General features: G+C 43.2%; 3 protein-coding genes, 2 non-coding genes and 1 pseudogene across 9 annotated transcripts; 4 read left to right on the top strand and 2 right to left on the bottom strand.

The window, feature by feature from the left end:
- Positions 1–6,422: 6,422 nt before the first annotated feature.
- On the top strand, positions 6,423–37,967 carry LOC122754823 (annotated as a pseudogene).
- Positions 15,020–91,709, top strand: GNGT2 (G protein subunit gamma transducin 2). 4 transcript variants are annotated; one of them, XM_044001410.1, is made up of 5 exons: positions 63,150–63,169; positions 66,821–66,930; positions 89,294–89,420; positions 90,242–90,348; positions 91,303–91,709. In XM_044001410.1, the coding sequence occupies exons 4-5, from the start codon at positions 90,265–90,267 to the stop codon at positions 91,426–91,428; spliced, it is 210 nt and encodes a 69-aa protein (XP_043857345.1). In that variant the 5' UTR covers positions 63,150–63,169; positions 66,821–66,930; positions 89,294–89,420; positions 90,242–90,264; the 3' UTR covers positions 91,429–91,709. The 4 variants fall into 4 exon arrangements, with proteins under 4 accessions (XP_043857349.1, XP_043857346.1, XP_043857345.1 ...); XM_044001414.1 differs by lacking the exons at positions 63,150–63,169; positions 66,821–66,930 and adding an exon at positions 15,020–15,038; XM_044001411.1 differs by lacking the exon at positions 66,821–66,930 and having other exon boundaries at positions 63,050–63,169.
- On the top strand, positions 66,821–70,573 carry PHOSPHO1 (phosphoethanolamine/phosphocholine phosphatase 1). Of its 2 annotated transcripts, XM_044001409.1 has the most exons (3): positions 66,821–66,930; positions 67,957–68,072; positions 69,236–70,573. In XM_044001409.1, the coding sequence occupies exons 1-3, from the start codon at positions 66,886–66,888 to the stop codon at positions 70,080–70,082; spliced, it is 1,008 nt and encodes a 335-aa protein (XP_043857344.1). In that variant the 5' UTR covers positions 66,821–66,885; the 3' UTR covers positions 70,083–70,573. The 2 variants fall into 2 exon arrangements, with proteins under 2 accessions (XP_043857344.1, XP_043857343.1); XM_044001408.1 differs by lacking the exon at positions 67,957–68,072 and having other exon boundaries at positions 69,336–70,573.
- On the bottom strand, positions 70,972–85,326 carry ABI3 (ABI family member 3). Its single transcript, XM_044001407.1, has 8 exons — positions 84,814–85,326; positions 80,137–80,304; positions 78,485–78,661; positions 76,378–76,463; positions 75,898–75,984; positions 75,540–75,679; positions 75,039–75,188; positions 70,972–72,032 (listed from the first exon to the last, which is right to left on the bottom strand). The coding sequence occupies exons 1-8, from the start codon at positions 84,928–84,930 to the stop codon at positions 71,869–71,871; spliced, it is 1,089 nt and encodes a 362-aa protein (XP_043857342.1). The 5' UTR covers positions 84,931–85,326; the 3' UTR covers positions 70,972–71,868.
- Positions 91,710–103,917: 12,208 nt separating the features above from the next.
- Positions 103,918–103,989, bottom strand: TRNAQ-UUG. The gene has a single exon. It is a non-coding gene; the product is annotated as a tRNA-Gln (tRNA).
- A 13,366-nt stretch (positions 103,990–117,355) lies between these two features.
- Positions 117,356–117,462, top strand: LOC122726949. The gene has a single exon (XR_006352940.1). It is a non-coding gene; the product is annotated as a U6 spliceosomal RNA (small nuclear RNA).
- The last annotated feature ends 8,053 nt before the right edge of the window (positions 117,463–125,515 follow it).

Below are 125,515 nucleotides of genomic sequence, written 5' to 3'. Positions count from 1 at the left end.
TGGCTACTTTCCTCCCTTTTTTTTATATAATCCAGTTTTGGGGAAAGAGTGTTAATTCAGGGAGAGGCCCCAGGAATCTGGTTCAAGAGACTCACTCTGGAAACTACTCAACATCTTTAAGGCTCCTGAGCTCCTGGCGGATGTCAAGGACTTCACTTTTTGTACCCTGAGAGATGCCTGCTGAATTGAATTACACCAGGGGCAGCTAGGTGGCACAGTGGATAAAGCCTTGGCCTTGGATTCAGGAAGACCTGAGTTCAAACTCAGCCTCAGACACTCAACACTTACTAGCTGTGTGACCCTGGGCAAGTCACTTAACCCCCGTTGCCCTGCCCCCCCCCCAAAAAAAAAGAAGGGAAAAAAGATGAATTGAATTACACCAGCCTGCAGGAGTTAGGAAGTAGGGTTCATTTCAACAAGTAACGAATGACACTACGCTTTCAAAGGAATTGGGGATGATGCTCCTAATTTCAGTAAAATGTATTGGCCCTGATTTCACATTGTCAGAACTATGTAAGGCATTTATACTGTTGTTATCCTGTCCTTTGTACCCATACGCTCACCTTTAATACTGCTTAGCACAGTACCACCTCTTTACCCTTGTTGAAGATTAGTAATCCACCAGGGCAATTTCTAGTCAATCTTCTGCTGTTTGTATTGTAGACAGAGAATAAAGGTGGCCCTTTGGGCCCAAAGTCATAACATCACACTGATCTGAAGCTGGAGACAAGGCCTGAAGAGGTCATCTGCTATAGCTCCCTCATTTTACAGATGAGGATACTTAGACGCAGGGGCAGCTAGGTGGCGCAGTGGATAAAGCACCGGCCCTGGAGTCAGGAGTACCTGAGTTCAAATCTGGCCTCAGACACTTAACACTAGCTGTGTGACCCTGGGCAAGTCACTTAACCCCAATTGCCTCACTAAAAAAAAAAAAAAAAGTCTAAAATTAATGGCAATGAATTTGAGGATACTTAGACGCTTAAGTAATGTGCCCAAGGTACATAGCTAGTAAGTGTCGGAGCTGGCATTTGAACTGAAGTCCTCTACCAGTGTTCAGGAATCAGGTAGGACCTCCCTATTCTTCCTCTCTCGTCATTGTATGTCATGCTGGCCCCACTCCCTTTTCTCCAATCCCTCCACATCATTGGTTTAGAACAATTTGAAAACCTAATGTCATTCTTTCTTATCATAGGATTTTATTTCAGCCTTGCTGAGGAATATAAACAATTAAGTTGGCCAGGCTAAATGGAAGGGGAGCAGTGAAAATCCAGAGGAGCCAATAACTAAAGAGCAGGTAATCCAAAGTATATTTTTTCTTTGAAGTAATTTTTATACAAATGCATCTTTGCAAACTTGCCTTCTTAATTAGATTTGCCTCATATTAAAATGTTTGCATTCCCCCAGCACATAGTGACAGATGGCAGCAGGAAGGATGATGTCTCCAAATCATCCTGAGAGGAAGAGTCCACCCATAGACATTAGAGAGTTAATTGCACAGATTCACTACTCAGCCCTTCTGCACACATTGTGGTGTTTTCTGGTTGTGAGAGACTTTTTATCTTTTGAACAGTAATTTTTCTCTTGTTTTCCCTTCCTGAGGCAAGGGTCCTTAGCATTTGGAGTTTCTAAGTCTTCGTTATCCTGTTATGCTTCAAAATTGAGCTTCTCTAAATAGTTTACTGAACAGCTGCAAAGTGGCAAAACTGGTATAGAATTTCCTCTGTAGTGACTGTACTCCATGGATAGCTGGATATTCAAGGCTTTGGCTCCTGAGCCCTGTGATAGTAGGACGGTAGCATCTCCTATACACTTGGGCATCTGGGAAAGGAATTATAATTGTTATAGGTTCCTAATGTCTTCAAGACTAGAGAAATCCTTTTCACATAGTAGGTGTTCAGTAAACTACTTAGAGAATGAGGGGGAGCTAGGTGGCACAGTGGCACCGGCCCTGGATTCAGGAGGACCTGAGTTCAAATCTGACCTCAGACACTTGACTCTTACTAGCTGTGTGCCCTTGGGCAAGTCACTTAACCCTCATTGCCCCACCAAAAAAAAAAAAGAGAGAATGAATGGATGGATGCAACTGTATCTCTGGGATGCAAGCAGAATATAAGTGTGTATTTTGCTTACCTTGTATAAGTGACTGGATTCCAAAGTTAGGTAATAGAGATTTTACAATTATATACTATTTTAAATAAAAATATTAATAATTAAAAAAAAAACTGCACACGGTTTCAATTTTTTTGGAGAGAACACCAGACTTGGCATCAGAAAATCTAGATTTGAGTCCTAGCTCTGCCATTTACTGGTTGTATGGCCTTTGGCAAGTCATTTGACTTGTCTGATCTGATTCAGTTACTTCATCTGGAAAATGGGGAGAATAATATTTGTACCACCCACCTTGTAGGATTATGATGATGGAAGTGAGGCAATATAGTGTAGCGGATAGAGAACTAGCCTGCATTCAAGTTCCACCACTAACACACATTGGTTGTGTGCTGCTAGGCTTAACATCTCAGTGCTCTAGGAAGTTCTTAAGAGCAAAAGTTACATAGAACATAGTGGTTTGTATTGGTTGAAGAACTTTCCCAGTAGGTGCTCCCTTTACCAGTGATATCACAGGTCTAATCTCTGTCCTACTCCTTGTAGTCCTTATGATGAAAATGCTTCCTAAATCCTGCTCTGCTCTATAAATACCAGATATTGTTATATGATTACCATTTCAAAATTTTAGTGATCCATAGTTTCATTAGTAGGAGCACTCTCTTCACTAACACAGATTTTTACCCTTCCAGAAATGGATTACTGTGGCCCCAAAATATTGTCTACCTGATGATCGAGCTTCTGATGCTGAATTTCTCAACTCAACTTAGTCTTCAGACAGTAGACATACAATCCCATCATTGGACCCACACTTGAAGCTTTTCCAGTTTAGTAGGATGTGCCAGAACTTGAATTCCACTGGTAACACCTTCATGAGCCCAGGCTCTGCCCAGTTTTCACATCAAGACAAAGCATTAGGGTACAAGCTAGGTGGCACAGTGGCTAGAGCACTGGCTCTGGAACAGGAGTACCTGAGTTCAAATCCAGTCTCAGACCCTTGACACTAGCTGAGTTCAAATCCAGTCTCAGACCCTGATTGCCTCCCCCCCCAAAAAAAAACCACACAACACTTTAAAAATAAATAAATAAACAAACAAATAAGAAAGTATTAGAGGAAGATTTTAGCAAAGGACATTATAACTGTTACAAATAAGTAAAGGTTGACTACAATGCTGTAGACTTTTCCATGCTTTGATACTCCAGTGGAATCATGATTATCAATGTGAGTCTCCCTCTACTAATTCTGATTTCAAACTATCCAAACCTTCTTATCCTCTATGATGATACATGTTCTTGTCCTTCCATGAATCCTTTTTTAAAAGCTTGATAACCTTAATAGTTATCTTGCCCAGTTCATACTCTAAAGGAATCCCTAGCTAATACACCAGACAAGTGGCCATCCGGCTTCTGCCTGAAGGCCTTCAAGATGATGGGAACCCAACGCCTCTTGAGTCAGCCTGCGCCACTTTTGGATATAGATAGGGGTTCACTGGCATCTTTTCTGCAATTTATGGTTTTATCAATGTGTAGGGCGTTGACAGGTTAAATAAATTGCCCAGTGTCCCACAGCCAACGTGTGTTAGAGGTGGGATTGAAATCCAGTTGTTTCCAAGGTTGGCACCCAGAACTGAACACAGTACTCCAGAAGAAATCTGACAAGGGCAGAGGATGGCAAGACTTATCACCTTTTTTCTGGAAGCTGTCCCTTTCTTAATTCAGGCTGCTACAACACCTAGACATTTTTCAGACCACTTGCTGTCTGACCACACCACCATCAACTTGAATTTATTTATTTATTTATTTGTTTGTTTATTTATTTTTTTAGTGAGGCAATTGGGGTTAAGTGACTTGCCCAGGGTCATACAGCTAATACGTGTTAGGTGTCTGAAGCCGGATTTGAACTCAGGTACTCCTGACTCCAGGGCTGGTGCTCTATCCACTGCGCCATCTAGCTGCCCCCAACTTGAATTTGTAACTGAGTTTTTGTGCACAAGTATTAATGTCCTTTTCCAAGTCTTTGATAAAAATTCCAAACAGCACAAGGCTAAACATAGATCCTTCAGTGCAGTCCAATGAAGACCTGCTGCTATGGTGACATTCAACCCAGGTTATCTACTTTTTGAGTTTAGCCATCCAACCAGTTCTGAATCTGTTTTATTATCATCCTGTCTACTTCTCTCCATCTTCCCAATGATGTAATTTATCAGAATCTTTACTAAAAATCTAAGTAAACTGGGGCAGCTAGGTGGTGCAGTGGATAGAGCACCGGCCCTGGATTCAGGAGTACCTGAGTTCAAATCCAGCCTCAGACACTTAACACTTACTAGCTGTGTGACCCTGGGCAAGTCACTTAACCCCAATTGCCTCCCTAAAAAAAAAAAAAAAACCCAAAACCAAAACCAAAAAAAAAGAAGAAAAAAAAAATCTAAGTAAACGGGGGCAGCTAGGTGGCACAGTGGATAGAGCACTGGCCCTGGATTCAGGAGTACCTGAGTTCAAATTTGGCCTCAGACACTTAACACTTACTAGCTGTGTGACCCTGGGCAAGTCACTTAAACCCAATTGCCCCGCAAAAAAAAAAAAAAAAATCTAGGTAAACTATGTCTACAGTATTTCTCTCATCCAGCCATTTGATAATGCTGTTTTTAAAAATGAAATAAGATTAGTATAATAATTTCTGTTCTTTTTGTGAAGTCTTGCTGGCTCTTCCTCATCCCCATTTCCCTTCCTAGTTGTTCAGCAACCATCTCTTTAAAATTAGCCTGTTATAAAAATGTTCTAGGGAATCAAAGCAAGCTCAACAACCTAGTGTTTTCAGACTCTGTTCTCTTCCATTTTTTTGAGAATTGGGATATTTGCCCTTACCTGGTACTTCTCCCACTTCCCACAGTCTTTCAGATAATACTCACAGTAGATCACAGTCACATCTCTTTTTCAGTACTGGAGCATGTAATTCATCTGGGCACCAGCTAACCTCAATTCATTGAATTCAGGAAGGCACTTTACCGATCTTGTGTACCTGCTCCCTGATAGCCATTTTTGTCCATTCGTTTCCTGGACAAAAGTCATTCTCCTTAGCAGGGAACAGAAGCAAAATATGATCTAAGAAGCTTTCCCTTCTCTCTGGTGTCCATTATATCATTGTTCTCTTACTCCCGAGCAAAAATCCTCCCCTTTCTTTGATCTTTCCTTTTCTCCTAATCTCTCTCTCTCTCTCTCTTTCTGTATCTCTGTCACACACACACACACACACACACCCTTACCCTTTTTGTTGTCCCTAGATTCCTTCAACAGTTCATTCTAAGCCTTTGTACTTCTGACATTCATTCTGTGTTTGTTACCTGGCCTTCTTTCCATCTTCTATACATTTGTTTGTTTGCCGGCCAATGAAGGTTAAATGACTTGCCCAGGGTCACACAGTTAGTAAGTGTCAAGTGTCTGAGGCCGGATTTGAACTCAGGTCCTCCTGAATCTAGGGCCAGTGCTTTATCCACTGCACCACCTAGCTGCCCTATACATTTCTTTGTAAAGTCAGCATTGGTTAGTGAGCTCCCTGCATATCCACATAGGTCTCTTCAGATAAATCCCATTTTTCTTCCTCGTTGTAATTTTTTCCCTTATTGTCCAGGATTTCATTCTTGAGCATTTCTTGTCCTTCCTTCACTGACTTTCTATGGTAGCATTTTAGTTGATGAGATCCTACCCATTCTTCTCTTTCCTGGAGTCTTTCTGGAATGAATGAAAAGGGGCTTAGTAAGCACTTACTGCATGCTCTCCTTATGCCTGGTGCTAGGGATATGAATAGAAAAAATAAGGCAGTCCCTGGGCTCAAGGAGGTCACACTCTAATTGAGGGAAACTACACAGAGAAGAGGGCAGCTGAGGGCACAGTAGAAAGAGCGCCAGGTCTGGAGTCTGGAAAACTCATCCTCCTGAGTTCAAATCTGGCCTCAGACACTAGCTGTGTGACGCTGGGCAAGTCACTTGATTCTGTTTGCCTCCATTTCCTCATCTATAAAATGGGCTGGAGAAGGAGATGGCAAAACCACCCCCTCAGCATCTTTGCCAAGAAAACCCCAAAGTGGGTCATGGAGAATCAGACATGATTGAAAACTAAACAACATGGATAGAGCACCGGCCCTGGAGTCAGGAGGACCTGAGTTCAAATCCGGCTTCAGATACTTAACACTTACTAGCTGTATGACCCTGGGCAAGTCACTTAAACCCAATTGCCTCACTAAAAAAAAAAATTTAAAAAAAAAGAAAAAGAAAAAGAAAACTAAACAACAATAACAACACACACATAGGAGAGTTCAGCCGATGGTGAAGCCCAGGGGTGCTTCGGATGCATCAGCCTGTCAGATGGAAGCGCCTGCGAGTATGGAGAGAGTAACAGCAGGTCCGATGAGAAAATCCAGAGAACCTTAGGATGCAGTGGTAGGGAAAATGGGATGATCTGATGGTGATTTCCCCAAAAGGATTGTAGTGAGGGAGTCTCATCTCATCCTTAGTGTTCTGAACTGACATGTAGTGCCTCCTGCCTCAGAGGAACTGGGTGTCTCCTGGCTTAAAGGTGGAGCAAAAGGTACCTCCCTGGCTTCAGCTTCTTCCACATGGGGCCTCTGGTATTTCCTCTATCTCAAAATCTAGGAGGGAGTGGTCATATCTTGATAAGGTTCCAATTATTTATTTCCACCCCAGCAACTAGTTCTTCTCTCTTAGTAAGAATCAGAACCAGGGGCAGCTAGGTGGCGCAGTGGATAGAGCACTGGCCCTGAAGTCAGGAGTACCTGAGTTCAAATCCGGCCTCAGAAACTTAACACTTACTAGCTGTGTGACCCTGGGCAAGTCACTTAACCCCAATTGCCTCACTAAAAAAAAAAAAAAAAAAAAAAGAATCAGAACCAGAATAGAATTTATTCTTGTTGGTTCTTCCACTGTTTAAAAGAAGAAATGATCATTAAGACAAGTGAAGGAACTATTAGCTGCTCTGATTTTGAGCTCCAGCAAATGTCTGGATAATCAAAATTTCCAACAGATACTATCTCATGCTTCTGTATCAGGCTTATGATCTTTTTTCCCAAACTTCTCATCTCATCAGTAATTAATAAGCATGTATTAAGTACCTACTATGTGTCAGGCACTGCTAAGCACTGAGGATATAAAAAAAGAAAAAGAAAGATAGTACCTGCCCCCAAGGAGCTACAATCTAATAGGGAAATATGACACACAAAAGGAAGCTAAAAGGGGGATGAGGGCTGTCAGAAGCTTCCCAGTTTGGGGGCATGATGTTAGAGGAGTTGAAACTGAGCAGACTAGCTTATAGTTAATGAAGTTAGATGGAAGTCTGAGCCTTCTATAGAGGGAAGCCTTGAGAGTTCATTTCTCTGCTTTCCATTCCTCTAGTCAGAGGGGAGAGGTACCAAGGGTGCTGAGGAAGTATGGGTTATAGTATCAAAGTGGAATGATCTCCAAGATGATGACATTTCAGGTGAAGAGCTTATCCCAGGGGAGGCATGATGTTCAGCAGAACAGCTGATGGTAAATCTATTTCCTGTATCTGTTGAGGGTCTGTGGCATATTTAATAACAAAATCACTTCTGTTTCTCTCTTGAGCTTCACCCAAAAGCCATCTACCATGTTTGCCTTCTCCTCTGCTCCTTGGATTTCCTCAGATACCTTCTTGATATACAGTGCTCCACCACTCTTCACCTTTTAACTACGTTGCCTTCTTTTGAATATGGTATTTAAAACAATAGTCCAGTCATGAGTTTCAGTCTACCAAATATCATTGATACCTGAGGTCAATTTTTCTTCCTTGCTTTATAACCTGTAGTTCCCTTTTTTTTCCCCTGAGGCAGTTGGGGTTAAGTGACTTGCCCAGGGTCACACAGCTAGTAAGTATCAAGTGTCTGAGGCCAGATTTGAACTCAGGTCCTCCTGAATCCAAGGCTGAGGCTGTGCCACCTAGCTGCCCCAGTTCCTTTTTCTTGATGCCTAAACTTTGAGTAGTTATGTATAGGCCTTTAAGGTTAGGGATTTTCCTTCTGGCTCCCTTTCTTGTGGACTTTTCCTTGTAGATACCTGGGTACCTAAACTGTTTTTCTTCCTTCTTTGTAGTGACTCTAAATGTAAGCAATCTTCTCCTTCCCCCTTCTTTTTAGGCTAAAGCCCTTTCTACTGGACTCGAAAGACTAGAAGAAAACACATTTTCTGGCCACAGACCTCTCATTCTTATATTTTAAGCCATGGTCCAAAAGTCCAAATCCCATTCTGAGCCAGTTGTTCATTTCACAAATCTATCTTTCTCTTCTGTTTACCTTGCCTCCAATATGCAGTGGCCATGCCCTTGTGGTCTTTAGTTTCTTGAGAAAGATTTCATAATCTTTGGCAATACCTACTTGAATCATCAAAAGTAGATAGTTGGAGCAGCTAGGTGGTGTGGTAGAAAGAGCACTAGCTCTGGAGTCAGGAGGACCTGAGTTCAAATGCAGCCTCAGATACTTATTAACTGTGTGACCGTAGACAAGTCACCTGGGGGGGTGGTGTGTGTGAGGCAATTGGAGTTAAGTGACTTGCCCAGGGTCACATAGCTAGTGTCAAGTAGGGGGTCAGCTAGGTGGCGAAGTGGATTAAGCCCTGGCCTTGGATTCAGGAGTACCCAAGTTCAAATCTGGCCTTAGACACTTGACACTAACTAGCTGTGTAACCCTGGGCAAGTCACTTAACCCCCATTGCCCCGCAAAAAAAAAATAAATAAATAAAAAGAAAGAAAGAAAGTGTCAAGAGTCTGAGGCCGGATATGAACTTAGGTCCTCCTGAATCCAGGACTGGTGCTTTATCCACTGCGCCACCTAGCTGCCCCCTCTGGGCAAGTCACTTAATGCCATTGCCTACCCCCCCTCCCCAAAAGTGGATATTTGTCATTCATTTTTAGCTTTAAGAGGTTCCATGTTATATCTGAGATACATTCCCCTGGAAGGCAGCAGGCTTATCTGTTGTTATCAGGTTGACAAATAGCTGCCTCAGTATCCCAGAACAGGGATACTCCTCCCTCCTCCTCCTCCTCCTCCTCCTCTTACTACTACTACTACCGCCACTATTTTCTTCTTTCTCAGACCTTTACTGGATGACCTCTCAACTGATAGCTTTTGTGGCCCTTACTATATCATACTTTGAAGGACAAACAATTTCATCATCCTTAGAGCATCTGATGAACTCTTGAGGAAGAGCTAGCTTCACACCTGTTTATAAGTTCTACAGTCCCACAGCAATAAATAACTCAAGTGAAAAATAGGTTCTGTTCTGAATTCTAGGATGGATGTCAGCTGCTATAGAAATAAAAGGCTAAGGGGCAGCTAGATGGCGCAGTGGATAGAGCACTGGCCATGGAGTCAGGAGTACCTGAGTTCAAATCTGGCCTCAGACACTTAATACTTAACTAGCTATGTGACTCTGGGCAAGTCACTTAACCCTAATTGCCTCACTTAAAAAAAAAAAAAGAAATAAAAGGCTAAATGAACTTTTTTACACTCTTCACTCATTTGGTTGCTCCTGTAGCTTTGAAAATTTTGTCTTTAAATTTTGGATTAATATAAAGTTTGAAGTGTTTTAAAAATTAGAAGAGAACTAAATAATTTTCACAGCTATGCTAGAGGAGAAATTTATCCAAAAAAGGAATACAGGGGCAGCTAGGTGGCACAGTGGATAGAGCAATGGCCCTGGATTCAGGAGGACCTGAGTTCAAATCCGGCCTCAGAGACTTTACACACTTACTAGCTGTGTGACCCTGGGCAAGTCACTTAACCCCAATTGCCTTACCAAAAAAACCCACAAAAAAACAAAAAAGGAATACAGGGAATCACAAAAAATATTTTCAATTACATGAAATTGAAAGGCCTTTGCAGTAATAAAATCATTGCAACTATGATGAGAAGGGAAGCTGTTTACTGGGGAGAATAATCGTATCAGGTATCTCTAATAAGGGTCTGATACCAAAAATATATAGATAAGTAACACAAATACTGCATAGGAGCAAGAGATTTTCCCAAGTGGCTAAGGAGTCAGAGTGTATCTGCACAATTCCTAGAGCCTTAGCCTAATAATTCTCAAAAAAAGAATTGTAAACTATTAAAAAGCATATGAAAGACTAATCCAAATAACTAATAAGAATTGCACATCAAAACTGAGTTTTCATCTCATATCTAGCAAATTGCCAAAGGCAACAAAAGATAGGTATGATTGAGGAGAATCAGACACATGAATACATTGACAGAGCTGTGAGTTGGTCTAACCATTATGGAAAGTAATTTGGAATTAGTGCTAAGAAAGTTACTAAAATGTTCCATCCCTTTAACCCAGAAAGTTCTTTCCTAATCATATGCCCCAGGAAGGTAAGAGATAGCAATAAAGGCCTCATATACACCCAAATATTCATAGCAGCACTTTTGTGGTAGTAAAGAACTAGAAACAAAGGAGATACCCATTAGATTAGGGAATGGCTAAACAAAGTGTGGCATGTAATTTAATGGAATACTACCATATCATTAGAACTTATGACTACAAAAAGTTCATGGAGAGTTTTATATATTGTCAGATCCAGTTGATGTATTGATTAATTTTGCTGAACTGTTTCTCTCTCTAATCAGGTCAGTCTGGAGTTCAGGTTTGAGACTGGAATGAAATGAGAAACTCTTAGATCATCTGAGAGTTAACAAAAGGAAGTTTATTTAGTTATAGCAGGAAGAGGGTCTTCAACAAGGACAGAGCTTTGGTTCAGGTAGATATGCCACCTTCATCTCAAAAAAAAAAAAAAAAGCTTCTGATCATCAGGATATAGTTAGCATGCTGTAATGGCTCAAATGGCAGTGAGACATCCACCAGGTCTGAGGGGCATTGGTCTCTTTTATGCTTGAACCTACATAGGTCCTAGAACCTTAGCCTGGGCATGATTGCAATAACTTTGAAGGAAAAATTAGCCTAGCAGGGGGCAACTAGAGGGCAGCTAGGTGGCACAGTGAATAAAGTACTGGCTCTGGATTCAGGAGGACCTGAGTTCAAATTCAGCCTCAGACACTTGACACTTACTAGCTGTGTGACCCTGGGCAAATCACTTAACACTCATTGCCCTGCCAAAGAAAGAAAGGAAGGAAGGAAGGAAGGAAGGAAGGAAGGAAGGAAGGAAGGAAGGAAGGAAGGAAGGAAGGAAGGAAGGAAGGAAGGAAGGAAGGAAGGAAGGAAGGAAGGAAGGAAGAAAAGTTAGCCTAGTCTTCCTGTCCAGAACCCTAAGAAGCCCACATGACAGGGCTCTGAGAACTATGGCTCCTACTGGGTAGGGGGTGGTGAGGGATATATTTGAAAATGAAGGTGACATAAAACCAAGTTATCCATTTTTTTTAAAGGGAAAAAAATTCAGGCAGAGTAAACCTTTGAAGGAAATTGAGAAAGCCCTTCTCAACCCTAGGGGGACAAATGTAAGGGTCACATTATATGCTTGCCTTGGTCTATCCCTCACTATAGTCTCAAGGGCATGAGAAACCAGTTGGGGACAGGGACAAGGAAGGTACTCAGAGCCCATATCATGCCTGTCAAAGCATCCTTATATCCATTTTATTTTGTTTTTGGAGGCAATCAGGATTAAGTGACTTGCCCAGGGTCACGCAGCTAGTGTCTATGGGCCAGATTGAACTCAGATCCTCCTGATTTCAAGCCCAGTGTGCTACCCACTGTGCCACCTAACTCAATCCTTATATTTAAGATTGCTCAGATGCTATCTACATCTACAGCTACAGCATTCTATAGATAAAAGTTGCTCCTCATCAAATTACCACATATAGAATGTTCTCTTATTTATTATTGAGTTCCCAAAGTTGCCAGGTTGCATTTTGTACTGGTACAGACTGATGATTTATTTCCTGGGGTATTGATTTAAAAAAAAAAATTTTTATTGCTGCCTTTTGTTTTTACATAATAGTTATTTTAGCATGACTACTATCCCATGGATCAAAGGAAAAAATTAACAAAAACATACAATACAGAAATTCTGGTGATATATGCAATATTCTTTCTATGCCTTTGCTTAAAGGAAGAAAGCACATTTCATTATCTCTTTGCTGGGACCTTAATTGATTTCTCTCTTACTCACATGTTTAACAATTTGTTTATTGCTCTTTTGCTTAACATTGCAGTCATCGATTATGAATATCATTCTCTTTGTTCTGATTTTTTCAATCTATGTTAGTTCATACAAATCTGTCCTCTGAATTCTTCATAGCTATTGTTTCTTATTATCTGACAATTCAGCCATGTCCCAATCCTTGGATACTCACCCTTATTTCAAGTTCTTTGATATCACAAAAATTACTGTTGTGGAGGGCAGCTAGGTGGAGCAGTGGATAAAGCACTGGCCCTAGATTCAGGAGGACCTGAGTTCAAATCCGGCCTCAGACACTTGACACTTACTAGCTGTGTGACCCTGTGTGACTTAACCCTCATTGCCCCACAAAAACAAAAACAAAAAAGTACTGTTGTGAATATTTTAACATATATTAGACTTTTGACTTCTTTGGGGTAAATGTCCCATATGGGACTTTGAAAAATAGTCACCACAGACTGTACTGTTCAAACTTCATTTTACTACTGTGATGGGTAAAACTAAATGTGTGTGGTTACCCTACCTGTCCCCTTTTGGGGAACGCTAACTAGGACAACAGTTTCACAGTTTAGGTATTAAACATTTATTAAAATGTATTAGAGGTTAACAAAGAAAGAAAAAGTGTCTCTGAAAGAATAGGAAAACATAACCTACCCTCGAGGAGAAATCAGAGCTGCCAACCCCATACGAGGTTCCAACCACCACTCCCAAAACCAACTGACCAAACTAACTGCCTTACACACTGCTTCTAGCTGATTAGTTGAGGGGGGTCACATGCTCACATAGCAGGGGGACTCTGTAATAGTAATATTCTCACACTACTTAACAATAAATGTACATCTAAAAGAGGATTAAAAATTTTTTTTTGAAATCCAGCATGGTTAGGCTACCATCAGTTCCCATTAACGCAACTGTCACCACTTTTGTTATCTTTGCCAATCAGACCTGTACTTCCCTTAGTATAATCTCCCATTAAGAAGATTCCGTCTCTCAGTATAGATCAGCAAATGTCCAACAGTCTTATTAAGAGAGTTACCTGGGGCACTGACAACTTACATGACATCTCACTGTGTTTCAGAAGTGGGACTTGGGTCCAGGTCTTGACTACCAGTGGAACTCCCACTCTCTAAGGTTAGGTAGGGAAGTAAAAGTTCACATAATATGTAAATATTCACTAATGAATTTTGCCCCTTGTGAAGTTAGCCCCTACTCGAACATCTCTCTCAGCTTAACACTAGTTAGTATCCAGGCTCATGTCCACCCTTCATAACCTATCCCTCTCCTACGTTTCCAGCCTTTATACCATATTTTTGTCTTTCCAATGACCCTGACCTACTTGCTGTTCTATGAACAAGATACTCCATCTCTCTTGGCTCCAGTTTTTTTCTTTTTTTTTTTTTCCCCCAAGCTGCCTTCCATGTCTGGAATTCTCTCTTCATCTCTACCTACTAGTATCCCTGGCTTTCTTTAAGTCTCAACTAAAATCCATCCTCTACAGGAATCCTTTCCTAACCTCTCCTAATCCTATTGCCTTCCCTCTTTTAACTATTTCCCATTTATCCTGTAATATAGCTTGTTTGTATGTTTTCTCGTGGTCTCCCCTATTAGACTGTCAGCTCCTTGAGGGCAGACTGTATTTTGCCTCTTTTTGTATTCTTGGCACTTAGCACAATTCCTGGCACATAGTAGGTGCTTAATAAATGTTTATTGACAATCAACTGACAAAATACATCCCTAAATTATTTCAGTCTTTAGCCAGTTTTCTGATTCATGTTCCATTGAACACAGGCAAACAAGAATTCCAGCCAAATCCCCTGAGGAGTGACTGGAGGGTGGTGAGGGAAGGGGAGCACTTTGGCCATAGACTTTAACCTCCCTTCTCCCTCCCCCCCTTGATTTGGCTGGTAGAGGACCCTTTAAACTTCAAAGGATCCTAGGGATTTTAGATTTCTGTCGGTAGTGTCTTCACTGGGAACCAGTCATTCACAACCTCCTGCTGGAATTTCTGCCAGATGCTCAGATAACTTGGCTTCTAAGCTGGCCTTCCTATTTATAGATGAGAAACAGGGCATGACTAACTTTCCTCAGCCAATCTGAACACTTCCAGTCAATGTCACTCCACTTCCCACTTAATCAAATGCATTGATTGATTATTTTTCAAGTATCTGGGCATTTTATCACCTGGGGGGGGGGGGACTTGCTTTTTACTCAGCCAACACTATTCAAGCTGAAATCCTCAATGGAACCATATTTTCAGCATTTACTTTGAAAGATTAGTTCCCCAGTTTTAACTGAATTCACTTTAAGTGGTCTTTTCAGGTACCAGTAGTTCCCAGATAAGAACTACTTATATTATATTTATTTGTGTATATGTTGGAATTCCTATCCTGTCCTCCAATAAAATGAAAGTTCCCTCAGGCCTGGAACTTTTTTTTGCTTTTTGTACCCCCTCCCCGCTGCACCTAGCGCAGTGTGGGTGCTTAATATTTGTTGTTTTGAATTGAAGTCCAGACTCCATCTTAGTCAATGACTTCATTTTAAAGAAGAGACAACTGAGGAAGGGGGGGGGGGTTGTAATGAATACAGTTGGGCTTTAAACCCAGGTCCTTCAGATTCGGCGCTCTTAACACCCCCCCCCCGCCCCCAATGGCTCGTTTCTTCTGGCTTCTGGGGAAAGTGGAGGCGGGGAGAAGGCCAGATGGACTGTTGTTGATGGCCGAGAAAGGAAGAGGATTTAGAGATTTAGCTCCTGGAGATCATCTAGCCCATAGGAGGAAACTAAGGTCCAGAAATTTAAAGGCCCCCCCCGGAGCGAGAGGAGGGGGTGGGGTGGGGATGGGGTTGCTGGTGCCGACCCACATCTAGGAGGGTAATGCACGCAGTTGAGCAAAATAACGACCCCTGAGAGTAGGGACCACTAGCTGGCCTCGGGGGGAGTCAAGGGGCGGGCGGTGCTCAGAGCGCGCGCGTGTGTGTGTGTGTGTGTGTGTGTGTGTGTGTGTGTGTGTGTGTGTGTGTGTGTGTGTGTGTGTGTGTGTGTGTGTGCGCGCGCGCGCGCGCGCTACACCCTTCGCTATACCCGCTCAACTCCGGGCTCCGGTTCCGCGCCTCCTGTCCACAAAACTAACCAGGAAGTTGGGTGGGGATAGCTTGGGGCGGGGTATGGACGTGGAAGCCCCCACCCCCACTTTCCTCCCGTGGGGTTAAAGGAAGCAGAGGGAGATCGTGGTGTCTCTAAAGTCTGAGCTATGCTGGTTCAACTCTGGCATCTGGGTCATGCCTCCCGGTCCACAAAACAAACTGGGAGGTTGGGCGGGGATGGCTGTGTGTGGGTAGGGGGAAGTAGGAGTGGCCATGGAAACTGTTGTTGGGCAAGGAGAACCTCTTGCGTGTGTGTGCTCGCAACTCCTTCGACACTTTCAGTTCTCTCTCCCCACTTCAGGCTAAATATTTGTCGGGGTTTGCTGCTGGGTTCCTAGGCTTTGTCGTCAAATGTGTCTCCCCGGATTACGTTTATGGCTCTCTCTTTTTTGTCTCTGTATGTGGCTAGGTTGGTGGTAGGGAGTCACCTGCAGTCAATCGTGATACTTTTGTGGAGGGGTACTTAGTCTTCCAGCGATGTTTGCAGTGTTCCCACACGACCTTCCAGGTATGGGATTAAAGGATCCCATGTTTAGAAGTGAAAAAGAGACCTCTAATCCAAGCCTCTTCATTTTTAGAGATGAGGTCCCTTGTTTTTGTTGTTTGTCCTTCTTCTCTAAGAGGACCATGACATTGGCCTGATGTCATGACTTGCACTGAATTGGATTTAAGTGAGGGCTGTTCAAGGTCACCAACCTCACCCTCCCCTCCAGAGCCATGAAAGCCAGTGGCAAGATATATATCAGGACGACTGGAAATGGCCCAGGATGTTTAAGGCAATTGGGGTTAAGTGACTTAACCAGGGTCACATAGCTAGTAAGTGTCTGAGGTGAAATTTGAACTTGGGTCTTCTTGACTCCAGGGGTCAGTGGTCTATCCACTGTGCCATCTAGCTGCTCCTGACAAAGGCCCAGGTCCTACCTACCACCCAGAGAAGTTGTGACTTTACAAGTAGTAGCAAGTCTTCTGATTGCAGAGTCAGTGAGTTTATCAACTGTTCCATGCTGCCTGGATAATTTTCTCATTTCACAGAGAATAGTCTAATGTGGATCCAGGGACCTGGGTCCAGTGCCTGGTTTGACTGCTCGCTTGACTGTGTCACTGAAGCTCACACTACTAGTGAATGAACCAGTCTATCCAAGTGTATAAAGTAATGTACATCTAATTAAGATTAATGTGAAACTTTTTCTGTTCTACCATGTATATGAAAATGCTGATTTTATTTGGTTTTTGGCCAAATTCAGTATTAAAATACCTGAAAAAATTAATGAGAAAATACTGTAAATAGCTTTTTGGCTTTCCATCTTGAGGAAGTGTGGCTGGTAGAGAGAACTTAACTCACTCCCATTTAACAAATGGGGATTGGAGTTACAGAGCAGTTTGTCACTGGCAAAGTAGACATCCATCCAAGGCTCCTGTACTCATGTTTACACAACTATCAAGTTTTGGGAGATCTTTCAAGTTCTGACCCTCTCTAAAAAAACAAATCATACCTCCCAGTATTATGTTGAGGGAGATAGATGTCTGTTATCCCTTTTAAAGGCCAAGCCTAGAATAAGATCAGTTCCCACATTGCCAAAGAATTAGTGGATTTCATAGGATCTTCATAGGATGAAGAGACTTCGGCCCCCACACCTTCATTTTACAACCAAAGAAATTGAGGCCCAGGGACATTAAATGACCTGCCCGAAGTCACTTAGACTGTAAGTTGCCTTGTCCAAGGAGTTTTACAACTTGTTCAAAAGACAGTTGATGCCCACCAACAGAGCTGGCCCCGAACACACAAGAAAGAGAGAGAGAAAAAAAAAAGACAGTTGAGGGGGGCGCAGCTAGGTGGCACAGTGGATAAAGCACCTGCCCTAGACCCTCCCCTTTTTCATCATTGGTCTAATTACTCAAGGGTTACAATCTGCAAGCAAAAGCTAGCTAATCAGAATGCAGTATTCCCATCCCTAATCAATTCTTTATATGGACACAACTCAGGAGCGGACCTCATTGAGACCAAACTCAGGGCTCCTTGAACCATGTGATTTTGTTAGCCAGAGCAAGAAGAGGGGATCTGAGCCCTTTGTCCTAAAAACAGGTCGGGAGGAGTATGATTGAGTGTTATATCCTCATTGAGAGGAGACAATTACCCATTTTCTCACACCAGCCAAACCCACCCTTCTTCTGAACTACTACTGCCAAGGGTGGCACTGCTACCATTCTCCTAGTTGCCTAGGTCGACAACCTCAGTGGCATCCTTGACTCTTCACTCCCACTCAACCTACATATACATTTAGTTGCCAGATCTTGGTCTCTGTCATTTAAAGCTTTTCATAGTCTGATACTTCCAATCCTTTCAGTCTTCCTATAAATTACTTCCCTGTAGTCATTCTAGGGGCAGCTAGATGGCATAGTGGATAACTGTAAAATAAAGAGACAACACACAATTGTACAAATATATACAAGAGACATGCAAAGTAGATAACTGCTGTAGAAGAAAAGGCATTAATAGGTGGGAAAGGCTGAGACTGAGAAAGACCTCCTAAAGGAGGTGGCATTCAAGCTGAGGCTTGAAGCAAGTCATGGATTCCAAGAGGCAAAAGTGAAGAGGGACATGGCAAACCACTCTAGTGTCTTTGCAAAGAAAACCCCAAATGGAGTCATGAAGAATCGGACATGACTCTGAAACAATTGAACACGCAAAAATCTAGTTAATTTATGTGTAGCCTCCCCAGCTAGAATGTGAGCTTCTTGAGTATAGGGACTACTTTTGCCTTTCTTTGTGTCCCTGGCACATAGCAAGTACTTAATAGATGTTGTCTTACTGACCTCACTACTGGCATTTGTGGGAACTTAAACACAATTATATTGGGGGCAAAATGGTTTAATGAGCTAAAGAGATATATTCATCTTTTGGGTAGGCTTTCAAGATCAGATTTAGTCTGTGTTAGAGGGCAGGAAATGTCTGGGTCCAAGATTACCCTTGGACTTGTATTAACTATACCAGAAGGTTGTTTGGGGAAAAGCACATATTTCTAGAATCTGTAATTTAATAGCTGTGCAGGTACTGATCATTCTATGCTTCAGTAAATGATCTTCATGAGTTTCTGTGGTTGAAAAAAATTCGTCACTGATTGACCAAGCTTCTGATGATTAGAAATCTGATCATTTTGCAGTTGAAACTGAAGCCTAGAGACATTTGTTGTGATTTGTTTAATGCCACAATTAATAAGTAGCAGAGACCCAGTGTTCTTTCCATTACACAACATGGCTCCCATAGTTGCCTAATAAATGATGTGTTGAACAGCTAGTATGGTAAATCATGGGTCAGCTGTGTGGTGGTGTAGTAGATAAAAGGCTGAACCTGAAGTCAGGAAGACTCATCTTCCTGAATTTAAATCCAGCCTCACATACCTATTAGCTGTGTGACCCTGGTGAAGTCACCAAACCCTGTTTGCCTCAGTTTCCTCTGGAACTGGAGAAGGAAATGGCAAACCATTCCAGTATTTTTGCCAAGAAAACCCCAAATGGAGTCATGAAGAGTTGGACATGACTAAAAAAATGACTGAACACACATGGTACATCTACTACTTCTTTACATCCCCTCTCCACCTGCCAATGAATTCCCAAGCCAAAAGGGAAATAACTTTAGAATTCTTTGATAATTTAATGAATCTATAAACTTGTGTATGGAAACTCCTTCAACTAGTGTAAATCACAAATCCTTCCATGCCTTCTCACCCACCATTTTTGTCCAGTCGTCCAATAAATCCTCCAAAGAAAATCTACCTGATACTCTTCTTGTCCTTTTAGTATTTTGTGGTTAGCAGTGAAGCACTTGGGTTGTCCATATGTTATCCCCAACTCTCCCTCCCACCTCTGGTTTAACATTCCTTGTTTCAAGTAACTCATTCTGCTGATGCTTTACAGCGAACTTATATCCTCCATGCAAGTCCTTTAGGTGACCTACAATTTTCATTCTTCTGAAATTACAGGATTTCTAGTGACAGTCACAAAGTGGGAGAAAACTGTTGCCTACAAGATGTTTTTTTTTTTCATGAAAAGTTTGGGTTCCTTGAAAACATCATATTACCTCCTAGATGCCTGATTCCCTCTTCTCATCTGGGCCTGACTCATTTTCCAGTTGCAGTGCTTATCCAATCTATCATAGGATCATGAGTTAGAAGAGCCCTCAAAGATCATCTAGTCTGATCCACTCCCCTCATCTTGTAGAAGATACTTAGAGGCATAGAGGTTGTAACTTAGCCAAGGTTGCACAGCTAGTGTCAGGGGCAGCATTTGAGACCACTTCCTCTGATTGCAAATCCAAGGTTTTTTCAATTTTATTGAAAAGTAACTGAATCGACCCAAGTATGCTTCCTAAGGGTCACATTAGCTTTTTAGTCATTTTGATTTTCTAATATGGAAATCCAGGCTTTTGAATGATTGTGGGTCTCGTTGAGAGAGCCCTGTGAAGTCCCAAGGCTTGATGTGATAACTCAATGATATCCTGGAACAAGAATATCTAGAAACCCATCCGTGGGGCATCCTTCTATTCAGGATACACGTAAAGCATTCTTTGTGACAGCAGTAAGCAACTTAGATGTTAGGTTTGCCTACATTATCTCTGGCTTAATATCAGTGCTCAGTAGATTATTCAACAAAGTTATGGTCTTAGGTTTCATTTAACCTTGACGTGTACCTAAGTGATACCTTAATTTAGAAAAGTCTTTAAGGCTGAGTTTTTCAGGGCCAAATGTTATTTTGTGATTAATTCTGTAGAATTTTCACATAGTAAGGTTTTCTTTTTTCAACACTTATTCATTTGTGTGACTATAAAGGTATGGTATCATGGTATAGAAAACCAACCAAATCTTGTCCATTCACTTCTTATGCTTTAATCAAGAATATCCTTAGGAAAATAATAAATGTTGGAGAAGCTGTGGAAAAATTGGAACACTAATGCATTGTTGGTGGAGCTGTGAACTGATCCAACCATTCTGGAGAGCAATTTGGAACTATGGCCAAAGGGCTATAAAGCTGTGCATACCCTTTGACCCAAAGAGATCATAAAAAAGGGAAAAGGACCCACATGTATAAAAATATTTATAGCTGCTCTTTTTGTGGTAGCAAGGAATTGGAAATTGAGGGGATGCCCATCAATTGGGGAATGGCTGAACAAGTTGTGGTATATGAATGTAATGGAATACTATTGTGCTGTAAGAAACGATGAGCAGGTGAATTTCAGAGAAACCTGAAAGGACTTACATGAACTAATGCTAAGTGAGATGAGCAGAACCAGGAGAACATTGTACATAGTATCAACAGCATTGTGTGTTGATCAACTGTGACAGACTTGACTCTTCTCAGCAATACAGTGGTCTAAGATAGTTCCAAAGGACTCATGATGGAAAATGCTCTCCAAATCCAGAAAAAAAAGAACTATGGAATCTAGATGCAGACTGAACCATACTATTTCTATTTTTTTGTTTTTCTTTTTTGAGGTTTTTCCTTTTTGCTCTGATTCTTCTTTCACAGCATGACTAATGCAGAAATATGTTTAATTTTATTGTACATCTATAACCCTTATCAGATTGTTTGCTGTCTTGGAGAGGAGGGAGGGAGAAAATTTTGAAACTAGAAATCTTATAAAAACAAATTGTAAGGGGCTAAAATTCTAGCTAGTCTGTCTAAAATATCTAATGAGTGCTCACCAATAAATTATAAGCTTTAACAAGAGTTAGACTTTTAAGCATTTATTGAGGAGAATAAGAATTTGGTGAAGAGAAAGAGAAAGGCCTAGATTCATCTATCTATTAAAGGAAGAGAGCATTCCTAGCTCCGCTCTCTGCCAGAGTCCACACGAAAGAGCGAGTCAGAGCGCCAGCCTCCCCCTTCTTCCTCCCACAAGCAAACGTCACTTCCTGACACCAAAGAAAAGATGCATGGTCTTGCCCTCAGAGACCTTCACCTCATGGCGGAGCTTTTCTACAGTAAGTCTCCAGCAGGTGGCATCATTCCAATCTTTAGAAAATGTTGAAAACTATCTCTACATGTAATTGGAAAATAATAAAATACTTTTATGAAAAAACCCCAAATGTTGAAAACTATCTCTACATGTAACTAGAAAATAATACTTTTATGACAAAAAAAAAGAATACCCATAGTGCATGCAAAGATCCTTTTCAAAAAAATGAGAAAGTAGGCATTATGGGTTAATAGTTGCTCATTTCTCTCTCTCCCTCTCTCTCTCTTCCTTTCCCTCCCTCCCTCCCTCCCTCCCTTCCTCCCTCCCCCCTTTCCTCCCTTCCTCATACCTTCTATCTATTATCTTTTATGTCTCTTAAGGAAAAATTTTAGCATAGGATTTCTTTTGGATATATTTAGCCACATCCAGTCACTCATTTTAACTTCATCTTCTTCAGTGCCTTTGGAGAGTCCAAATGTGGTCATTCTACTACCATTGCTAATGAGAATATATCACTATCAAAATAACATCAGAAGGGGGCAGTTAGGTGGTGCAGTGAATAAAGCACCGGTCCTGGATTCAGGAGGACCTGAGTTCAAATCCGGCCTCAGACACTTGACACTTACTAACTGTGTGACCCTGGGCAAGTCACTTAACCCTCATTGTCCCACAAAAAAAAAAACCCACATCAGATCTATTCCATTCTATGCCTGTTTGCTTCCTTCCTTCCATTTTTGCCTTAAACTGATTTTGGAAGATTCTGGTTTAGTTATTTTGTTTTTTGCGGGGCAATAGGGGTTAAGTGACTTGCCTAGGGTCACACAGCTAGTAAGTGTCAAGTGTCTGAGGCCAGATTTGAATTCAGGTACTCCTGAATCCAGGGCCGGTGCTTTATCCACTGTGCCACCTAGCCGCCCTTAGTTACTTTTCACAACTAAGTTCTCTGCAGGTGTGTTTTCCCTTCAACTGCTTTTTCAAGGCCATTCTATTTAAAATTTCTCATCCTGTTTTGTAAATGAGCTTTTGCTCTAAACTGAGGCTGTCCTTTGTTGCCATTTCTCTCTGCTTAACAAGGAGGTAAGGGTTTACAGGGTAGAGTGCTTCTTGAGCTCTTTGAGGCTTTCTTTTTTTCCTTTCAATTTTACTTTTTTCCCCCCATCTAAACAATAGATTTTTATTGCTATCTTTTGTTTTTTATGTCTCCCAAATTTTCCCAGGTATCTTTCTCTCTCCCTCCTATCCAGAGAGCTATCCTTTATGACAAAGAATTTTTTTTAAAGAGCAAAAGGGAGAAGAGGAAAAATACTCAGCAAGACCAGTCAATTACATTGAAAATAGTTATATGCAGTGATCTACACAATGTTCCCCACCTCTGCAGAGGAGCAGGGAGATGCGTCTTCTCATATTTCTTTTTGGGAGACAAGATTGTTTTTTATAATTTCACAACATTAATCTTTAATTGTTTTCTAGATATTTGCATTTACATTGTTGTGTTTGTGGTCTATATTGTTTTCTTGGATCTGCCTACTTCACTTTACATTAATTCATCATTTAAGTCTTCCCATGCTTCTCCATATTCATTGGAGTTGTCATTTCTTATAGCACTGTTATATTCCATTCCCTTCATTTGTCACAATTTGTTTAGTCATTCTCCAGTTGATGGGTATCTACTTTGCTTCTACAAGTGTTACTATAAATATTTTGGTATATGTAGAGTCTTTCTTTTTGTGAGTGTCCTCCTTGGGTTATGTGCCTAGCTGTTCTCTTGGTCAAAGGGTATGTACATTTTAACCACTTTATTCACATAATTACAAATTGCTGTCCAGAATGGTTATACAAATTCACAGCTCCAATGTTACACCAGTGTGTCTGTCTGTCCACACCTCTCTAAAATTGAGTATCCCTATTTTCAATCATCTTTGCCAATTTGCTGCATGTGTGAGGTGAAACTTTAGGGTTATTTCAATTTGCATTTCTCCTATTATTAGTAATTTGGAATGTTCTTTCATAAAACTTAATTGTTTGGAATTCTTTTGAGAACTGTTTGTTCACATCCTTTGACCACTTACCTATTGAGGAATGGCTTTTGGTCTTACATATTTCAGTTAGTTGTCTATATCTCTTGAATACAAAAACAAAGCATTTTCTTTCCTTTTTTGGGGGGGGGGGTCGTTTTTTTTGGTGGGGCTATGGGGGTTAAGTGACTTGCCCAGGGTTACACAGCTAGTAAGTGTCAAGTGTCTGAGGCTGGATTTGAATTCAGGTACTCCTGAATCCAGGGCCAGTGCTTTATCCACTGCGCCACCTAGCTGCCCCAAGCCTTTTCTTTTTTATACTAGATGTGCTACTTTGTGCAAAAGCTTTTTGATTTCATGTAATTCCTTGTCTAGTCTGTTCTACTGATCTACTTTTCTATTTTTTAACCAGCACCAAGTGGCTTTGATTATTGATACCCTATAATATAGCTTGAAGTCTGCTATTCCTCCTTCATTCCTTTATTTATTATTTCCCTTGATACTCTAGATCTCATGTTCCTTCAAAGGAATTTTGTTATTATTTTATGTAGCTCTAAGAAGTATCCCTTTCATAATTTAGTTGGTATAGCATTAAATCTGTAAATTATATTTAGTAGTATTGTCATTTTTATTATATTGGCATGGTCCAGCCATGAACATTGAATATTCCTGCAGCTATTTAAGTTGTTCTTTTTGTTTTTTAAGGGGTGTTTTGTAATTGAATCTGTGCAAGTATCAAGTGTGCTTTGATAGACCTACTCCTTTTAAACTCTTTTTAAGACAACTCTCTTGTATCCATTTAAATTCTTTAATAGCAATGAGCCATTTCTTCAAAATCATCACGGCATATAGAGGTTGAGTTGAATCTATGGTAATTGTATGCAGTGGTTCTCTCCCCCCACCCCCATAAACCTCCACACACACCTCTTTATCCCTTTCTTCTAATTTAGTATTGATTTAGACCTTAAACCAAATGATAATCTAACTGCACAAAGACAACTGATCCTGAGATGACTCTGGTGTCAATAACCAGAAGTTTTCATTTCTTGTCACTTTGTCCAGTACATGGTAGGTGCTTAATAATTTTTTTTGACTAATTATTGACTATTTCTGAACTATTCAGTTTAATTGTAAGAACTTGTAATGTGATATGGCCAAATACTCCATGAAATGATGTTTCTTGTTACCTTTGTTTGTCACTTTTCAAGGAGCTGATCTTCTGTTTAACTACAACTTTTTCTTCTGGTTTTATTCATAGTGAAAATGTCACATTTTAAAATTAACTATCAGTTATTCATGATAAAAAACAAAAACCAAAACCGTGATCCCCATTTCCTCTCTCCACATCAGCTTAGATAATTGTAAGTATAAGATATACAGACTTCTCCTTTCTCCTCCAACTTCACATACTTGTGGCTATGTGGGTATATAAAAATTCTGCTTTTCCCTAGACATGAAGCCTACTAAATGTTCTTTGGTGTTTTTTTTTAATTACATTCCCTTTTCCCATATTTTAGAAACTTTTGGCTCCTTAAGACTAAAGATGAGAATTTTAATATCTTACTCTCTCCACTGGGGAGATTTTACCCCAGAGCCCAGAATTGGTTGGGCATAAGCTTGGATGAAGGGGATTCTCCCTAGACCTTTGGGATTGTGGGTTGATTAGAGCCAGTCACTGCAGCTGTTTCTCTCTGATTATCTTCCAGAAAAGGTTTGATGGCCTTCCTTTCAGGTCAGCTAGTGGTTTATCAAGTGCAAATGAATTAGGTGGCAACATTTGGGTGGTTTAGGCTGGTGTTTATCTGGTTGTATTTGCTTTTAGCTCAGCAAATATTTCCCTAACAATTATTTTGCAAAGAGGGGAAGTATAAATAAGATGCAGCCTCTGCCTTCAAGGAGGTCCCAGTCTTGTAGGGTGAGATAAGAGAAAAACACAGATATTTGTAATGCAAATGGAATATAATAAGTGCCCTAAAGGTATTTAAAAAAATTACTATGAGAGCTCAGAGGAAGGAGAGAAGGCATCATGAAGTAAACTTTTGTTGGAACTAAGCCTGGAAGAATAGGTAGAATTTCAACTGACAGCTAATGGGTGGTATTCTAGGCTTAAGGAACAATAATATGAGGAAAATCAAATAAGTCACACTCTGAATAGCTCAGAACCCATTCAGAGAAGGTTCCAAAATCCCATTTGGTTAGACCATGGAGCAAAGCTGAAGGGGAAGCTGAGACTATGGGGTGAGCAGTCACAGCGAATGCACCACTCAGGAAGATGCCACAAGGGACACTTCAGAAATTTTTTTTGGAAGTGTAGGGATTCTTTAATCTAACCCCGCCCCCATTGTTTTAAAGTATGTTTTATTCTTTTTTAAATTAATTAATTACTTTTTTGGTGGGGCAATTGGGGTTAAGTGACTTGCCCAGGGTCACACAGCTAATAAGTGTCAAGTGTCTGAGGCCGGATTTGAACTCAGGTACTGCTGACTCCAGGGCTGGTGCTCTATCCACAGCACCACCTAGCTGCCCCAGCATGTTTTATTTTTAAAACACTAAAAGAAAAGCAATGAGCATTTTCATAGTAGAAGAGAACAAGATGATTGTATATGAATCTGCAAATATCTATATGTATGGTTTGCTTTTTTAAAAAATTGAATATTGCTTTTAATAAATGCTTACAGCAGCTCTTCAAAAATTTTCTTATCACTGTGGGTGCTCTCTCCACACCTTAGTAAATGGTCCTGATGAGTTGTTGTGACCAAAAAACCCCCAACAAAACCCCAAACCCAACCCATTACCTGCCAACTTTGTGTTTCAGAACTTAGTGACCATAGGCATATTATATCATGAGGACTGCCCTTTTGAAGCCTTTTGGATTTGGTAGAATCTACCAGAGCTTGTGTACCTTCAGCATATCCTTGAAGAAACCAGGGTCGCTACCATGTCATGCTGAAACATGAGAGAATGGGCTTCAGTGGAAGTTTATAAAGGCATTTTTTTTTTTGATGAGGCAATTGGGGTTAAGTGACTTGCCTAGGGTCACACAGCTAGTAATTGTTAAGTGTCTGAGGTCGGATTTGAACTCAGGTCCTCCTGAATCCAGGGCCGGTGCTCTATACACTGTGCCACCTAGCTGCCCCTAAGGCATTTTTTTTTTAATGTTGGGAAATCCAGTAATCTACAACACAAAAGTATTATTTAGTTATTTTGAAAAATCAAGCTGAAAGTTAAAACTGTAAGCCTCTCATGACTGGAATTGCATGAGGGGTGGGGAGCTTAGAATTTTGAAGCCTCGTTCCAGACTCCCAAATGACTTATTTAGCTTGTGTGTATGACAGGGAGTTTCCCTGGAATACAAGGCAGGACAGACAAGTTGGGACCAGATGTGTAGGCTATGGTTATTAAACTCAGGAGTTTCAGCTTCATTTAGTAAACAATTGGGAGCCACTGAAGATTTTTACATTGTGGGAGGAACGTAATGGGAAACTGGAACCTGGAATCCATTAGAAGACTATTGCAATAGGTTAGGTAAGAGTTGTATTAAGGTTAGAACAGGAATGATAATGGGAAGAGAAGGGAGAGGGAGGGAGAGTCATGCGTGTCCCTTCCAATTCCGAAGGCTGTGAACTCGTGATTCTGAGGTTTCCAATCCAAATAATTGGGAGAATGGTGGTATCAGCAACAGAAATAGAGAAGTTGGGAGGAGGGACTGTTGTAGATGACAAGACAATCTAGTTTGGAGCAAGTGGTGTTGTACTTAGCAGGAATACAACACAATGTGGGTGGAGTTGTTCACCAAGTCCACTTTCTTTCCATTCAACAATTAGATACCGATTTGGGAGTGATCTGCATAGCTGAAGCCTTGGAAATGATTGGGCTTGCCAGGGAAAGTATAGAGAAGAGAAGAGGGTCAAGGACAGGGCCTTGCATTTGATTAATCCTTTCTTGATTCTTTTTTTGCATGTGTGTGTGTGTGGGGGGGGGGGGTGTTGTTTTTTGGCCAGGCAATGAAGGTTAAGTGACTTGCTCAGGGTCACACAGCTATTAAGTGTCAAGGGTGTGAGGCCGGATTTGAACTCAAGTCCTCCTGAATCCAGGGCCGGTGCTTTATCCACTGTGCCACCTAGCTGCCCCCCTTGACTCTTTTTTAAATTAAGGGGAAAAAAAAGCAAAAAACTTTTCCATCTATTATCTCATAGTCAAAAATGCAAGGACAACTTTCTCCATTTTCCAGATTATAAATCTGAGGCCAGGAAGGTGAAGGGATTTTTTTTTTTAAAGATCACATTATTCCATAGCAGTGCCAGGATTTGTGTTAAGGATTTTTTATGCTTCCTAGCCCAGGGCTCTCTGGTCTTGGCTTATGTGGAGATTAGAGGGAGGGCAGATACAGCTGTTCCCTGAACCCCTTTGAAGCCCCCAGCCTAAATTACATCCATCAGCCCAGGAAATGGATATCTGCCTTAGTAGATGAGGTTATCTCTAGAGAGGGAGCTGGCTGAACAGGTGTAGGAAGGGAATGGGCGTTTATATAATGCCTAATATATTCCAGACACCCTGTTAAATAAGCACTTTACAATTTTTGGGGGGGGGATCCTCACAACAACCCTATGAGGTAAGTGCTATTATCTCTGTTTTACAATTGAGGAAAGTGAGGCAGGCAGCAGTTAAGTGACTTGCCCAGGGTCACACAGTTTAGTGAGTGTCTGAGGCTGGATTTGAACTAGTTTTTCTGACTCCAGGCTCAGCGCTCTCTCCCTAGCGCTCCTATCCACTTTGCCACCTAGCTGCCTAAGCAAATAATAAGATCAACACAGTCATCTTTCACAAATGAAAGCCTGGTGAAATTTAGAAAGAAAGCGTTTTGGGCTGGGAATCAGTAGACCTGGATTTTTGTCCCGACTCTGCCCCTAAAGTTTCTTTGACCTTATATATATAATATAAAATATAATTATATGTGATATGATATGTTTAGCACAGTGCCTGGATGGATTATTTTTATTATTAAATAATATGTATCCTATAATTGTGCTGCCAAACTACCTTTGCCTTAGTTATGGTTTTACATAAACATATTTATTTTCCCCCAATAGCTTTGGCCTTCATTGGGGGGAGGGGGGGAGGTGAGGCAATGAGGGTTAAGTGACTTGCCCAAGGTCACACAGCTAGTAAGTATCAAGTATCTGAGACTGGATTATGAACTCAGGTCCTCCTGAATCCAGGGCTGATGCTTTATCCACTGTGCCACCTGGCTGCCCCTGCCTTCATTCTTAATAAGAAGGTGTAATGACTTTTGCCAGCTTGTCGTTGGATCATGTGTCTGGAGGCTGGTTGGTTTATTGCCCTGAATGCACTCTCAGCCAAAAAACCACTGTTCTGGGTCCTAGGGAACGGAGGAGGGTGCAGAGGGGGGTTGGGCTGGACAAAGCAGTCTTTTCCCTCAAAGAAATCTGTGGGGAAAGAGCTCCTTTCGAAATGGGGTATTAGACCCTCAACTGTGAATTCACTATTTTGGATCGTAAGGAATTTAGGTTAGCGGTAAGAAAGATTTTTAATGACCAATTGGCCCTTCTTAGCTTCCTTGATGGTGCCCAAGGAAGGCCAATTTCGGAATCGAGTTTGCTAAGAGCTTTGATTTCCTTGCAAAAATGAAGTCAGCGATTTTTTTTTCTTCAAAGTGGGCCCAGGTGTATAATTTCTTCAGTCATTAACAGTCACAACAATGCTACAGTGTATCATAACAAGGCTGTGTCATCATGCCAAGTGGGTAGCAGGGCTGCAAAAGTGTGGGTGTTTACACGGCCAGATCAGTGTTAAGTGTGGCCAGGGGTAGAGGCAGATTAAAGGGAAAACCGGAAAAACCCCATCAGGGAATACCAAGGCACAGCGAGCCAAGCTGTATAATCAGCCTGGAATGAGAGGAACAGCATTGGAGGTGAAAGAGCAGTTGGCCTCCGGCCCCTGGTGTGCCTTCTGTGAGTCAGGTGCCAAAGCCTGGGTCTCATACAGCCCATCTGAAAGGGAGAGGAGGTTTGGGGCTTGCTGTCTGTCGAGAGGTGACTCAGCCTGCTGAGCCAGAATCTCCACGCCCACAATCATGTGTCCTCCACCTGTCCTTGGTTCCCCCGTGAATCAGCAAGTTTTTTCCTCTGGGCCTCATTACAGGACTTCCCTTGTGGCAGATTTGAGGATCTTGCCTACTGTTAAGTAACACAGCTGGGCGTGAGCAAGAATGTGTAGTTTCATAAGGAAAGAGGCACGATCCCAGCCCTTGAGAAGGGTTCCAGGCTCTGACGGGGAAAGATGCCACAGGGAATTTTGTTGGGTTAAACAGTCAGCTCACGCACATAACATGCTCAAAACAACTGGAGAGCAGCCCTTGTCTAAACAACCCCAGAAGTTCTCTTCAAGTCCTGCCACTATCTGTCTTTGAGATTTCCCTTCTCTGTAAAATGGAGGATTGAGGTGTAAAAAGGAAACAATGTGAAGACAGGGTGAACTACAGAATACTGTACCATTGAATGCCACACTATGTGGCTCACTACTGAAGCTCTGGACTGACACAGGCCAAATTCAATCTTGGAGGTTTCCCAGTTATTCTCAATGATCTATTTGGTTTCATGCCTTCCCTTCTTCTGTTCTTTCCTCAGGGACTATCAGAATTTGACACATTTCTAAGTCATCACAAAAAAGAAAAAGAGAAAGGGCCTACAGTTGCTATGCAAGCACTCAGGTTAGCAAGATACCAAATATTGGACAGATTTTTTTTTTCAAGCAGTCAGCAAAAACAAAAAAAATTGTGTATCTCTCAGTAGCAGGCTTCTGCCTTCCAGAGAAGACCTATACAATCTTTCCAACTTATAGGATTGCTACATTGGATATACCCTGCAAAGGAAAAGCATTTAGGATTGCTATGGAGTCATATATCTCTCCCCTCTGGGGGCCTCCACTTTCCAAAGAGGAGGTAGAAACAGTTCAGTGGAATAAATACTAGATTTGAAATCACGGGACCTGGATTAGAAAATCAACTCACTTACTGTGTAACCTTGCATTAGTGACTCCCCTTCTTGGAAGCTATGCATTCTCAAATTTAAAATAAAGGGATCACGAGCAGCTAGGTGGCGCAGTGGATAGAGCACCAGCCCTGGATTCAGGACGACCTGAGTTCAAATCCAGCCTCAGACACTTAAACATTTACTAGCTGTGTGGCCCTGGGCAAGTCACTTAACCCCAATTGCCTCACTAAAAAAACCCACACATAAAAAGACAAAAACAAATCCGGCCTCAGACACTTAACACGTACTAGCTGTGTTACCCTAGGCAAGTCACTTAACCCCAATTGCCTCACTAAAAAAAAAATTTTTTTTTTTAATTAAAAATAAAATAAAAGGATCAGAGGCAGCTAGGTGGCGCAGTGGATAAAACACCAGCCCTGGATTCAGGGGGACTTGAGTTCAAATCTGGCCTCAGACACTGGGCACTTACTAGCTGTGTGACCCTGGGCAAATCACTTAACCCTCATTGCCCTGCAAAAAAAAAAAAATTAATTAATTAATTAAGGGATCAAAGTAGGTGACTTGTAAGGTTCCTTCCAGGGCAGCTAGTTAGCACAGTGAACAGAGCATTCCTGGAGTCAGGAACACCCAAGTTCAAATCCAGCCTCAGACACTTCCTAGTTGTGTGACCATGGGCAAGTTGCTTAACCCTGTTTTGCCACAGTTTCCTCATCTGTCAAATGAGCTGGAGAAGGAAATGGCAAAACCAGTCCAGTATCTTTGCTAAGAAAACCCTAAATCAGTGTTTGGGGCAGGTAGGTGGTGCAGTGGATAAAGCACCAGCCCTGGAGTCAGGAGTACCTGAGTTCAAATCCAGCTTCAGACACTTGATACTACCTGTGTGACCCTGGGCAAGTCACTTAACCCCAATTGCCTCACCAAAAAACAAAATAAAACCAAAAAAAAAACCCACCCCAAACCCCTAAATGGGGTCAGGAAGAGACAGGGATGACTGTAAAATGACTCAACAGAAACAAGAAGGTCCCTTCTAGCTCTGTATCTATAATCCTATATAATTGCCATAGCTTGACAGTACCAACCTGCAATTGAAACCATTTTAAGCAAAGAAAAAACTGGGGGTTGGTAGTCAATTCCCTTCTGCCAGATATTTATGGTCTCCATACCAGTGAAGGGCAAGTCTAGATTTGTTCTTCTTTATCATAGTTCATTCCATGCTCTGTTGTAAAAACATCCTTTGTTGTGTTGGGGTCCATCTCCCACAACTCCTGGATTGACCCAGGTTCCCATGCTCAGACTAGGAATTCCCATCACTCCACTGCTGCTTCTCTCTCACTGCCTTCCCCGAGCTTCATGATTTCCAATGATCCATCTCTATGTGTAGCCCTCCTCTCTATCCTCTCTTCTTGTCTGTCTTTCAGGTTTCTTTGTTACATAGCTCAGGCATGTGACCTTAGCCTTGAACCAAAAGGTTCACCCAAGAGTTAATCATTTCATGCCTTGCCAAGGAATATCATCCTTTATTCAGGTGACAATAGAAAGAAGAAAGGATTTACCAAGTTCAATTACAAAACAAAGAAGTTGGACTAGATGGCCTCTTTGGTCCCTTTCACCTCTAAATTAATCAATCAATCAACACTTACTAAGGGCCTACTAAGTGCTGGGCACTATGCTAGGCACTGGGGATACAAAAAGAGGCAAAAGACAGTCCCTGCCCTCAAGGAGTTCACAATCTAATACATCTATGATCATATCCCCATGATGGGTTCAAATTACAACTCTCCTACCTACTACTTACTAGTGTCAGTCCACTAGCATTTTTAAGCACACTCAGTATGTGCCAAGGAAGTAAAGACAAAAAACCAAAATGACCCCTGCTCTCAAGGAGCTCATCATCTAATGGGGGAAATGACATGTAAACAACTATGCACAGGGGCAGCTAGGTGGTGCAGTGGATAGAGCACCAGCCCTGGAACCAGGAGGACCTGAGTTCAAATCCAGCCTCAGACACTTGACGCTTACTAGCTGTGTGACCTTGGGCAAGTCACTTAACCCCAATTGCCTCAACAAAAACAAAAACAAACCAACCAACAAAAAACCCCCAACTATGTACAAACAAGCTATCGGCAGGATAAATTGAGGGTAGTCTCAGAGGGAAGGCACTAAGGTTGGGGAAGACTAGGAGATTCATCTTGCAGAAAGTAAGGCTTTAACTGAGACCTGAGGGAAACTTGGGAAGCCAAGAGGAAGGAGAGAAGGAAGACCCTTGACCTTAGTAGGCAAGACTCTCCCCTTGTGTAAGGGACGGCCGCTTCTGCTGTAACATAAGAAGACTGAACTATATACATGATCGTGAAGATTCTTTCTAGCCCAAAATCCTATGATTCTGTGCCAGGTCAGGGGAGCAGAGTTTCCAAATCTTGAAAATCTCTCCCCTGATGGGTGGAAAGCAAAAAAAGACAGGTCTCCTCCTTATTTCTCCACAAAGATTCAGGGAGAGGAGATGCCGTCCCCTTTCAAGGCTGCCTTGGACAGGGATGAATCAGCCTTTTCTCTGTCTTTAATCCCTCAATGTGGTCACCTTGCCTCTGCCTCTTGGCAGGGCATGGGGTATTGCAGGGGCCTTCTCAGGATGGCCTCTGATGTATCTCTGTAGGCTGTCAGACTGCCTGCTCCGGGTCACTCTATTCTGGGAGTTGCCATTTGTCCAATCTAGGTTTCCTCTCCCCACCCCCCCCAGCCCCTACCCTTCTACTATTTGTGGTTATACTAAATATCCCAAACTACCCTCCCATAACATGGGGCTTTTTTTAAAATCTCCCCTTGCTCCCTTTTATCTTGAGTTATGTGGCACTCTTAAGAAAGCCCTGGAGACACCAATTAGCCCCCTTCCCAAAGAGCAGGCAGAGCTGTACTGGAACGTGGGCAGACTGTAACCCTGATCCTCAGCCCAATATAGCTCTCCTGAAAACCTCACCCTGTAATCTGTGCCTCCGGGACAGAACAGGGGATCCAGAGCCTGTCATTATCCCCTGAATGGGGTGGCACCTCCCAGAGAGTGGGTTTGGCCCGGGATTCCCTCCCTTTGGTGTTTTACCCAGGGTCTAAACCAGTGATTATCAAACTAAAGTGAGAGGAGATTTACAGGAATCCCCTCTCCCAGCCCTGTTCACCAAATTTGGGGCCAAAATCATTTGAGAATTATGCCCAGGTAAAGGAATATGGCAGCAGGCTCTGTCCGGCCACGGACAAATAAAAGTCAGATAGCAAGTGATTTGGTCCTTCCTTGAAACTGCAGCAGCAGGAAAATAACAACAGAAGGGACTCCTTGATATTGCACTTGAAGGTTTACAAAGTGTTCTCACAGGATGAGAGACCCAGAGAGAGCTTAGGTTCCATCCACCCTTCTGCTTGAAGACTTTCAGCCGGGATAGAGGGGAGCCTCCCCCTCACCCCATCTCACAAGGCAGTCCCAATCATGCCTCTAGTACTTAGGAAGTTTCTTGCTGCATCGAGTCTCATTTTGCTTCTTTACAACTTCTACCCATTTCTCTTAGCTTTGGGGGACCAAGTAGAACGACTCTGATTCTGCTTCTGTAGGACACCTCTTCAGATATTTCATAGAGTCATAGACCCAGAGCCAGAAGAAACTTCAAAGACCTTCTTGGTCAGTTACCTCATTTTACAGATGAAGACAGTAAGGCCTAAGGAGGTTAATTGATTTGCCCAAGTTCAAACAGGTAAGTAAGTATGCTGAGGGGCTGCCCCCACATGTAGTGGTTGTGTGGTTCAAAGGGAGGCAGAATAGACATCTTCAGCCTCTTCTCCATCCCCTCCTCACCCCTGACCCTTCTCCAAAGGAGATTTTAGTTCCCTCCAGGAGGGGAAGGAAAAAACTGGGGCCAGAAGTTTGTTGACTTTGCTCTCTTCTGAGAATTACATGCATCTGGTCCTTTAAATATTACTAGTCTAGGAGATGTGGTTTTCAGGTTCAGGCTAACTTCCAATCACTGTTTCATTACAGGGAAAGGAGGAAGGACCCCAAGCTTTATATCCAAGGCTTGACCCCTTTCTCATCAAATACCAGTTTCACAATGAGCACGCATAGCAATTAGCAGAGAAATTCCCATTTATCTGAATCATAGCAAAACAGAAAATAGAGGAAAGTATACACAGGAGAAAGGCAAGTAGGTGGTGTGTAGTAGACAGAGCGACAGGCTTGTGGTCAGGAAGACCTGAATTCAAATCCAACATCAGATACTAGGTGAGTGACCCTGGGCAAGCCACTTAACCCTGTTTGCATCAGTTTCCTCATCTGTCAAATGAGTTGGAAAAGGAAATGTTAAACCACCCCAGTATCTCTGCCAAGAAAACCGCAAAAGGGCTCATGAAGAGTCAGACACAACTGAAATGTCTGAACAACAACTTCAATGGATCCTTATGGGGCATGTCCTTGAGGCTCTCCACCATCTTGCCTGCCTTCTAATGAACTTTGGTTTGTAAGCACCCTCCTCAAAATGTTGTGCTCAGAACTGAAAACAAGCTTCCAAATATTATCTAAGCAATGCAGAGAAGAGCAGAGCTTTATCTCCCTAGTCATGGTTTTGGGTTTGGTTTGGTTTGGTTTGGGGATTTTTAGCTGTTATGTCATGCTATTTCTCCATAGAGTTCTACTCCAGTGTCTTGGTGCTGAGTGAAGATGATCCTGGGCTCCCAGAGGAGTCCAAGTTTTGGCAGTTTCTACCATACTGTTTGGGAGGGACTTGTGACCTAGATGGGGGGGAGGGCTAGCTCACCCAAAGAATTGGAGGATCATCATGAATCTTGTAAAATAAAAAAGAGATTTAAAATAAAAGATTTAAAAAGATTTAAATCTTGTAAAATAAAAAAAGAGAGGAATAAATGGTCAGGGGACAGATCACTATGGAGAATTGTTGCACTAGAGTAAGAGAAGACCAAGTCTTTTGTATCTTTACAAAACAAAGAAAGGGGAGGTAAGGGCAAGATAATTATGTGGGAATCTTTGAATAACGGGGTATCAGTAAGATATGTAGTACCCATCCATATCTTGCATATTGTGTAATTTAAATATCTAAATGTAGGTTCTAATCTGTCCCCCAAGTTTTGGGGGGAACTGACTAAAATCACTGATAAACGAGTTTAGGTTTTTAAGGGTTTATTGAAAGATAGTAAAAGAAAGAGAAATATTGAGAACAGAATTCCTACAACCTGGCAATCCTATCTTTCTTTCCTCAACTCCTCTGTGAAGTCCCCTCCCACTACCGAGATGCCAGGAACCAAAAGAGAGTGAGCTTCCTGCCCAAGCTCAGCTTCCTCCTTCCTGTCCCCTCCCAGAAATGGGAGGTTCTTCAAGCTGATTGGTTGACTGGGCCGAAAGGTGGTCAAAGTTCAAAATTCTTAGTTTCTGAGAACCATGCTTTCTTAAGTACCAGCCAGATGTGCTTACTCCTAGTTAACTAGGAGTCAATAATCCAGTCAGCCGCCTTATCCAATTCAATCGTTTAAATCTCCAGGTGGGTCCCTGAGTATCTGCTAAATCCATTATCTTAACACAATATCATCTTGCAGAACTTGGTATTTCTTATCAGTGTACTAGGGTCATGGTAAGCAACACCCATTCCTGAGGTGGGAGACAGTGCTGCCTTTCCCTTAGCCTTGGGGTTGGGATCTTTAGGTTTCGTGGGGTCCCACTGCATTCCCACAACAATACCATAAAGAGGAGGATCTCCAAATCCAGGAAAAAAAAAAAAAGAACTGTGGAGTATAGATGCTGAATGAACCATACTATTTCTTTTGTTTTGGGTGCTGTTGTATTTCTATTTTGAGGTTTTTCGTCATTGCTCTGATTTTTCTCTTATAACATGACTAATGCAGAAATGTGTTTAATGTTATATATATATATACCCTATATCAGATTACCTGCTGTCTGGGGGAGCGGGGAGGGAGGGAGAAAAATCTGAAATTTGAAATTGGAAAGCTTGTATTGTATAAACAAAAGTTGAGAACTACCTTTACATGTAACAGGAAAAAAAAATAAATAAAATACTTTATTAAAACAAAACAAAAGAAAAACAATACCATAGAGGCTATGAGTACAGTAGAGTACAGGGGCAGTAGTCAGAAAGACTTGAGTTTGAATCTGGCCTGAGACACTTACTATAGCTGTGTGACCTCTGGCCAAGTCATTTAACCTCTGTTTGCCTCAGTTTTCTCAGTAAATTGGGAATAATAACAGTACCTACCTCTCAGGACTTTTCAGAAGGATAAAAGGATCAAATACACATGTTTGTAAAAAGAGCTTAGCATACAATAGGTATTATATAAATGCTTTTTCAGGCTCCATTCTCTAGCCCTCCAATCAGAGGGGAAAGGCAACTGAGGATGCTGAGGAGGTGATGAATACCAAAGCTGAAGGCTCATCTCCAAGAGGACAGGGTTTCTTAGGAAACTAGTGGTTCAATGCATAGAGCACCCTACCTGGAGTCCAGAGGACCTAAGTTCAAATATGGCCTCAGACACTATCTATGTGGCCCTGGGCAAGTTACTTAACCTTAATTACCTAAAAAAAAAAAAAAAAGATGGGGTTTCAGGTCACACAACTCTAGGGGTTCTGGACAAACATGGAGGCTCATGGAAGGAAATCTCTGGCACATACCAGATTCTTGGCTCTTGGCTCTTGGCAGAGGCTGTGTTGGCCCTAAATGTGGTGCCTTTCTTTGCCTCCTGTGACCTCTACTTCCTCGTCTGGCTGCCCTGATAAAATGTTTCCCCATCCTCTGCCTAGCACTCTTTGTTCATACCCCCCAGGGCCCAGTATCAGATGCCTCTGGGTAAGCATGCTCTTCTCTGCCCTGGGTGACATCTTCCTCATCAGACTGGAACAACTCCTCTTTGGTGTGGCAGCTTCTGCCCTGATTCACCTCTTCTACCTTGGGGCCCTGAGCTGGGTCCTGAACCGATTGGCCCCCTGGGGGTTCTCCTTTGGGCTCCTGCAGCCCCACCTCCCACCCAACCTTGGTCTCCTTATGGTTTCTTAGTGCCTGGACCTAATGCTATGGTGGGCACTGGCCCGTGGGAGACCCATGGCACTTGGTGGCCCGTTCTTCAGCATCTCTGATGCTGTCTTGGCCTGGAACACTTTTTTATTTGTGTTTTTGTGGGGCAATGAGGGTTAAGTGACTTGCCCAGGGTCACACAGTAAGTGTCAAGTGTCCTAGGCTGGATTTGAACTCAGGTCCTCCTGAATTCAGGGCCGGTGCTCTATCTACTTCGTCACCTAGCTGCCCCACTACCTGGGACACTTTTGTCTAGCCCCTGCCTCCAGTGTGTTTGATCATCATGGTCACCTGTTACACTGGCCAAACCCTTCTGGCTCTGTCCACCATTGAAGGTAGATCCCCCAGAGCTGACAAAGTCCCTCTCACAAAGGTGATTGACTCCAGTGAGGCACTCACCTCCTTTGGAGTCCCAGCAGAGCCAGGACTTGGAGCTCAGAACTTGAACTCTTCTCTAGGATCCCTCCTGTCCCCTCCATCACCTTCTGGGGCTTCCTCCCACCCCACCCCTTCTTAGTGCTCGTCTCCCCATTAAAAACAATGGGGGGGCAGCTAGGTGGAGCAGTGGATAAAGCACTGGTCCTGGATTCAGGAGTACTGAGTTCAAATCCAGCCTCAGACACTTGACACTTACTAGCTGTGTGACCCTGGGCAAGTCACTTAACCCCAGTTGCCTCACTAAAAAAATAAAAAACAACAAAAAAAAACAAATAAAAACAATACGGGGGCAGCTAGGTGGCGCAGTGGATAGAGCACCAGCCCTGGACTCAGGAGGACCTGAGTTCAAATCTGGCCTCAGACCCTTGACACTTACTAGCTGTGTGACCCTGGACAAGTCACTTAACCCTAATTGCCTCATCCAAAAACCAAAACAAAACAATACCACCTGGAACAGATGTTTTTCCCATTCTCCCCAGATTCTGAAGCTTTTCTCCTAGTTATTCACAATCCCTGTTTCCCATGCTTTCCCCTTGCTTACCTACAACTGCTCCACTTCCCTATCCTGATGCTTTTCTCCTCCTTACTTAGGATCCCTTAGTTTCTGATACTCCCCCCCTCCCTTTCCAGCCCTTTGACTGAATTTTTTTCTCCCCATTACCCACAATCCCCCACCCTACAACTCTGGTTCTTTTATCTATTAGTCCCCATCCTCCCAGTTTGGATGCATCTTTTCCATTTCCCATTCCCTAGATGTGTTGCTTATCCCTCCATTATCCACACCACCACCTTTCCCTGAAAAAAGTGAATATTGGGAAAATAAATAAAGACAAATGATTATTCCTTTCCCTTTCTTGAGGTCTGCTTTCTGAGGACCAGCCTAGCTAAAGTATGGAAAGGCTCTTCACAAGAGGTTGGTTGTTTAGTGATGTCTTTTATTTTATTTATTTATTTATTTTTTAAATACTTCAATCTATATTCAGATAGCATCAGTTCTTTCTCTATAGATGAATAGTGATGTCTTTTAGCCAGAGCAATCAAAAACCAGCCAAACAAACAAACCAAAACACACAAAATTACAAAATAGGCCACAGGGTTGAATGACTGCCTTTGGTTTGGGTGTCGAAAGTAGGGGCGTGGTGGAGAAGGAGGCAAAGGGTGCTAAGAACCACAGTGTTTTTAGGTTCTTTGTAAAACTGAACAACTGATGATGTGCTAAATGTGAGATCTTTGTCCAGGGACCTGCTGGTGGGCTTGCCTTTGAAGAATTGACTTTTATTAAGTTTAACACTCTTACTGCTAATGAAACCAAATGACAAAAGGAAAGTAAGTTGCTCAATGGAAGGAAGGCTTAGGGCTCTGCCTCGCATATGCAAATAAAGATGCTAGAGTTGGTTTTATTGTGTGTACAAAGGTAACAAGAAATCTCATTTCATAGGATGCTGTGTCATCTCATCAGGTATTACTCATTGAATACATAATTGCCAAAGGAAGATGATTTCAGCATATGTGAAACTATCATTGAAATGAAATCCAAATCTGTTGTAGTGGAAGAGGAAGTGGAGAAATTATGTAGAGACATGATTATGGTACTACTCAGTGACTTCAAAGGTAGAAAAAAAAATTGGATGGAAAACTTAGTCTGTCAGAAATAAGACCAGTCAGAGGCATATAAACCACACCAAAGCCCCCTGGAAGGGAAGCAGCATTCGACAGTGGACAGACCCTCCTCTAACCCCTCATATTCCAGTGCTTTCTCTCTGTTAATTATGTTCTATTTATCCTGTATGTAACTTGCTTTGCATATATTTGCTTATATATTTTCTCCCCCATTAGACTGTAAGCTCCTTGATGCCAGGGGTTGTGTTTTGTCTCTTAGGTACGTGGCACATAATAAATGTTTGTTTGATTGATTGATTGAAATCTCATTTCTGTTACTTGGGCAAATCATTACACAGGGCCTTCATTCTTTCATTTGTAAAGTGGCAGTTTAGATGGACAGCTTCCAAAGTTCCTTCCAGCTCTAGACATGTGACCCTATGATTATGGAAACTTTCTTTTCAAAGATAGTCAAGAGGGGGGGCGGCTAGGTGGCGCAGTGGATAAAGCACCGGCCCTGGATTCAGGAGTACCTGAGTTCAAATTCGACCTCAGACACTTGACACTTACTAGCTTTGTGACCCTGGGCAAGTCACTTACCCCCCATTGTCCTTAAAAAAAACACAAAAAACCCCCAAAGAAACAAAGATAGTCAAGAGGCACTAGAGCTGGTGAACAACCAATGTTGTTGTTGTTGTTATGAGTCCTGCCAGACTCTCTGTAGTCAGGAAGACCTGAATTCAAACCCGGTCTCAGACACTTACTAGCTGTGTGACCCTGGGCAAGTCACTTAACCCTGTTTGCCTCAGTTTCCTCATCTGTCAAATGAGCTGGAGAAGGAAATGGCAAACCACTGCAGTATCTTTGCCAAGAAAACCCCAAATAGGGTCACAAAGAGGCAGACATGACTGAAACAACTTAACAACAAAAGGATTAGATATATATCCTATAGATAATCTGGAAATTAATATATATAATATGCAAAATAAATAGAGTAACCAGCTACACTCCAAGAATCTAATAACTTCTGATGTGGGATGGAATTAGGGTCAAATTGATCATGAGTCGTTCCAAAAGAATTACAAGACTCAGTAGCTCAGTTTCCCAAGTTATATTGCAAAACTGTGAGTGAACACAGGGAGAGAACCAGAAAAGTGGAAAGATATCCCTTGAATAAGGAAAGAAAAGACAGTTATATTTATAGTATGGCTAAATTGATTATCAGTCTTATTATAATAATCTCTGCTTTAGGGAGGTACAGGGGAGGGCCTGTCCTTCTCATTATAATATTCTCCACCTTTGGGAGGTACAGGGGAGGGCTTATCCTAATTTGGAGTTCCTGGGGTCCTAAACCAACCCCCCAGGTGGGTACCTTTTTCCCTGGAGGTATGTTTTGGGGGTTTACACATCATAAGGTGAATCTGAGGACAAATTTGGCAATTTCTGCATATGTCACTTTTTGATTCCCATGTTGTTTTCAAAATATCTTCATTTATCAGTAGAATTTCTATACCCTGTCAGTATATTGTTGTTATTGTTAAAGTCTTTATGACCTGCCTCTATATGTTCTTGTTATGGGTGGTGATTTATGTGGGTAAGAGAACCTAGACCCTGACTTGTTTCCCAAATCTTAAGTTATCCATTAACTGGGGTCTGAATTCCTCTTAGAGCTCAGATCTAAATTAGAGCTTGGGGCTTAGGTTTTTTTGTTAAACCCTTTTTTGCCTCCTACATCACTTCCAAGTTGTAAAACTCCAGGGACAAGGTGACTACAGCCTATGTGGCTTTGAGCAAGTCATTTAATGTTCTTGGTCCTCTGTTTCTTCAGCTATAAAAAGAGTCTACAGGACAACTACAACAAAAATGGGCCAGGCATTCTGCTACTAAACCTTGGAAAATACAAATACTAGAAGAAAGAAGAACAGCCCCTACCCTTAAGGAGATTATATTCTTTTCTTTTTCCCTGCCTTTATTTTTGGGGGGAGGGCAGAGCAATGAGGGCTAAATGACTTGCCATGGGTCACACAGCTAGTAAGTGTTAAGTGTCTGAGGCTGGATTTGAACTCAGGTCCTCCTGAATCCAGGGCTGGTGCTTTACCCACTGTGCCACCTAGCTACCCCCTAAGGAGCTTATATTCTAATGGAGAGGACTAATACATAAAAGTGAGCTGGAAAGGTAGACTGAAAGTGGGTCATGATAGAGAAAGTCCAGTGGAGATGAACTGGGAGTGCAACATGGAGATGAATAAAGACACGACTGGCCTGGCCCTGGCTGTTCTCCTAACCAACCAATCATTCAGAGGATGCAATGGGGAGAGAGGGGTTTGGGGGAGGGGGGAGAAGGGTAGGAAGGACTTCCAAGTAGTCCAGGGTTGGAACAAACTTCCTGAATGAAGAGGTTTCTGTGGCCTGGTAAAGACTTATGGAGATGAGTCAGCGGTGTAGCCTGGAGAGGAATGTCAAGTGGAGAGATAAAACAACCAAGGACAATATTGGTTTAGAATATAAACATATTTGTAAAATTTTATGGAGGAGGATGTAGGAAGATCACGAACAGTATTGCCTCATAAAACAGAAGCAGTGAAGGGAAAAACAAGCTTAAAGGAAGCGTAATGAGCTACCAAACAAAAGAGAATGACCCTGAGGTGATGTAAAGATGGAATTGAGAGGACAAGCCAGATGAAAAAGAAAAGATCTGTAAAAACTATAGTGTGAAACATTTTCTCCATTGTGACAGCAGGGACACTACTCCTAGACTCTAACATTAATCCCTGATGGATTCCAAGAAGAAGGGACATTAAGGAAAACAAAACTAGGAAGAAACACTGGACTGGACGAAATAGGCACAGAGCAGGTCTGTGACATCATAATTATGACAGTGTAAAGAAATAGATTCTCAGTATATCTGAAAGAAGAGAGAATACTCAAGACTCAGAGAAAAAAAATCAAAGCTTTTTATCACCCCCTCCAAAAAAAAAAGACTAAGAAAATGTCAGTATCCACTGACTTGTATGTCTATTTTTCCACTTCTATGCAATTTTCGTAAGACTAATCTACATGAATATTGAGGACATCCTTGATGAAGGTATTAGAAGGGAACAGAGAAAACAAACTTTTGAAAATTATATTTCACAGTAAACCAGTCATATAATTGAGTGAAATGTGCATTTAATTACAAAATTTTGTTGTGTGTTATTTGTCAACTATTAAAAACAAACAACTTGATTCTGTGGAACAAATTGCAACCTTAAAAGTTCTTCGACAAGTTGTCTTCCTTGCATATATTAAAGTTATGGTTCAAAGACGCTCTGGTTATTAATTTCATCTAATCCTTTTCAGTTGTTTTTTGGGGGGGGAGCAGGGCAATGAGGGTTAAGTGACTTGCCCAGGGTCACACAGCTAGTAAGTGTCAAGTGTCTGAGGTCGGATTTAAACTCAGGTCCTCTTGAATCCAGGGCTGGTGCTTTATCCACTGCAATACCTGGCTGCCCCCAGATTGTATTCTTAACAAAGGGGCTCTTGCCACTGTCATGGATGATATCTGGCAGACAGTTCAAATTTAAGAGGAATTCCCTACAGGTTGTGACATCCTCCACATGCTCATGTAGGTAGCTGGTAGCATGCTGATTACATTGAGTCCCAGAGCATTGTAAATTCTCCTAAATGAGTTTTTTAATCATCCAAACAAGTATGGCCTAACTATTGTGATGTTTAAAACCTAAATGTGTGGTCACCTTAAATTAGAAGCTTTAGCACCAGTCTTTGGGCATTAAGCGTTGTACATATATTCTCTCCAGGGCCTGCATCAAACTCACTGTAAGAGTAGTTAGTCTCTGAAATGATAAGTTTCCATAATTCATAAATCTCATATTAATTTCACCAAAGACAGTATGATGGTAAAAATGCATGTTATGCTGCATAACTGGGGATATATTTGTAATATATACAATAATTCCAAACCATACCCAGAGTATAATGACATATAAATGATAAATGAATGTAAATAACTGATAATATTAGCCATTATTACATAATCTTCTTTGAGCAAGTAAACACATCACCTTACACACTGCTTCAAGATGATTGGTAGGCATTATCCAAATCCATTGGCTCACTGGACTTGAAGGTGGTCTGAGTTAATTTCAAAGTCCTTAGCTTCTGAGAACAATACCTTCTTAAGGGCTAGCCAGGTGTGCTTACAATCTAGTTAACCTGAAGTAGGCTAATCAGCAGTCAGTCACTCTCACTTAATTCAATCAGTTTAGATTAATCTCCAGATGGGCCTTTGAGTATCTGCTAAATCCCATTATTTTATCACACTATTCACACAAAACCATATGAATGGAGAATGTCAGTTGTTCAACTATGATATGCAGTTGAATGGACAACTGAGAGAGCTGGTCTATCAGTACAATATCTTGAACAGAAACCCTACCTGGTCTCAGAATTAAAAAGGAGCCTATAGAACAAGACTAGGAAATTACTGTTTTTATGACCCCAAGCTTTTTCCTGAAACAAAGGCCTATATTTTTTATATTAGTATTCATGGGCAATGAGGTGGCACAGTGGATAGAGTGCTGGGCCTAAAGTCAGGAAGATTCATCTTTCTGAGTTCAGATTTGGCCTCAGAAGCTTGGGTGATGCTGGATAAGTCACTTTTCCCTGTTTGCTTCAATTTCTTCATTTGTAAACTAATTTAGAGAAGAAAATGCCAAATCACTTCAACTCTAAATGGGGCCATGGAGAGTCCTGTGTGGCTGCAGGTCACAAAATGCCACAGTTTCTAAAGTATTACAATAGTGGCTTGTCAAATATTACCAGGAAGAATTGTACAGGAAAAACTGGGTAAAAATATTATCAGAGAGATATATAGCCAGAAGGAGCTGGGCCTAAAAAAAAAAAAGGCAGGGGGCGGGGAGAGGGGGGGCAGCTAGGTGGCATAGTGGATAGAACATTGGCCCTGAATTCAGGAGGACCTGAGTTCAAATCTGGCCTCAGACACTTGACACTTACTAGCTGTGTGACCCTGGGCAAGTCACTTAACCCCAATTGCCTCACCAAAAAAAAGAAAAGAAAGAAATAATTGGGCCTGTCATGTAGCAAGGGTGAAAGATAATCGATGGGCAGTACACACATTCCCTTGGTATTTATGCAAAGTCAAGAGATGCAGAGGAAGGCCCCCAGAATGTTGGATGGACCCCCTGTGGAGGAATTACTGAAGGACGGGGAGAGTCACATAGGATGAGAAGTTGTTGGACAGGCTGTGATTTGCTGTGTTGGAGGGAGTACCCATATCACTGATCACCAGGGAACAGAATTATCAGTGTGTCCCACAGTGGAGTCACCTTGAGTTTGTAATCTAATGAAATCCTTATATCTTTTTCAGGTGGAATTACCATCCACCCATGCCTCCTCCATCTTGTATGGGTGGTGTTGATTTTTAAAAACCACAAGTGTAAGACAATATTTATCCCCATGAAATTTCATCATATTAGATCTGGCCAATATTCTAGCCTGGGAAAATATTTTTGGATTTTGATTATGCACCCAAAGTGTTAGCTTTCCCTCCAAGCCTTATGTCAATCTACACATGGTTATTTATCTAATTCACTAGTAAAAATGTTCAACAGAACAAGGCCAAGCACCAGTCCCAAGAGCCTCTACTAGAGGCCTCCTTTGAAGCTGATGCTGAACTAATGAAGTTGATGATGATGATTTTTTGGGGGGGAGGGTCAGCCATCCAAACACATCTGAATCTGTCTAAACATACTGCTGTCCAGCCCACATCTGTCCATCTTTTTATCTTTTTTCCACAATAATAGCATGAGAGACTTTGCCAAATGGTTTCCTAGAATCCAGGTAAACTGTATCTAAAGGATTCCTTCGAACTAGCAGTCTAATAAGAAACTCAAAAAAGGAAATGAGGTGATTCTGGCATGGTCTGTTCTTTTAAATTTTTATTATTTTTTCCAATTAACAAGCATTTATTTTCTCTCCCTCTTCCCTCCACCCTCAATTGACCAAAATGAAAGAAAAAGATAATTCTTGTGTTATGGGAAATGTCTACCAGGGTTTCCTCTTCCTCTCCTCCCCACCCTTCCCTAATGGGTTAGGTTAAGTGGCAAATCACTAGGATTTAATTTTCCCAGGGGTGTCAATTGGCTTCTGAGTCATCTGGTAAAGTGGGTAAAGCATGGGTGGAGTCAGGAAGATATGAGTTCACATGTGACCTCAGACTACTTGTGTGACCCTGGGCAAGTCACTTAACCTCCTTCAGCCTCAGTTTCCTCAACTGTAAAATGGGGATCAGAATAGTACCTACCTTCCAGGGTTGTTATGAAGATCAAATGATATAAAAATTGTAAAGTCCAGTGCCTGGCAAATAGGCACCTAATAAATGCTTATTTCCTTCCTTCCTAAGGGGCAAACTGCACCTCCTCTGATGCAGTTTACTGGTAATCTCTGGTTTGATTGATGTAGCTTCCTGGTCACCTAAGAGGCTTAAAAAAAAAAAAAGCCCAACCACATGAGCCTGAGTCCTTTACACTTGTCAAATGTCCCAAGACTAGGAGGTAGGGAGAAGGCAGGCTATAGTGACTGCCCTGCCCTGCCCTACTAAAAGTATTTCCATATGGAATTGGGGATTGGTGGTAGTGGTGTCAAGTTTGCTTTCTCTTATATGGCTAAGTTAGTCTCCCTTCTTTGGTTAACTGTTGAATTACTTAGGAGTGCTCCATTTCCTTCCGACATTGAACCTGAACTAACAAGGTATTTACTTAAGTCAGGCCTGTCCTTAGCACCTCCTCAACAAATATGCCTAATCAAATCATGCAGATTCCTGCACTGGCCATATCCAAAAATGTATGTCTTTTTTTCCCTATCTTGAGATCTATCCATCACATGATCTATTCTTGTAACAAATATTTATTTTATTTTTTCCAGTTACACATAAAGGTAGTTTTCAACATTCATTTTCATGAGATTTAGAGTTCCAAATTTTTCTCCCTCCCTCCCTTTCCTTCTCCCTTCCACAAGACAGCAACCAATCTGATATAGGTTCTATATGTACAATCCACAAGTACTCTTTTTTTTTTAGTCTGTGTTCAATCAGTATCAGTTCTTTCTCTGGGATTGGATAGTATGCTTCATCATTAGCCCTGTGAGATTGATAGTCTTGGATCATTGCATCGCTGAGAGTAGTCAAGTCATTCACAATTGCTCATAGAACAATACTGCTGTCACCGTGAACAATGTCCTCCGATTCTGCTCACTTCACTATACATCAGTTCATATGATTCTTTCCAGGTTTTTCTGAAATCATCCTGCTTGTCATTTCTTATAGCACAATAATATTCCATTACAATCATATACCACAGCTTCTTCAGTCATTCCCCAATTGATGGATATTCTTTTGATTCCCAATTCTTAGCCACCACAAAGAGTTGCTATAAATATTTTTGTATAATTTTTTTCCCTTTTTTATAATTACTATTCTTAACTGTGTCCCTCCATCCTATTCCCTTCCCCATGATATGTACTCTATTACCTATCTTCTTCAACCCTATCCCTCCTCAAAAGGGATTTGCTTCTGACAGCCCCCTCCCCTCCAATGTTCCCTCCCTTCTTTTGCCCCTCTCTCTTTCTCCCCTTCCCCTTCTATTTTCCCACAGGGTTAGATAAATTACTCCACCAAATTGAGTGTGTATGTTATTCCCTCCTTGATCCAATTCTGATGAGATTAAGCATATGATTTTTTTGGGGGGGGGGGGCAGGGAAATGAAAGTTAAGTGACTTGCCCAGTGTCACACAGCTAGTTAAGTGTCAAGTGTCTGAAGCCGGAATTGAACTCAGCTCCTCCTGAATCCAGGGCTGGTGCTTTATCCACTGGGCCACCTAGCTGCCCCTATGTGATCTACTCTTAAAGAATCCATGCTGGGACTCTGTGATCACCACTTTCACTAACCATCCCTTTCATAATACATTCTAGAATTGTACAGAAACCATAATCAGGCTCACTGGCTTATATTTTTCAGAATTCACTGCACCTCTCCCAACCCCCTCCTTTTAAAATAAAGTGGGCCATTTGCCTTCTCTAGCCTTGCAGTACCTCTTCTGTTCTCCATGACCTTTAAAAGATCAATGATATTGGCTCAGCCATCATATCCATTTGTTTATTTCTCAGTATCTTGAGATATATGGACCTGGTGACTTAAACTTATCAAGTAGGACTAGGTTCTGTCTTCCTGTCCTTCCAATTATCTTGAGTATCAGCACCATATTAGTCATTTTTCTTCTGTCCTTTCCAGTCCAAAGATCATTCTTCCTGGTTGCAAAAACAGAAACAAAATGGAGTTGATCTACTTTGCTTCCCACCCACGCCCCATCATTTATTGTCCCTGTCTGCCCTAAATGGCAACCCTATTTCTTCAAGTCTTCTCTTTTCCCCAATAGAGTTTTAACAAAAAGGATCTTTGTTATCCTCAGTGCTCTCAGCTCATTCTGACACTATTCTTACTGGACCATGCTGTGCCTTTATATTCATCTTCCCTTACCTGTCCTTGCTGCCATTTTCTGTATGTGTTTTTTAAAAAGTTCCCTGGGTGACCATATTGTTCTCTCTAAACAACTACCTCCTATCTTCCTCACAAGAAATGTTTCTTTGTGTCTCCAGAATTTCATTCTTGACAGCATCTGTCCTTTCTGGCCTGGCTTCCTCTGTAGAATTTTAGTACATGGAATTCTATCTTTTCTCTGAATCCTTTGAAAACTGCTCTCCCAAAATACCCAACCTTCTTCTGCCCTTTCTCTTTCACAAGTTATAAGATGGAGTGGATGCTTCTCCCCAAGATTCCCATCATTTCTACTTTTAACAATCACTTCCTACCTCTTGGTGAGAATCAAATTGAGAATAAGAACGTTCCCTTGTTGGTTCTTCCATATTTAGAAGAATTATTTTTCAGTCAGGTTAAGAAACTATAAGCTTCTCTGCTTTTGTCCAGGCAGATTTCTAGATAATTGAAGACTCTTTTCACTACTGTGTTGCATATCTGTGCCAGGCCTTCCTGAACTCAGCTATTTCATCTTTCTGTCTCAATGACCTCTATTGATCCTCACCCAAAGGAGACAGGTTTTAAGGGTTGTTGTAGGGAAAGGCTGGTGTTCTATGGGTAGTGGGACATAGAGTACAGGAAGAAGAGTAGTCAAGTCAACAAGTGTATATTAAGAATCTATTAAGGCACCATGCTAAGAGCTAGGGATAGAAAGAAGGGGAGAAAAATCCCTGCCTGCTCTCAAACAAACAAGGTTAAGTGACTTGCCCAGGGCAGTAAACTTATCAGATATGAACTCAGGTCTTCCTGACTCCAGACCCAGAGCTCTATCCACTGCACAACCAACCTAGCTGCCCTCTGTGTGATGATTCCCATAATGACAATAACTCATAACTTGGTTTCTGGAAATGCTTCTTTATCACCTTTGTCCTTTCCACTGCTCTGTGGTCTCCTGACACAGGCCTTTCACCCATTCAGTCCTGAATCTCTATCCCCTCTCCTCCTAGGGCTAATGTGGGTAGGGTAAAAGTTTCCTTTTTTTCCTGGGCCTATCTGCTTAATATAAAATTATAGTGGGATGCAGGGATCCCGAGAAACTTAGAGACCCCAAAAAACTTAGAGACCCCAACCCCTGAAGAATCCTTTAACTTTAGACATTAAAACCAAAGAATCCAGTAGGGAAAAACAGCTCTGTATCCCACCTTCAGAATGTGGTATAGCCAGGCCACTTAGACCCTGGAATATTCAGAGACAGTTCCATCTATGATGTAAGCACTGATAAGCACACCAAGGTCTGCAAGAAACAAAGATGATATCTAAGTTCCATATGTTCTAGATATGGACTCCTTGCACGTCAGCAGGATGTGTGCCGCCTATTTTACTGATAGCCCAATACTCAATCTCCAGGCCCCACCTCCCCAGTAGTTTTGCAATCCCTTTCCTTGGCATGTAGCTTTCTTTGTCTGTAAACATACATAATAACATCAACTCTTTTCTTATTTGGGGAGGCAGTCTCCATCTTAACTACATCCTGGCCATGTATTCCTCTCTCCTAATAAATCTATTTTAAAAGATTTGCTGTGAGCCTCCAATTCTTTGGGTGAGTTAGCTTTCCTGATCCCAGTTGGAGCTTCTCCCATAACATTATGTTCCTCCCACAACAAAATTAATGGTCAATTGCAAAAAAAAAAAAAAAAAAAAAAAAAAATTAAAAAAATTCTATTTTATTCCATAGTCCACAGAACAAGAAATATGCCAGAATAGTCAGAGGGTAATGGTTTATCTTCGGAAATTTCTATTTGAACCCCATCAGAGAAAGCTGAGGAATTATGATATGAGTCCAATCACAACAACAACAACAGAGGGTTATAAAGCACTTTACGATGACAAAGTACTGTATGGATATGGTTGAGTTTAACACTAACAAAGCAGAATGAAATGGCAGATGTGGTGCTAGACTTGGAACCACTAAGACATGAATTCAAATACTGCCTCAAAACGTTTACTAGCAGTGCAATAACAGGCAAATTACTTAAAGATTCCTCAGTCACAGTTTCCACACCCGAAAAAAGGAGATAACAGCTCTGACCTCATGTTGTTTTGAGGATCAAATGAAATCATGTGCATCAAATGTTTTACAAACCTAAATGAGCCTTGTGAAATAGGTGGTGATAGTATTCTTATTCCCATTTGACAGATGGAGAAACTGAGACTCAGAGTTGTTAAGGTCTCACAAGCAATAAGTAACAGAAGCCCAGAATCAAACCAGTTCCTTTGTCTTGAAAGCCAGGGTGCTTTCTACTATAGTATCCTGCCTTTCAGAGAAAAACAAACAAACAAAAAAACTTACCTCCTTATCTTTATTTTTTTTATTAGCAACAAACATTTATTTTATTTTTTCCAGTTACATGTAAGGGTAGTTTTCAACATTAATTTTCATAAGATTTAGAGTTCCAAATTTTCTCCCTCCCTCCCTCCCTTTCTTCCCCCCTCCACAAGATTGCAACCAGGTTAATATATGTACAATCCACAAGTGTTCTTTTTATCAGTTCTTTCCATGGGGGTGAATAGTAAACTTCCTCATTAGTTCCTTGGGATTTTCTTGGATCATTGCATTGCTGAGAGTAGTTAAGTCATTCACATTTGCTCACTGAACAATACTGCTGTCACTATGCACAATGTCCTCCCAACTCTGCTCATTTCATTATAATGTTCATAAGTCTTTCCAGGTTTTTCTGGGATCATCCTGTTTGTCATTTCCTATAGCACATGACCATTCCACCACACTCATATAGCACAGCTTTTCCCATCATTCCTCAATTGATGGACATTCCCTTGATTCTCAATTCTTAGCCTCCACAAAGAGTTGCTATCAATATTTTTTGTACAATTTTCCCCCTTTTCTCTTTTTCATGATTACTATTGTTAACTGTTTCCCTTCCATCCTATTTCCTTCCCCATGATATTTATTCTATTATCCATCTTCTTTCATCCCATCACTCCTCAAAAGGATCTGCTTCTGTCTGTCCCCTCCCCCACTCTGCCCTTCCTTATTTTGTCCTTCTCTCTTTATCCCCTTCCCCTCCTATTTTCCTGCAGGGTTAGAGAGATTACTCCACCCAATTGAGTGTGTACATTATTCCTTCCCTGAGCCAATTCTACTGAGATTGAGGTCTTTGAGCTAATTCTGCTGAGTGTTAGGCTCATTTACTGCCCAGATTAAATAGATTACTCCACCCAGTTGGGTGTGTGTGTTAGTCCCTCTTTGAGCCAACTCTGATGAGTTTAAGGTCTTTGAGCCTTTTCTGATGAGTGTAAAATTCATTTACTGCCCTGCTCCTCTCTTCCATCTCTTCCCCCACTCCATAAGCCTTTTCCTGTTTCTTTCATGTAGGATTTCACCTTCTCCCCTTCCCCCTCCCTCAGTGCATTCCCCTCACCCCTCAATTTAACCCTAAGGATGTCATCATGGGGCAGCTAGGTGAAACAGTGGACAAAGCATCACCCCTGGAGCCAGGGGGATCCCAGCCAAAACCCAGCCTCAGACACAAGACAGTCACCCACTGTACAACCCCAGGTATGTCCCCCAACTACAATTTTTTTATAGTTCTCTAGGGTCTTGTATTTGAAAGTCAAATTTGCCATTCAGATCAGGTCTTTTCATCACAAATATCTGAAAGTCTTCTTTTTCATTAAAATCCCATTTTTTTCCGCTGAAAGATAATGCTGAGTTTTGCTGGGTAGGTGATTCTTGGTTGTAATCCCATTTCCTTTGCCCTCTGGAATATCATATTCCATGCCCTCTGGTCCTTTAATGTAGAAACTGCTAGATCCTGTGCTATCCTAACTGGGGCTCCACAGTACTTGAATTCTTTCTTTTTGGCAGCTTGCAATATTTTCTCCTTAACCTGAGAGCTCTGGATTTTGGCTATAATATTCCTAGGAGTTTTCCTTTTGGGGTCTCTTTCTGGAGGTGATCAGTGGATTCTTTCAATTTCTATTTTAGCTTCTTCTTCTAGAATTTCAGGGCAATTTTCCCTGAGAATATCTTCGAAGATGATGTCTAAGCTCTTTCCTTGATCATGGTTTTCAGGTAGACCAATAATTTTCAAATTATCATCTCCTGGACCTATTTTCCAGGTCAGCAGTTTTTCCCAGAAGATATTTCACATCGCCCTCTATTTTTTATTCATTTGGATTTGCTTTATTGTGTCTTGGTTTCTCATAAAGTCGCTGGCTTCCATTTGTTCAATCCTAATTCTTAGGCAATTAGTTTCATCAGAGAGCTTTTCCATTTGGCTTTTCAAGCTGTTGACTTTTTTCTCATGTCTTTCCTGCATCACCCTCATTTCTCTTTCCATTTTTCCTCTACCTCTCTAACTTTATCTTCAAAGTCCTTTTTGAGCACCTCTATGGCCTGAGACCAATTCGCATTTTTCTTGGAAGCTTTAGATATAGGGGCCCTGATGCTGACATCTTCCTCTGAGGGTGTACCTCGGTCTTCCTTGTTACTGAAGAAACTTTCTATGGTCCTCACCTTTCTCTGTCTGCTCATCTTTCCTTTCTTTTACTTGACTTTTAGCTCCTTAAAGTGGGGCACTGTTTCCAAACTGCAGTATCCCAAGCTTAAGAAGTCCCAGGTGGTATGAATTAAGGAGGATCAGGTTCTTCACTTGCCTGGCCTGTTCCCTGGTCTTAGATGACCCCAGACCAACTTGCTAATCAACCAGCTTTGTGTGTTGTGGTTGTCAGCTTTGAGGAGCCTGTGCCCCTCCCCCACCTGGGCCACTGCTACTCAAGCCTGCCTCTTGGTTCTCAGCAGGGGTGAAAAACCCAAGTTCTGCCTCAGTACCAGCATAGACCTCTGTAGTCAACCCCCTGCCAAGGGCTCAGCCCTCTCACCAGACTGTGATCTTAGTTCCAGATGACACTGGCGCTTCAACTGATTCAGAGGCTCTGGGGGTCTCCTTCTCTGGTGAGGCCTCCCTGGCACTGGATCTGTCAGGGTGATTGTGGGGTTGGGCTCAACTCCTATATCAGCACAGCAGCTCCCTCCTTCTGACCTTCCAAGCCATTCTTGGTTAGAAAATGATTTCAGTACATTCTTCTGTGAGCTTTGCTGCTCCGAGCATTTTCCTATGACCTTATTTGGATGTTTTTTGGATTGTCAACTTACCTCCTTATCAAAGGCCACATCCTTATTAATAATAGCTGATACAGGGGCGGCTAGGTGGCTCAGTGGATAAAGCACTGGCCCTGGAGTCAGGAGGACCTGAGTTCAAATCTGGCCTCAGACACTTGACACTTACTAGCTGTGTGACCCTGGGCAAGTCACTTAACCCCCATTGCCCCGCAAAAAAAAAAATAATAATAGCTGATACATATGTATAGTGTACATATACACATATATACAATTTTACAGCTCATATATTTAACTTATAAATATATCTATTTTTAAATTATTGAGCTTATTAGAAATTTATATAAATTTTAAAATTAATATATAAACATATGCAAAATGTCTATATATAGTGAGACTACTTTGTCTTCCATTCAACTTCCAGCTCCTCAAGAGCATAGATAGACTGGGGTTTTTTGCCTTTCTTTGTACCTCCAACACTTATCACATTGTCTGGCACATAGTGGTGCTCAATACCTGCTTGTTGATTTATTTGGGGCAGCTAAAAGGTGAAGTGGATAGAGTACCTGTCCTGGAGTTAGGAAAGACCTGGGTTCCAATGTGACCTCATATACTAGCTGTGTGACCCAGTGGATGAGTCACTTAACTCTGTTTGCCTCCCTTTCTGAATGTGTAAAATGAGCTGGAAATGGAAATGGGAAATCACTCCAAGAAAAACACCCAAAAAGGGGTCAGAAAGTGTGAACAACAGCAACAACATCACTTGACTTGAGATTGATTGATTGATAATTCTCTGGCTAGCAGCACCCTTTCACCTGGGGCCCACTCTCTGCTAAACTCACTCTCTGGACTGCTCCACCTCACCAGGAGCCTCATCCTCATGCATTTAGCCTCCTCTCCCTTTCCAGATTTCCTTTATGTTAAGTCTTCTATTAAAATCTAAGCTCTTTGAGGGTTGGGAAAGATCTTGTTTTTTTGCATTTATGTCCCCAGGGTAAACTTTTAACAAGTGCTCTATCTCATCTCTCTCCCTCCCTCTATCCTTCCTTCCTTCCTTCCATCCATCCATCCATCCATCCATGATAAACTCACATAGACCTTCTGCCCTGGAGAGAGAGAGAGCAGAAATCCTGTCTTATTACTCAAACAGTTCTTTAAGTACAATATACAGGGGCAGCTAGGTGGCACAGTGGATAAAACACTGGCCCTGGATTCAGGAGGACCTGAGTTTAAATCCTGCCTCAGATACTTGACACTTATTAGCTGTATGACCCTGGGCAAGTCACTTAACCCTCATTGCCCCACAAAAAAAAAAAAAGTACAGTATACACTTCCATTTATCTGTGGTAACCCTTGGAAGCCTCTCCCCCAAAGCAGGACCACACAGATTTGGGTAGAGAAAAGCAGATGTGAGAGTGGCTGGGCCAGTGGGTTTAAGATTATATATGCCCAAGTCAAATAGAATTATTTTAAAAAGAAATATCCAGGGGCAGCTAGGTGGTACAGTGGATAGAGCACCAGCCCTGGAGTCAGGAGGACCTGAGTTCAAATCTGGCCTCAGACACTTGACACTTACTAGCTGTGTGACCCTGGGCAAGTCACTTAACCCCCATTGCCCAGCCAAAAAAAAAGAAATATCCATTATTTTGGCTTGCCTGTGACTCTTTTTAGGATTAACCTACATGCCCAAAAGTCCATTCCCCAAATTGACCACTCAGGAAGTGATTTTTTAAAAAATCAATGTAACCCAGGATTCAGTCTCATTTGTATAAGATGCTCGATCCTCTTTAGTGGAGAATAATTATTTGATGATCTGTGCTTTTGTGAAAGCTTGGGAGAGATCTTAGTTCTTCTGACTGAGTTTCAGAAGATACAAGTGGTTCCAGCTCTCTTTGGGGACAGGGCAAAGGAGGAAGAGGAAGATTCGGGGAAGAAGCCAATTTGTAGAGAAGCTGGTACCTCAAGCAAGTCCCTAGCTTCCCAGAGTAGATGTCCTATGACAGGGCTTATTATTATGAGAAAGGTGTCACCAGAAAGCCCTTCAGGGAGGCTTGAATGAATAACTTGAATATGGCCATTAGAATACAGATATATTCAGCATGCCTAATGAGTTCTTTTGTTGTGGTGGTGGGTTTTTGTTTTTTGTTTGAGGCAACTGGGCATAAGTGACTCCTCCAGGGTCAAATAGCCAATATGTGTCTAAGGTTCTTGACTTTAAAACCAGCTCTCAGAGATCTACTTTGCCAAGCTGCCTCTCTAAACTCATTAATCACCAAAGTTCTGGAGCTCCAACACTTGACTGGTCACTGAGGCAGCCTGGTGTAGTAAATAGAGAGTGCTGGACTGGGAATCATCAAGACTTTGACAGTCTTCGAGTCAGAATGACCTCTTCTATAAACAAAAGGGTTGGATTCAATGACCTCTCGGGTCCCTTTCAGAATTGGGACAGAACTGGGGTTCAGCCTCTTGAGGTTTTCTAGCTATGTGACCCTACAAGTCCCTTCACCTCTATAGTTTCTCACCTGTAAGATGGAGCTTACAACATCTGTTGTTCTGAGCCCACAGGGTTGTTTCAAGGATCATTCATATAAGATGTCAACTTTAAAGCCCTAAATAAATGTCAGCTATTGATATATAAATGTTGATATATAAATATATTCTCATCTGCCAGAAACTTTCTCCTGACTTGGATTAACATGCATTTATTAAGTATCTACCATGTGGGCATTCCCCAAACCCTATTATTTTCTCACATTTCCACATGTATGCAGCTCAGTGAATAGAGTGCTGGGCCTGGAGTCAGGAAGATCTGAGTTCAAATTTGGCCTCAGACACTTACTAGCTGTATGACCCTGAGCAAATCAATTAACCTACTTGCCTTAATCTACTGGATAAGGAAACGACAAACCACTCCAGTATTTTTGCCAGGAAAACCCCATGGATAATATGGGGTCCATGGGGTCCTGAAGAGTTGGGCATGACTGAACAACAAAGCTGTGTGACCTTAGGCAGGTCACTTAACCTGTTTGCCTCAGTTTCCCCAATGGTAAAATGGGGATAATAATAGCACCTACCTCCCAGGGTTGTCATGAGAACCAAATGAGATAATAATTGTAAAATACTCAGCACAGTGTTTGGCACATACTAAGCACTATATAAATATTAGCTCTTATTACATCTGATCAATATGGGGATATCCATGTGTCTTCTCCCTCTCCCTAACTATAACCTTAATGGAGTTAGGGACCATGTCTTATCTAAATTTTGCATCTCCTCCCAAGCATAGCACGGCACAGCTATTGGAACACAGCAGGGGCTTAATAAGAATGCTTGTGCTTTATGCTGAGGAGCTTCAGGGTTTCTCCAGCACTGTCCGATTCTCCACACTGGCTCTTTAGACTGAAATCATCAGGCTGCCACCTCTGGATGAAAATATCCTTCAAGTCAGGACACTTATCCCCTTTTGCTCTAATTCTTTGCTTACTAAGCAGCCCTCTTTCTGACTTTGTAATTTGGTCTCCTGTGTATACCAAGCCACAAGAAGGGAGTATCCCATGTAGAGAACCCACTAGTATATTTATGGTGACAGTGTTTTCCAAACTAAATATTGGGACACCTGATGTGACCCTAGGATATTCCATTTATAACTCCTCATATTAAAAGCACTCTTTCTTTGATGGAGACAGGGATATCTGTGAGCATTATAATAAATTGGCAGTCTGATTTATTAATCAGGCTTTGGTGAGCTTGATTAGAATGAATGTTTCCCAGTCTGATCACCTTCGGATGTATCAATAGCACCAAGTAACTCAGCCTACCTGCAGAGTCAAGGACCTGAGTCCGGACCCTGACCTGGTATGACCCTCCCAGAATGCTGCCAATAGGCGTCACCCAGCCTGAGGCACAGACCAACTTGCCTTCCCTGACAGTCTGACAGAACAATAATCCAAATAGAGCCCTACTCTGGCTTCCAAACCAGCTTTCTCCCTCGTCTCTGTTGACCACTGTTTTCCCACCTAAGGAAAGGTAGTTTGGGAAGTGTTTTACCAGATCAGGGCCCAAAAATGACATTGCCATAATCTCTCTCCTTTTCTTTCTTTCTTTCTTTCTTTCTTTCTTTCTTTCTTTCTTTCTTTCTTTCTTTCTTTCTTTCTTTCTTTCTTTCTTTCTTCCTTCCTTCCTTCCTTCCTTCCTTCCTTCCTTCCTTCCTTCCTTCCTTCCTTCCTTCCTTCCTTCCTTCCTTCCTTCCTTCCTTCCTTCCTTTCTTTCTTTCTTTCTTTCTTTCTTTCTTTCTTTCTTTCTTTCTTTCTTTCTTCCTTCCTTCCTTCCTTCTCTCTCTCTCTGTCTCTCTCTCTCTCTCTCTCTCTCTCTCTCTCTCTCTCTCTCTGTCTCTCTCTCTCTCTCTCTCCCTCTCTCCCTCCCTTCCTTCCTCCCAGACCACTACTTAAATTATTTTCTCATCTCTGGGGACAGGTAAGGAGAAATGTCCCTCAGCATGTTCCTCTTTAACCAAAACCTTGACTAGGACTTAGGCCTCCCTTCATAAAGGATGTTACCACAGTTAGTCACTAATGTATTACATGGTTTTAAGGTAAGCTCTTGATAATAGAGTTGTGGGTTGGAGGAAACTTAAAAGTTTGTCTAGTTAAACTTCTGTATTTTAGAAATGAGGAAACTGAGGCCCAAGAAAGTTAAGTGGCTTGACTATGGAAAATACTTATGTGTATTGGTTGTTTAATGTTTATCTTTGTATAACCAGTGCCTAGCACAAAGCCTGGTATATAGCAGTCACATATAAAAATCCGTCGACATGAAGCTGACACCGATTACTTTAGGTACATTATCTCATTGAATTACTGCATTAAAGGGGCAGCTAGGTGTTGAAGTGGATAGAACACTGGCCTTGAAGTCCGGAGGACCTGAGTTCAAATCAGGTCTCAGACATCTACTAGCTGTGTGACCTTGGGCAAGTTACTTAACCCTGATTGACTGGTTGAGGAAGGATTAGAAGTTAAGAACCATTAATCCTGTGTGGTCAGTAAGGTAAATCCTATTTTACAGATGAGGAAACTGTTCAGATCAATGATTGGCTAAGACTCACAGGCCTGATAAATGGCAGAGCTCAGCCTAGAACACAGGACTCCTGATTCCCAGAGTCCATTGAGTTTTTTGTTTTTTCCAGGACAGTGCATGGTCCATACTGTCATTCAATGCTTTTGCATGCTCCATTACAGAGTCCAGACCAAACCAACTCCTTACTTAATAGGCATCACAGCCAGTTAGGTGGTGTAGTGGAGAGAGAATGCTGGACTTGGAAGCAGGAAGACTTGAGTTCAAATCCCATCTCAGGTACTTTTTGGTCATGTGACCCTGGGATCATCTGCTATTTCTGTTTATCTGTGACATGGCTCATCATCTGTAAAGTGTCTGGCACAGTCCCTGGCACGTCTTTGGGGGTGTATAAATTCCCTCCCTAACTTCCCCTTCCTCTAAGATTTGTCCCTCTCCCTTAGCCCCATCCCATCCAGCTCAGTTGATTTTGCCTAGCAAGCATCTCTCATCAGACTCCTCTTCACTCAAATAGCTACCACCCTGCTTTAGGCCTTTCTCACTTCTCTCTTGGAAAATTGTAGTAGCTTCCTAATTTCTTTCCCTGCTTCTGGTCCTTAACTTCTTCTTTTTATTCTTCTTTTTTTTTAAGAATAAAATAATAGTTTATTTAGGTGTTAGGAAAAGGAAACCAAGAGAGAAATCCTTGGACTTCTTCTCATGGGGAGAAGGCGCATAGTACCTGGTCCTTAACTTCTTTTTTTTTTTTTTTTGGAGAAGTATCAAAGATCTTTATTTACATTCTCAAGAGAATGGGTCACTCCCTAGTAGAATGGCCTGGTCCTTAACTTCTAATCCTTCTTCAACCAGTCTATCAGTAAGCACCTACTAAGTGTTAGACACTATGCTAAGTCTGGAGGATACCAGGAAAGGCATAATACAGTCTCTGCCCCGGAAGAGCTCACAATCTTATTTCACATTTCAGCCTCTCAGTTTTCATTCTAGCCAAATTGGCATACATGTTGTTCCCTGTCCTTAACATTTGATCTCCCACCCGGTGCCTATGAATAGGGTGTGTCCTCCATGCCTGAAATGCCCTCCTTCCTAGCCTCTAGGCTTCTGGATTCCTAGCTCCCCTCATAGCTCAGTTTAAATACCACCTCCTTTTGTTGTTCAGTCGTGTCTTACTCTTCATGACCTCATTTGGCAAAGATACTGGAGTGATTTGTCCTTTCCTTCTCCAGCTCATTTTACAGATGAGGAAACTGAAACAAACACAGTTAAGTGACTTGTCCAGGGTCACACAGCTACTAAGTGTTTGGGGCTGGATTTCAACTCAGATCTTCCTGACTCCAGACCAGATCCTCTATCCACTTCACCTTCTAGCTGTCTCTCTTACAGGAAGGCTTTCTGTCCCCGCTTTCCCTTCCACTCCATAATTACTTTATATTTGAGTATTTTGTTTTTACTTGTGTACATGTTGATTTCCTGTGAATAGAAATGTAAGCTTCTCCAGGGCAAGTTGTCTTGTTTTTGTCTTTAAGTTCGGGAACTCTAAGATAAATACTTATTGAATGGAATGGAATTGACTCTTTGCCCTCCCATTGGTACCATCTGCCACCCCCATTCCTCAGCCTTTGCCCTCAGGTGACTGATTAACTTCTGTGCCGGGTGTCCTTATAAATACTCTTTCTGGATCTCCCTATTGGGACTCCCCCTCCAACTCTACCTACTCACCCCAGACCTGTCTTCTGTCCTTAGACCCTTCTTGCCCCACCTAGAACACTGGATTTTAGAAGAGCTTTGTTTAACCCAGTCCCCTTCTCCCCTCCCCCATCTCCAGCCCCAACCCTCCCAACACCCACTTCATGATTCATGGTGTAACCTCATCTGCTGCCCAGAGATAGCCAGGGCCCACAGAAGCCCTGCCCAGAAGCTGCCCTTTTCTGCCCTGTCATAGCAAACTCTTGCCTCTCCTAGAGCACTTCAGCACAAATGTGGGGAATAGTCTCTCTGTGAGAAGTGATAATAAACTAAATGTTTATTATGTGTTAATAAACTAATACGATGCAATGAGTCATAGAAGGAACCCTAGATTAAAAGTCAGAGGACTCAAAGGGGCAGCTAGGTGGCACCGTGGATAGAGTACTGGCCCTGGATTCAGGAGGACCTGAGTTCAAATCCAGCCCCAGACACAACACTAGCTCTGTGACCCTGGGCAAGTCACTTAACCCTCATTGCCCTGCCCCCCCCAAAAAAGTCAGAGGACCCGGATTTAAATCTTGACCCCAACACTATTTGGGATTAGATGACCTTTGAGGTCCCTTATAGCTTTAAAACTATGATCCTTTATATTACTTTGGTCTAACTCCTCCCATTTTTTAGGTGGGAAGACTAAGGCCCAGAAGGAGGTGATTTGACCTGGCCACGTTCAAACATATAATCCAAATTATATAGAAAGGACCTTTGAGTTCATCTAAACAGCCTGAGGGTCTTCTGATTCCCAAACCCATGGCACCATCAGTCAGATAATCCAAAAGTCCTTTCTTGGAAGGGTTAGCTTCAGGATGACCCCCCCGCCCCCCCCCCCACCCCCCCACCCCCGATACATTTTTGGCAGCTAGCCCTCCATTCTCCACTGTGTTTAGTTCAGGCTCATATTCGAATGAGTTTACCAGTTTGCTTTTCCATCCTTACAGTCACTGATGGGCCAAGGTAGGGAACTAAGTAGCTGATGAGATATTTGCCAAGGAGAATCCAGGAACCTGGAGGGAGTGTTGACATCAGAAAGTTTCTCCCATCATGGAAATACTTGGGTTGACAGACTTGGTTAACCTTGGAGGAGAGAAGTGACACTCTCTGCAAAGTTACCTCTTCCTACTTGCCAGCCTCTTCTCTCTTTCCTATCTGGTTGGCTATCCATCAGATGTCTGGATTGGGGTAGTCCCTCCACCCCCTCCCAATCCATCTCATTTGGTGTGTTTTGTTTCAGCAATACACACATAGTCCTCCCTGGTTTTCAGTTTCCCATGGACCCCAATGGTGCAACAAAAAGGCCCCAAATGCAGGACTGACTTTTCAGAATGATCATAATTTAGGCAAACCAAACCAAACCAGGAAGGTAGTCCAAAAGAACTGGGTTTGGAGAGAGAAGAATCTGCATTCAAATCCTAGTTCTGGCCACCTATTGTGAGACCTTGGGCAAGTCACGTGGCACTGTTTCCTTATCTGTAGAACGAGAGTGTTGTACTAGATGCCCTCTGAGGTTCCTATCTTTGTTTTTAGTGATAGAAACGACTTTTTTTACCCCCCCCCCCCCGCTGGGTTCGCAATAACCAGGCCTTTATCAGTTTGGCGTTTACTCCATACTTAAGGTGTGGTTGATTTAAATTTGAATGAACGAGTTTGAACTTGAAAGAGAAGTTTCAGGAGGTGAGACTGGACTTTTAGGGTGTGAACGTTCACTCTCCTTTTTGTCTTTGGGGCACTATGTGAAGAGAGAGGGAAAACAACTTCTTTGGATTCAGTTTCCTTATATGTAAAATAAGAAAATAGAGTCTGGACTTCCAGTTTTGAATCTATTTTATTCCCATTCTGGACTCTTCCCCTCTCCCCTTCATCTTTAGGCTGGAGGAAGGGGTCTTGGAGTTTGAGCAACCTTGGAACAAGCTCCTTACCTTTTTCAAGGACTGTTTCCTCAGTAAAAGAAGGGGGTTGCTTTAAAATTATAGAGTATCATAGGTCTGGACCTGGAGGGGGACCCTAGAGGGGTCAAGTCTAGTCCAACCTCCTCCTCCTACAGAGAAGAAAACCGAGTTCCAGAAAGATTGTGACTTGTCCAAGGTCACCCAATTTCAGCAAGTGTCGGAGCCGGGATTCCAACCTGGGGCTTTTGCTGAGTTCTGCTAAGGGAACTTTCAGTTCTAGACCCAAGGAATCAGTCCCAGGGACTGGGCTGCGGCGCTGTCCTCAACCTGCGGGGGAAGAAGATAACGCAGCTACTCTTGTGGATGGGGCAAAGACTTTCCTCCCAATCCTGAATCAACACAATCTTGGGGCCTTGCCAAAAAAAAAAAAAAAGGGGGAGGGATGGTGGCAGCAGCTTGTCGAGATTTTTTTTAAAAGGGAGGGCGAAGTGGAAGAGTTCGTGCACATTTATGCAAAATCTGGAAGCTAATAATATTGCTATACCTCTGACATTGATTAGCTGGGAAGATTTAAAGGGAACAACTTTAACTTTTAGGAATTGGGGTGGAGGGATATCTTGGAGGAGCAAGGAGGTGGGTGTGTGCATGCTGGGACAGAAGCAGGTTGCAAGGAGCTAGGACTCCCACCTCCCCAAATTTAGGAGGCTCAGCCCTTCGGCCTCTCACTTCTCCCGCAGGGCTCTGGCTCCCAGCCCGTGCGATCCTTCTTTTGCTCACCTCCTCCCTCCCCGCCCCTGAGGCTTGAGGGGAGGAGCTATCCCTTCGGCCCGCCCCTTTGATGTGCGCCGGCGCGGCTATGATTGGCCAGGCGCTTGTGACGTGTGGGTACTGCGGTGGGCTCTGGTGCAGCAGTAGCTGCAGCGCCTGCCCGGGCTCTGGCTCCGGGGCACTTAAAGGGGACGCGGCGGCGGCCCTGGGACCAAGGTGCGGGGTGGGTTTCGGGGAGGGGCTGGAGGGGCCAGCCGAGCCAAACTCGATCCGTGGCTCCTCGGGGTGTGGGACCTGTACACCGGAGCCCAGGAACTGAGGGAACATAGGACACCGCGTCCCCTCCTGACCCTGCCCCCCTTATTCCATCCCGCACCCCAGTAGCTCATCCAAGCCCCTGTCCACCTCGCACGCACACTAAAAAAGCCCAGCCTGGACACACTGCTGCTGTTGCCGCCGCCGCTGCTGTTGCTGTAGCCGCCGCCGCCGTCGCTGCCACCGCTGTCGCTGTCACCGTCACCGTTCTTCTGTGAGTACCCGGCGAAGGGGGTCTGGGGTCCGGGCTTGGGGTGAGAGGCTTAGGAGGTGTTTAGGGAGCGGCATGCCTCGTTGCAGTGCGTGGCAGAATGAGACGCTACAACGTGTGTTGTGGGTGTATCTGTCGAAGCGGGGGTAGGGGGTGGGGGTTCTGATTCCTACCCCAACCCTGAGTAGGAATTTCGAGTCTTCATACACCCCCCCCCTTCCCCCGCCAACCCCTCCTTCCCTCATTTGGAGCCTCATTTGGACTCCATGGCATGCATGCCCATTTTCTCCCTGGCACTCCCTTGCAAAAGCTTCTGTCCACCCGCGGCTGCTTCTTCCTGACTCTTCTCCCCACCCTAATTCTAACTCTAGCCCTGCCTCGTCCCCTCCTTTCTTTGGTCCTCTTGGCCCTCCCAGTGCCTGTTCCCTTATTCCTCCACCTCCTGTGCCAACACAGTATACCCTAAATCTTGGTTCTCTCTTGCCCCTGCCCTTCCCTTCCCCCACTCCATCTACCTACCGCCTCCCCAGAGAAGAGCCCGGGGCCAGCTGGGGATGTTCCAAAGTGTTTCCTTCGCAGCCATCTCTAAAAATATCCCACTCACCCTCTGGCACCTTCCTGACCCCAGCGAGGAGTCCATTGCAATCCAGCAAAAGACCCCGATAGAGTCCTCTAGGAGTAGCTAGCCTAGCCTCTCACCCTGTTCATTTGGGTTATCTCTTATTCTTAGTTCCTACTGCCCCTCCTTCTTCAAAGGTTGCAGCTTAACAGGGATTTCCTCATAACTCTAGAAGAGTTAAGCAAGATATTGGGGATGCAGGGGGCACTTAGAACAGTGTAAGGGGTGGGAGGCGTGCGTGTTTGCCAGGCGGGGGTGATGGAGAGATTGGCTAGAATTACTGGAAGGGAGACCAAAGAGCTTTGTATTATATTCGTGGCTGTGCCGTGCGCTCTCGGGGAAGTAGCTCAACCTCTCTGGACCTTTTACTTATGCACCTTCAGCAGGTAGTGAGAAATCCTTCTGCCCTCCAGAAGTATGAAGGAGGGAAGATCCTGTGAGGAAGAGAATCCAGTCTGGGAAAGGAGAATGACTAGATTTTAATATATTCAGTGGGGAACTGAATTTTGGTCTTGGACCGACTGATTACTATGTATTTTCACAGTCCTCATTTCCTACACCCACATCCCCATTCGGAAACAGCCCTCGAGATAGTATCCCCACATAAGGAGGATGGAGACCAGATTTCAAATGTGGATGCTGGGCACAGTAACCATTTTCCCCTTCCTGTTGGTGTTCAGGTCCTGTCTGATTCTTTGTGACCCCATGGACCATAGCACCAATACTATCCATGGGCTTTTCTTAGAAAAAGAGACTGGAGTGGTTTGCCATTTCCTTTTCCAAGAGATTAAGGTAAACTGGTGTTGTCACTTGCCAAGGGCTTTCCTGCCTCCCCCCACCCCCAAAAGTTATTTTAGGTTTGGAGAGATAGGGACCTGAGATTTTAAGTTTCCTACCCTCTCCTGGGCTCAGTCTTTGCCTCCAGAGAATGGGGAGGAGAGCAAGAAGGGGAGGAGTCAGGAAAGGCTAGAATTCTACTGATTGACCCTTTAATAGGGTTGGGTGGGGAAAATGATGGAGCTATGATCTCCCTCCCTATAAAAACCTAGACACCCTCTGGTTCTCCAGGGTAGGAGGGAAGGTTTCCAGATCCTATCTCTTTTCCCCAGAGGAACTCCCTTTGAATGAAGGCAGAAGGGTACAGCTGGGGTACTCAGGTGTTGAGGTGAGTCACCACCCATTTGAGGGAAACAGATTTGAACTCAGGTCTGAGCCATCCACATACATCTCTCTTGATGCTGCTAAGGAGAGGAGGAAGGAAGAAGCTTCCCCCTGGAATCTCTGCCTGATTCGCATGGAGGCAGAGAGGCAGGATGACAGGGTTCTTTGTGTTTGGGACTTGAGAAAGGGAAAATTGAAACTGGTGTGGCAGGAGGAGTAAACTGATGCATGGAGATGCTTTCCCCTAGGGATTCAAGAATAAGGCAGACATCTGGCAGTGGCATCACCACATCACTAAGGACTCAGTCTCAAGCTCCCTTACTACTACTTCCTGTTGCTTGAACTACAGGAGTGCTGTCTCCTCACCTTTTCTCCCTCAGGAGACCTTCTCTTGGCCCATCCCCAACACGTGTTATCTTTCTGAAGGGGCTGGGAGGCTTGCCCCCACCCTCACCCCAAGAGCAGATGTCCTAGGGAATAATATCCCCCCCCTTTTCCATTTTCTCTCATTTTTTTCCCTTTTTTGTGGGGGGCAATGAGGGTTAAGTGACTTGCCCAGGGTCACACAGCTAGTACATGTCAAGTGTCTGAGGCCATATTTGAACTCAGGTCCTCCTGAATCCAGGTCCGGTGCTTTATCCTTCATCACCTAGCTGCCTCTCTCTTAGATTTCTTACCTTCCCCTTCTCCAGTCAGTGTTTCAATTTCCCAGTGGGCCTACCTTCAGCAACCACTTTTCTGCCCTCTCACTTACATTGAACTTTGGCCCCTACCAGAATCCAGTAGGCTCCTTTCTGAGCCAGAACCTGAGTTTCTGTTAGAGGGGAAGCTTCTCTACTACTGTTTTATTGTGGCATTGGGATTTTTGGCATGAGAAATGAGACAAGGTCATCTTTAGGGATTTGGGCCTTTTCTGTCGACCCTATCCTAGGTAGGATCTTTGACAAATAGCCATTACCTGAGGAAGCAATGGAGGAGTCAGCCTTGAGGACGCTATGGAGAGGTCCTATGTCTTACTGGAATTGACAGGCAGAGGGCAGCAACCAACAGAGCATTCAACCCCTCCTAAGCCCAATTCTGATCTTTTCTATGCAAATGCTCCCGCTACCCCTCTATCTTGAGTGTGCTCTCCATTACCACCCATCTCTTTTCCCATCCTAAGAATACTTGGCCAACCGAAAGTCTCATATGCTAACAATCCCTGAAATAGTCTCAGCTTGTGAAAGAGAGGTACCCATTTCCCACATCACCTCTGAGTGGAGGTTGTGGAACCCAAGTGTTCCTTAATTCCTTAACTTGTCTAAAAAACAACCTATGCCTAGCATTTTTTTTTTTTTTTAGTGAGGCAATTGGGGTTAAGTGACTTGCCCAGGGTCACACAGCTAGTACATGTCAAGTGTCTGAGGCTGGATTTGAACTCAGGTACTCCTGACTCCAGGGCTGGTGCTCTATCCACTGCGCCACCTAGCTGCCCTAGCAATTGGTTTTTTGGGTTTTTTTTGCGGGGCAATGGGGGTTAAGTGACTTGCCCAGGGTCACACAGCTAGTAAGTGTCAAGTGTCTGAGGTCAGATTTGAACTCAGGTACCCCTGAATCCAGGGCCGGTGCTTTATCCACTGTGCCACCTAGCCGCCCCATAGCAAATGCTTTTTTAAAATGTTTATAGGCTGAGTGACCCAGTTACCACTGCCCTCCCTCAGTGGTAGGCACAGGAGTAGAAAGGATGATGAGCAGGTATTGGGGACCTCTTAGCACTGAGCCTGTATGTGCTGGTGAGCCCCTCTGAAAGGAAACAGCAGAGCTCATTCCTCAGTGAGGTGCATAGGAAGTCTGGATTCTGTGTTCTCCACTGACTTTTCTCATGTGATTATCAGGGAGATCAGAATACAGCAACTGGTAAAAAGTTTCAACTGGCAGAGCCCTTGGTAATGTCCTGAGGATGAACGGGTGTTTTCCAGTCACTGGCTTGAGATGCCTATCTAGGGTAAGTAGCTCCCTCTGATGGCCATTCAAGTATTTGGGGGTGGGGCATGGGGAGGGAAACAGCCAGAGGTTGTCCAAAGGGCTGCCCTAATTAATATACAGGGCATAAATAATTCCCCTAAGACTCTACCCTTCAGCTCCAGATCCCAAGGGGATGTATATCCCACTGGAAAAAGAATTACCAGTGCCTTCCACCCAGTACAAGGCTCTCCCAGTATCCTGGGGCACTGGATATCTCAAGTACTTGGGAAATAGGGTCACCTGGAAGCTGTTCAGTTGGTCTAGTAGGAGAGCCAGCTTCATATCCCAACTCTGGAAAATGATAGGTAACCTTGGGGAAATGGGGTTGCTTTTTTTGTGCCATGGAGACAAAGACAATCTCCTTGGCCCTATCCTTCCTCCTTCCCCTTAGGTGAAGAGAGAAGAGATGGAAATGGAAAAGTTATTTACTTGCAGTCAAGAGTATTTGTGTAGAAAGGGATTGTAGAGATCATTCAGTCTATCTCCTCATTTTACAGGTGAGGAAACTGAGGCACAGTTAGGTGAATGGCTTGTCAAGGCTGTGTGGCAAATTGAGTGATAGAAGCAGGACTCAGTTCTCCTGAGTCCATTCCCCCTTGCATAGTGATTTGGGGTTAGGAGAGTGGTCCTAGAGGTATTCAGAATATTCTAGAATGCTATCCACAAGACTATTTCAAAGTCAGTGGAGGGAGAAGTGGGTCTGCTCTGCCTTTTCTTGCTCCTTTCCTCTACTTCTTTCTGGCACTGTTTGGCTCACTCATCTTCTCCCCTTCCTCCTCCCTTTCTCTTTCTGCTCCCTGTCCTTGCCACCCCTTTCTCTATCTCAGCTCTCCTTGCCTCCTCCCCATACTGAACTCTCTTCTCCATCATTGTTCATTTCCCCTTCTGTTCTGGTGCTACCAGCTCTATCTCTGCTCATGGGGCCAGCTCTCCCATCTGGTGAGCTTCTTCCTTTCTTTCCTCCTCCCCATCCTCTGTCATTGTCCCCCTCCTCCCTGTCTCCCAGGTGTGCTGTACTTTCCTGCGGGATGGTCCCACCCTCCCCAGCCCCAATTCTGCTGTCCGGCTGCTTCGAACTCTGGCAGAAACCCCGCCTGCTGACACCCCCCTTCTGGGGAACTGGCAAGTGATTAGCTATGAAATAGTTGGGAGTCCTTGGGAATGAATCTCAGACTTAGCTTAGCTACAGGAACCTTTTACCTCCACACTTGTGCAGGAAACTGCAACAGAGACAGACACTCCTTGCTTCTTACCTCCTTCTAGAACAGGGATTCCTAACCCCAGGTGCCCCAAAGAGTCTGAGGATAGATTTCTGGGGTCTGTGAACTTGGATGAGAAATAAAATGTCTTTATTTTAGCATTCTGTTCAATTATGAAAATAGGTAACAATATGGAGGGCTTCATAGGCTCCAGGAAACTCCCAAAGGGGCCACAGAAAATGTTAAGAACCTCTGAACTAGAAGGACTAACATCCAGATCTCTAGGATAGGGCCAAACTCAGTGTTCACTGGGGCTCCCAAGCCACCATTCTTGGCACTCGGCCTCATCCTAGAAATGTACAGAATCTTGGAGAAGAAGTCTTTGATTTTATGCACCCATAGCTGGGGGCTCTCCCCTTGGACACAACCATGCTATACATTCCTTCTGCTTGACCAGTCCCATGGTTGCTTCTAGGAAGAGAGAGGAATAAGGAAATTGTGTGTGTGTATGTGTGTGGTTGTGTTTGTGTGTCTCTCTTCTTCTGAATACTCCTGGAATTTGTTTGGAGTAGAGGAAGGAGACGTGAAGATGGGGGTTGAGTTGGGACTTCTATACATAAACGGGCTAAAAAGGGCAGAAAAGATGGCCCTGGGAATTAGCTGGAGAGAATGTGCATTGAGAATATGGAGAAGAGCAAGGACACAAATATTGAAAAGGAGCAGCTAATTCAAAATAACCTCCCTAATAAGTTACTTTTATTTGGGGGAATGTATCATAAATTTCTCCGGGGGAAGGGGCAATCCATCAGACACCCCCCCCCCTCCCCTTTCCAAATTTTTAAAGGGGATGTAAAAATGCTTTCGCATTTCAGGGCTGAAGGTGTGGGGCAGCTACCAAGTCGAGTCTGGGCTTGGGGGGAGGGGGGAAGTGCCTCCTTACCTGAACTACGGATAATGGGGACTTTTCTGATGAAAGAATCTGAAGGACGATGAGGGATGAGAGCAGGGTGGGGAATGGGGCGGCCCCCGGGGTCCCGGAGGGGTGAAGCTCCGCCAAGGCTAACTGAGCCCTTGGGTCCCCCTCAGGTGGTGGCTGTGCCAGCGCCGCTGGCCCGGGCGGCTCTCTAACCATCCTCTCCCCGGCGGGCTCCTGCCGCGCCCCTTCTCGCTTGCTCCCTCCTCCCAGGACGGCCCAAGGATGGCGGAGCCAGGGGCGCCGCGCTTCCTGCTAACCTTCGATTTTGATGAGACCATAGTTAACGAGAACAGCGATGACTCCATCGTGCGCGCCGCCCCCGGCCAGAAGCTGCCAGACAGCCTGCGGGCCACGTTCCGCGAAGGCTTCTACAACGAGTACATGCAGCGGGTCTTCCAGTACTTGGGCGATCAAGGCGTGAAGCCGCAAGACTTCCGCGAAGTCTACGAGGACATCCCGCTGTGTCCCGGCATGACCGACCTCTTCCAGTTCCTGACCAAACAGGGCAGCTGCTTTGAGATCATCCTCATCTCAGACGCCAACACTTTCGGCGTGGAGAGCTCCCTGCGCGCCTCGGGCTACCGCGGCCTCTTCCGCAGAATCTTTAGCAACCCGTCGGGCCCAGATGAGCGGGGCATTTTGGTGCTGCAGCCCTTCCACAAGCACTCGTGCACTCGCTGCCCGGCCAACATGTGCAAACACAAGGTGCTCGGCGACTACCTGCGCGAGAGGGCGCAGGACGGCGTGCACTTCGAGCACCTCTTCTACGTGGGCGACGGCGCCAACGACTTTTGCCCCATGGGGCTGCTGGCGGCGGGCGACGTGGCCTTCCCGCGCCGGGGCTACCCCATGCACCGGCTCATCCAGGAAGCCTCCTCATTCCGAGCCACCGTGGTGCCCTGGGAGTCGGCAGCCGAAGTCCGGCGCTACTTGCAGGAGATGTTGAAGAAATGCTAAGAGCCCTGGAGGGGACGGAGCGGGCGTCTGGCCGGCTGGGGGAGGCTCAGCTCAAAAGGGCTGCCTGGCCTCTCCCGACCCCACCCGCTTTGTCTTTGCCTCCGATTGGGGACCCAGGAAAGCGAAATCGTGTTTTAACTACCAACACAAGAACTTTCTCCCCCGACCCCCGAATTCGCTTTGGTTTATCCCTCCCTCCCTTGGACCCAGTCCTCTCCAACTGCACTGCAAGAATCCTGGGCTCCATCCGTTTGGGAGAGGGAGCAGAAATATACAACACATGCATATATACACACACAACGTGTGTATGTATGCGCCATATATGTATATCTACATATTTCATATATGAATGAGGGGGCAGTAACCATCTATGCAGTTAGCCCAGTCGGGCTGTCCAGAGTCGGGTCCTGACAGTCCGGCAGTGCACACCTGTTAGAGGGGAGCCAGGCAGTCCTACCCTTTTCCCAAGATAAAGGCCTATACCATCCTAATTCTTGTGGTGAGGCTGTTCTGGGTGGGGAGATATTTAAATAGTTGCTTTCTGTTCCTGCCACCAGTGTGCACCAATGCCTCTCTCCAGCCACAGGGAAACCTTCCCAAACAAGCTCAGGTTCCCAAGCCAAACCCACTTCCATCTCCCTGCTGAGGAGCAAGAACTCAGCCCCCTGTTCATCCGCCAGCTTCGGGTAGACTCAGCTTGCACCACAGCGACCCCTATAGAACTCCCTTCTCCACCCAGTTATTTAAAAAAAAAAAAAGAGGGAGTTGGGATGGGGAGGGGCAGGGAAGAGTCAGGGAAATAGCCCTCTGGTGGTGAAATGAGGTAGTGCCCAGTCCCAACTCCTAGTCGTCCCCGCCTTCCACCCCCATCTATGCAGCAAGAGGCCAGTGACCTCTCCAAAGCCTCCAGCCCGAGCTGGGCACCCCCCCCCCCACCTTAACCCCATCTCCGGTTGTTTGGAACTCAAAAGCCATGATGTTTTTATGCAGAGCCAGCGCGAGCCTAAGGTCCCCCTCCTTCCCTTTCTCCCTGCTGTGTCTGAGAGCTATAAAGGAAGCAAAGGGGAAAAGGCATCGGAGTGAGGTCTCCTTTGTGTGGGAGGCAGCAGGAGGGAGGTCTCCAGTCAATTGATTAGCCGTTTCCCCCCCCCCCCCTTTTCTGAGCCTTCTCTTGAAGGCTGAGTCGTCAAGTACAGGACACATAGGTAGTCTCTGCTCTCAGGGAACTTCCTGCTTAACAGGACCAGGATGGAGGTGGCAGCAAGGTGACAAATCCAGCAGGACAAGGGCTAGAAGTCCCCCAAATCCAGAGAAAGGAGGTGATGTCGGATCCAACCTATTTAAGGGAGGTGAAATCCGAGGCCTCTATACATGAAATGATTTGCCCAAGTCACACATAAGTTTCCTAGAAGAGGGATTTCCCAGGGCTTAGGTGGGTGGGATCTGTTCCAAGGTTGGATGGTGTTCATGTAGCAGACCTTAAAATATTGGTGCTGAAAACTGGAAATGGGAGGGGAAGATCCCAGCAAAGTCCTGTGTCTTTTCCTCCAAGCTGGAACAGTCAAGAGCTTTAACAGGGTTTTATTCAAATTGGGGGTGGGTGGGAGTAGGGAATTGTCTCCAGGCACAGGAGAAAGCTTGCCTGAATGGCTGAAGTTACTGGGAATATTGGGGAAAGGGTAAGGCCCTTGAGCACAAGGGAGAGGTGAAGGCTAGATAAAGGCATCACTTAAATCATGCCCCTATCTTGGTACCAGAATTCCCAGGTGGCATGAAGGACAGGCCATTAGCAGCTTGGTTCCACGTAGTTTCCAGGGAAGAAGCCAGAACCCTCTGAGGTGACACCCTCGCACCAGCCATCCGAGTAGCGGCGGGTAACACAGATGGTAGTGCCCACATCAAAGGAGAGTTCATTTTCTTTCTGGCAGGTGTAGGGGTACAGCGTCACCACTGTGTGGGAGGAGGGGATATCACTGAGACCCTCACATAGTGATAATAGGGAAACTCAGCAGCTTGGTGTATCACCCAAGGGATCCTGGGTTTAAATCTTGCCTCAAAGCTAGCTGTGACCCTGGGCAAATCACTTGATTTATCTTGGCCTGAGGTGGTGCCTCTTAAGGTGGTACACTGAGGCACTGATCCATATGGAGAATAAAGATGAAAAGGATTTTGCTAAAAGACCTTCCTGGAAGAAGTACTATATTCCTAAGGAGTGAATGAGATCCATTTCTCAAGTGGTTATAAATCTCAACTATTACTATGCAGTTTTAGGCTCACTACCCTCTTGTTCATCACTCCATCTGGGGTTTTTCTTGGCAGAGATAATGAGAGTGGTTTTGTCATTTCATTATCCAGCTTCTTTTACAGAGGAGGAAACTGGGGCAAACAGGGTTAAGTTGCCCAGGGTCACATGGCTAGTAAGTGTCTGAGCCAGATTTGAACTCTCAAAGAGGAGTCCCTGACTCTAGGGCTGACACTATTCAACTAGCTGCCCTCTTCACTTCTACCTCTTACAATGTTGAAGTGGGAAAGGACCTCAGGGTAAATCTAATTCATACCTGAACAGCCATTCCCCCCATTGTTATCCCCAACAGGGGGTTGTCGAACTTTTTGAAGACCTCCAGTGACACTCATTTCTTCTGGAAATCACCCATCTGATCTACTTAGTTCTGCCCCATATAACCAAAGAGAACAAGTTTGTTCATTTCTCCCATGATAGGTCTTCATCCAATTCTACTACATGGTCCCCAGTCCATTTGCTTATTCAGACTGCCCTGCAGTTAATATTCATCTTAAAATGCGGTACCTAGAACATGACACTAGATAATCCAAATGTCAGAACAGGGGATGAGGGACTATGATCTGAGTCAGAATACTATACCTCTCATTGCACCATATTAGGTTTTTTAAACTTTATAGTCTATGAAAACAACCAATTTACACATGAATTGTCTAGCCACATTTCCCTCATCTTGTGCTTATGCAATTGATTGTTTAAACCCAAGTGAAGGTTTTTGCATTTGCCCTTTTAAATTTTGTCTTTGAGCTGGCCTTTTGTTCCTTTTTCAAAATTTTTTTTGCGTCCTGATTTAACTTTCTCAGCCATGTGCCAACTGAAAATTTGATAAATCTGTTAATTGTGCCTTTTAAGTCGTTGATTTAAAAAAAAAAAGTTAAGCACTATAAAAGGATAGATACCTCTGGTACTCTACACATATAGTGTTGGGCTTGGCTTAGAAAAACCTGAATTCAAATCTTGCTTCATACAGCTGTGTAACCCCAGACAAGACAACCTCTTTTTACCTGTTTCCTCATGTGTAAAATGGTGATAATAGGACTTAAGTGATTTATAAATATTTGCTATTATTGTTCCAAACTGACATAGATCTACTGATTACTCTTTTGACTATGTAGTGTTCTCTCCCAGTCATTTCCCCCTGCTACCCAGTAAAAACTTGTTTCCAAGTCAGACTGACCCACCCAGAATTGGGAAGGGGAACCATTTACAGAAATGAATGTGTTGAAAATAAACCTGGCCATGAAATATTTTCAGTTATCTGATTAGGGTATCTGCTGCTTCCTTGGGAGGCGGATTCTGAATTCCTCAGATTCAAAGCCTGATTTGGACATATTCGTGTCTATGCCTCAGGCAAGGTCTGAAAATCATACCACATAAGCTCATGTTTAGAGCTGGATCAAATTTGCTCATATCAAAGATGAGGCAACTGATTAAGGAGCATAAATGACTAGCCCAAAGTCACTCAGTGACAGGATTTGAACCCTGGTCCTCTCATTCTTGGAGCAGATCACATGTGGAAGGAGTAGTGAATTAAAAGCCAGATATGTACTCTGTAACCTGTAAGATCATAGATTTGAAGTTGGAAGGGATCTTAAAAGATCATCTCATCCAACACTGTCATTTAGCAAAGGAACCTGAGGACTAGAGAGCTTAGGTGACTTTTATGTGGCCTTGTCATTAACTTCTCTAGGTCTCAGCTTTATAAAATGCAGATTTACCCCCCTGGGGCAAATAAATAACTGTTGAAGTTTCTTAATTTAAGTGCATATTTTACAAAATTTCTCTTCCTCTTAAGTTCTGGGTCCTTGCCCTCCTGAGCCAACAGTTAAAGGGAAAGACTAAAACTACAAGAAGCATGGAATCAGTGGCATAGTATTTAGATATTTTACTAGTTCACAGTATAGCTTTCCTGGGGAACACTAGACAAGATATCTGAGGTCACTAGAAACGAGTTTCTAAGGGATCATGGAAAGGAAGATGCCAACCAACCCTTTGGTATGCTGGAAAGAGCAAACTTCTCAGTACCAGTACTAGATCTGGAAGGGTCTCTTCATTTGTAAATGAGGTTTCTTGCTGAAACCATGAAGTCCCATTTCTGTTTTGTTTTTTTGTTTGTTTTTTTTGCAAGGTAGTGGGGGTTAAGTGACTTGCCCAGGGTCACACAGCTAGTAAGTGTCAAATGTCTGAGGCCTGATTTGAACTCAGGGACTCCTGAATCCAGGGCCGGTGCTTTATCCACTGCACCACCTAGTTGCCCCCCCCCCATTTTTTTTTAAGCCCCATTTCTTTCAAATGAGGCTGTTGGGAGGCTGGACCCAGGGAACCTAGGCATCCAAATGGTGTGAAACCTTGCTGGTGTAACACTTTTCTCTAAGTGCTGCTGTTCAGTTATTTCAGTCACGTCTGACTCTTCATGACCCCATCTGGGGTTTTCTTGGCAACAATACTGGAGTGCTTTGCCATTACCTTCTCCGGCTCATTTTACAGATGAGGAAACTGAGGCAAACAGGGTTAAGCGATTTCCCCTGGGTCACACATCTAGAAAGTGTCTGAGGCCAGATTTGAACTCAGGAAGATGAGTCTTCCTGACTCTAGACCTGGCACTATTTGCTGTTCCACCTAGCTGCTCTTTCTCCGTAATACCTAGAAAGTAGTACCTTTCTCCAAGTACTGAGCAGGAGCCCAGGTCGGTTCTTCCAGGTCAAAATCAGGGGGTGGAGGAGGTGGCAGCATCAGTTCATCAGTCTCCATGGTTGGGGGCAGGTCTAGGGGTGGGGGCAGGTCTAAGGGCAAGGGCAGATCTGGTGCTGAAAGGAAAGCAGAAGTTGGTAGGAGGGGAGGATCTTGGGCAGAAGACAAGAAAATAGACCCTGTCTTTTGCCACGTCTTCCACAAGATGTAGAACAAGTCTAGATATATGCTACACTTAATTTCGTAAATCTTTGTTAAAGAAGTTAAGTACCTTCACAATCCTATCCCCCAAGTAGTATATCCCACTTGGGGATTTCCCCCCACAGCTACCTTTGGGGCAGTGTATTACAATCTAAAGCAGAAAACTGAAGGTTCTTTTGGTGAAGGTGAATGAAAGAGGAACCTGAGACCAGAAGGGATGTGGAGGGAGCTGGAGAGAGGAATGAGGGAGGTGTGGGGCCCTTTACCTGTCTGGGGTGTGGACAGCTCCTCAGGAAGAGATTTCTCCAGTGCTTCAGTGCTTGAGGAAGTGGAGCCAGGAAGTGGTGGGGCTTGGGGCAGCATCGACACCTTGGCCACGGGGAACCCACAGATGCCTTCAGTGCTACTGGAGTCCAAAGAAGGACAAAGGGACATCTGAGGACCTTGACTCTTTGATCCTGATCCCCAACCACCTAATTACCTAGTCCCACAATCTTTGACTGCCCAGACTCCATATATCCCAAGGACAGGGGAGGAAGGAAGCAATTGTGGCCAAGATAACTACTTCTGAAGGGCAGCTGTTCCCTCCCCAGCCACCAGTCTTTACCAGTGGATAGTGTTTACCTGGTAGAGGTCAGAGAGGAGGCTCCAGAGATTTTGTCATCAGGAATGACTGGGAGGTGTACAGGTTCAGGAACTCTGGGGACCCGACTGGAGGAGAATGAGGGGAATGACAAAATGAGGTGGTGGAAGGAGAAAGGAAGAAAAACACACATTAAGTGCCAATTATGTGCCAGGCATTGTTCGAAGCGCTTTACAAATCTGATTGATCCTCTCGACAACTCTGGGAGGTAGGTGTTATTATAATCTCCACTTTATAGTTGTGGAAACTGAGGCCGAATGAGGCTAGGTGACTTGCTCAGGGTCAGCCGGATTTGGTTACAGGTCTTCCTGACTCCAGGCTCTATGCTTTTCCCACTGCTTCACCTACCTCCACTAGATAGGGAATAGAGAAGGTCTGGGAGTGATCTGGGGAAAAGAGGGAAGGGACGGCCCAGCCAGGGACAAATAAGGGTTTTTGAGCTATACAAGAACCTCACTCACCCCAATGTTCCTGAGGCTGGGGCAACTGCAGTCTTGATGCTCTTTCGGGAAAGTGTCCCAGTTCTGGACAGCTGGGTGCTCAGATCCTAGGAGAGGAGAAATGGGCCAAAGTTAAGGGGCTGCCCTCTTCTCCCCACTACTCCCCATTCCTTCCTATCCTTTCCTTGACCTCAAAAGGAATTGAAAGAGGAACTAGGGTACCAGTGATGGGAACTGGGTGGGGAAAATGACTGCCAATTCTCAGTTTCGCTTCCCAGCTACACCTCCCCTCTCTCTTGTCTGACAGTCTCCAACCACAGCAGTTGGACCCAGCACACATCAGAAGCATGAGGTATGCAGACTTCACTGCCACCAGAGTCAGAGCTGAGGCAGACACCCTGTCTGCCAGCCACTTCCTCTCTTCAGCCACAACATCCCCATATCTTCTCTCTTAGTCTTTTGGAGAAGACACTTCCCTCAATGTTTTTGGCCCCTTAATCTTCCAACAACCTCCTTCCCTCCTGCCTCCATCCAGATTTTTTCCTCCCTCTGTATAAGAGCCTTAACAGTAGAACCTGAGAAGGGACCAGACCTCTGACTCCAACAGAGAGGCCCAGAACTCTCAGGGAAGGGGGAGGCTTCCCTTACAGGGATCAAGCAGTAGTTTTGGAAGGTCAGGCCAGTTTTTGGAAAGTATCAGGGGAAAAAGTGGCCAGGCCTGGGAAGGTGTTTGTGTTTTAGACCTCAATAGATCAAGCAAAGGACAGAATTCACAGTAATATGCAAATGAGCACCTAATGGTGGTTTTGTTAGCTTGTTTTTGTTTTGTTAGGGAACTGCTGAAAGTATCCATGTGTGGGGCAGCTAGGTGGTGCAGTGGATAAAGCACTGGCCTTGGATTCAGGAGGACCTGAGTTCAAATCTAGCCTCAGACACTCGACACTTACTAGCTGTGTGACCCTGGGCAAGTCACTTAACCCTCATTGCCCTGAAAAAAAAAAAAGTATCCATGTGTAAGGAACGCTGTCCCTTTGAGGTCCTACTCATCAGGAGCCCTTGATGAAAAGGGCAAAAAAAAAAGCGTGTGTGTGTGTGTAAGGGAATCGATTTATATTAAAGCTATTTTTTATAAGGGGCAGTCGATGACAAGGGCAGGAAAAAGGGACAGTGTGATCTTCCATGTGGATGGTGGTCATTGCCACTTCCACTCACAGCAAGAGGAAATGGACTTTTAATCTGCATGCAGCAAGAGGGATTTAAGATAGATGTGGCTTGGGTGACAGAGTGTGTGGAATTTCCTTTGGAATGAGATCAAGGGATTATCGAAAATGACCATATTAACGGCTGAAGAAATAGAGATTTGAAGAACCCAATCTCCCAGAGTGAGGAAGTGGGGGACGAGGGGAGGAATCGGGAGGACTGCTCTGGAGGATTCCCCCACCCCCAGGTTCCCTGAGAGCTCCGGTAAGCAGCTGCGGCCCAACCCCACCTCCTTCTCTCCACCCTGACAGCACTGACAGCGGCTGAGAAAGCAGTAAGACCTCAAACCCCCAGACAGAGGAAGTGTCTATTTCATGCAGTGGTGGGGGCCGTTCTCTTGCACACCCAGGCCCCAGCACCTACTGCTTTTCCTCAGGACCCCACAGTAAGAGAGAAAACTTGGAACCTAACTTCACACTCAGTAATAATAATAATAATAATAATTTTAAACTTGTTTGGGGGCGTGGAACGCCAGGGTATTAAGGGACAATTGTGAAAGGTCTAAGACAATAGGAGACGTAAGAAGTAGAGCAATTTGCTCAAAAGGGAGATTGGGAAGTACGGAGGATACAAGGGGGGAAGTTGAGTTTTGTGTCTCCCCCAGAGTCAGAAACAGTAGCCCGTTCATGGGTTAGAAGTTAATGTTGGGGGCAGCTAGATGGCGCAGTGGATAGAGCACCGGCCCTGGAATCAGGAGTACCTGAGTTCAAATCCGGCCTCAGACACTTAACACTTAACTAGCTGTGTGACCCTGGGCAAGTCACTTAACCCCAATTGCCTCACTAAAATTAAAAAAAAAAAAAGAAGTTAATGTTGGAGGGAGGAAGCCTGAGGGCATGGCCAAGATTGGGGGAACCTCCGGTTCTACCTTGATCCCATGCCCAACATCATCCAGGCAGGCAAAGTTGAGAGGTTTCCTATAGTAGGGTTCCAGCACAGGCAGGTTCTCAGGGGGGACGATCTTCTGGTTTGAAGGAAGCCTCTGGAACACAGCCAACGTTCCAATCTCCCTTCGGGCAACCTTCTCCTTGTGCATGTTCACCATCTGGAGATGGGAGGGGGGAAGTGATGTGAGAGGTCAAGGGAGGGTAAGTGTTGTGGGCATCGATCCAGGGCCTGACAGAACTCTTTAAGGACCCTTTCAAACCATGGTGGGGAGGTGGAGGGGGGGAGGAGGAAGATACCACATAGAGATGAGGGCCAGGGAGGCTAAGCTATGTTTCCAAGGTCACACAGTAATTACAGTAGGGAGTGGTGTGTACGTATGGGGGGAAAAGGGGGGAGGATGGAGCCACTTCAGTAACTTCCTGTGGAGAGGGAATGGCAATTATTATTAGACAGACAGGAACAGGAGGAAGGGAGAAAACATGGAATCCCCCAGGGGGTGGGGTTGAGGGGAGGGCTGCTGGGAGGGAGCTAGATTGGCTCAGAACACATCATTCCAACCAAAGGGGTGAGGTGGGAGGGGATCTGGGGTCTGAAGGCCTGGATAGGAAGGGTGGATGGATGTGCTCTGTTCCTCCATGGAATTCTCACTGGAGACTCGGAACCTGGAGAAAAGGAATTGTGTGCTAGGGCAAAAGGAAAGGGCACACCCCATGAGCTGGTGGAAGGGGGTTGGGGGAGGGGGGAGATTCACGTGTCTGTCACAGGCCAGAAGTGCACTTGTGTATGCAGGAAGGAAAGAGGACGGTGTGGGGGCGAGGGTGAGGGGAAGTGAGGGACATATTTCCGCAGAGTTCAGCCTCCTGCTCGAACATACCCTGGTGCTAATCTTTTGCTCTAAGGTGCTATGTCCAGTCCACTGCCCATCCTCTACTGGAGAGCAGGATTCTCTGTCCATCTCCTAGTAAAATGGAAAGAGGGCTGGCTGTGGAGTTAGAGGACCTAGGTTTGAGTCCAGTCTCTGCCACTTATGTATGATTTGTATAACCTTGGACTCATCACATAACCCCTGTGGCCCTCAGTTTCCTCCTCTGACAAATGAAAGGGTGAGACTAGATGATCTCTAAAGCCATGATTCTTGAGACCTTAGCCATGACTACAGACAAAGCCGGGAGCCAGCCTTGGGAAACATTCATATTCCTTGTCCTCTAGACAACACAGCGCAAAGAGGAGAAACTTTGGGAGCCCAAATCAATTTGCAAGGGGAATGGCCACAGTGGACCTAGAGATTTGATGGCAATTATGGGTGGGGAATGGCCTCCTGGGAGGGAGGATCCAGGACAAGGTTTCTTAAGAATTTTTGTATCATGGACCTTTTGACAGTTCATGAGGCCCATAGATAATTTCTGAAAACTGTGTCCTTAAGTGTGCAAAATAAAACACAAAGACTACAAAGAAAACCAATTCCACTGAAATATAGCTAGCAAAATATATATTTTTAAAAAACAAGTTATCGGACCTAAGTTTAAAGACTCATGGCTAGGTGCATGCTATAGGAAGGAGGAAGGGGGATAGGATTGGCTCTGTTAGGTTGGGCCAAAGACAGCTGAACTGGCTCTTCCTCCTCGTCCTTACCTGGTCCAGTGTGCTCACATTGGCCTCCACCTGCCTCAGCCCAGTGTCCTGGAGATCCAGCATCCTCAGCAGATGGCCAGCCAGATTGCTGATCTGGTAGGCCACACTGGCCAAGGCCTGAGTGGTAAAAGCCATGGTTTCCTCCAGGGCTTTCCTCTTTTCTGTGGCCTGTAAGACATGCAGTTCTACTTCCAGTGCAGCCCTTTGCCCAGACCTCACACGCATCATTGCTTAAGGTCCCGAATACTAACCTCTCTTTTTATATATGGGCAAACTAAAGCCCCGTGCAGAGGAAATGATTTGCCTAAGGTTTCACAGAAAATAAGGACTTCACCCCAAGTCTCATAATTTCAAATCAAGGGCCCTTCCCACTATACCACAACTATCACTCTAAGAGTAGAAGGTTAAAAAAAGGAAAAAAGGATCACCACAGAAATTAAGTGCATTAAGACTGATACCTCGGCATGAGTGATGAAGAAAGGCCTGGCAAGAGATCTCAGAAAGGACTTTCCTGTCACCCTCAAAAAACCTGCAGGGTTAGGATGCTGAAATATAGAAGGCATTGCCAGCACTTCGATTTTTTTTTTTTAAACTGGTAGAGACAACTGAGCTTAGTACAGGGGTTCTAAACCTTTTTTGTATCCTGGACTCCTTGGGCAGTCTGATAAAGCCTAGGGACCCCCTCCTCAGAATCCAGTTTTTAAATAATGGAAAGAAATGCTCAATTTTAGCTAGAGGCCAGTGAAAACAAGGACGTGATTTTTTTTTTCCTCATCCAAGTTCATGAACTCCCTAGGAGTCTGTGGATCCCAGGTTAAGAACCCCTGGCTAGGGGCAGCTAAGTGGCGCAGTGGATAGAGCACTGGCCCTAGAGTCAGGAGTACCTGAGTTCAAATCTGACCTCAGACACTTAACACTTACTAGCTGTGTGACCCTGGGCAAGTCACTTAACCCCAATTGCCTCACTAAAAAAAAAAAAAAAAAGGAGCCCTGGCTACCAGGAAGCATTAGCCGTCACCACTGTACACCACATAAGCTTTTCTGTGGCTACCTCTCTCCCTTACCCCTGTGGTGGCCTTACTGTCTCATAGGGTCTCTGTCTGTTTCCCCTGTTCCCTAGGCTTAGTGTCCCAAAGTCTCTCTCCCTTGCTCCAAAAGATTTTTTTCTAGCTCCCGGGCCCAAGCATGGCTAGTGATGGCTCTGTCTATCTGGTAGAGCAGTTTTCTTTTCCCAGACAGGAGGGTTGACACAGGCGATCCACCCAACTTCCTTTTCATCTTTAGGCACCCATGGAGACCTCCTTTCCTCCCTGGCTATTGGAGGATGGACTAATAATGGTCAGGGAAAAAGAGAGAGGCAAGAGGACTGGACAGATGAATTTTCCTATTCACTCCATTTGTCAAAGACTGTCAAGGGTCTACTATGTGCAAAGTTAATAACAATAGTCAGTATTCACTTATTAAATGCCTATGTGCCAAATACCGTGTTGGGCATTGGTAAGATATCAACGTAGGTAAAAGACACCACCCCTGCCCTATAGGAGCTTACAGTTTAGCTGGGGAGATATGACCTGTACATAAACAACTATAGTACATGTTAGAATGTGGTACATGGCTTGGAGGAGGGAAGGAGTAATTAGCTGCTATGTGGACAAGCACAGAAGTAGGAAATGAATTAATTACATTAATAGTAGCTAAAGTGCTGAAATTAGAATGAGGCAAACCTGAGCTCTTATCTTTTTGATCCTAGGCAAGTCACTTCATCTTTTTTTTTTTTTTAGTGAGGTTGGGGTTAAGTGACTTGCCCAGGGTCACACAGCTAGTAAGTGTTAAGTGTCTGAGGCCTGATTTAAACTCAGGTACTCCTTGACTCCAGGGCTGGTGCTCTATCCACTGTGCCACCTAGCTGCCCCGTCACTTCATCTTTTTAGCCTCCGTTTCCTCATCTGTAAAGTGGGACTAATCATAATAGCACCTACCTCCCAGGATTGTTGTGAAGATAAAATGCAACCATTCTGCAAACACTATATCAGTGCTAGCTAGTGTACTTATTCATAATATTTACCAATAATAAACATTTTGGGGGGGCGGGGCAATGAAGGTTAAGTGACTTGCCCAGGGTCACACAGCTAGTAAGTGTCAAGTGTCTGAGGCCAGATTTGAACTCAGGTCCTCCTGAATCCAGGGCAGGTGCTTAATCCACTGCACCACCTAGCTGCCCCCGGTAATAAACATTTATTAAGTACTTACTGTGTGCAAAGCACTGTGTTGGGCACTGAGAAAAATATTAAATGTTAAAATTTCAACTGTGATACTGAATATCTTGGGAAAGTCACTAAACTTTTGTCAGTCTCAGTTTCTTCTTGAAAACATAGAGTTTGGGAGCAGCTAGGTGGCACAGTGGATAGACCACTGGTCCTGAAGTCAGGAGGACCCAAGTTTAAATCCAGCCTCAGACACTTATTAGCTGTGTGACCTTGGGCAAGTCATTTAACCTTAATTACCTCCAAAAAAAGAAAACATAGGGTTTAGATGAGATGACCTACAAGCAAGAGTGTGTTGGCCCACTAAGACACCTCCTTTAAAATTTAAACTACATTATTGACCTTTTCTCCATAATTTTCTTAAGCCTAGAGAATCAACAAAACAATGAATGAGGTAAATGCTCTCAGGAGCTCAAGCTGACTCCAGCTTGAATTTACAGAGCATCTGTAAGGTTTCTTCTAACCCTTATTAGGAAACAGCTGTTTGGGCCCAGATCTGGGAGGTTGAAGGCTGCACCCCATCTCTGAGCCTTGACTCTGGTTTTGGCTGATGAGGAAAAAGCCCCTGGAGTCAAGTGGGGAAAGAAGATAAAGGGCAAGGGGATGAGGAGGACCCTATGATGGAGTTTGAGAGTCCCTCCCTCCAAAGATTTCAAACCAATTACCCCAAATCCAGAAACTCAGTCAATCCTGAGAAATGAGCTATACAGAACTGTGGTTAACCCCGACATCTCCTTGTTACCCTTGTGGTTTTCCTGACACCTGGTCAGACTGGGGAGAAGTGTGCAGAGGGGATGGGTAGAGCAGGGTTCTCTTTAAATAACAGCAGTGAACAGCCACCCATCTCCCCCCAGCTTGATGAAGCAACTTGCAAGTTTCCCAGATATAGCAAAGAAAGCAGCCAGTTATGGCCTGAAAAGTCTAGTTAGTTCACTGAATTGCAGAGACCAGAGTCTCGAAGTTTCTGCGAACCCCAGTTTTGGCCTCGGATACCCTTGCTGACCGAGTGAATTTCTTCCTTCCTCTTAACTTCAGTTTCTTAATCTGAAACTTGCCTCCTCCTTCCTTCTTTCCCTTCCAGTGAGGCAAAAGACAACCTCTCTGGGAAAAAATGCTTTGAGATCTCCAGAAGGAAGGGCTTCAGAAGCAGAAGGGCCTATTTTTCTCACAGATACAGCTGAGGAAGTTGAAGATCAGACCCAGGTCACCCGGGTAGCAGATGCGAGATTTGAACCCAAGGTTGCCCAACTCTAAAGCCAAGGCTTTCTTCTCAGTTTGTTGAACTGAACTGAATTATTCCACATTACAGTATGGGTGAGACTGGCCATCAATGGCCCAAGAACAGCTGCTATCTTGCATACTGTCTGGTATCATACTTGTATGTCACAGTGCCAATATGAACAGAAATTTCATCATTCTACCTCTCTCATATGTATACACTTGACAGAGCCCTTGATTTTCTCCCTCAGTGTCTTTCCACTGGCTCTCCCTAAACAATATCTCTTCCCCCTACCCCACCCTCACCAAAGTGGCAAGCTTCTTTTGCCTTACAAGTCTGAGAGGAGTGGGGGAAAGAAATCCAGGGAAGGCAGATAGCTCCAGCCAAGTAGCTCCCAGTTGCTTGGATAACCACAGAATCCAGAGAACTCTAAAAATCCCAGAATCTTTTCCCTTAATTGGTAGGTCCCTCCCAGAGATCATCTTGCATCTTCTTTCCTCAGAGTCCCACACTAATACAGTCTAACCCATCTTTTCTTCTTTTTCTTAAGTTTTCCTAGGATCAACTCAACTCACCATTAATTTTCTTCCATTTATTGCCCCAGAGACTTACCATGCCTACTATGAAGAATGGAAAGGGTTGGTGTTTTTTTTGTTTGTTTGGTTGGTTTTTTCTCCCCAAGATCTCACCTCTAGCCCTCCTCTTCTCTGGGTGGATGGGTAGGGGTCAGGAGGTAAGAGAAAGTGTGAAAAGGGTTCATAGTTTAAGATGGTATCACCTCTCACTGGAAGACCTCAGCATGAAATGAACTTAATTGGGCTCTGTAGCTATGGCCAGGGACCAAGTGCTGTGCAGGTAGGGATCGGGGAAGGGGTGGAGGGTCTTGCAAAGAAATGGAGACTTTTTTAGATGGGGGTAATGATTTTGACCAAGTCTCCCCCACCCAGGATTCCACAGAAAGCAGGTTCAAATGGCCTAGGCCCTGGGGCTGATGGGAATTGGGGTTCAGTGTTAGAGATAAGAGTCGGGATTATAGAAATAGGTTTAGTGTCAGGGGTGGAAGAGCTCAGAGTCAGAGATGGGAAGGAGCAGTGTTAAGGATGGGGATTTAGCTGGGGATGGCATCCAAGTACTGGGGAGCCAGTGCAATCAATGGGAGGGAGGTTGGATGGAGCAGAGTCGGGCACTACCTACCTGAACATAGTTGCTTTCACAGTAGTCAGCAACTCTGAGGAGGCTGCTGTGGTTGCTTCGGAGGGCCTCCCGGCCCTCGGGGATCTCAAACTCCAGGAGCTGTTGCAGCTCAGCCATGGTCCCCCGGGTTGTGGCTACCCTTCTCTCACTAGGCAGCCACTCAGAGCCACCGACCAGTTTTGTGCCTTTCCTGCGCTCTGATTGGCTGCCTGACCTGCCCTCCCTCTTGCTGGCTCTCTCTTTGGGGACAGAGAGACAAACCTGGCCAGGGGAGGGGGGTGAGGCTCATTCCGGGACAAGAGGAAGCCGATGTTTGCTCCCCTGTCCTTCTCTTGACTCCACTCAGACCCTGCTCAAAGGGGAAGGGTGAAGCAGGGGCTTAATTGGGTGTCACTCCTCTTCTTCCTCCCTCAAACTTACCCCCCTCGGAGGAAACCGAAGCTGAATGTGCTCTCAGGCCCCAGAGAGGAAGCCGGGGTGTGTGTTGGGAGGGGGGTGTAGGGAGGAGAGGACTATGAGGCTGAGGAGGAAGAGGCTGGTCCTATTGCTGGGGGAGGTGTGTGTGTGTGTGTGTGTGTGTGTGTGTGTGTGTGTGTGTGTGTGTGTGTGTGTGTGTGTGTGTGTTTTTCCACTCAAGGGGGTGGGGAGATGGGAAGAGAGCAGAGGGTGGGGGCTTCCTTGGGAAGCTCAGAGATGAGTCACTGGGGGGCTGGTGAGCTGGAAGGACTAGGACATGGAGATAATAAATAATCATAGCTGGCATTTACTTACTACTTTAAAGTTTGCAAAGGATTTACATGTGTTATCCCATTTGAGCTTCACAACAACCCTGTGAGGTAGGTGCTATTAATAAAGGCTATTTTATAGATGAGGAAACTGCCTGAGAGAATTTAACCTACTTGCCCAATGTCAGATAGCTAGTAAGTATCTGAGGCAGGATTTGAACTCAGATCTTCCCAGCACTAAGTCCAACACTAACCACCACATCATCATCTAGCTATCCCTAGGACAGAAACTGGGAGCATGTAGGGGGTGGGGGCCAAATGATGCTGGGTTTTTGTTTCCACTAAGGCCAAACAAATGGAAATGGGCTCATGTTGTTGCTAGGGGTATCAAAATTAAAGCCCAGAGATTACTTCCTAAGAGTTATCATGAAGTCTCTGAAGGGTTATTATTATGGAGGGTGGAGATAACACTCTTTTCTTTGCCCAATAAAGGATCATAGGATCTGAGATTTTTGAGCTGGAAGGAACCTTAGTGGTCCTGTTCAACTCCCTTATTTTATTGATGAAGAAACTGAGGCACTGAGAATATAAGTGACATGCTCAAGTTCATACATCCAGTAAGAGTAGGATTTGAACCCAGGTCTGCCCAACTTTGAGTATGTTGCTCTTTCTGCTATGCCAAGAGAAAATATGCTCATGATGCACATAGGTTACAGATTTTCATTCTGGAGGAAACTTGTCATTGCAGGGAGGCAGTGTGGTAAAGAAGGAGCCCTGGACTGTATGTTAAGAGATCTAGCTTCTAGACCTGGTTCTGCCTAATAGGAAACTGCGTGACCTTAAGTGCCAGTCCTAAAGACTCATCTCAATGAGTTAAAATCCCACCTCAGATACTAGTTGTGTGACCCTGGGCAAGTCATTTCACCCTATTTGCCTCTGTTTCCTCATCTGTAAAATGAGCTGGAGAAGGAAATAGCAAGCCCCTTTAGGGTCTTTGTCAAGAAAACCTCAAGTAGGGTCATGAAGAGAACACAGCACAACAGAAAAAAATGATTGAAGTGACCCTGAGTAAATCTTCCTCTTTGAAGACTTTAGTTTCCTCATTGGTAAAATAAGAGGGTTGGACTGAAAGCCCTCTTCCAACATTAACATTCTATGTATGTGAGTGCACAGTAGACCCTAAAACACTAAGGAAGTTGTGCTTCATACAGCTGCTAAAAATAATTTTCCTAAGGCACAGACATCACAATGTTACCAGCTCAAAACTTCAGTAGTCCCTTCTTGCTTCTAGGATAAAAACGAAACTTCTACCCCTGATCCTCCCCCTGACATTTAAGGTTTTCTAAAGTCTTCTTTTCTACCTACTACTCCTTTCATTTTCTCTATGTTGCAGTCAAAATGAATGATGTTAGCTGTTTCCTGAAACTTGACATTCTATCTCCCACCTCCATGAATTTGTCTAGGCATTTCTCCATGCCTTAGAATGACCTCATTTTCTCCTTTCCAAATTCTTTTCCTTCAAAAATCTACTCAATGCCTCCTCCAGGAAGCCTTCTCAGATCCTCCCCAGCTCAAAGTCTTGTCTCCTCAAATTGTTTTAGAGCACTTTGTCTGGATCTCTTCTTGGTCTGCACAAGGCCCTATGTTGTGTCTCACTCATGTAGATGCAGCTCCTCTGCTCTGCCCACCAACCACCCCCACCCCCAGTAGCATGTAAGCTCTTTGAAGGCAGGAACTATGCTATTATCATCAGCACCATGCTAAGTAATGAATTTGGACATGACATATTCCCTAGAACAGGAGAGAACACACACATTTCCTCATCACTTCCACTCCTCCTTCACCCCAAAGCGATTTGAGGTTGGTTTTGTCACCCAGGTAAAAAGCAAATGGATGGATAAGATGACCCCTCAAGGTCCCTAGCACATTTCTAAGCTTCCTTCCTCTACTCCTTGAGTTTAACCCTGGATGGAGTGTGTCTGAAGGCAGATATTTCTGAGAACTCATGGGAATAGGACCAAAGGAAAAGGAAGATACGTTCCCTGACCCTGTATTTATGGACACGCACCCAGGACAGAGAAAGAGGCAGAAAGAAATAAAGCTAGAGAAATAAAGAGATGAAATGTAAATTGGATAAAAGGGCTAAGAGGACACCCCCCCAAGGAGCGATGATAGGTAGGGTAATCATGTAAAATTTCAAGAAGGAGGAGAATGTATCAAATGGAGACTGATTAAATGAGATCATCTATGTGGAGTGTATTTCTGAACTGAAAAGTGATGTATGAATGCTAGCTGTTATATTACTTAAAGGTTAGAAAGAGCAGGACAGAAGGGGTAGGAAAGGGAATGGCTTTTTCTCCCTCTCCTTTCGACCTTGGTTCTAAAAAGCTGTTTTGAAGGCTCAGGGTTGGGAAGGCTTCCAGTGTTGGAAGGATGTTAGTGTGGGTTGCCTTGTTGGGCAGAAAATGCAGAGCTGAGCTGAAGAGAGCAGGGAACAATTCAGAAGAACAAGATGAGGAGCAACAATCAGAAAATGTGAACTGGACTAAGAGTTAATGCAACTAGAACCATTGGGTTATCGATCCTAGTAATGGGAGGCAGCTAGGTGCTGCAGTGGATAGAACACCGGGCCTAGAGTCAGGAATTTTGATATTTAGTTGTTTATAGTCCTGGCCCATGCTCTGTGACCCCAGGATCTCACTGAGAAGGAGCTGTTTAAAATGCAGATTCCCATTTGGGAATTTCTTGGCAAAGATTCTGGAGTGATTTTCCATTTACTTCTCATTTTACAGTTGAGGAAACTGAGGCGAGCAGGGTTAGGTGACATGCCCAGGGCTGCACAGCTAGTAAGTGTTTGAGGCCAGATTTGAAGTCAAGTTTTCCTGACTCCTGGGCAGTGCTCTATCCACAGTAGCACCTAGCTGCCCTGGAATCAGGAATATCTGAGTTCAAATTCATCCTCACGTACATATTAACTGTGTGACCCAGGGCAAATCACTTAACTTCTTTTTGACTTAATCTACTGGAGGAGATAATGCACTCTACTCAATCCACTAGAGAAGGAAATGGCAAATTACTCCAGTATCTTTACCAAGAAAACCCCACATGGGGTTAGGAAGAATCAGACATGACTGAACAGCAACAACAACAATAATAACAACAACAACAAAACAACAACGACAACAACAACAAAGTGATAGGTAGGCTGGGGGACAGGAAGATCACTTAGGTTGCTTCCAAAGTCACTTTAAAGCCATAGAATCTTAGAATGGGGAGATTAGAGACCAAAGGCCCACCTATATCTCACCAAGAATCCCCCTTACAACAGTCCCTAAAGTGGTTATCAAACCTTCTTCCTGAAGGTCCTGGTCATAGGGGACCCGTTGAGGCATCCCATTCCACTTTTGGGCATCTCTAAGAATTAGGAATTTTTTTCTGCTACGGAGCCCAAATCAGCCTTTTTGAAACTTCCACCCTTTGCTCTTTGTTTTGCAATTTGGGGCCAAGCAGCTCAAGTATGATCCAGCCCTTCAAATACCCAAAGGCACCAACCACCAGTTGCCAAGTCTTCTCTTCTATAGTCTCAGCATCCAGTACCTCATTTTGAGATGGTCAATGTGCTAGTTTGGGGACAGCTGCTAATTCCTTTCTGTGCTCAGTGGGGGCTCAGGTCTCTTGATAGGCTTATTACTTCAAGTCTTAATCAGCTTAAGGATCAGGGATTTTGACCTTAAGACCATCTGCTGCTTCAACAGGAGAAACCTTGATTTGGAAAGAAGAAAGAGGACTGGGCAATATTGCATCCAGGACTGAGACGGGTGCCTCTCTCAAGATTGCTGGACAGAGCCCGACCACTGCCACTACACACAGGAACACACACAGGTGAGGACCAGAGTGGATTTGGATTTGGCTGGGGGGGCCAGATCTGAGCAGCAGGAGTTAGGCAGTAGGAGTAATTTCCCCCGAGTCTCCCTAAAAATCATTTTCAACAGTTTGTGGATCAAGAAACAAACTTTTGGGGGGACAGCTAGGTGGTGCAGTGGATAGAGCACTGGCCTTTGAGTCAGGAGGACCTGAGTTCAAAATCCAGCCTCAGACACTTGACACTTACTTAGCTGTGTGACCTTGGGCAAGTCACTTAACCCTCATTGCCCACCCCCCCCCCAAAAAAAAAAAGAAAAGAAAAGAAAAAAGAAACAAACTTTTTGGGGTTTGTTAGCCCACGTTTTCACCCACTTTTTCAGGATGGTGGGGAACCTCAAACCAAAAACCAGCCCTTTATTCTCTTTCTCCACCTCTTTTCCTTCTGTGACTCCACCATCAGATTGGGATCTCCCCAAGTGGGAGGATCTCCATCACTGAGCTGGAAGCTCCTTGCATACAGAGAGTAGGGCCCACTTTTGCTTCATCCTGAATGGATATAGGAATCATAGGATTATATGGGAGAAGGGGTGTAATGATTTCATTTGGTGGTGACCCAGAAGTTGCTTGGTGTGATATAGGAATTTATTCCTCCCCCACCCCACCTCAGGGCAATGAGGGTTAAGTGACTTACCCAGGGTCACACAGCTAGTAAGTGTCAAGTGTCTGAGGCTGGATTTGAAATCAGGTCTTCCTGAATCCAGGGTCAGTGCTCTATCCACTGTGCTACCTAGCTGCTCCCGATATAGGCATTTCTAACATGAAATGATGTATCCTCATAGGGTCCCTGTTTCTTTGGAGCAACATGGCTCAGGATCTCACTGAGAAGGAACTATTGAAAATGCAGATTGATCAACTTAAGAAGGAAGTGAAGAACGAAAGAGCCATGGTGAGCACCTTCCCCCTCCCCTTGTTTTCTCTATGCTCTCATTTTCTCAATAGGAGAGGGATGCAGAGGAGCAGGTGATGGATGGGTTGTTGGTGCAGGGAAAGGTTAAGGAGGCAGTGGAAACTCCTTTCTTTTTTTTTTTTTTTGTGAGGCAATTGGGGTTAAATGACTTGCCCAGGGTCACCCAGCTAGTAAGTGTTAAGTGTCTGAGGCCAGATTTGAACTCAGGTATTCCTGACTCCAGGGCCGGTGCTCTATCCACTGCACCACCTAGCTGCCCCTGGAAACTCCTTTCTAAGGAGTTGGAATCAGGAGAATGATCAGGGAAGCTGGGGCTGCAAAAATGGGACTGGATAACATAGACCTGCCAAGAAAAGGAGATCCTTGGGCTCAATGTGGCCTGGAAATATGAATGTGCATCTCCCTGCCTCCAAGTCGTCAACCCACATAGATAAGACTAAATAGATAAAGTCATTTGGAGGATTTGAGGGCAGCTAGGTGGTACAGTGGATAGAGCACTAGTCCTGAAAGTCAGGAGGACCTGAGTTCAAATCTGACTTCAGACACTTATTAGTTGTGTGACCCTGGAAAAGCCATTTAATCCTGTTTGCCTCAGTTCCTCTTCTGTAAAATGAACTGGAGCAGGAAATAGCAAACCACTTCAGTGTCTTTTCACAATGAGTGACAAGACTAATCGAAACAAGATAAAGTCAACCCACATAGATAAGACTAAGTCTTTGTGATTAAAGCCCTCCAGATCCTCTCTCAGTTGCTGACTGAGTTCTTTCAGATGCCTGACCACCATCTTTCATGCATTAGGGAAAGTCCCTGCATTACGGGGTGTTACCATGTCAGGATTTTGGTCCGACAATGGTGCTGTGCCATCTTCCCTTCCCATCCCAGGATCTCAGAGCGATGAACAAATGTCCCAAGGAGACTTTTTTTCCTTCACAGATATCTAAAACAGGGAAGGAACTTAAGGACTATGTGGAAGCCAACGCTGGAGATGACCCCCTCCTCAAAGGCATCCCCGAGGACAAAAATCCCTTTAAGGAGAAAGGTGGTTGTAGGATAAGCTGACCACCCTCTTCCCTCATCCTGATGCTTACCCCAAGGACCAGCTTTTCTCCAGCCCCATAGTTGATCACCTACAGACCCAAATCCCAGGCAACCAAATACCACTCTACTCTACCCTGACAATTCTGTCCACTCTTCTCCAAGGTCACACACCCATTCTTTCCTAGTTAACTAATTGGATGTTAAAGCCTAGTCATACTGGGCCAGTGTAACTCAGCCAGCAAAATGCCAACAGCTCAATCCAAAAGGTTATCTGGAGGGGACAATAAAATGTTTGAAATGAATGAATGAAATGAAATAAATGAATGAAAAATAATTTATTAAGTCCTTACAGTGTGCCAAGCGTTGTGCTAAGTCCTGGAGATACAAAGAAGAAAAGGAAACATTTCTTGCTCTCAGGGAGTTTATACTTTAATTGGGAGATGGAAAGGTCCTGAAATCCTAAGGGTACATTGGCATATCAGAAAGCAACTCCCATGGGCCTGGAGGGAGTAAGGGTAGGGCAGATGGGAGGTCTCTAGCTCCTCTCTCTTACTGGAAAATAAGGAAGAAGTCTGATCTGAATGGAAGAGAGTCTAGAGTGGGGGTCCCACCACCATTGGGAGATGGAAGAGGGTGGGGATAGAACAAAATTAATGTCTATACAGGAAGGGGATTTGGGCAAGATGTTTGGAGGAGAAGGTCATCCCAAAGCATTTGCTGCACCCAGGTCTCCATTGCCAGGTGGCTCTAGCTGATGTGGGGCAGGCTAAGGGGGAAGAAAGCTTACCCTCTCCATCCCTAATAGTGGATCATCCTCTCTTCTTTTTTTCTGTTTCTTGTTCCTGACCCCGTATGGTATGATAGAAAAAGCCCAGAATTTGGAGTCTGGGCTCAAATCTAGACTCTGATACTTACTGTGTGATCTCAGGCAAGCCCTTGATCTTTCTGAGCCCCTTTTTCCTAATTTGTGGGGTGACAATAATTACAACACCCAATTTAATGCAGTGTTTTGAGATAAACCACAAAGCACCAGAGAAGTGTGAGCTGTTCATGATTAGCTGAAAGGTCTGCTACATTTGGGGCAAGAAGACACATAGGCTTACCTTCTGTGGGCTTGTTTCCTCTTCTGTAAGAGAGAGAGCTTGGTCTGGATACTATGAAGTTGGTTCCTTTGAGTTATAAATTGTATGGTCTCTCTCCCCCCAAAACAGAGTTCCCTCAATTCCAGACACAATCTCTAAATAAACCTGATACACTCGAATCATAGACTTGAAGGATGTCAGAGTTAGAAGTCAGCCCTTTTTTCTTTTCTTTTCTTTTTTTCAGCCCGTTTTTCTTAAGGATACTTTTAGTATCCCAGACCCCTTTGCAGTCTGGGAAAGCCTTCTTAGAATGTTTTTTAAATAACAGGAGGAGATGCTAAATTGTACTTAGAAGTTAGTGGAAATAAAGATTTTTCCCCCCATTGAAGTTCACAGATAGCCTTGAAATCTATCCAAAGTTCTCAAGTTAACCCTGGTTTAATGTCACATAGCAAATTAAGGGGGGCAGGGAGGGTGAGGGAAGGGGTATCTTTCATAGAGCTTCTCTCATTAATGCTTAGAGCTCAGGACTCCTTGGGTCTTCCTCAGAAGATAACAACTACTGGCTGGGTCTTGATGTCAGAGGTAATCCTCTGAGCAAGGACAGGCTGGATCATTAAAACTCACAGATAACCCACACCCAGGGCAGAGATGCTATTGAATATAAAATGATCTCAAGGCAGGAAAGAAGGGGAGGGGAGGTAAAAGAGAAGCCAAGGAGCATAGACAATCCACCAAGACACCAGATCATCTCTTGCTGCTTGTTGAATAAATTGAATTCTATTCTCAGGCTCTGGATAAATTGCTCTCTTCTGGTAACTCAAAGAATGTTTGGATATATCCAGGGTTGGGGAAGGGAGGGAGGACAGAGAAGGAAGATTGAACCAGGGAATGCTTTAGAAATTCACTTCTTCAGATCTGTCACACTGGGTAATCCCAAGGAGATCAGCCCTGCTCCCCTCCTTCCTGACTCCTTTATCTGCAGCTAATGACAGATTAGCACTTTGGGTAAAGGGGTGGGGGCTGGAAACAGAGAGTGCGGAAGCTAATTCCTAGGCCTTCTGGTATCTGAGGAGAAGTTAGTCTCTTCCGGATAAGAGCATTCTTCCCAATACAGATAGAGGATAGAGAAGACACTCCCCTACCTCAACCTAGTCCCTGCCCTCAGGGAGTTCCCGATCTGAAGAAGGAAGACAGGAAACATGAACCTGGGGATAGGTTTTATGGGTAGGGAATAGAGTTCTTTCTTGCCTTTGTTGCTGAGGGCTTGGGATAGGGGAGGATAAGGATAGGAAGGGAAGATCATGTCAGAATAGCACTAATCCAAGGCCCAGAGAGACTGCATGTTTAGTTCAAACCCATAAATATAGATAAGGTCATTAGTGTTAAGTGGGGCAAAAAGCAAAGTAGAGACATGGGAATGGGGAGCCAATTCCTCTCTCTGGCTCTCAGTTTCCTTTATTAGGGGATTGAACTAGATAATTCTGAAGCCGTTCTACAGCTCTCAAAATAAGGGCAGCTGGGATCTCATCTGGAAAGCCTGCCTTGGCAGAAGAATCTTCCACAACTGAGAAATCTCCCTGGTCAGCCATGGGTGAGAATGCTCTGCCCTCTACTGGTCACTCGTTTTGCCTGAACGTAGGTGTCCTAGACTGGCTCTCCCTGAAACAAACATCAGTAGATCAGTGGCTCAGCGATATTTTTGTCCCCCTTGCTCCAGGGCTCCTCCACAGGGCTCCTCCTCTGTGTGTGTGTGTGTGTGTGTGTGTGTGTGTGTGTATAAATATATGTGTATGTGTATATATGTGTGTGTCTATATATATATATATAAAGGATTGGTGATTTCAGTGGAGTCAGTGTGGATACTCTCTTCACTGACACAAATTACAACCTCTCTATTGCTTGAACAGATAGACTTTCTCTAAAATTGTCATCCTGTAGCCAATGATTGGGCAGCTAGGTAGTGTAGTGGATAGAGCACCGACCCTGAAGTCAAGAAGACCTGAATTCAAATCTGGACTCAGACATTTACTAGCTGTACAACCCTGAGCAATTCACTTAACTCTGTTTGCCTTAGTTTCACATTTGTAAAATGAGCTGGAGAAGGAAATGGCAAACCACTCCAGTATCTTTGCCAAGAAAAACCCAAATGGAGTCACAGAGAGTTGGACACAACGGAAACAACTCAACAACAATAAAAAAAGCCAATGACTGAAGAGTTTACTTTGAACATAGCTAGGCACTAGCCTCATTCACCAAGCATATAACTCATCACTGGGCCAAGACTGGTCTTTCTAGCTTGATAGAACCTGTCAGAGCCTGGGCTCAGTGGAATCTTTGAGAACACAGGGTCTCCTAGGCATGGTAGTGAGGTTACTGTAGTAGGACATCGGTGGAGTGCTGCAAGACAATGGATGAGAGGATTTTAGGTGGTTGAGAAGGGGAAAGGAAGACTTTCCCTACCTCAGAGGAAGAGTAAACAATAAGTGAAGGGAGAAGAGGACTAAATGGGGAATCTGTCCCCTCACCTTGGACTAGGTATCTCTAGACTCTGTCCAGGGTTTGTTTGGGTTTTTGTTGTTGTTGTTGTTGTTTTGGGTTTTTGTTTTGTTTTGTTTTGCAGGGCAATGAGGGTTAAGTGACTTGCCCAGGGTCACACAGCTAGTAGTGTCAAGTGTCTTTTTTTTTTTTTTAAGTGAGGCAATTGGGGTTAAGTGACTTGCCCAGGGTCACACAACTAGTAAGTGGTAAGCGTCTGAGGCTGGATTTGAACTCAGGTACTCCTGACTCCAGGGCCAGTGCTCTATCCACTGCACCACCTAGCTGCCCCTTTCCAGGGTTTTAAAAATAATAAAGAATTATCCTCATATGATATTTCATAATATTCCCCCCCCCAAGATCTTTCTCCCACCAGGAATTTTATTCCAAAAAATCACCTATTTATTGATTCCAGCATACTAAGTTTGCAAAAAGAGTGTAATAAAAAGATTCTCTGTTTGAAGGAGAAAGATCAAAGAATTTAGAGCTAAAAGGAACCAGCTACAAATCTTAGTGGGACCTAGGGAATGATGAACAAAAACATGATGGAAAAAGCATTACTCTGGAAAATAAGATTTATACAATTTTAGAGTTGGAAGGAACTTCAAAGCTTACCTTTCTTCTAATCCAACCTCTCTTCCAATACAGGAGTGCCTTCTGCAATGCCCTTGACAAATGGTCATCCAGTCTCCGCTTATTGAATTGCATTGCTTGAATACTTTCAGGGATGGGGAACTCACCACTTTCCAAAGCATCCCATTTCATTTTTGGAAGGCTTTTACCACAAAAGTTTTCCTTATGTAGAGATGACTTGACATTCCATATGTAGGGATGAGGATAAGAGGGTCCCTTATGAGATGGAGGCTTTTATTCTCATTTGCAAGGGGAGGTAAAGAAAGTTGAATTTGTCCCAACTAGTAGCATAATTAAAAAGTTGTACTAACTGTAGCAAAAATAGGGCAGTTAAGTGGTGCAGTAGATAGAGCATTCCTGGAGTCAGGAAGACCTCAGTTCAAATCCAACCTCAGATACTTATAAGCTCTGTGACCCTGGGCAAGTTACTTCATCTTGTTTGCCTCAGTTTCCTCATCTGTAAAATGAACTGGAGAAAGAAATGTCAAACCACTCCAGTATCTTTGCCAAGAAAGCCCCAGTTGAGGTCATGAGGAATTAGACACACGACTGAAATGACTAAACAACAAAAATCTGAGAAGAATGGCCTCTTCCATCACCAGACTGTCAAAGTGGTTTGTGGCTCAAAAGATGTTAAGAATGCTCACTCTAAAGGGGCAGCTAGGTGGCTCAGTGGATAGAGCACTGGCCCTGGAGTCAGGAGTACCTGAGTTCAAATCTGACCTCAGACACTTAACACTTGCTAGCTGTGTGACCCTGGGTAAGTCACTTAATCCCAATTGCCTCACTAAAAAAAAAAAAAAAAGAATGCTTACTCTAGGCTTAGCCTGGGGTTCTAAAAACATAAAAGAATCATCTACATATAATAGTTCATAAATTTATGACAAAACTTGCTCCCATCTGGAATTTTATTTCAGGAAAATCTCTAAATGTAGTTTAAATATAGAGCCCCTGTCTCATTTTTCATCAAAATGCTTATCTTCCCAAATTCATGTGACCCAAAAGGATAATATACTGACATTGTAGCTTAGATACATTTACTTTAAGAAACAGAAAGGTAATAAAGTCTAGTACTGAGAATTCCCAAACAGCTGTTTGATGTTCGACTAAGCTGTCTCCTTAAAAGCTCTTGCCTTTTGGGCCCTGGGGTAGTCCTAGTCCTGAATGACCTCAGGGTTCCAGATGTTGCTGATCTTTGACTTTGTACCTGTGGAACTGATGGTAAATAATGGATCAAATCACTATTATTTAAGGATATAATCATTATTGTCATTATTAGGAGCAGCTAGATGACTTGAACAGAGGAGTTCAAAGCCTGCTTCAGGCACTTATTAGATGTGTGATCTCAGGTAGTCACTTAACTTCCATTTATCTTGGTTCTATTAACTGAACAATGAGGAAAATAATAGCACTTATCTGCCAGGGTTGTTGTGAGGATCTAATGAGATAATATATTTGTAAAGTGCTTTACAAACCTTAAAACCTATAAAATGTTGGTCATCGTTGAGTGATTCAGTCATGTCCAATTCTTCAAAACCCCACTGACCATAGTACACCAATACTATCCATGGGGTTTTCTTGGCAAAGATACTGGAGCCATTTGCCATTTCCTTCTCCAGTAAAATACTAGCTATGTTTTTTTTTTTTTCTGGTGAGGCAATTGGGGTTAAGTGACTTGCTCAGAGTCACACAGCTAGTAAGTGTTAAGTGTCTGAGGTGAGATTTGAACTCAGGTACTCCTGAATCCAGGGCTGGTGTTCTATCCACTGTGCCATCTAGCTACCCCTATGCTAGCTATGGTTATTATTGCTTGGTGCCTATTGAAACTGCGAGTAGAGCCCCCCCATTTTGAAAGATGCATTTCCTAAGGAGAAGAAATATTTCTGTGCTGTGGGGTTTATTACAAAAAATCCCTTTTGCTTGCATTTTAAGAGTTAAGTTTTCATTGAAATATGGTTGCTTGTAGCCTCGTACGTCAGCATGCCCAAAGTTTGACAGGTTGTGCTTTTTTCCTCCTTGTAATTTTGCAAAAGTCCTTGCCCTCATGTTAAGATAATAGTGGTTTCTCTCAAGGTTATTCTTAGCATAAGCTGAGCAGACTCTCAACCTTTAGATAACCTCCACCTCTGTTGATCATTCTTGAGTTACTTACAAGAAGCAGTCTAACATAGCTCTCCCACACACAGCAGGCACCAACAGAGGAGATTGCTTAGAGCTTTGACTATACGTCAAAGTCTGATTGCTCCAAAGACCAATCATTCCTATAGAAACAACTGACCAGAAGCTCCAGCACATTGCATTATGGTCAATTAGCATTCATGCAGCTTCAAGAACACTTGAAATTCAGGGCCTTTCTAACAAGGAATGAAGCTTGCCCCCTATACAAACAAGAGAATTCAGCCCCAAATGGCATTTGAGCAGAAGACTTCTGAGTTTCACATGGAAACAGGTAAATCCATCATCATCATGGAGAAGATTTGAGGTAGAAGAGAAGCTCCATAGTTCCTGGGAAAATTCTAGGCTGGGTCTGGAGTCAGGAAAAGTCTAAAATCCATCATCAGACACTTACTAGCTGGGTAACCTTGGGCAAATCACTTAACACTGTTTACCTCAGTTCTTCATTTGTAAAGTGAGCTGGAGAAGGAAATGGCAAACCACTTCAGTATCTTTGCCAAGAAAACCCCAAATGGGGCCATGAAGAGTCAGACAGGACTGAAAAACAACTCAACAAGAACATCTAGAAAGGGAAGTGGTGATTACAATGACTCAGCATTGCTTCACCAAGAATAGGCCATGCCAGACTAACCTCATTTCATTTTTTGATAAGTCTTTGATGAGGCTACCCTAAGAGGTGGTGGGCTCTTCTTCCTTGTAAGTCTTCCATCAGAAGCTGGATGATCATCTATCAGGTATGATGGAATGAGAATTCATTTAGTTTAGGCTATGGGTTGGACTGGACAGCTTCTGATGTTCTTTTCAACTCAAATTCTGTGATTCTGTTAACATCCATAAATAAAGGAAAAGTTTCATTAGTTTATTATATTTTAACTTAGTGTTTGATAAAGCATTTCATACTATTTTTCTGGATAAGGTAGAGAGAAGTGGAGTAGGTGATAATACCACTAGATGGATTCAGAAGTGGTTGAATGACCATTAAGGGTTTGATGTCAATGTGGCAGGAGGTCTCCAGTGGAATTACTCAGGGATCTGAGCTTAACCCTGTCCTATTTGACAATTTTATCAATGACTTGTACATAAAGACCATAAATGGCTTGCTCATCCAATTTTCAGGTGATACAAAACTGGGCTAACCCAACACATGACAGAATCAGGAACCAAAAAGATCTTTATAGAGTGAATTTAATAAGGTGAAATTCAGCAGAGATAAATGTAAACTTTTCTACTCAGATTCAAGAAATCAATTTCACAAGTATAGGATAGACACCAGTTTATCTAAAAAAACTGATCTGGGGCTGTTAGTTGACTGCAAGTTCAATATGAGTCAGCATTGTGATGTGGTAACCAGAAAGGCAAATAAGATCTTGGACTGTACTATGAGACATATAGCTTCCAGGAATAAGTAGGCTACAGGGCTGATGTGTTCTGCCCTTATCAGACCACATTCGACTGTGAGCTTCTTGAGAATATGAATTATTTTTTGTCTTTCTGTATGCTAACATCCCTGATGCACAGTGACTGGCAGATGATAGGACTTAACAAATGCTTGTTGACTCAAACACATCTGGATTGTTGTGGACACTACAAGTTTAAGAAGGACATTTATGAGCTGAAAGTATCTAGAAGAGGACAGCTGTCAATAATCTCATCAGCTGCCATGGACTGAATTACAATCTCTATGCTGACAATTCTCAAATATACCTATCCAGTCTCACCTCCTCCCCTGACCTCCAATCTCACATCTCCACCTGCCTTTAAGTATCTTAAACTAATGTCCAGTAGACATCTTAAATTCATTATGTCCAAAACCAGACTCATCTTTCCCCCTAAATATCCCTCTTCTCCCCCTCCCCCTCTGCCTCCTACCTTCCCTGTTATTATAGAAGGTATCACCATCCTCCCAGTCCCTCAGGCTCACAACCTAGGAGTCATCCTGGGCTCCTCGCTATATATGCTCCTATATCCAATCCTTTGGTGAAGACTGTCAATTTCACCTTTGCAATACCTCTTGAATATGCTTCCTTCTCTCCTCTGATAATGCCACCACTCTGGTACAGGCCCATATGACCTCACAACTGGACTTTGGCAATAGCCTGCTGGTGGCTCTGCCTGCCTCAACTTTCTCCCGTCTTCAATCCATTCTTCATTCAGCCACCAAAGTGATTTTCCTAAAGCACCGATCACGTCACCCTCCTCCCCCAACTGCTCCTTATCACCTCCAGATCAAATACAAAACCCTCTGTTTGGCTTTCGAAGCAATGAGGGTTAAGGGACTTGTCCAGGGTCATGCAGCTAATAAGTGTCAAGTGTCTGAGGTTGAATTTGAACTCAGGTCCTCCTGAATTCAGGCCCAGTGCTTTATCCACTGTGCCACCTAGCTGCGCTCAGAACATAGTATTCTCCCACATTTAGCACATAGTAAGCACTTAATGAATCTATATTGACTGTTTGAACTAGGATAGTGAAAGGTTTGTCATACGAGTCATATCAGGATTGTTGGAAGGAACTGGGGACTTTTAGCCTAGAGAAAGGAAACTATAATATGGAACAGGGATTAGATTTGTTTCCTTTGGCCCTAGAGGGAAGAACCAGGAGCAGAGGATGAGAGTGGAAAAGAAGGAATTTTAGTCCTGAAGTAGTGAAGAACTTTCTAATACTTAGAGGTGTCCAGAAGTAGAATTTCTGCCCTAAGAAGTAGTGGGTTCGGGGGCAGCTAGGTGGCGCAGTGGATAAAGCACTGGCCTTGGATTCAGGAGGACCTGAGTTCAAATCCAGCCTCAGACACTTGACACTTAACTAGCTGTGTGACCCTGGGCAAGTCACTTAACCCTCATTGCCCTGCAAAAAAAAAGTAGTGGGCTCTCCCTCCTTGGAAGTCTCCCATCAGAGACTGGTTGATCACCTATCAGGTATGTTCTAGTGAGGATTCATTTAGTTTAGGGTATGTATGGGTTGGACTGGACAGCCTTGACATTCCTTCTAACTCAAATTCTGTGATTCTGTTAACATTTGTTGAATCTGTCCCCTTCCTTTAACTCACAAAAACCCGACTCTGGTTCAGGCTTTCATCACCTGACCTTAGTTTGGGCCTTCATCACTTCTCACCTGGATTGTTCAAATAGCCTTCTCTGTTCCCCAGCCTCCAGTGGCTCCACATTGCTTCTAGAATAAAATTCAAAGTCCTCAGCTTGATAACTAAAGCTATCCCACAACCTAGCTCCCAACCTACCTTACTAGGCTTTACTAGCACATTAATCCCCATTGGAGCACACTTCGTTCCAGCCAAATTGGCCTTCTAGAGGTTTCCTGAATTTGTTCCTTAGTACAGTGGATAGACAGAGTGCAGGAGTCAGGAGGTCCTGGGTTCAAATCCCACCTTTGACATTAACTAGTTGTGTGATCATGGTCAAGTCCCTCTACTTTTCTGGGCTTCCGTTTCCTCATCTGTAAAAGACCTTTGAGGTCCCTTCCAGATCTAAATCTGTGCCCTCCCTGTGCATGGCAAGTCCTCTTGACTCGCATTACATCAAAATTCCTAGCCTTCTTCAAAGCTCATCTCATGTGCTTCCTTAAAGGAAGCTTTGCCTGTCTTCTTCCTCCAATTATCATACATCTACTTCTCTGTTTAAACATTGCAGCTCCCATTCTACCAGATAGAATTCCTTGAAGGCATTTGACTTTGTTTCCCTGGCACTTAGCATACTGCCTTACACAAAGTAGGTAACTGATATTTGTATTCCTAGCTCTTATGACATATTGTTGCTATTGTTCAATTGTCTCTCTCTCTCTCTTTTTTGTGGAGCAATGAGGGTTAAGTGACTTGCCCAGGGTCACACAGCTAGTAAGTGCCAAGTATCTGAGGCCAGATTTAAACTCACGTACTCCTGACTCCAGGGCTGGTGCTCTATCCACTGCACCACCTAGCTGCCACCTAGCTGCCCTCTCAATTGTCTCTTACACTCCAGGCCCTTCTGTCCTCTACTATTTCTCAAAGTCTGTCCAAGTTCATGTTTGTTGTTTCCATGTATAGAATCTCATTCTCTGCCGTCCCTTTTTCCTTTTGCAGTCAATCTTTCCCAGCATCAGGGTCATTTCCAATGAGTTTTGTCTTCTCATTATGTGGCCAAAGTATTTAAACTTTAACTTCAGTATTTAACCTTCCAGTAAATAGCCTGAATTAATTTCTTTAAGGATTAGCTGAGTTGATTTCCTTGCTGTCCAAGGGACTCTGAAAAGTCTTCTCCAGCACCACAATTCCAAAGTGTCAAGTCCTGTGGTGCTCGACTTTCCTTATAATCCAACTCTCACAGTCATACATTGATATTGGAAAAACCATAGTTTTGACTATACAGATCTTTGTGGGCAAGGTGATATTGCTGCTTTTTAGTATGCTGTCCAGATTTGCCATAGATTTCCTTCCAAGGAGCAAGTGTATTTTAATTTCATGGCTACTGTCTGTGATCTTTGAGTCCAAGAATATAAAATCTGACACTGCTTCTATTTCTTTTCCCTCTATTTGCCAGGAAGTGTTGGAACCAGTTGCCAAGATGTTAGTTGTTTTTTTAAATGTTAAGTTTCAAGCCAGCTTTTACATTCTCCTCTCTCACCCACCTCAAGAGGCTTCTTAATTCTTCTTAACCTTCTACCATGAGAGTGATATCATCTGCATATCTAAGATTTTTTATATTTTCCCTGGCAACCTTAATTCCAGTTTTTGATTCATCCAGTCTGGCATTTTGCATGATGTACTCTGTATATAAGTTAAATAAATAAGGTGACAATATACAGCTTTGCCCTTTTCCAATCTTAAACCAATCATTTATTCCATGTTTGGTTCTGTCTGTTGCTTCTTGACCCACATATAGGTTTCTCAGAAGACAAGATGATCTGATACTCCAATCTCTTTGACGACTTGCCACATTTTGTTGTGATCCACACAGTCAAAGGCTTTGGTGTAGTCAATGCGGCAGAAGTCTATGTTTAATCTGAAACTCTTTTTCTTTTTCCATAATCCATCAAATGTTGGTAATTTCGTTTCCAGTTCTTCTGCCTCTTTGAAAACCAGCCTGTTCTTTCTGAAAATTCTCTGGTTACATATTGCTAAAGCCTAGCTTGCAGAATCTTAGGCATAACTTTGCTGGCATGTGAAATGAGCTCAGTTTGAACCTCACCTTTCTTTAAAATTAAGATGTAAACTGATCTTTTCTAACCTAGTGGCCAATGTTGAGTTTTCCAAATTTGCTGGCATATTTTAACATAGTTTAACAGCATCATCTTTAACACAGCAAGAGGTTAATAAATGCAATTCATCTTCATTCATTCATTCATTCAATCAATCAAATGTATTGTGCTTGGATTGAACTGAAGACATTCAAACTCCTGCTTACTTGATACAAACATATAAAGGGACACCTTGCCTACTTAACAGAATGACTGACAGACAATACCTCTTCCCCTCCCAGAAGGTTCCCCTGGGATCTGACCTTAAGTGTGGAGACTAAGGCTAGGGTTGAGGAGTTCGGGGAAAGGCACTGCTTTACAACCAATAGCAAGAAGCGAATGGGGAAGATGCCGCCCCCTCCATCTCGTTTGGCCAATGGAAGCCGTAACGACCTACGTCATTTCCCCGCCCCTCCACTCATCCTCGTCCCGCCAAGGCCCAGACAGTTTTAAAGGAGTATCCACGGTGCACAATAGCCAATAGGCGCGGCGTTTAGGGAGAGGCGGGTCTTCCCTTAAAGCCAATGGGAGTTGCTGTTCCCCTCTGAAAACAGCCTCGGGATCTTTCGGATTCCTTCGGGTTCTCCCTAGGGGTTAGGAAGGGGTGGGGGGGTAGGTTTGGGAGGAGGGAGGGGTCAAGTTGCAGCCTCCAGGCTTCACCACGCATACTTTTCGCCTTGTCTCCAGCGCTTGCGCAGTAGCGCCCTTTCCTGGAAGACGAAACGAAAGCGTCTTAAGGGAGGGAGGGGACTCCCCAAACAGCTGTCCAGCGGGTCACTGAGGCAGTTGCATTTTCACCAGGGCCGCAGCCTGCAGCGGGGTCCCAAAACTTTAATTATGGGACCCAAAAATGGAAGTGAGGTCCCACCGAGATTTGAACTCGGATCGCTGGATTCAAAGTCCAGAGTGCTAACCATTACACCATGGGACCTGCTGGCTGCTGGAAGCGGCCGGCAGCCTTCTCAAGCAGTAAAACCAGTTGGGCTGTTCTCCCCCAAGTGGTGGCATTTTCCCGGGGGGCAGAAATGGAATCGGAGGGACCTAGTATGCTCACGAGCAGGACAGGCTTCGGGGTTCTCAGGGCGAGCTGCAAGAAATCTTCCCTGAGCTCTTGCAGCAGCATCAGGGGCGCGCTCCTGGGCTCCCCAGAGGAATGAACTCTTCTCCATGCTCCCCTTCCCGGGCACGCACCCTGCAGTCTGGGCTCCAGGCTGTCCCTGCGAACCTGGCACCGGGGACCTCCTCGCGAGCCGGGAGAGTGATTGCAGGGAGGGAGGGGAGCTCAGACTCTGCATCTCCTCCACCTCTTGCCTCCTCCCTCGCCGTCCCGTGCCCTCCTGGGCCGTGCCCAGATCGTGCCGCTCCCTGTCCTTGGGCTTTGGGGGTGGGGGTGGGGGGTGAAAAGGCTTCCTCGCCCTCCACGCAGTTTGTTTGGGTATTTATATATTTATTTAAGAGGGTGGCTTTGGGAAAGGATGAGATGGCCAAGTGGGGAGGGAGTCAGCCTAGGAAGAGGTGGGCTGTGCGTTCGAGTCTCCCATCGCCTTTCTCAAATTGGCTCCCTGCAAGTTACAAAAATAAAATATGACTTCTAAGGGTCAGAAAGTGCTGCAATAATTGCCCATTCCCCCCCCCCCAAACTTGGGAAAGATTTCTCCTTCTACCCGCAGTTGGGTCGCTGCTTAGCATTTGTTTGTCTGAAGCCTCTCCTTGGGATCAAGGTCATCAAAAGAGGTAACAGAGGATCATCTTTCTGGGGATACAAGTTTTCCATCTTTAAAATGGTTGTTCGACTCTTCCCTCTCCGTCTCTCACCATCAGTTACACACCCTCTTATGTCCCAACATCTCTCACATCTAGAGATGAGAGGCAGTGTGGGGTTGTAGGAATGCCGGGTTTGGAGTGAGAAGAACCGAGTTAAAATCCCATCTTGTTGACTATTTACTTCTCCGGGCCTCAGTTTCCTCTTCTGTAAAATAAGGGGATTGGACTAGGTGGCCTCTGAGGTCTCCTGTCATCTGTTTCCCCCTTTTCCATTCTCACAGACTCCACTTTGATATTTTACCGTTGACTTGCGTTATTGAGATGGGTTTACCACTCTCTAAAATTTCTTCCATGAATCTATTGCCTAGCTTCTTAAACTGTGGGTCTCGACCCCATATAGGGTCCTGTAACTGAATGTGGGGGTCCCGAAAAATTTGGCAACAGTAAAAGGTTATGTATACCTATTTTATATACCTATATACCAGGGGTCCTGTAAAAATTTGATGAAAAGGGGTCTCAGTGGGAAAAGTTTAAGTCCTGCACTATTGGACTAATCTTCCTTTTGACATAAGACTGATTGATCTGCACGCTGATCTGCTCAGCAATAATCAGTGCTTACCAAGTAAATTTCAGCCTTTCTTGCCCGGTATTCAATGCCACAGTCGAGTCTCAATCTACCTGTCCAGACCTATTTCATAGCTCTTCCACAACCTAAATGACCTTTGTCTCTCCTCAATATCGTTCATTCTCAGCCCTCCTTGATTTTGTCCATGTTTTGTCTGTTGAATTCCTACATATCCTTTAAAGTTTATCCAGTCTCCTTTCCTGATACCCCTTTGCCAAAGACCTTCTCCCACACACCTCACATAAGACTTTGTTGTGTTACCCTCACATATTTATTATTTAATATTGTATATGATACTTTGTTTCTACGTCATATCCTCCTCAACACTGTAATACTCCTTGAGGGCAGGGGCCCTACCTAAATCTAAAATTTGTATCTCCCCCATTCCTTAGTACAGGCATTGTATATAATAGTATATAAATGTTTATTGGATGAATGAGTGAATACCTCTCCCTTTTCCTTTTTACTTCCTTACAGGGAGGACAAATGTGAAAGTACTTCAATAATGATTTCAGAAGATGTAGATGTTTAAACACTTCCAATTTGAAATTTTGTAAGAAAGTGGTTAAACTATCTATATCCTTCAGATATCTCACTGCCAGGCACATACCCCAAAGACATCAAAGATAGTTAGAAAAGCCCTATATGTGCCAAAATATTTATAGTAGCAACTTTTATGGTGGCAAAAAACCAAAATAGATATCCATTAGTTGGGGAATAGCTAAAGAAATTATGATATAGTTCATTTGGGCTCCCCCCACCCTGAATTTGGCATTCACAGATTGGGGGTAGGGTAACTATTTTTATTTGCTCTAGGATACTCTGGGTTTGTACTGCTAAATTAAAGCTCACGAGCCCTCACTGGTGCACTTGACTTTAATAGTCAGCCAGCAGACATAATTAGCTCAAAGCAAAGGCATTTACTAAGATGGCACAGTAAAGCAGTAGCTACAAATCTTCCCCATAGAAATTGGGGATATATGCCCCGACAAATACACACTGTGTCAGAGTGAAGAATAGGAACACATTTTAAGCAATTGACACTGATGTAGACATGTAGGAAATAGAAGTTGCCAATTCAATTCACACCCCCAATACTGCAGGGGTTTGATGTTCTTTCACTTGGTATCCTTTCATTGCTTACCCTTGAGCTAAATATCTCTGTTGGACTAGTTACTTATTTGGGGTCCCTAGGTCCATTTCTATCTTCAGCTCAGCTTCCAACTGCCAGAGACAATTTGCCCTTGAGTCTTCTGTCACCTTTTTTTCTATTCTTGCAAAGGTTTTGCTATTTGTAACTGTTTCTTCCTCCCAACTCTGGGTGTGTTTCTCTTTTTGCTCCTGACTAGATGTGGTGTATCTTTCTAAATAAGTAGCTTTGCGGCAAGGTGCCAGGGATTTTAGGAAGAATAGTGAGACAAAAGGAGTAGGAGGACAAAAGAAGAAAAAAACTGTCAACCCTCATTTCCCTTGGTAGAGCTATAGAGATCACACTCCACAAGACTATTTCCTGCCTTGATTGTATTGAACTCCCTGAACTGTTTCTAGGGTTTCAAGCTTAACTTTTTAAGAAATTATGAAAGTATTTTATTATTTTCCAGTTACATGTAGAGATAGTTTTCAACATTTGTTTGTTTTTTTTTTTTTTTGCTGGGCAATGGGGGTTAAGTGACTTGCCCAGGGTCACACAGCTAGTAAGTCAAGTGTCTGAGGCCGGATTTGAACTCAGGTACTCCTGAATCCAAGGCCGGTTCTTTATCCACTGCGTCACCTAGCCGCCCCTCAACATTTGTTTTTATAAGATTTCTAGTTTCAAATTTTTTTCCCTCCCTCCCCTCCTCCCCAAGACAGCAAGTAATCTGATATAGGTTATATATGTACAATAACATTAAACATCTTTCTGCATTAGTCATGTTATAAGAGAAGAACCAGAGCAAAAAGGAAAAACCTCAAAAAAGAAAAACAACAAAAACAATAAAAATAGTATGGTTCAATCTGCATCCAGATTCAACAGTTCTTTTTTTTTTTTCTGGATTTGGAAAGCATTTTCCATCATGAATCCTTTGGAACCATCTTGGACCATTTTATTGCTGAGAAGAATCAAGTCTATCACAGTTGATCAACATACAATGTTGTTGATACTGTGTACAATGTTCTTCTGGTTCTGCTCATCTCACTCATAATCAGTTCATGCAAGTCCTTCCAGGTTTCTCTGAAATCTGCCTGCTCCATCATTTCTTACAGCACAATAGTATTCCATTACATTCATATACCACGACTTGTTTAGTCATTCCCCAATTGATGGGCATTCCCTCAATTTACAATTCCTTGCCATCACAAAAAGAGCACAAGTTTAACTTTTTAAAAGGTGACATTGGAAATAGCAACACTTTACCTAGCTCAGCAGTGAATCAAGCAAACAACAGAGCTGCATGCCCTTCAGCCAAGGGAGTGACTCCATCCAGCTGCACAGCATATAGAAGTGAACTTGGTGGGACTAATACTATGTAGTAACCATTTTAAATTTGAGTCCAACTTCCCCAGAAATCTAGTAGAGGGGAGAATGTGCCTCATTGTTGACAGAAATGCCCGATGCTTCTGTTCTTGCATTATTTCTTTAGAAAATATAATTCTTTGCAAAAGTTAATTGATTTTGTGTGTGTGTGTGGCAATTGGGGTTAAGTGACTTGCCCAGGGTCACACAGTTAGTAAGTGTTAAGTGTCTGAGGCCAGATTTGAACTCCAGTCCTCCTGATCCCAGGTCAAGTGCTCTATCCACCGAGCCGCCTAGCTGCCCCAAAAGTTAATTGATTTTAATTGGTTAAACTGATGGTGGGGTGCAAATTATCGAAAATGGTGGATTGCCCTGGTAGTATTAAAAGAATTTCCCTAATTCCTTGTGATTACCCCTAGAATACTGAGAGGAACATAGACATCTGCTACACAGGGACTTGATTTCCCACTGATAGAGGGTATAACAATTCCAAGAGTCATCCCCTTCCCTCACAATTTTCAGTTTACTCTACTCCCATGCCCAAAGCTTCTGCAAAAACACACCCTATTTTCCCAGAGATTCCCTAAAGTGATCAAGAACCACTGACTGGAAAACAATTTGGAAATAAGCCTCCCCCCACCCAATTACTAAACTGTGAATATGCTTTGACCTAGTGATACTACCACTAGGCATACACCCCGCCAAAGAGAGCAAAGAAGGAGGAAAAGGGCCCACTTGTACAATAATATTTACAGCAGTTCTTTTTCATAGTGGCAAAGAATTGGAAACTAGGGAGGTTGTGTCCATCACTTGGAAATGGCTGAACAAATTATGGTATATAAATGTAATGGAAGATTACATAAGAACCCAAAGGAGATGGGTTCAGAGAAACCTGGGAAAACTAGTATGAACTAAAGAGTGAAGGGAGCAAAACCAGAAACAACCACATTGGTGGGGGTGGGTTAAGTGACTTGGCCAGGATCACATAGCTAGTAAGTGTCTGAAGCCAGATTTGAACTCCAGTCCTCCTGATCCCAGGTCAAGTGCTCTATCCACTGTGCCACCTATCCATCCCTTTCCATGTTTCTCTAAAACCAACCTGCTTATCATTTTTTTTTTTTTTGCAGGGCAATGAGGGTTAAGCGACTTGCCCAGGGTCACACAGCTAGTAAGTGTCAAGTGTCTCAGGCCAGATTTGAACTCAGCTCCTCCTGAATCCAGGGCTGGTGCTCTATGCACTGTGCCACCTAGCTGCCCCCGTGCTCATCATTTCTTACAGCATGGTAGGATTCCATCACAATTGTATGCCACAACTTGTTTAACCATTCCCCAATTGATGATGATGATGCCATCAATTTCCAATTCTTTGCTACCACAAAGAGAGCTTCTATAGCTATTTTATATTAGATAGGTTCTTTTCCTCTTTCCCTGATCACCTTGGGAAACAGACCTAATAGTGGTATTGCTGGGTCAAAGGGTATACATAGTTTTTTATCTTTTGGGGAATAATTCCAGATTGCTCTCCAAAATGTTTGGATTAGTTCACAATTCTACTAACAGTGTTATTAGGGTTCCAATTTTCCACATCCCCTCTAGCATTAAAATGAATAACTTTGAAAGACTTAAGAACTCCTCTTATTAATACAGTGACCAGTCATATTTCCAGAAGACCAGGAATGAAACATATTACCCAACACCTGGAAGGGAGCAACGGACTCAGGATTTAGAATGAGATATACATTTCTGGACATGGCCAATACGGGGATTTCTTTTGATGGATTATGCATTTTTTAACAAGGGTTTTGTTTTTCTTTTCTTTTCTTTTTTTCCAACAGGGAATAAAACGAAATATTTGTTAACTGAAGAAATTAAATAAAATCACTGACATTTGAACTGGATGCTGACTCCTGGCTCCGTAATCCTGTTTTGGTATAAAATGTTCCAAGATGCTTTTTTGGATGTGAAATGGGTTGGCTGTCATCATGGAGAGCAGGCAAGGTCCAGGGCTTTGCTGAAGGTTTGTCCAGTGTAACTGTAGATAAGGGATAACTAGGAGGAATCCAAGGAGAATCAGGGAAAATGCAATCAATCCCAGGATTAAGGGGCTTGAAAAATACATACGTAAATACATACATAGAATAGATGTGTGAGGAAACAGCTGAAAATTCTCTACAGCATCCTGACATAATTTATCTTAGAGCTAGAAGACATCTAAGAGACTGCTGAGTCCGAAACCCTCATTGTACAGGTGAGAAAATTGTGACCTAGACTAGGTTATTTCTTTTTGGGCCTCAGTTTCCTCATCTCACCTTGTACACCACTATCTCTCTGTTGTTCTCTCACTCCTGTGTGTGAATGTGTGTACAGGCTTTGAACAGTATTAAGCTTTTATATTTTTACAATGCACTGATTTTGGAAACACTGTGTATATGCTATATACATATATAATGTATGTATGTATATATATGTATATGAGGGCAGCTAGGTAGCTCAGTACATAGAATATCAGTCCTGGAGTAGAAAAGATCTGAGTTCAAACCTAGCCTCAGGCACTTACTGACTGTGTAACCCTGGGCAAGTCACCTGACCCCTATTTGTCTCAGTTCCTCATTTGTAAAATGGGGACACACTGGAGAAGATGACAGCAAACCACTCTATCTTTGCCAAGAATATCCGATGGTCAAAAGTCCATGGGGTCACATAGAATCAAATATGACTGAACAACAACAATGTATGTATATGTCAGGGGATTGTAATAGATGGATTCTGAGGTCTTTTCCCACTCTAAATCAGTGATGGTACTAAGTAAAACTCCATACTCAGCAAAGTTACTCAAGTGTTGTTAAGTCTGAATCTTCCAGGTTTTCTTTCTTTCTTTTTCTTTTTTTGCAGGGTAATGAGGGTTGAGTGACTTGCCCAGGGTCACACAACTAGTAAGTGTCACGTGTGTGAGGTCGGATTTGAACTTAGGTCCTCCTGAATCCAGGGCCGGTACTTTATCCACTTCTCTACCTAGCTGCCCCCTCTTCCAGGTTTTCTTGGCAAAGATCCTGGGGTGGTTTGCCATTTCCTTCTTCAGCTTATTTTACAGATGAGAAACTGAAGCAAACAGGGTTAAATGACTTGCCCAGGGTCATCCAGCTACTAAGTGTCTGAGGCCAGATTTGAACTCAGGAAGATGAGTCGTCCTGATACCAAGGTCAGTGCTCTAACCACTTTGCCACCGAGGGGCAAATCTGGGATTTGAACTGAAATGACTGACTCCAGGTCCAGTGTTGTACTCATTTAGTTAATTTCAATATTTATTCTGTATCTCTTATGTTCAAGGTACTGTGCCAGGATCTGGGGATTCCAAGATACCACCTAAAAGTCCCTGGCCTCAAGACATCTAGGTGGTACAATGGATAAAGTACTGGACTTGGAGTCAGGAAGACCTGACTTCAAATATGGCCTCAGGCCAGATTTACAAACAATGTGCTCTGGGAAAGTCACTTAAACCTCAGTTTCCTCAACTGTAAAATGGGGATAATAATAGCACCTGCATCACAAGGTTGTGAGCCTCAAATGAGATATTTGTAAAGTCCAGAGCTGGGCTTAATAAATGCTTCTTTCCTTCCTTTCCTCAAGGAGCTCCACTGGATAAAGAATAAATAAATATGAAATATTTAAGTAAAGAAGAAGGCTTAACAACTAGAGGAACCAGAAAAAGCTTCTTCAAAAAGATGATACCCCAAGTTGAACCTTGAAGGATGCAAAGCATTCCTTTTTTTTTTTTTTTTTTTTTAGAATAAGATAGCAGTTTATTTAGGGGGCTGGGGAAGGGAAACCAAGAGAGAAATCTTTGGACTTCTTCTCATGGGGAGAAAGGCATGACACAGAACGTAGCTCTGAGATACCAATCTCCTTGAGCAGGAGACAGGCAAATACTTTTATAGAGGTCCATGGTGGTTTGATGAGGTGATCCTCTCTCCAAGAATTCTTGAGACAGAGGAGGCAGAAGAGAGGGCATTTCAGGCATGAGGTATATAACCTATGCAGTGTAGAGGTCAGGAACAGCATGTTAGCCAATGTGTCTGGAATGAACAGCAGGAAAAAGAGAATATGTGTAATGTCTAAAAAGGTAGACTGGAGCCAGTAATGAGGGGTTTGAAATGCAATCTGAGGAGTCTCTGCCTTACCTTAGTCATGAGCCTAATAAGTGTTTATTGAATTAGCCCAGAGGCAAGAGAACTGAGGAACCATTTGACCAAGGTAGGAATATGGCCAGACATATGTTTTAGGGCAATTGTTTCTGTGGCTGTGGGGAAGATGATGTTGTACTGTATTATTGATTATTAGACTCTGCTTATGGGACCCTGGGCAAAATTTTATGAATGGCCCCCTATTTAGATTTTCCAATTTGACACATCTTCAACCTACCACAAGAGAAAAGTTACACCAATAGATCATTTATTTTGAAGCAATAATTTACCTGTCTTATTATTCTCCAATTCACAGACTTCAATACCATATGCCTGGTGAACTTTGCCAAGTGTGTCTGCATTCTTTTGTGCTCATTAGAGTAGCATTTGGGATTTGGGACTCTGTAGTGGAAAGAAAGGGAAGGGGGCTGGGTAGGGTCAAGAGAACCAAGGTTTGCTTCTTGTTTGGCTACTAACTTGCTGTTTGACTTTGGATGAATTGCTTCTCCTTTCTGGATATGTGTCCTTTCCTTTGAAATGGAGGGGTAGGACCAAATGGCAGCTGAGATTCCCAGTGGTTCTAACATTCTATTGTTCTATTTTGGGCTCTTGTAAGTGTCTAATCCACAGCATTTTTGGCAAAGCTTATCCTGGCAGCATGTGTTAGTTTGTGGGACATGTTTTCAGAGTAATGCTAAGAAAAGTGACTTAATTGCTAACTACCCAACGGATTTGATCATTGTATACATGAATTGTCTCCCACCTGCCTTTTTAAAAGAAAATTTGGTAGTAAAAGCATGTACTAGCAAGAAGAATGGAGAGTTCTGGCCTTAAAGTCAGGAAAGCCTGGATTCAAATCTAGGTCCTGACACTTTGTAGCTTTTTGAGTGTAGCCTGGGGCAGCTAGGTGGCACAGTGGATAGAGTCCCAGGCCTGGAGTCTGGAAGATCTGGGTTCAAATGTGGCCTCAGACACTTAGTAGCTGTGTGATCTGGGGCAAATGACTTAACCCTGTTTGTCTCAGTTTCTTCATCTGTAAAATGAACAGGAGAAGAAAATGGCAAAACACTCTAATGTCTTTGCCAAGAAAACTCCAAATGGAGTAATGAAGAATAGGTTGCAGCCGGAATGACTGAACAACAACAGAGACTGTAGCCTCTCTGACGTTCAGTTTTCTTATGTATAAAAATCAGAATGATAATACCTGGTACACCTACGTCCCAGGGATGCTGTGAAGCTCATGTAAGATGAAGCCTAGAACATGCTTTGCAACCTTAAAGTACTACATAAAGGTAACCTATTACATTCAAGTGAGTGATTTAAATCAGTAGTAAGTTCTCAGTACTGTTTATGAGTGTCTGCAATATAACTATAAGAGGAATACCCCTGTTTAGGAGATCTCAAATGTAGAAAATTTTGAAATGTTTGTCTAGAATGTAATATGTCCCATATATCATTTACACATATATATGTATGTATAATATATGTATAAATATAAACAGCACTAACACTTTTGGGATACCCTATATAAATCTAAATATGTATATTTAAGTTCATTATTTCATTGATATAGGACCACCTCAGCAAACCAATGGGAGATCCTGAGCCCCAGTTTGGTACAGTAGGCAAATGCCAACACCTGGACCCCCCACCAGCCTCAGCACACACTGGATATCAGCACTAGGACCCCAGCTCAGCACCAGGTAATCTGACAGACCCTTATGGCTTCCAGTAGTGCCAGCTACCATTCCCCCCACCACTCACTTAGCACAGCACCAGACATGAGCGTCCCCGTGGGCCTTGGAAGCATCAGTGCAGTACCAGGGCCTACAGCCCCTTCCACAAGAAACCTGAGACAGTGCCCCTTTTACCCCAGGAGCAGAGCTCAAATTTAAAAGAAAGGAAAAAGGCCAAAAAAGATAAACAAAAAGCAATGAAAAAAGACTCTGACCATAGAAAGTTATTATGGTGACAGGGAAGATGAAGGAAAAAAAACTCAGAAGACAACAATAGCAAAACACCTTTGGGAAAAACCCCAAAGACAAACAGGAAGTGGTCTCAAGCCTAGAAAGAACTCATGGAAGAGCTCAAAAAGGAGTTTAAAAATCATATAAGAGAGGTAGAAGAAAAATTGGGAAAAGAAATGAGAGCGATGCAAGAGAATTATGAAAGAAGTATCAACAGCTTGAAAAAAGAAAATAACTGCTTAAAAAGTACAAATGGAAAAGGAGACATAAAAAGGCACTGAAGAAAACAGTTCTTTAAAAAGTACAATTGGCCAAATAGAAAGGGAAGTATAAAAGCAAACTGAAGAAAACAACTTCTTTTTTTCCCTTTTTACGGCAATGAGGGTTAAGTGACTTGCCCAGGGTCACTGCCCCTAGAAAACAACTTCTTAAAAGTTAGAATTGGGGGCAGCTGGGTGGCACAGTGGATAAAAGCACCGGCCCTGGATTCAGGAGTACCTGAGTTCAAATCCGGTCTCAGACACTTGACACTTACTAGCTGTGTGACCCTGGGCAAGTCACTTAACCCCATTGCCCTGCAAAAAAAAAAAGTTAGAATTGGGCAAGTAGAAGCTAATGACTCTGAGGCATTGAATCAAACAAACTCAAAAGAATGAAAAAAAAATAGAAAACATGCAAAATACCTCACTGGAAAAACAACTGGAAAACAGATCCAGGAGAAATAATGTCAGAATCATTGGACTACCTGAAAGCCACAATCAAAAGGAGGACCTGGACAGTATCTTTCAAGAAATTGTATCAAGGAAAACTGCCCTGATATCCTAGAACCAGAGGGCAAAATAAACATTGAAAGAATCCACTGATCACCTCAGGAAAGAGATCCCAAAATAAAATCTATAAGGAACATTATAGCCAAATTACAGAACTATCAGGTCAAGGAAAAAATACTGCAAGTGGCCAGAAAGAAACAATTCAAATATTGGGGAACCACAATCAAGATTACACAGGATTTAGCAGCTACAATATTAAAGGATTGGAGGTCATGCAACATGATATTTCAGAAGCTGAAGGAGCTAGATTGTTGTTGGTCCTTCATTCTTGAAGAGGACAATGACATTGGGATGATGTCATGACTTGCAGTGAATTGGATTTAATTGAGGGAGGGCTGTGCAAGGTGACCAACTTTGCTCTCTCTTCCACGGCCATCTGGGTCCAGTGACAAGATATATATCAGGATGACAGGAGATGGCCCCACATGTTTAAGGCAATTAGGATTAAGTGACTTGCCCAGGGTACATAACTAATAAGTGTCTGAGGTGAGATTTGAACTCAGGTCCTTTTTACTTCAGGGCCAGTGCTCTATCCACTGCACTAGCTGCCCCAAAGGGGCTACAACTACAACCAAGAACACCTTCCCAGAAAAATTAAGCCTATCACTTCCAGGGAAAAGATGGTCATTCAATGAAATAAAAGGACAAAAAATTTGATCTACAATATCAAGATCCAAGAGAAGATTAAAAAGGGAAAAGAAAACATAAGGGATTCAATGGAGCTGAACTGTTTATATTCATACATGGGAAGATGATACTTGTAATTCTTAAACATTGTACCACTAATAGTATAGCAAGAAGGAACACATATAGCAGAGGGTACAGATATAAGGTGAATTTGAGGGAATGACATATAGAAATAATTAAGGGATGAGAAAAGAGTACACTGGGTACAGAAGGAAGGGAGAGGTAGAATGGGGTAAATTATTTCATGAAGAGGCTTGAAAAACCAATTACAATGGAAAGAAAGATGGAAGGGTCAGTGATGGGCATAGCTTGAACCTTACTGTCATCAGTATTAGCTCAAAGATGGAATAATATACACAATCGGTTGAACATAGAAATCTATCTTACCATACAGGAAAGTAGGAAGGGAGGAGATTAAGTGAAAAGGAAGAGAGGAAATGACAGAAGGGAGAGCAGACCGGGGAGGCCATAGGCAGAAGCAAAACACTGTTGAGGAGGGAAAGGGTGAAAGGAGAGAGGGGACAAACAGGAGGAAAAATAGGATGGAGGGGAAAACACAGTAATCATAACTGTGAATGTGAAGGGGATGAACTCTCCCATAAAATGGAAGCAGATAGCAGAAAGGAGCAAAACCCAGAATCTTACAATGTGTTTGTTTACAAGAAACACACTTTTAAAAAAAGAGAAGGGACCTATTTGTTTTTGTTTGTTTTTTGTGGGGCAATGAGGGTTAAGTGACTTGTCCAGGGTCACACAGCTAGTAAGTGTCAAATGCCTGAGGTGAGATTTGAACTTAGGCCCTCCTGAATTCAGGGTTGATGCTTTATCCACTGAGCCACCTAGCTGCCCCAAAAGGACCCATTTGTAAAAAATATTTATAGTGGCTCTTTTTGTGGTGGCTGAGAATTGGAAATCAAAGGAATGCCCATCAATTGAGAAATGGCTAAACCAGCTATGGTATATGATTCTAATGGAATATTATTGTGCTATAAGAAATGACAAGCAGGATGATCTCCAAAAAACTTGCAAAGACTTAGATGAACCGACGTATTATGAAGTGAACAGAACCAGTAGAATGTTGTAGAGGTCTTTTTTTTTTTTTTAGGCAATTGGGGTTAAGTGACTTGCCCAGGGTCACACAGCTAGTAAGTGTTAAGTGTCTGAGGCTGGATTTGAACTCAGGTCCTCCTGAATCCAGGGCCGGTACTCTATCCTCTACACCACCTAGTTGCCCCTTAGAATGTTGTACACAATAACAGCAATATAGTTCAATGAAGAATTGTGAATGATTTCTCTCTCTTTTTTTTTTGCTGGGCAATTGGGGTTAAGTGACTTGCCCAGGGTCACACAGCTAGTAAGTGTTAAGTGTCTGAGGCTAGATTTGAACTCAGGTCCTCCTGACTCCAGGGCCAGTGCTTTATCCAACGTGCCACCTAGCTGCCCCAAGAATTGTGAATTATTTAGCTATTCTCAGCAATATAATGATCCAGGACAATTCTAAAGGACTAATCTACCTCCAAAGAAGTGTTGACAATACAGACTGAAACATGCTATTTTCACTTTCTTTCTTTCATTTTGTTTATTTGAGTCTTTTTATACAAAATGATTAATATAGAAATGTTTTAAATAATTACACATGTATGAACTATATCTGATTGCTTACTGCCTGGGGGGGAGCAGGGTCGGGAGAAGAAAGGGAAGGATAGAATCTGGAACTCAAAACTTAAAAAAAAAACCCAAACACCAAGAGTGCTCACTTTGGCAGCACATGTACTAAAATTGGAATGATATAGAGAAGATTAGCATGGCCCCTGCACAAGGATGGCACGCAAATTTGTGAAGCATAAAAACACCAAGAAACACACTTGAAACAGAGAGAGACACATAAATAAAGGTAAGGGGCTTGAGCAGAATCTACTATGCTTCAGCTGAAGTAAAAAAAGCAGGTGTTGCAATCCTGATCTCAAACAAAGCAAAAGCAAAAAATAGACCTAAATAAAAGAGTTAAGGAAGGAAACTACATCTTGCTAAAAGGTACCACAGACAATGAAGTAATATCAACACTAAACATATATGTACCAATTGGTATAGTATCCAAATTCTTAAAGTTAAGTTAAAGTTAATTGAGTTACAGGTTCATGACCAAATGAGAAATAGAGAGCATTACGAAATGTAAAATACATAATTTTGATTATATTAAATTAAAAGGTTTTTGTGTGAACAAAATCAATGCAACCAAGATTAGAAGAAAAGCAGAAAGCTAGGAAACATCTTTACACCAAGTGCCTCTGTTAAAGCCATTCTCCAATTGAAAAATGGTAAAAGGATTTGAATGGGCAGTTTTCAGATGAAGAAATCAAAGTTATCTATAGGCATATGAGAAAGTGTTCTAAATCACTTTTGATTAGAGAAATACGAATTAAAACAACTCTGAGGTACCACTTCACACCTATAAGATTGGCTAGGATGACAAAAAAAGGAAAACAATTAATGTTGGAAAGGATGTGGGAAAATTGGGACACAAATGCATTGTTGGTCAAGTTGTGAACTGATCCAACCATTTTGGAGAGCAATTTCGAACTATGCCCAAAGGACAACCAAACTTTGCGTAACCTTTGATCCAGCAATAGCACTACTAGGTCTGTGTCCCAAAGATATCAAAAAAAGGGGAAAGGACCTATATGTGCAAAAACAGTTATATCAGCCCTTTTCGTGGTGGAAAAATATTGGAAGTTGAGGGGATGCCCATCAGTTGGGAAATGACTGAACAGGCTGTAGTATATGAATGTAATAGAATACTATTGTACAATAAGAAATGATGAACAGACAGATTTCAGAAAAACCTGGAAAGATTTGTACAAACGGATTAAAGTGAAATGAGCAGAGCTAGTAAAACATTGTACACAGTATCAGCAATATTGTGTGATAATCAACTAGAAATGATTCAGCTCTTCTCAGCAACACGATGATCCAAGACAAGTACAAAAGATTTATGAAGGAAAATCCACATCCAGATAAAGAACTGATAAACTCAATGCAGATTGAAGCATATTTCTCTCCACTTACCTTATTCTTTTTTGTGTTTTTTTCCTCTTTTGATCTGTTTCTTCTTTCACAGTATCAACTAAAATGGAAATGTTTTACATGATAGCACATGTATAACCTATATCAAATTGCCTACCACTTTAGGAAGAGGGGAGGAGAAGGAGAAAAATTTGGAACTCAAAATCTTATAAAAATGAATGCTGGGGCAGCTAGGTGGTGCAGTGGATAGAGCACTGGCCTTGGATTCAGGAGGACCTGAGTTCAAATCTGACCTCAGACACTTAACACTTACTAGCTGTGTGACCCTGGGCAAGTTACTTAACCCCAATTGCCTCACCAAAAAAAAAAAATGCTAAAAATTGTCTTGACATGTAATAAGGAAAAATACTATTTTAAAAAAGTAATAAAGATTTTTATTTATAGTTTGGAGTTCCAATTTTTATTCCTCTTTCCCCCTCTCCCCTCTCCCTTCCCTGAGGTGGCAAGCAACCAGATATAGGCTATACATGTATGTTTATATAAAAAATTACCACATTAGCCATTTTGTATATGAAAACTTGAATAAAAGAAAAAAATGAAAGAAAGTGAAAAATAACATGCTTCTGTGTTCCATCAATATCAATTCTTTCTTTGGAGGTAGATAGTTCTTTGGGGTTGTCTTGGATCGTTGTATTGATGAGAATAGTTAAGTTTTTCACAGTTCTTAATCAAACAATATTGCTGTCTCTGTGTACAATGTTCTCTCTTGGTTCTGCTCTCTTTACTATACATCAGTTCATACAAATCTTTTCAGGGCTTTCTGAAATCATCCTGCTTGTTATTTCTTATAGCACAACATCATTCCATCACCATCAAATACCACAGCTTGTTTAGCTATTCTTTAATTGATGGACACTCCTTTGATTTCCAAGGCAAAAATACTATTTAAAAAAAGATGATAAAGAGATGATACAAAGGATGTAGAATAAATTACAGGATTTCATTGGTTGACAGACCTATACCTTGACCCCACAAGAGAACCTACAGCCCAGTCTAGGACTGATGAGTTCCAGAGCCAAAAAATGGACAGGGCTAATGGTCATAGGATGGGCAAGGCAAGGGTTACCCATTGGCTAAGCGTACATGGCAGTTTCCTGATGTTGGACAAAAGAAAGTGTAACAATTGGAATGATGCCACCTGCTGGAGATTTACTGTAGAAAAGCTGTGCCATGAGGTGAAGGTCTCTGAGGGCAAGAACACATGTCTTTTCTTTGGCATCAGAAAGTGACGTTTGCTAGTGGGAGGAAGAAGGGGGAGCCTGGCGCTCTGACTGGGGCTCTTTTGTGTGGACTCTGATGGAGAGCGGAGCTAGGAATGCTCTCTCCCTTTAATAGATAGATGAATCTAGGCCTTTCTCTCTCTCTTTACCAAATTCTTATTCTCCTTAATAAATGCTTAAAAGTCTAACTCTTGCTAAAGCTTATAATTTATTGGCGACCACTAATTAGAGATTTTAGATAGCTTAGCTAGAATTTTAGCCCTTAACAAAAGGGATGATGAAGGATGGAGAGACAACAAGAAGCTGGGGGACTTTCCATATCATTAGGACATCTTAGCCATACTAGGCTTGATCAATTACTCATCAGGCAAAAAGGGTGGAGGTCTTCTGGTTAGCTTCCTATGGTTAAGTGAGTGAATTTATAACCCATAGTTTAAAGTTCTGGAGCCTAATATAAGAATCTGTCTAACCATATCTCATCATCCCTAAATATAAGATATGTAAAATATGTACTAATTTTAGTTGATTGACTAATGTATATTAATAGACAAGCATAACAGAAATAATCACTACCTCTGGAATCACACTAAACTGAGTAATACTGAGTGGAATAAAACAGAGGTTAAATGAATCATCTGACACAAATATAAACTGCACTAACACTTTTGGGACATCCTCTATCTATCTAAATTGTTATATTTAGGCTCATGATTTTATTGATGTAGGGCAGATGCCTTTTTCCAGGATAGATTAGTAACTTCTGTAAATTAAAGTCTCAGAGAGCAAACAAAGATAGGTGGGGTGACTTGTCCAAAGTTGCCCAAACATGGGGGCAGCTAGGTGGCGCAGTGGATAAAGCACCGGCCCTGGATTCAGGAGGACCCGAGTTCAAATCTGACCTCAGACACTTGACACTTAACTAGCTGTGTGACCCTGGGCAAGTCATTTAACCCTCATTGGCCCCCAAAACCAAAACAAGACAAAACCAAAACACCAAAGTTGCCCAAACACTCTGTCAGGGGTACGACTCAAATCTGGGTCCTCATGACCTAGAAGTTGTCTCTCTAGTACACCATTGTTTGTCTCTGGCTCTCTCACTCTCACATATATGTATGCACGGTCTTAGAGTAGTATTAAGCTTTAGTAGTTTAGCCCTGCAATAAGATGTTTGGAACACCCTATGTGTGTATATTTCTTAATATACACATATGTGCATACATGTACATGTATGTGTGTCTACATGCATATATACTGTGTACACATATCAGAAACAATTTTTATTCTGTATAATATATACATATTGTATGTATATAGGCATATATAGATATTAAAGAAATACATAGATTAGATAGTCATAGATATAGATCTGTCTACAAATTTAGAAATAGCTCTCTTTAAAGACCTTTATATGTACATTTGTATTATATACACATGTATACCTCAAATATTATATGTACATATGTACCATTTATTTCTATAAATAGGTACACATAGCTTTATATATGCGTAGATGTGCATATATACACTAGGCAGCTAGGTGGTACAGTGGATAAAGGGTTGGACTTGTAATTAGGAAGCCATGAGTTCAAATACAGCCTCAGAAACTTTGTTAGCTATGTGACCTTGGGCCAATCACTTACCCTCTGTCTGCCTCAGGTTCTTCATCTGTAAAATGGGGATAATAATAGCATCTATTCCCCAAGGTTGTTGTGAGGTTGGAATACGCTTAATAATTGTAAAGCGCTTTGCAAACCTGAAAGTGCTATATAAATGTTAGCTATTATGGATGTATATTTATTGGGTCTCATTGTCTAACCCACCCCCATCTGACCCCAAGCACTGGATGCCTATGGTGTTAGGTGTTTCTATAAGATAATGAACCACTTTAAAGGCCATGGAAGGGAAGGCCCCTTATGCATCTGTGTCATCACTTATAAGGGTACAAGCCATCAGCCCCTTTTCCCATCCAATCCCAGTGGGGCTACTGGAAGGCCCCAAGGCATAGATCTTGAAACTGAGGAATGAAGATCTTCTTTCAGAAGGAGGGGGCCCTTGGGCATAAAGGTGACAAAGACAGTCTTTGTCCTGCTCTTCCCACTTCATCTTTGTGCTTTGTGTTGCCATGGAGTAAAAATAGGTCCACCAGAGGAGACCCACTGGGGAAGCTGAAAAACCACAAATCCAGGCAACAGAAGGAGTTTTATTCTAGACTGGACCAGCCTTTTATGGGAATGTTATCAGTGACTAAAAGTGAAACTGAGGAACAAACTTTTATTAAATGACCCCAGATGTTTAAGGTAGTTGGGGTTAAGTGACATTTTACAGTAGAGGAAACTGAGTCAGAAAAGAGTTTAAGTGTCTTGCTCAGGAGCACAAAGCCAGTATCTGAAGCTAGATTTGATTTCAGCTCTTCCTGATTCTATGCCCAGCACTCTAAACACTGAACCACCATATGCCCAAGTGTAGAAATTATTTGGGTGCTGAGAGGAAGCAGAATTTTCACTCCTTTTTACATTTCAGATTTGGAAAGGACTGGTCAGCCCAACTATCTTGCCAAATGCTGAGTTACAAACCTGCTGTCTCCTACAGTGCAATGCATAAAAGCATTAATATAGTGCTTTATCATCTGTGAAGTACCTTATAGGTGTTATCTCATTTGATCCTTACAAGAGACCTATAAAATTGGTGCTATTAGCACCCCACTTTTGCAGGTGAGGAAACTGAGGTTTAGAGATTAAGTGACTTGCCCAGGGTCTTGTGACTTAAGGGTCTGAATCTCTTGGCCTCCAAGCTCTCTTTGCCACCTAGCTGCTTTTCCTAGTCCCAAAGAGATCACTGGCTTCTAGATCTCCTCTTTTAGCCCATGGAAGGGGGAAGAATCTTGGTTAATTATTATTTCTTTCTTTCAACCATATGCTTTTCAGCCAGGATCTAGATAATGAAGAAAGAAACAGAAAATTCAATCTCTTTCTACTGGGCTTTGACACAGATTGTAAACAGATGCATGCGTGTGTGCGCGCGTGCGCACACACACACACACACACACACACAAGTAGTATGAGTCATCAGGAGTTTTGGTGGGCTGGAGACCAAGAAGGGCCTTCTGTCCACTTTCCAGGGATGCTTCCTACTTGGATGATTTGTGTCAAGCCAGTGGCTGCATCAGAGAAATGAGAGCTTACACACAAAATGTATACATCCTAGTGACATTTATGTTTATATTTTATATATAAACATATATTATATATTATACATTTATAGTCAATCAAAGTCTCTGATGAACAGATGAACAGAGTCACTGTAGATTTTCTTGCAGGCATTATTAGAATGAATATGTCTTACTTCAAGTCTATAGAATGAAGTCTCATGCCAACCTTTTATGGGTGCCATGCACCACCATTAGGGGTAGCTAGGTGGCGCAGTGAATAGAGCACTGGTCCTGAAGTTGGAAGGATCTGAGTTCAAATCTCACCTCAGACACTAGCTGTGTGTCCCTGGGCAGGTCATTTAACCCCAACTGCCTTAAACATCTGGGGCCATCTCTAATCATCCTGATGTATATCTTACCACTGGACTCAGATTACTCTGGATGAGTGAGATGAGTGGATGAGAGTGAGGTTGGTGACCTTGCCCAGAACTCCCTTATTTAAATCCAATTTACTTCAAGTCATGACCTCACCCTCATTTTCTTTGAGAATGAAGGACAAACAAGAACAACAACTAAAACCACCATCAACCCTAGGTTGCTTTGTGAGATAAGGACTTACCAAAATGTCTTCTCAGCTTTCCTATTCTAATCAGGGAAGGTCTAATCACTAAGATGTGTCATTGATATTTCACCAGTATTTTGATTCCCAGAAATTCTAAGGCAATGTTTAATAGGGAGAGTCCCTAACTTTAAGAGCAATGCCTTTAAGATTTTTAGAGGCAGCCAGCTGGCTCAGAGGATAGAGTACTTACTACACTTGGATCAGGAAAACCTGAGTTCAAATCTAGTCTCAGATACCAGTCATGGACAAGTCACTTAACTTCTGTTTGCCTCAGTTTCCCCAACTATAAAATGGGGATAATAATTGCTCCTACCTCCCAGGGTTGTTGTGAGGATAAAATTTATAATTTTTTTTTCCCTGAGGCAATTGGGGTTAAGTGACTTGCCCAGGATCACACAGTTAGTGTTAAGTGTCTGAGGCCAGATCTGAACTCAGGTACTCCTGACTCCAGGGCTGATGCTCCATCTACTGCGCCACCTAGCTGCCCCAAATTTATAATTTATAAAGTGCTTAGCACAGTGCCTGGCATATATACTTATTCCCTTCCCCCAAAACATCACATTTGATTGATGGTATGAAAAGAAGAATTGTTATCATATAGTCCACATATGTGAGGCCCTACTTTCATGACCTTGAAGGTAGCCGTTATTTTAACTCTATTAGGGTAGAAGGCTAGGACAGTGAGACCTCTAACACAACTCAGGAATACGTCCCCCACATATAGGTGAAGATGCAATCCTCATATGTTTGTATTTGGTATTACAGTTGCCTTGTTCCCTTATAGAAAGTCTTCTTTTCTCTGCCTGTACTAGAACTTGGGACAGATGACTGTCAAACATCTGGAACATCTGGGCTTTTTGTCGAGGTGTACCCGTCAGTCATGACCTGTTACTCATTGTCTCTGCTCCCACCTAACCCTCACTGCTATCCTTCCCCAATACATTGTTTCACTCACTTAAATCTCAAGGTCACAGTTAAACAGCTTAATTAGATTAGTAAAAACGTTGTAAAAAAAATCACTTATATCATTAAAAAAGCAACAGTCCAAACACTTTCCAGCTCTGATTCCCAAGGTGAACCTTGTCTCTCAGTTAGAAGTCTTGGTATCTACCCCCTACACCCTCCCAAGCTATGAAAAAGGAAAATGACCAGGGAGTGCATTTGCTTAATAATATTCCCATCATTGCAGACTGCAAAGACTGAGGGATCATAACTGTAAGTTGTACCAGTTAATTTAGGTCCAGAGGTTATGTACAGCTTGAAGACCCTTTTTTTTTTTTTTGCAGGACAATGAGGGTTAAATGACTTGCCCAGGGTCACACAGCTAGTGAGTGTCAAGTGTCTGAGGCCAGATTTGAACCCAGGTCCTCCTGAATCCAGGGCCAGTGCTTTATCCACTCTGCCATCTAGCTGTCCAAAGACCCTTTCATTCTTTTGAGGTAATAGCTTACCCCTTGAAGGGTCCCTAGGAGGCTCTTTCTTTTCTGCTGACTCGGTCCCAGGCTGTTTGGGTCTTTCTCTTCTGTGGCCCATGTCAGGCAGGGTCAGGTTCATATCTGTGTGTCTCTGTGGGCTAAGGTGGGGAGCAGAGAGCTGTTCAGCCAGGTGTTATAGGCTAACGAATAGGTGTGGGAATGAATTTTGTCTTTGTTCATTTGTTGTTGTTCAGTCATGTCCAATTATTTGTGACCCCATTTAGGGTTTCTTGCCAAAGATACTGGGGTAGTTTTCCATTTTCTTCTCCAGCTCATTTTACAGATGAGCAAATTGAGTCAAACGGGTTAAGTGACTGGCCTAGGGTCACACATCTAGTGTCTGAGGCCAAATTTGAACTC

The sequence above is a fragment of the Dromiciops gliroides genome, chromosome 4, assembly GCF_019393635.1.
Source record: "Dromiciops gliroides isolate mDroGli1 chromosome 4, mDroGli1.pri, whole genome shotgun sequence".
Taxonomy (NCBI): Eukaryota; Metazoa; Chordata; class Mammalia; order Microbiotheria; family Microbiotheriidae; genus Dromiciops; species Dromiciops gliroides.
Note: the sequence above shows the minus strand (reverse complement) of the source record. Positions and strands in the feature narration are given on the sequence as shown.

Bases quoted from the DNA above. Each gene is read 5' to 3' on its own strand.
- ABI3 (XM_044001407.1), bottom strand. From the start codon at position 84,930: ATGGCTGAGCTGCAACAGCTCCTGGAGTTTGAGATCCCCGAGGGCCGG. The intron at 78,662-80,136 runs GTAAGGACGAGG...TCCCATCTCCAG, and splicing joins ATGTGAGCACACTGGACCAG to ATGGTGAACATGCACAAGGA. The intron at 75,189-75,539 runs GTAAAGGGCCCC...CTTTCCTTTCAG, and splicing joins GCTGTCCACACCCCAGACAG to CACCAGATCTGCCCTTGCCC.
- PHOSPHO1 (XM_044001409.1), top strand. From the start codon at position 66,886: ATGAACGGGTGTTTTCCAGTCACTGGCTTGAGATGCCTATCTAGG. The intron at 66,931-67,956 runs GTAAGTAGCTCC...CCTGTCTCCCAG, and splicing joins GCTTGAGATGCCTATCTAGG to GTGTGCTGTACTTTCCTGCG. The intron at 68,073-69,235 runs GCAAGTGATTAG...GGTCCCCCTCAG, and splicing joins ACCCCCCTTCTGGGGAACTG to GTGGTGGCTGTGCCAGCGCC.
- GNGT2 (XM_044001414.1), top strand. From the start codon at position 90,265: ATGGCTCAGGATCTCACTGAGAAGGAACTATTGAAAATGCAGATTGAT. The intron at 90,349-91,302 runs GTGAGCACCTTC...TTTCCTTCACAG, and splicing joins TGAAGAACGAAAGAGCCATG to ATATCTAAAACAGGGAAGGA.